Source organism: Oncorhynchus mykiss, chromosome 1 (genome assembly GCF_057628025.1).
Source record: "Oncorhynchus mykiss isolate SJ-2025 chromosome 1, ASM5762802v1, whole genome shotgun sequence".
NCBI lineage: Eukaryota > Metazoa > Chordata > Actinopteri > Salmoniformes > Salmonidae > Oncorhynchus > Oncorhynchus mykiss.
Window position 1 is genome coordinate 63429596 of NC_143022.1, and position 126037 is coordinate 63555632.

At 41.9% G+C, this 126037-nt stretch overlaps 3 protein-coding genes, 2 long non-coding RNA genes and 1 pseudogene across 10 annotated transcripts; 2 read left to right on the top strand and 4 right to left on the bottom strand.

The window, feature by feature from the left end:
* Nucleotides 1–15189: 15189 nt before the first annotated feature.
* LOC110526047 (suppressor of fused homolog) lies at nucleotides 15190–34725 on the bottom strand. 2 transcript variants are annotated; one of them, XM_021606656.3, is made up of 12 exons: nucleotides 34129–34725; nucleotides 33567–33701; nucleotides 30074–30210; nucleotides 26758–26900; nucleotides 26548–26633; nucleotides 26363–26435; nucleotides 26050–26203; nucleotides 22279–22381; nucleotides 21668–21802; nucleotides 21259–21397; nucleotides 21101–21169; nucleotides 15190–17101 (listed from the first exon to the last, which is right to left on the bottom strand). In XM_021606656.3, the coding sequence occupies exons 1-12, from the start codon at nucleotides 34278–34280 to the stop codon at nucleotides 17012–17014; spliced, it is 1416 nt and encodes a 471-aa protein (XP_021462331.2). In that variant the 5' UTR covers nucleotides 34281–34725; the 3' UTR covers nucleotides 15190–17011. The 2 variants fall into 2 exon arrangements, with proteins under 2 accessions (XP_021462331.2, XP_021462323.2); XM_021606648.3 differs by having other exon boundaries at nucleotides 26050–26206.
* LOC110526060 (palmitoyltransferase ZDHHC16A) lies at nucleotides 34690–104722 on the top strand. 4 transcript variants are annotated; one of them, XM_036981500.2, is made up of 11 exons: nucleotides 34690–35145; nucleotides 95691–95943; nucleotides 96027–96221; nucleotides 101092–101180; nucleotides 101361–101389; nucleotides 101606–101748; nucleotides 101916–101993; nucleotides 102268–102347; nucleotides 102559–102682; nucleotides 102769–102839; nucleotides 102998–104722. In XM_036981500.2, exons 2-11 carry the CDS (start codon nucleotides 95698–95700, stop codon nucleotides 103098–103100), a joined length of 1158 nt encoding a protein of 385 aa, XP_036837395.1. In that variant the 5' UTR covers nucleotides 34690–35145; nucleotides 95691–95697; the 3' UTR covers nucleotides 103101–104722. The 4 variants fall into 4 exon arrangements, with proteins under 4 accessions (XP_036837395.1, XP_090092305.1, XP_021462339.2 ...); XM_036981491.2 differs by lacking the exon at nucleotides 34690–35145 and adding an exon at nucleotides 82450–82761; XM_090236179.1 differs by lacking the exon at nucleotides 101916–101993.
* On the bottom strand, nucleotides 43168–46308 carry LOC149985605 (uncharacterized). The gene is made up of 2 exons (XR_016496355.1): nucleotides 46081–46308; nucleotides 43168–44451 (listed from the first exon to the last, which is right to left on the bottom strand). It is a non-coding gene; the product is annotated as an uncharacterized LOC149985605 (long non-coding RNA).
* Nucleotides 68032–69402, bottom strand: LOC110532500 (histidine protein methyltransferase 1 homolog; annotated as a pseudogene).
* Nucleotides 75707–82508, bottom strand: LOC110526081 (uncharacterized). Of its 2 annotated transcripts, none has more exons than XR_002473876.3 (6): nucleotides 82406–82508; nucleotides 82096–82146; nucleotides 76764–76843; nucleotides 76456–76626; nucleotides 76259–76353; nucleotides 75707–76167 (listed from the first exon to the last, which is right to left on the bottom strand). It is a non-coding gene; the product is annotated as an uncharacterized LOC110526081 (long non-coding RNA). The 2 variants fall into 2 exon arrangements; XR_002473877.3 differs by having other exon boundaries at nucleotides 82096–82156; nucleotides 82406–82495.
* Nucleotides 104723–107093: 2371 nt separating the features above from the next.
* LOC110521558 (ubiquitin domain-containing protein 1-like) lies at nucleotides 107094–124991 on the top strand. The gene is made up of 4 exons (XM_021599218.3): nucleotides 107094–107477; nucleotides 113931–114158; nucleotides 122546–122731; nucleotides 123710–124991. The coding sequence occupies exons 1-4, from the start codon at nucleotides 107405–107407 to the stop codon at nucleotides 123931–123933; spliced, it is 711 nt and encodes a 236-aa protein (XP_021454893.2). The 5' UTR covers nucleotides 107094–107404; the 3' UTR covers nucleotides 123934–124991.
* The last annotated feature ends 1046 nt before the right edge of the window (nucleotides 124992–126037 follow it).

Here is a 126037-nt window from a genome sequence, read left to right on the forward strand (position 1 = left end):
TCACAATTGTTTACATTTAATCCTAGTAAAAATTCCCTGTCTTAGGTCAGTTAGGATCACCACTTTATTTTAAGAATGGGAAATGTCTAAATAATAGTGAATGATTTCAGCTTTTACTTCTTTCATCACATTCCCAGTGGGCCAGAAGTTTACATGCACTCAATTAGTATTTGCTAGCGTTGTCTTTAAGAAGAATGCTTGGGGTCATTGTCCATTTGGAAGACCCATTTGCGAACCATGCTTTAACTTCCTGATGTCTTGAGATGTTGCTTCAATATATCCTCATAAAGCCATCTATTATGTGAAGTGCACCAGTCCCTCCTGCAGCAAAGCACAGTCACAACATGATGCTGCCACCCCCGTGCTTCACGGTTGGGATGGTGTTCTTCGGCTTGCAAGCCTCCCCCTTTTTCCTCCAAACATGACGATGGTCATCATGGCCAAACAGTTCTATTTTTGTTTCATCAGACCACAGGACATTTCTCCAAAAAGTATCATCTTTGTCCCCATGTGCAGTTGCAAACCGAAGTCTGGCGGTTTTGGAGCAGTGGCTTCTGCCTTGCTGAGCTGCCTTTCAGGTTATGTCGTTATAGGACTCGTTTTACTGTGGATATAGATACTTTTGTACCTGTTTCCTCCAGCATCTTCACAAGGTCCTTTGCTGTTCTGGGATTGATTTGCACTTGTCGCACCAAAGTACGTTCATCTCTAGGAGACAGATCGCATCTCCTTCCTGAGCGGTATGACAGCTGCGTGGTCCCATGGTGTTTATACTTGCGTACTATTGTTTGTACAGATGAACATGGTACCTTCAGGCGTCTGAGGCCTTGGCTGATTAATTTTGATTTTCCTGTGATGTCAAGCAAAGAGGCACTGCGTTTGAAGGTAGGCCTTGAAATACATCCACAGGTACACCTCCAATTGACTCAAATGATGTCAATTAGCCTATCAGAAGCTTTTAAAGCCATGACAGTTTCTGGAATTTTCCAAGCTGTTTAAAGGCACAGTCAATTTAGTGTATGTAAACTTCTGACCCACTGGAATTGTGATACAGTGAATTATAAGTATATCTGTCTGTAAACAATTGTTGGAAAAATAACTTACATCATGCACTAAATAGATGTCCTAAACGACTTGCCAAAACTATAGTTCGTTAACAAGACATTTGTGGAGAGTTTTAATGACTCCAACCTAAGTGTATGTAAACTTCCGACTTCAACTGTGTATCATTCCATCCAACCCATAACACAATAGTCACTACTCCTAATGCACTTCTACAGTTGTAAACATACTAAAACATTCTCAAATCAATTAGTAAATATACATCAATCCCTCCTCTGGAACACTCTTATGTTCCACCACACCTAAAAACATGTTGACTTGAATATGGAATGAGAAAAATGCATGTTTAATAATTTCACACCACCCTTGATGAGACTAAGACTGAGGAAAGAACCGTCCAGCCGTTCCATTCTATGCCCATGGGATGCTAGTCTCCATGCCCGTCTCCTTCAGTTTCATCCTTTTTGCTTACGCAAAGACACAGAACATGAGTCTTGTATGCAATTAATTGTACCGTATCATCCAGCAATCCATATGTATTGATGCGATTTAACATACAAATTCTGACGACATGGTAAAACAAAAACCCGTTCGTGGTTGACTCAAGCTATCATCTAGTGTTCTCGAATAACCTCCCTCTTCAGAGGACAGTTGGAGAAGGTTTCTAGAGACAAAACCCTCCCTAGACCCAGCAGTTCACCCACCCCTCACAGTTTGAGAGCAGTGCTTTCTCTCGCTGTATCCAATCATAAATGATCCAACCCAAATGCAGAATGACAGTCCTTAGTGCTTTACTTTGAGTAGATCACTCGAATTCAAGCCCCTCTACCTAGCACACATCGTCACGGTTTCAATGTACATTTACAAATGGGACCATATGTTACCGGTATTAAATGTTCTCATTTACAGCCCCCATTTGTCCATGTTGTCCTGTTGTGAGTGGCATGGTAACGAAAGATCGGTATCTCAATGCATTCTTAGTATAAATTACTATGAATTTCTCATTTTGCATTCCTCCTCAATAAACCTGACACCCCAACTAAACAATTACGGGCACGGTTGACCCTCTTCTCCCGGCACTTATCCTTCTAGCGTGTCTTCATTGGTTCTTCTTCAGATAGCGTTACAGTTGGTCTTCCCAAAGACACACATGTAACTTTTGCCTGTCACATTTGATATCCAAATAAATTCATCTGTTTTTTCCAAATACACGAGTCTCTCACCTGAGCCACCACCATCATTCTGTCTGGTCCATTTTTACACCAGTACGTATGCCAGCAGTATGAGACAAGTTTGAAGGTGATCTCTCTCTCTCTCCGTGCTCACTCCACATTCACGGTCTCAGGATTCATGGCGCACTCCTGCCGCACGTACCCAGGTTTATGACTCGGACTCAGGTCACAGGTCGTATTGAACGACTTTGTCGCTCTTCCTTCAACCGGTTAGGGAGGGTTTTGAGGTTCACACACTGTTCGTGGTCAAATGATCCCTTCCATGAATCAAGACACCATCTGACGCCACCCTTGCCATTACTTGAGAGAGGACAGAGCAAAACAACAGTTTAAGACACTTCTGAATCTGGAAATCCAGATCGTCCATTCACTGTATGATCAATTATTACATTCCTAATTTTCTTAATACCATTATCTCTAAGACATGTCAAAGAGCATAACAACATACTGCTGAAACCATTTTCAAAATGAGTTCATATGCCCTTATTTTACTGGCGACCTCTCTGAAGAGTTATCAGATCAGGGAGTTAAAACTCCAACCCATCGGGAAATCCAAAACAATCCAGCAGAACCCAATCTGGTGAAATTTGTATCGAAACAATAATGAAATCAGCAATAAACATATCACAGTCCATTTGGCTTAACTGTCAACCCTTATTAACATGTATTTTTCCTTCTATTTGCAGACTGAACAAAATACATTTGTGTTTTTACCAAAGGGCCAGGGCTCCAGGGAACTGGTAATTTCCCCTTTGAACACATGATTCACATCATTAACTAAAAAAGGAACAAATTAGAATAACCAATCAACTTAGAATTACAACTCTTGATAACTCCATAAGGAAATAATGGTATCCCGTAAGGTAATGGTGAAATAGACTAAAGACTGATGTCACTCCTTCATATTATAATGAAATCCCACCTGACTCGATCATTTCTAGCGAGGTTGATCACGCCTCACCAGAAATTCAGGACACAGGTCATTCAACACCATTCATATTTTCTTTCACTGTTCTTCAAAGACCATTTACAAACATTTCCATCATTCTACGTACACAGTTTAAAACCAAATTGAAAAGACCCCACACAATAAATCCCACGGTATTAACGGCAATAACAAATATTCATAACTGGTGAGTGGTGTGTGCATGCTGGTGTGTGTGTGTGGTAAACCATAGGTCAAAAACATACACACAAACAGGCCTTACTTATCTGGGAGCCCCTTCTACGGACTAATCCGGGGACTTTTATACTTATAAAACTGCCTAATATCACTAACAGATCTCCCCAAGACCATAGTCTCAGGAAACATTCCAAAGAGATAATGAATCCCCCTCTTCTTCTGGAAAAGAAAGTGTACATTTCGTTAGCATTCACTACATCTTAATCAGCAATCCAAAAGTATTAATTATAAACCAAACATGATAATGGTAAATTCACCTTCCTCACTCCAATCATGAAACGTTTGTTTTAATCCACCCCATCGTTTATGTATCTCTTATTTGGCATGTACCACCCTTTAGACTCGGTGGCGAGATAATGACGCCGTGTCTAACGATTCACTGGTCTCTTTTCCCCATGATTCTCCATATCCACCACCATATCCACATTGCTCTTCATGTTCATGAACTAAAAAAAATGTAGTTTATTTTAGGTTTGGGAACCCCAATGCAAATTTCTCTTGACCCCTTCTCTCTTTCGTCCATTCTATAAATCTATCTCAGAATAAGACATAAAACGTAAATCTATTTCATAATAAAACAACATAACATGTCTCACGAGATTAAAAAACCCCAAGGTTTTCTGAGTTGGCAAGGAGTGTTTGGCCAGATAACAAATTCTAACAGATTCTTCAAGACAAAATACTTTTTCCTGAGGCAATTTTTGCCAATTTCTTACCATAAGGAATCCGTGATATTTGATCACTGGCATCGATTAAAAAGTTGTAAGACGTGAGCTCCTACGTCTCCCCTCACTAAAAACCGTAATCTCTATGAACCGCTAACGATCGAACCGAGGCCATACACTGCTATGTAAACATTTTCCTGTCCCGCTGCTTTCAAGAAGATTTGTTGGGGCTCTTTTGAAAAAAAATATAAATGCTTGCAAGGTGGCATTTCCTCCGGATGCAGCAGGCTCAATTTTCCACCTTATACTCCCTTTTCCTTTTCCAATGACCAACAGCCCCACACCTAAAACAGGACCCATAGCTTCTATGGCTTTAAGCTTCCCGCCGGTCACCATTTTCAATAGTTAATATTCCGAAACCTCTCCCGACGGTGTCCAGGGGGTTTAGATCTTCACTCCGGGCTCTAATACACACCTTTCATTAACTATTTTCCAAGGTAGTGATATCCACGTCCCAGTATCGGTACCAATAATTGGTCACGGCACTTCATACTTTGCATTAGAATCAATACTATAGCGTCTGACAATGTTTTACTGGAGAATACGGATGACCTAATGTCTTATTCCAGTGTTGCGCCTCAAATATCACTGTTAACACACTGTACCAAAATGATTCAGTTGTCTTCCTAAAAATATAAATGCAACATGCAACCGTTTCAAAAGATTTACAGTCCACATAAAGTTAATTCATTCATTAGGCCCTAATCTATGGATTTCAGATGACTGGGAATACAGATATGAACCTGTTAGTCCCAGATACCTTAAAAGAAAAGTAGGGGCATGAATCAGAAAACCAGTCAGTATCTGGTGAGACCACCATTTGCCTCATGCAGCGTGACACATCTCCTTCGCATCGAGTTGATTGTGTCCTGTGGAATGTTGTCCCACTCCTATTCAATGGCTGTGCGAAGTTGCTGGATATTGGTGGGAACTGGAACACACTTTCGTATACATCGATCCAGAGCATCCCAAACATGCTCAATATGTTACATGTCTGGTATGCAGGTCATGGAAGAACTGGGACATTTTCAGCTTCCAGGAGTTGTGTACAGATCCTTGCGACATGGGGCCGTGCATTATCATGCTGAAACATGAGGGGATGGCTGCGTATTAATGGTAGGACAATGGGCCCCAGGATCTTGTCATGGTATCTCTGTGCATTCAAATTGCCATTGATAAAAGGCAATTGTGTTCATTGTCCATAGCTTATGCCTGCCCATACCATAACCCCACCACCACCATGGGGCACTCTGTTCACAACATTTACATCAGTAAACCGTTCGCCCACACAACGCTATACACGCTGTCTGCCATCTGTCCGGTACATTTGAAACTGGGATTAATCTGTGAAGAGCACACTTCTCCAGCTTGCCAGTGGTCCATCGAAGTCAAGCATTTACACGCTGAACTTGGTTACGACACCGAACTGCAGTCAGGTCAAGACCCTGGTGAAGACGACGACCAAGCAGATGAGCGTCCCAGAAAAGGTATCTGACAGTTTATGCAGAAATTATTCAGCACACCCACAGTTTCATCAGGATGGCTGATCTAAAACGATCCTGGAGGTGAAGAAGCCGGATGTGGAGGTCCTGGGCTGGCGTGTTTACACGTGGCATAATTACACGTGGTGTGTGGTTGCAAGGCCGGTTGGACGTACTGCCAAATTCTCTAAAACAATGTTGGAGGTGGCTTATGGTAGAGAAATTAACATTACATTTTCTGGCAACAGCTCTGGTGGACATTCTTGCAGTCAGCATGCTAATTGTATGCACTGTAAAAACGTGATACATCTGTGGCATTGTGTTGTGTGACAATTAGCCCAAACAGATATATTTGACTAAAACATAATCATTTCAAACCATGCCTATATTTGTATACAATCACATAGAGATCTCTATGTGTGGGAATACTTTGAAACAGATTTGCTGGTGTTTTTACAGTATTTTATGTCCAACAAGTCCAGCACCCAGTGACACAGGAAAGCCAAGACAATCATCCAAGACCTCAGCCACCAGAGCCACGGCCTATTCACCCCACTAACATCTAGAAGGCAGAGACAGTACAGGTACATCAAAGCTGGGACCGAGAGACTGATAAACAGCTTCTGTATCCAGGCCATCAGGCTGTTAAACACTCATCACTAGCCGGCCTCTGCCCCGCGTACCCTGCCCTGAACCTTAGTCACGGTTACTAGCCGGCTCCCACCCGATAATCTACCCTGCGCCTTAGAGTCTGTTGCCCTATGTACATAGTCATTGAACACTGGTCACTTTAATAATGTTTACATACTGTTTTACCCACTTTATATACAGTATATACTGTATTCTAGTCATGGCTCATCCTATATAACTCCTTTTGTACACACATTTCCTGTTCATATACTGTCTATACACAAATTCATAATATTGAGTTGCACCCCCCACACCTTTTGCCCTCAGAATAGCCTCAATACGTCGAGGCATGGACTCTATGGTGTCGAAAGCGTTGCACGGGGATGCAGGCCCATGTTGACCCTAATACTTCCCACAGTTGTGTCAAGTTGGCTGGATGTCCCTTGGGTAGTGGGACCATTCTTGATACACACGGGAAACTGTTGAGCGTGAAAAACCCAGCAGCTTTGCAGTTCTTGACACAAACCAGTGCACCTGGCACCTACTACCATACCCCGGTCAAAGGCACTTAAATCGTTTGTCTTGCCCGTTCACCCTCTGAATGCCACACACACACAATCCATGTCTCAATTGTCTCAAGGCTTAAAAATCATTCTTTAACCTGTCTCCTCCCCTTCATCTACACTGACTGAAGTGGATTTAACAAGTGACATCAATAAGGGATCATAGCTTTTACCTGGATTCACCTGGTCAGTCAATATCATGGAAAGATGTCCAACAATAAAACACTTTTTTTTAAACGGTCAGATATCTTGTGGAGCCAAATAAAATTGCCTGCTGACCAAATTAGCACACTGACGCTCTGGAACAAAGCTACTGACTCATGCTATGCACACGAAACCAACAAATGTCTACAGGTTGTGCACGCACATACCATTTCAGATGCAAAAATACCATTTGGTACGCATGCTCTTTGAGGTTCGCATATCAAACGCTGTCAGCGCACGTAATCTGCAGCTGGATGCTTCACCTTTGTTTTGATTCCAAACATTCTTTGTGTGGAGTAAAGAAAGACATACTGTCTTAGGCTACACAACTGTCATTTGACCAAAAAGATCTCTCAACTATATTGATTCGGTTAAGTGATCAACGTATCTGATGTGTCAATGACTGTTAAATTCAACAGTTGGTAGTTAGTTTAATGAATGTAATTAATGCGGTTAACAGTTGTATCTCTTGGTTTGTTTGAAACAACTGCCTTTTCGACAATTTCCCAACAAGTCAGGCAAAAACGCAGAGCGCCGTCTACTTATCAAAAACTTGTACACAAGCAACTTAATCCGGGTCGGTCTACACATTTTAACGTTTGAATGGGGTTTCTAGTGTTTGTGTGTGTGGAGATACTGCTGGCCCCTGTTCTACACAGCTGGCCAGAGAGAGAATGAGAAAAGGAGAAAGGAATGGGCAAAGGATGTAGGGCAAGGTTCAGGGCCAACATTCCTATGACTTCAACCAGAAGGAGAGGGATGTAGAGATGGATACAGGGGTGGGGGATATAGGGGTGACGACTGACACTCCCTTCCGTAGAAATCCAAGAAAAGAAAGAGAGAGGAGGGAGGAGTGTTGCTATGCAGTCTTGACGTGTCACCTTCTTAAAAATATGTGTCTGTACGTGTGGGCGTGCCATCTTTTTCTCCCCCATTTCCTTATTCATCAAGTCTGAGTCGTCCCGAGGGTTCAGGGGCAGACATGAATGAACCAGATAACATCCTGTTGCTACATAGGCCCACACCCACACACAGTCACCACTTCCTGTTTGACTGATCGACATCTCCAACCGTAACTCATGGCACTGGGGTGATGGGGCAATGCTCAGAAGAAAAAGATGAAGTTTTCACAAATTTCCATAGACTCTAATCTAAGGTCAGTATTGAATTCCCCCCCCCCCCCCCCCCCCCTGATGGTTGAGGTTAGTATCGGGGAAGGTAAAGCTGAACCTGGATGTTGGGTTAAATCAACTTCTACCGGGACTATGGTCAGAAGAATGGAGGGTGGTAAGGTTTAGAAGAGGAAAGACAGAGGAATAAATTACATGAGGTAGTCCAGTTGTATCCTCTGACTGTCTCAACCCCCCCCCCCCCCCCCCCCCCTAACCAGAGATAATGCCACAGATAAGATATGAGCAAGAACTGTCTTGTTAAGTGATTGAGAGAAAATGCCTATTTGTCAAATGAGCAGACAGCAGTCACCTGTTTCTGAATTGATGATGATAAACATTATCAGAATGAGGACAAGGATGTGCATTTGATCAGACATGCAGACATGCTTGATCAGACACAGATGTGATCGACTGGTATTGAACATGTTTCTCTAGACCTTGTTCATGTTTCTCTAGACCTCCCACTGAGCTAAAGCTTGAGAACCAACATGGGTCTTTAGATATCAGATGACTAATTTCAAGAACCACCTCTACTATAATGACACACTCAGTATGCTTTATTTCTCGATGCATCGGTGTAGATCTGACATTTACATAACAAATATGCAAACTTCAAGAGCAGCAAGAGCATTCTGTTGGGCTGTATCGCCGCCTGGTACGGCAACTGCATCGACCACAACCACAGTGCTCTCCAGAGGGTGGTGCGTTCAGCCCAACACATCACCAGGGACACACTGCCTGCCTTCTAGGACATCTACAGCACCCTGTGTCACAGGAAGGTCAAGAAAATCATCAAAGACCTCAGCCACTCGAGCCACGTCCTGTTCACCCCGCTAACATCTAGAAGGCGGAGACAGTACAGGTGAATCAAAGCTGCGACCGAGAGACTGATAGAAGCTATTTATCCCCAGGCCATCAGGCTGCTTAGCAGTCATACCCTGCCCTGAACCTACTACTACCCGGCCACTACCCGGTACTCTACCCTGCACCTTAGAGACTGCTGCCCCTTTGTACATAGTCATTGAACACTGGAAACTGTTGAGCATGAAAAACTCAGCAGCGTTGCAGTTCTTTACACAAACCAGTGCGCCTGGCACCTACTTCCATACCCCGTTCAAAGGCACCTAAATCTTTTGTCTTGCCTATTCACCTTCTGAATGGCACACATACACAATCCATGTCTCAATTGTCTCAAGGCTTAAACATCCTTCTTTAACCTGTCTCCTCCTCTTCATCTACATTGATTGAAGTGGATTTAACTTGTGACATCAAGTACACCACTATGTTGGGGTGGCAGGGTAGCCTTGTGGTTAGAGCTTTAGACTAGTAACCGGAAGGTTACAAGTTCAAACCCCCAAGGTACAAATCTGTCATTTTGCCCCTGAACAGGCAGTTAACCCACTGTTCCTAGGCTGTCATTGAAAATAAGAATTTGTTCTTAACTGACTTGCCTGGTTAAATAAAGGTACAATTTTTTATGTTCATGAAAACGGTTCGCTCCTACAGATAGTGAGTCATGTGGCTGTAGTGTGCTACATAAAGAAGGCAGTTAGGCATCAAGTTACTCTCGGAATGAATGTTAGAATGGGCTAAATTTGCCAGCAGCATACCACTGTTGGCTTGCTTCTGAAGCAAAGCAGGGTAGGTCCTGGTCAGTCCCTGGATGGGAGACCAGATACTGCTGGAAGTGGTGTTGGAGGGCCAGTAGGAGGCACTCTTTCCTCTGGTCTAAAAAAAAAAATATCCCAAAGCCCCAGGGCAGACACTGCCCTCTGTAGGGTGCCGTTTTTCGGATGGGATGTTAAACGGGTGTCCTGACTTTCTGAGGTCATTAAAGATCCCATGGCACTTATTGTAAGAGTAGGGGTGTCAACCCCGGTGTCCTGGCCCTCAAACCATCACGGTCACCTAATAATCCCCAGTTTACAATTGGCTCATTCATCCCCCCTCCTATCCTCTGTAACTATTCCCCAGGTCGTTGCTGCAAATGAGAATGTGTTCTCAGTCAACTTACCTGGTAAAATAACGGATAAATAAAAATAAATAAAATGAGTAACCTAAGAGACTTTGAGTGTGTTGTATGATCCTCGGTGCCGGTTCCAGTATCTAAAAAAATGGCAGGCTCCCGGGTTTGTCACGCACAAGCGTCTAGGGTTTACCAAGAATTGCGTGACAAACAAAAAACATCCAGTCAGCAGCAGGCCTGTGGGCGAAAATTTTTATTGATGAGAGGTCGAAGGAGAATGGCAAGAATCGCGGAAGCTAACAGGCAGGCCGGTTCCTGTTGTGTCATGCTGACGGCAGAGTCAGGATTTGACATAGGCAGCATGAGTCTATGCCAACATCCTGCCTGGTGTAAATGTTACAGGCTGGTGGCGATGGTGTAATGGTGTGTGTAATGTTTTCCTGGCACATGTTCGGTCCCTTGATACTAATTGAGCAATGTTTCCATGCCCCAAAGAATTCAGGCTGTTCTGGAGGCAAAGGGGGTCCAACTATATGGGTGTACCTAATAAACTATACCTAATATATGGCAGTATTGACTCAAGACGGGGGTTTTGCTTTCCGCTCTCCGTAGTCGTTTTCTGTGTCTGCCATATATAACCATGCTTGAAAAAGCCTCCGGTAGCTTAATCCAGGTGAATAAGGGGATGTTATTCTAAGTTACAATTAAATACTAAAACCGTACTTATGTGTCCGGTGTAATCAACCTAAGAAGACTCTTAAGATACTACAAACACTGATATACAGTGCTTTCGGAAAGTACTCAGACCCCTTAACTTTTTACACACAGCCTCATTCTAAAATGGATTAAATAAAAACATTTTATCAGCAATCTACACACAATTCCCCATAATGATTGAAACAAAATAGAATTAGCTTACTTACATAAGCATTCAGAACCTTTGCAATGAGACTTGAAATTGAGCTCAGGTGCATCCTGTTCCATTAACTTGAGATGTTTCTACAACTTGAATGGAGTCCACCTGTGGTAAAGTCAATTGATTGGACATAATTTGGAAAGGCGCACAACTGTCTATACAAGGCCCCACAGTTGACTGTGCATGTCAGAGCAAAATCCAAGCCATGAGGTCGAAGGAATTGTCCATAGAGCTCTGAGACAGGATTGTGTCGAGACACAGATCTGGGCTAAGGTAACAAAAAATGTCTGCAGTATTGAAGGTCCCCAAGAACACAGTGGCCTCCTTCGTTCTTAAATGGAAGAAGTTTGGAACCACCAAGACTCTTCCTAGAGCTGGCCGCCCGGCCAAACAGAGCAATCGGGGAGAAGGGCCTAGAACCCGATGGTCACTTTGACAGAGCTCTTGAGTTCCTCTGTGGAGATGGGAGAACCTTCCAGAAGGACAACCATCTCTGCAGCACTCCACTAATCAGGCCTTTATGGTAGAGTGGCCAGACGGAAGCCACTCCTCAGTAAAAGGCACGACAGCCCGCTTGGAGTTTGCCAAAAGACACCTAGACTCAGACCATGAGAAACAAGATTCTCTGGTCTGATGAAACCAAGATTGAAATCTTTGGCCTGAATTCCAAACGTCATGTCTGGAGGAAACCTGGCACCATCCCTACGGTAAAGCATGGTGGTGGCAGCATCATGCTGTGGGGATGTTTTTCAGCGGAAGTGACTTTGAGACGAGTAAGGATTAAGTGAAAGATGAACGGAGCAAAGTACAGAGGGATCCTTGATGAAAACCTGCTCCAGAGGGCTCAGTACCTCAGACTGGGGCGAAGGTTCACCTTCCAACAGGACAACGACCCTAATTACACAGTCATGACAACGCACGAGTGGCTTCGGGACAAGTCTCTGAATGTCATTATGGCCCAGCCAGAGCCCGGACTTGAAACCGATTTAACATCTCCCTTGTGACCTGAAAATAGCTGTGCAGCAACGCTCCCCATCCAACCTGACAGAGCATGAGAGGATCTGCAGAGAAGAATGGGAGAAACTCCTCAAATACAGGTGTGCCAAGCTTGTAGAGTCACACCAAAGAAGACTCAATGCTGTAATCGCTGCCAAAGGTGCTTCAAGAAAGTACTGAGTAAAGGTTCTGAATACTTATGTAAATGTGATTCTATTTTTTTTATTTTTAAATGAGCAAACATCTCTAAAAGCCTGTTTTTCCTTTGTCATTATGGGGTATTGTGTGTAGATTGATGGGGAAAAAACTATGTAATGGAGTTTAGAAAAAGGCAGTAACCTAACAAAATGTGGAAAAAGTCAAGGGATCTGAATACTTTCCGACTGTCCTGTATCTTGATTCAAGTTAGAATGACCTTTGGCAGTGATTTCAACTGTGAGTCTTTCTGGGTAGGTCTCTAAGAGCTTTCCACACCTGGATTGTCCAAGATTTGCCCATAATATTTTCAAAATTCTTCAAGCTTTGTGAAATTGGTTGTTGATCATTGCCATTTTCAGGTCTTGACATAGATTTTCAAGCAGATTTAAGTCAAAACTGTAACTTGGACACTCAGGAACATTCACTGTCTTCTTGGTGAGCAACTCCAGTGAAGATTTGGCCTTGTGTTTTAGGTTATTGTCCTGCTGAAAGTTTAATTAATCGGTGGTGGAAAATGTACCCAAATGTCATACAATAGTAAAAGAAAATGACTCAAGTGATTGTCACCCAGTAAAGTACTACTAGAGTAAAAGTCTAAAAGTATTTGGTTTTAAATACATAAGTATCAAAAGTTAAAGTATAAATAACTTCAAATTCCTTATATTAAGCAAACCAGATGGCACCATTTTCTGTTTTTATTTTTTACAGATAGCCAGGGGCACACTCCAAGACTGACATATCATCATTTACAAACGAAGCATTTGTGTTTAGTGAGTCCGCCAGATCAGATAGGGATAGTTTCTTGATAAGTGTGTGAATTGGACCGTTTTCGTAGTCCTGAATGAATTGTAACTAATGATGAGTGAGAAAGATTAGAGGCATAAACATCATACCCCCCCCCCCCAAAAAAAATCGCCAACCACCTCTGTTATTGTAATGGTGAGAAGTTAGCATGTCTTGGGGGTATGATATTTGTGCGTCTAACTTTCTCACTCATCATTATTCAAAAATTCATTTGAGACTATCCATAATCATGGTAGCATCCACATTAATGTAAGTGTTAAGAAACATATATTCTTATTTACAATTAAAGTGACTCCAAAATTACACAATACATTATTTACCATTAATTTCTATTGATGACAAATGATCTGAAACACAAACAAAAAATGCATCCAACAAGTTTGTAGAGTCACAAGCATGATGTAATAATCATTGCTTGCTAGGAATATGGGTCCAAATACTTCACTTTTGACTACTTTAATACACGTACGTGAATTTGTCCCAATACCTTTGGTCTCCTAAAATGGGGGGACTGTTCAAAAAGTGGTTTAATTTCTAAACGGTTCACCCCGATATGGATGAAAATACCCTCAAATTAAAATTGACAGTCTGCACATTAACCTCAGTCGTTGTATCATTTAAAATCAAAAGTGCTGGAGTGCAGAGCACTCAGTCTACCTCTACCAAGGTAGACTGCCTGCATGCCTCAAACCACACAGTTCTAGGATCAGACTATATCCCTAATCATAACCTTATCCATAAGGGGGAGGGATATACAGTATCTGACCCTTGACCAATGGTGTTTCAACTTCTACAGGCCTAGTCCTGCTTCCTTGCTGCTTTCCACAACTTATTCCACCTCTTGCTGACTTACCCATAGGTCGTTGTGCCTGACCTCCACGTCGCAGACAGCGTGTCCGTGACTGGAGGAGCAACAGGAGAAGCACCAGTACTGACATACAGCAACCTGCTCCACCTCGCAGTGAAACAGCTGGTATTTGTTGTGCCATTTACCCCCACCGACAACTTCTCACATGAATGCATTAAATTTTTTTTTTTAAAGGTGTTGGGCAAAGCCTGAAATTGGGGTTGGGAATTACCCTTTAAAACTACTCATCCGCAAAATATCATAGCAAATATATGGCTCTGGGACAACTCATCCGAGATTCTCATTATGATACCCAGGGGGTTGGAATCATATGAAAGCTATCGTTCTGCTTCAGTCTTTGTTCCTAAGTAGGCCTACCACTGTGAATGCATGTATCAGAGCGTCTCTTCAAGGTGAGAATACTACAGAGGAAATCATTGGTAGATTCTCAATTGGTTTTTCTCAACTCCTCCATCCTCCTTTGGAAAAAGTTCAAAGGTAATCGAGGAGAGGAAATGTAGAAACAAATGCGCTTGTATGAAATTACTCTCCTTCACTAGCGGGACATCATGCAAATGACATTTACAGGGGCGGAATCCCAAAATAAACGTGTGAAGTAGTAAACATAAATGTAGCTAGTTGTGCTAGACATTTTATAGATAAAAACGATATGCTACTTATTTTAAATATATGCATGCTTTTCTCCACGGACAAAACAGGAGCTGATTCAAAGGGCGTGGCGGATTACAAAACTCTTCCACAAAGGACTCTCTTGTGCTTCCTCGGCGGGAAGAGGCGAGGAGGACACTCCTCCATTCACCTACTAGCCAATTGACACCCTCCTAGACCACTTATTGGTTTCCCGGTCACGAAGTAAAGGAGGACGGAGTCGTCGACAAGAGGATGAACTTTTGCCCAATTGAGAATCTCCGATGTCAAAACATTACCAAAATATTCAACACACCTTTCTACATATCTAATTATATATTCAATATATGGCAACAATATATAAAGTGGTTACCGAAAATTGCATACTTCATCACGTGTAGATATGTGCACCACGTTATTGCTCTACAGTGGATGCATCTTGCTGGCTCTCACTCATATTTAAAAATATATATACTTTGTAGTCACCAAAGCTCCCGGAGCATGTCTTTCATTTATTTACACTTTAGTACGTCAATAGACCATTAGACCAAAAAACACTGACTTGAATGTACACTTGTTTAATGCACTTGTGATTACATAGAAACAGGCAGTTAAGTAATTCATTCACTCATAAAATAACAGTACTACAAAACTTACCTTTCAAAAATGCCCTAATAAAAGCTCTTTTACATTTTCACCCGGAAATAAAACCAGAAAGACACAGTAAAATACATATGGCCGAACAGGAGGCCACTGTAGAAAGAGAAGAGTTACTTAGCTCCTGTTCTGGACTACCTAGCTATGGAATGCAGTCATGGCATTAAGAGACATCTGGGATGCCGTATGTGTATGAAGACCGAGGTCCTTGATCGAAATTAATGTACATTAAAACACAGGAGCGATAGGCAGTGGAGAGTCTAGACGATACACGGAGTCTAAACATTAAAGCCTCGGTGGACTGAAACGGCGGCGAGAGTCAATCCACGAGAACACAATACATTAGCGTAACAGTTGAGGACACGCATTGTGACAGCGATAAAGGACAAAGTATCACAAGTTTTGGCTTTGGTATCAAAACTAAAGAATGAGTTTCCAATAAAGTATTGATCAGAAACGTGGAGTCGACCAAGGGTTTGACAAGTTCTATTGGCTTCCTAAAAAAGCAAAACACAGAGATGGGAGGAATTAGTGCGAGTTCGATCAACTCTGATTCAATTAAAGGACAAGAAACACACGACAGTAACTGTTGGTCTAACTTTCTCACTGATTAACTTTGTGTGGCCACATGGGACGTTCTCTGATACGCTCTCCCACATTTCACTCTCTCTCAGCCCTTATAAAAACTCTTACAAACACAATCTTTCCACTGATAGTAGTTAAGTCATTGTAGAGCTTTAGGAGATACATTTCATGAGCAAGTTACAGAATAGGGTCATCTTGATCTAAAAATCAAATGAAGGGGAAACGATACACACAGAAAATATTACTCAATAAAATAATTGGGCTCTCTTGGCAAAGAGGGACAACTAAGATTTGACAGACACAGAATAGAATGAGAGGATTATGTGGTTTGATTGATTTTAACAGAAGTCGGCAGGGGTCTTCAAACTTTTCTTGCCAAAATATGGCAAAATAAAAATAAGATCTCATCAGGTGAATGATAATGGCAGGGAGAGATGATCAACATTTTAAAATGAATAGATTTGGTATAGTTTTTCATTATTTTTACCTCACCAGTTATAATTAGTGACATTCATGAAAACATTGAAATAAACAAAATTCCACTAAAAAAACAAACATATGTTTGAACTAAATCAACTGACCCGGCATCTTTGCTTGTGTTACAAACTCATCGGGTCTAGTGGATGTCTCTTTATAACTAGACATTTGACCCATTCACAAGGCATGGCAACCACGTCTCATCTAACAAGGCAGCTATTTGGAAAAACAGGTTTCCAGAACATTTCCAGATGTTTCTAAAGGTTTGAAAAACCCAGTAGAAAAAGGTGGGTAGGTCAGAGAAGGCAGTAACAGTCTACAGTCAAAGGAAGATGTGATAAGACATCCTGCAGTAGCTGGGTCAGGCTCTCTCGCCCTGGGTATACAAGGCAGACCAGAGCCCCTGGAAAAGAGCATGGTTGTGCTCAGTAGGCACAAAATGAGAGATAAATATCCGAAACGTGTGTTACCAGAGCTACTATCTGAACTTGTCCAATAAAATAAAATAAAAAACAACTTGTATTCATATTCTGCTGCAAAACACTTTGCTACAATTTGTCCTAATGAACATGACCCATTTAAAGGCTGGGTGAATAGGTCCATCCATGGGAACTGACTGTGTAAGGAGGTCCAGAGTACTCTGAAAAGAGGAGTGGATCCCAGTCTCACTGCAGAGGGTTGTCAAACACAGAGTCAGGCAGGACCGAGATCTTCAGTTTCTTCTCTGGCCAGCTATATTCCTTTGGTAACTTGGTCTGGAAGGAGGAATCAAACAGGAGAAAAATATTTAATGACAGAAGCAAAAACAAAGTTACAATTCTGGAAACTTTGCAGGGTTTTTTCCTTGCCTGCTTATTACTGTAATCCTCAAACCAGGATTTCTGAAAAAACTAGGAATTTGTCTGTAATTTCCGAACCGTAATACTTAATAGGCCGAGGATGCAGATCCATAGGTAGTCCCCCCTGGAAGTCGTCCCCAGAGCCAGAGATCCTAATCACATTCGGCGCATGCATTTCTTTACCTATTCTTCATGCACACATTTTCATGGTCACCCTCCCTTCACATTTCTCACCCGTGAGTGATAATTCTTCAAGTTTTACCGGTGAAACGTCCATGCAGCATCTGCATACCAACCTTTTGACCTCAATCAGTTTCATGGAAATATGCATTTGAGTGTTGATTTGAATTATAGTGCATTCGGTAAGAATTCAGGACCTTGACTTTTTCAACATTTAGTTATGTTACAGCCTTATTCAAAAATATATTAAATAGGTTATTTTCCCTCATCAATCTAAACACAATATCCCATAATGACAAAGCAAAAACAGGTTCCTGGAAATGTTTGCAAATGTATACACAGAACAGTCAAAAGTTTGGACACACCTACTCATTCCAGGGTTTTTCTTTATTTTTACTATTTTGTACACTGTAGAATTATAGTGAAGACATCAAAACTATGAAATAACACAAAAAGTGTAAAACAAATCAAAATATATTTCATATTTGAGATTCTTCAATGTAGCCACCCTTTGCCTTGATGACAGCTTTGCACACTTGGCATTCTCTCAAACAGCTTCATGAGGTAGTCACCTGGAATGCATTTCAATTAACAGGTGTGCTTTGTTAAAAGTTACATTTGTGGAATTTATTTCCTTAAGTCAATCTGGGAAATTTCAAGAACTTTGAAAGTTTCTTCAAGTGCAGTCGCAAAAACCATCAAGCGCTATGATGAAACTGGCTCTCATGAGGACTACCACAGGAAAGACAGACCCAGGGTTACATCTGCTGCAGATAAGTTCATTAGAGTTACCAGCCTCAGAAATTGCAGCCCAATTAGATGCGTCAGAGTTCAAGTAACAGACACATCTCAACATCAACTGTTCAGAGGAGACTGAGTGAATCAGGCCTTCATGGTCAATTTGCTGCAAAGAAACCACTACTAAAGGCCACCAATAAAAAGAAGAGACTTGATTGGGCCAAGAAACACAAGCAATGGACATTAGACAGGTGGAAATCTGTCCTTTGGTCTGATGAGTGCAAATTTTAGATTTTTGGTCCCAACCGCCATGTCTTTGTAAGGGCTATTTGACCAAGGAGATTGATGGAGTGCTGCATCAGATGACCTGGCCTCCACAATCAACTGACCTCAACCCAATTGAGATGGTTTGGTGTGAGTTGGACCACAGAGTGATGGAAAAGCAGCCAAGAAGTGCTCAGCATATGTGGAAACTCCTTCAAGACTGTTGGATAAGCATTCCAGGTGAAGCTGGTTGAGAGATTGCCAAGAGTGTGCAAAGCTGTCATCAAGGCAAAGGGTGGCTACTTTGAAGAATCAAAATCAAATCAAAATATATGTTATATTTAACACTTTTTTGGTAACTACATAATGCCATATGTGCTATTTCATAGTTTTGATGTCTTCACTTTTATTCTACAATGTAGAAAATAGTAAAACGTCAAGGATTATCAATAGAAACAGGATGCACCTGAGCTCAATTGAGTCTAATAGCAAATGGTCTGAATACTTATGTAAATTAAGGTAGTTTTTTAATTGTAATACATTTGCTAAAATTTCTGCAAACCTGTTTTCGCTTTGTCATTATGGGGTATTGTGTGTAGATTGATGAGGAAAAATGTATAATTTAAGCCATTTTTGAAGGCGGTAACCTAACAAAATGTGAAAAGGTCCAGGGGTCTGAATACTTTCCGAATGCACTGTATGTACAGTGATGGTGTTAAACTGTAGAATACCTGTGTTGTTTCGATCAAAGCACATACAGTGCCTTCAGAAAGTATTCACAACCCTTGAGTTTTTCAATATTTTGTTGTGTTACAGCCTAAATTTAAAATTGATTAAATAGATTTTGTCGTCGTCACTGGCCTACACACAATATCCCATAATGTCAAAGTGGAATTATGTTTTCAGAAATGTTCACAAATTAATAAAAAATGAAAACGTAAATGTCTTGAGTCAATAATTATTCAACTCATTTGTTATGGCAAGCCTAAGTAAGTTCAGGAGTAAAAATGTGCTTAACATGTCACATAATACGTTGCATAGACTCACTCTGTGTGCAATAATAGTGTTTAATATGATCTTAGAATGACTACCTCATCTCTGACCCCACACATACAGATAACTGTTACCGTCCCTCAGTCCAGCAGTGAATTTCAAACAGATTCAACCACAAAGACCAGGGAGATTTTCCAATGCCTTGCAAAGGGCACCTATTGGTAGATGGGTAAAACAAAAATGAATATCCCTTGGTACTGGTGTTAATTACACCAATGTGTAATTAATGGGGTTAATTACACTTTGGATGGTATATCATTACACCCAGTGACTACAAAGGTAAAGGCGTACTTCCTAACTCAGTTGCCTGAGAGGAAGGAAACCGCCCAGGGATTTCACCATGAGGCCAATGGTGACTTTAAAACATTTTATTGGCTGCGATAGGAGAAAATTGAGGATGGATCAACAACATTGTAGTTACTCCACAATACTAACCTAATTGACAGAGTGAAAAGGAAGCCTGTACAGAATACAAATATTCCAAAACAGGCATCCTGTTTGCAACAAGGCACTAAAGTAATACTGCAAAAAAATGTGGCAAAGAAATCGACTTTTGTCCTGAACAATAAGTGTTATGTTTGGCGCAAATCCAATACAACACATTACTGAGTACCACATTCCATATTTTCAAGCATAGTGGTGGCTGTGTCCTGTTAAGGACCGGGGAGTTTTTCAGGATAAAAAAGAAACGGAATGGAGCTAAGCACAGACAAAATCCTAGAGGAAAACATTGTTCAATCTGCTTTCCACATGTCACCAGGAGATCAATTTACCTTTCAGCAGGACAATAACATAAAACACAAGGCCAAATCTACACTCGAGTTGCTTACCAATAAGACAGTGAATATTCCTGAGTGGCCACTTACAGTTTTGACTAAAACTGTTTGAAAATCTATGGCAAGACCTGAAAATGTCTTTCTAGCTATGATCAACAACCAATTTGACAGAGCTTCAAGAATTTTGAAAATAATAAAATGGGCAAATGTTGCAGAATCCAGGTGTGGACAACTCTTAGAGACTTACTAGAAAGACTCACAGCTGTAATCACTGCAAAAGGTGATTCTACAAAGTATTGACTGAATATTTATGTAAATGAGATATTTCATTTTCAATACATTTGCTATAGTTTCTAAAAACACATTTTCACTGGGTCATTGTAGGGTATTGTGTGCAGATAGGTGGAAAAATAAAATCAATTTAATACATTTTGAATCCAGGCTGTAACATCAAAATGTGGAATAAGTCAAGGGTTATGAATACTTTCTGAAGGCACTGTATTTTGCCTACAGTCGTGCACAGTTGAATTTTGGCCACATTAAAGAAAAATGCAACCACTCGCACAATCCATAAATCTCCTAAGAAAATGTGGTGTTTTTGTCTTACAGTAATGTTATATGGTATTATATTCTCTTGTGTGGAATACTATCATTGATCTCGGCGACATTGATTCAGCTTTGATCTAACTTTATTAAACGAACACCATTCTCAACTCAACACACAGCCTGTTCTCTGAGCAGCCGAACGAGTAGAGCAGTGTGCACGTAAAGTAGAGAATCCCACACATGCGCAGAAGCTTTGTATCGTCAGCTGTCATGAAGAGGGTTCCAGAGAACTCGGATCCGCAGCCACTCCATTCTTTATATTACCCCTGTAAAGAATGGTAAAAGGTGTTTCCCTCACCTCCTCTCGAGTGTTGAGCTCCGATAGGTCTCCAAGCATCTGTTCAACAAACTCTTCAGTCAGCAATATCTGAGGAGGAGATGTGATAACATAAGTACATGCAGCAAGTATGCACATGAAGCAGTGTGTGTGTACCAGGAGCCAGTGTGTGTGTTTACCTGTAGCCAGGGTCCATGTGCGGCGTATGGGTGTTCCTCAGTAGCAAAGGCCCCCTCTACTCCAGTGGATACGAAGGTGATGGCCGTGTCTCCATTAATACTCTTATAGGTGAAGTGTCTACCATGGAGCAAACGACCCCTAAGCAGAGAAGATGACCAGCACATTAAACATCACTGAATACATACTGGATGTAAGAAGTCTGCTGGATTGGAGAGCCTGCTTCTTCTCACCCTCCGTCTCCCTCCCTCACTCCATCGCTCTCACACGCCACTCCCGATCTCTCCCAATTTCACACACAAAGGGCTCAGATGACCCGGGTATCGTTTTAATGTAATCTGTATGTATGTGGGAAGAACCAGGCTCACCCCCAACACCAGTGTGTGTGTGTGTGTGTGTGTGTGTGTGTACCTGAGACAGAGAGGCAGCAGTGTTCCTGACTCCTGGTTGAATTTCAGATGAACACTTTCCAGTTGTCTGGTACGAACTAGCTCGTGAGGAATGATGGCCGCCGAACTCTCACTCTCCAGACTGTCCTTACGACTTCTAGAGAAAGAAGGGGAGTCAGAAAGAGATTTAAATGACCCCTTACGTTCAGGGGAAACAAGTCCGATGGTGGCGTGTAGCTCCTTATAAAGTGTGTGAATGAGTTTGCTATGGAACTGGACATGTGCATAAGCACTTATCTCGTCTTTCTCTTACCTGTGATACTGCTGGCGCTGCAAATGGCCATTGTTTGTCTACGGAGAAACCAGGGGGAGAATTCTACCACATACAATTTCACACACCTATCATGTGTTGTTCAATGTCCCAATACTGTGTACACACTTGGGTCTCATGGCGTGGTCTCTGGCTGGGTTAAGGGGAGGTGCATGCATGTGTATAGTCTACTCTGACATCACCACTTGAGAGGAAAGAGAAAAACAAGAGTGGAGTGTATGTGCCTCAATGCTGACTGAGAAGGAACATTTAGAGTGGGAAAGTGAGTGAACAGCAGCTGCACTGTGTGGGTATGTACTCACTGAGGCCTGTCGTGTCCTTGTTTCTGTGAGTTGATAGGGGGTAGTGCTGCTTTGGTGTTGAACTCCAGTCCTTTCCTCAGGGCTTCTCTGATCTGCTCTGTATCTGCAGTGGACAAACCATTGGGTTTGTTTTTGGACATACAGTAACATTAGGACACAAAATCACTCCATAAGGACTTAAATAACAATATTGCTTACACTTATCTGGGTAGCGCCCAATAGATTTGCTGTAAAAAAAACACTACTATAGGACACCAATAAAAAGAAGACGAGACTTGCTTGGGCCAGGAAACACAAGCAATGGACATTAGACTGGTGGAAATCTGTCCTTTGGTCTGATGAGTGCAAATTTTAGATATTTGGTTCCAACCGCCGTGTCTTTGTGAGACGCAGAGTAGGTGAAAGGTGGATCTTTGCATGTGTGGTTCCCACCATGAAGCATGGAGGAGTGATGGTGTGGGGGATCTTTGCTGGTGACACTGTCAGTGATTTATTTAGAATTTAAGGCACACTTAACCAGCATAGCTACCACAGCATTCTGCAGTGATATGACATCCTATCTGGTTTGCGCTTAATGGGACTATCACACCTCCAGGATGTGTAAGGGCTATTTGACCAAGGAGAGCAATGGAGTGCTGCATCAGATGACCTGGCCTCCACAATCACCTGACCTCAAACCAATTGAGATGGTTTGGGATGAGTTGGACTGCAGAGTGAAGGAAAAGCAGCCAACAAGTGCTCAGCATATGTTGGAAATCCTTCAAGACTGTCATCAAGGCAAAGGGTGGCTACTTTGAAGAATCAAAAATATAAAATATATTTTGATTTGTTTAACACTTTTTGATTACTACATGATTACATGTGTTATTTCATAGTTTTGATGTCTTCACTTTTATTCTACAATGTAGAAAATAGTAAAAAGTCAATGATTATCAATAGAAACAGGATGCACCCGAGCTCAATTGAGTCTAATAGCAAATGGTCTGAATAGGTGTGTGAAAAGCTGTCATCATGGAAAAGGGTGGCTACTTCAAATATATTTTGACATGTTTAATACTTTTTTGGTTACTACATATTTCCATATGTATCATTTCATAGTTTTGATTTCTCACTATTATTCTACAATGTAGAAAATAGTAAAACTGAAGAAAAACCATTGATTGAGTAAGTGTGTCCAAACATTTGACTGGCACTGTATGTATGTATGTTCAGTTGAAGTCAGAGGTTTACATACACTTAGGTTGGAGTCGATAAAACTTGTTTTTTAACCACTCCACAAATGTCTTGTTAACAGACAGATTTTTTCACTTATAATTCACTGTGCCACAATTCCAGTGGGTCAGAAGTTTACATACACTAAATTGACTGTGCCTTTAAACAGCTTGGAAAATTCCAGAAAATTGTGTCATAGCTTTAGAAACTTCTGATAGGCTAATTGACATCATTTGAGTCAATTGGAGGTGTACCTGTGGATGTATTTCAAGGCCTATCTTCAAACTCAGTGTCTCTTTGCTTGACATCATGGGAAAATCAAAAGAAACCAGCCAATACCCCAGAAAAAACAATTGTAGACCTCCACACATCTCCACACATGCTGGAGGAAACAGGTAGAAAAGTATATATATCCACCATAAAACAAGTCCTATATCGACATAACCTGAAAGGCCGTTCAGCAAGGAAGAAGCCACTGCTCCAAAACCGCCATAAAAAAGCCAGACTACGGTTTGCAATTGCACATGGTGACAAAGATCGTACTTTTGGAGAAATGTCCTCTGGTCTGATGAAACAAAAATAGAACTGTTTGGCCATAATGACCATCGTTATGTTTGGAGGAAAAGGGGGAGGCTTGCAAGCCGAAGAACACCATCCCAACCGTGATGCACGGGGGTGGCATCATCATGTTGTGGGGGTTCTTTGCTGCAAAAGGGACTGGTGCACTTCACAAAATAGATGGCTTCATGAGGAAGGACAATTATGTGGATATATTGAAGCAACATCTCAAGACATCAGTCAGGAAGTTAAAGCTTGGTCACAAATGTGTCTTCCAAATGGACAATGACCCCCCAAGCATACTTCCAAAGTTCTGGCAAAATGGCTTAACTACTCTAGGGTAGGGGGCAGCACTTGGAATTTTGGATGAAAAGCGTGCCCAAATTAAACTGCCTTCTACTCAGGCCCAGAAGATAGGATATGCATATAATTATATTTGGATAGAAAACACTCTAAAGTTTCCAAAACTGTTAAAATAGTGTCTGTGAGTATAACAGAACTGATTTGGCAGGCGAAAACCTGAGAAAAATCCATTCAGGAAGTAGGATTATTTGTTGTTGTAGTTTTCTATTCAATGCCATTACAGTATCCATTGACTTAGGACTCAAATTGCAGTTCCTATGCCTTCCACTAGATGTCAACAGTCTTTAGAAATTGTTCCAGGCTTGTATTCTGAAAAATGAAGGAAGAGCAGTCTGAATGAGTGGACCCTGCCGTGTCACAGAGCTTTTTCATGCGTGCGACCGAGAGAATGCCTTTCTAGTTTACCTTTTATATTGACAACGTTATTGTCCGGTTGAAATACTATTGATTATTTAGGCTAAAAACAACCTGAGGATTGAATATAAACATCGTTTGAAATGTTTCTACAAACTTTACAGATACAATTTGGATTGTTTGTCTGCCTGTTGTGACTGCGTTTGAGCCTGTGGATTACTGCAGAAAACGTGCAAACAAAACTGAGGTTTTCGGATATAAAGAGAGACTTTATAGAGCAAAAGGAACATTTATTGAATAAATTAATGTCTTCTGAGTGCAACCATATGAAGATCATCAAAGGTAAGTGATTCATTTTATCTCTATTTCTGACTTGTGTAATTCTTCTACTTGGCTGGTTACTGTTTGTAATGATTTGTCTGCTGGGCTATGTTCTCAAATAATTGTAAGGTATGCTTTCGCCATAAAGCATTTTTTAAATCCGACACAGTGGTTGGATTCACAAGAAGCTAATCTTTAAACCTATGTAAAATAGTTGTATCTTTTCTGAATTTTTTAAATTAGTATTTCTGTATTTGAATTTGCAATCTCACTGGATGTTGGCCAGATGGGACGCTAGCGTCCCACATACCCTAGAGAGCTTAAGGACAACAAATTCAAGGTATTAGAGTGGCCATCACAAAGCCCAGACCTCAATCCCATAGAAAATTTGTGGGCAGAACTGAAAAAGCGTGTGCGAGCAAGGAGGCCTACAAACCTGACTCAGTTACACCAGCTCTGTCAGGAGGAATGGGCCAAAATTCACCCAACTTATTGTGGGACGCTTGTGAAAGGCTACCCAAAACGTTTGACCCAAGTTAAACAATTTAAAGGCAATGCTACCAAATAATAATTGAGTGTATGCAAACTTCTGACCCACTGGGAATGTGATGAAAGAAATAAAAGCTGAAATAAATCATTCTGACATTTCACATTCTTTAAATAAAGTGGTGATCCTAACTGACCTAAGAAAGGGAATTTTTACTAGGACTAAATGTCAGGAATTGTGAAAAACTGAGTTTAAATGTATTTAGCTAAGGTGTATGTAAACTTCAGACTTCAAATGTATGTATGTATGCATGTAAGCATGTATATAGTTCTGCAACAGAAAACAAATATAAGCCGTTCTTGTTGGACAAGTCCAGATAGTCCCTCCCTGTTTCAAAAAATATTTTTTTTTTTGGTGCCTTTTGAACACAGCCCATTAGAATTGTCTAGGGATGTAAGTTAGAGGTGTTATGTTACCTTTCTCCGACAGTCTTCGTGGCTGAGATCCTATACAGATGGAGCGGCTGTCCTCTTCATCCTCGGACGGCCGGCTGAGGTCGTCCCACACACACTTTGCGCTCACGCCACTCAGGTTGGATCCCTCTGTCTCTATACCCTGGTCCACACGCTCCTGCTTAGGATGAGCAAACGCACACGCAAACATTAACACTAGCCCACACACACATTAACGTACACTCAAACACATTGTGTGGACTGAACCAGCAGGTGGGACTGTTAGAATGAAAATACAATTTGAATTTATACACAAAGTAACTAATCAAAGCCTTACTTGTAAATGCGGGTCGATGTCAAACATGGTCTCTCCTCTCCTCATGTCAGTTATCAACCAGGGTCCTCCAGCACTGAACACAGACAGCATAGAGGAGAAAAGAGAATCATCGACTCGGTCACACTGGGTTAATGTGAAATAAGACTGGTCGGCTGGCAGGGAGGTATCTCATATTTCAAACTCACACATGGACCCCTCGGAGAAGCTCCAGTATTCCCTGGCCATTCCACTGTTGGGCCGCCTGCAACTCTTCTGTACACACACCCACAATCTATAGAAAGGAGAGAGAGTTAACACACCGAAAAAAAAGAAAAAAGACACACAGAAGGCTATTATAGACTCAACGGAGGGAGTTGAAGGGGTAGGCCGGAGAGCCTGGGGCTAGATTAGCTCACCTGCAAGAAGTTGACCAGGCCGAAGGGTGTGTGGACCGGCGATATCTGGGGGTCCTCAGTGAGCAGCATGTGTTGGATACGAGACTCACTGTTGTCCAGGGGACTGTGCCAGGATATGTGGTCTCCACTGCAAAATGTGTTTTCTACAGGAAAGAGGAGAGACATGGATGTGAAAGACCACTCTGTAATATATTGGAAAATACGTTACAGTTCTCATCACCAGTCAAACAGCAAATGAGAAAAGACCATCAGACTGAAAGAAGAGTGATGGTAAGAATGATAGGAGAAAAAGCGAGGAAAAAGGGAGTGTATGTATACAGTGCAGAGCGTTCAGACCCCTTTACTTTTTCCAGATTTGTGACTGACCGGCTCGATCTTATGTACAACATTTTAAAATTGTGTTTTTAATTTTTTATTTTACATTGGATAAAAGTAGAGACTCAGAGCTAGGACATGGTATATCATACACTACATTTGAGGAACAATGGGAAAGTTATTCTGCTTTTTAAGTTGATGAACTTGTAACCCCACTTTCCAGAAAATGGCCCTTGAATGTTTTGGTACACTTACTGGAGAGCTCTTCTTTGTCTACACCCATTGAGTATCGTTCACACCCTCTTAAAATTTAGCCCCACCCATCTAAGTATTTACATGTGAGGCCATTTACTAAACAACCAAAGGTTTCAAGACTAAAGGCTGGTTTATACTACGGGTGTGTTCGTAAATTTAATTTGGAGCGCCAGAGTGTGCTCTGGGCGTTCGAAAACTAAGAGCGTTGTCAGATTGTCCGTTCGTAAATTCAGAGCACTTCACTCTCGGAGCGTTCAGACCTAACAGCAGTAGTCAAGCACCCAAGCTAACTGGCTAAAGTTGGCTAGCTTGCTAGCTGCTGCCAGAACAGCTCACTCTGACCATTTTACTCGCACTAGCAGAGCTGGTTAGGCTGTCTTCATGTTATCCAGAGTGTTGGTGACTGCAACTGTGCTGCTGGCAACAATTTAATTATACTTTGTTTGCCAACTTTTATGCTGCAGTAGTTTGTGTGTCGGGGGCTAGGGTCAGTCTGTTATATCTGGAGTATTTCTCCTGTCTTATCCAGTGTCCTGTGTGAATTTAAGTATGCTCTCTCTAATTCTCTCTCGGACGACCATGCCTCAGGACTACCTGGCATGATGACTCCTTGCTGTCCCCAGTCCACCTGGCCGTGCTGTTGCTCCAGTTTCAACTGTTCTGCCTGCGGCTATGGAACCCTGACCTGTTCACCAGATGTGCTACCTGTCCCAGACCTGCTGTTTTCAACTCTCTAGAAACAGCAGGAGCGGTAGAGATACTCTCAATGATAGGCTATGAAAAGCCAACTGACATTTCTCCTGAGGTGCTGACCTGTTGCACCCTCAACAACTACTGTGATTATTATTATTTGACCATGCTGGTCATTTATGAACATTTGAACATCTTGGCCATGTTCTGTTATAATCTCCACCCGGCACAGCCAGAAGAGGACTGGCCACCCCTCATAGCCTGGTTCCTCTCTAGATTTCTTCCTAGGTTTTGGCCTTTCTAGGGAGTTTTTCCTAGCCACCGTGCTTCTACACCTGCATTGCTTGCTGTTTGAGGTTTTAGGCTGGGTTTCTGTACAGCACTTTGAGATATCAGCTGATGTAAGAAATGCTAAATAAAAAAATGTGATAATCCCAACTCATAACGTTACTACCCTGCATGAATCTGCAGGTAGCTAACCAACAAGGTTCAATGTTAGCTAGCTAACATTAGGCTATAACTAGCAGTGCAAATGGCTCTGATACGAATAATATTACTACACAGATCATACACATAATTAGCTAGCAAGCTAATGTTAGCTAGCTAGCTAACAGTACACAAACTTGTAAACGACTTTGACTAAATTTGAAATGTGTAATATCTGAAAATGTAGTTAGCTAGACTATCTTACCCGTAAACATGGAAGGACACTCCTCCCTCTCTATCACGGATGCTATGGTTGACCTTGGAGCGAAAAGTGTTTCAAACAGCCTTCTATGCTTCCTTTTCGACAATCAAACACCAGAATTAGCTCTCATACTCTAATTCCACTGATTTCAAAACTCGGTCCTCCTGAAAGTGGAGAGCAACCCTTATGCATTTGTACTACATGATATCTTTCAAAAAAAGCTGTGTTAAAAAGGATTACCTACACATACCGACCAGCTTTGAGTACACGTTCTGGTATTCCGTCTGGCCCCGCAGCTTTGTGAATGTTGACCTGTTTTAAGGTCTTGCTCATATCGGCTACCGAGAGCGTTATCAGTCATCCGGAACAGCTGGCGCTCTCATGCATGCTTCAGTGTTGCTTGCCTCGAAGCGAGCATAAAAGGCGTTTAGCTCGTCTGGTAGGCTCACGTCACTGGGCAGCTCGCGGCTGGGTTTCCCTTTCTAGACCGTAATAGTTTTCAAGCTCTGCCACATCCGACGAGCGTCAGAGCCGTTGTAGTAGGATTCAATCTTAATCCTGTATTGACGTTTTGCCTGTTTGATGGTTCGTCTGAGTTGGGGTATGTACTGTGGGGACGACATCGTCAATGCACTTATTGATGAAGCCGATGACTGAGGTGGTATACTCCTCAATGCCGTTGGATGAATAACGGAACATATTCCAGTCTGTACTAGCAAAACAGTCCTGTAGCGTAGCATCCATGTCATCTGACCACTTCTGTAGAGCGAGTCACAGGTACTTCCTGCTTTAGTTTTGCTTGTAAGCAGGAATCAGGATAGAATTATGGTCAGATTTGCCAAATGGAGGACGGGAGAGAGCTTTGTATGCATCTCTGTGTGTGGAGTAAAGGTGGTCTAGAGTTTTTTCCCCCTCTGGTTGCACGTGACATGCTGATAGAAATGAGGTAAAACGGATTTAAGTTTGCCTGCATTAAAGGTCACCCGGTCACTTGTCCCCGGCATTTACTTCTATTTAGCTGTTATTCTACCAGGTAAGCTGACTGAGAACACATTCTCTTTTACAGGCTACATGAGGAAGTTGCGGTGGAGAAGCAAGGAGTTGAAAGAACCAATTTGAAGATGGAGTGCTCTCCTTAGCCGAAACGTCACTAACGTAGAGTGACATAAGGTTACAAATATTGACATGCACATGCAAAATCTCAATATGGAGGTAGCGGAGCCCTCTGTGCCGTGTGTGGTGGAGCGTAACAAAACGGTCCGAGCTCCTGGCTTATAATTGGTAGATAACTACCATCTCCTAACCTTACTCTAATAACTAAATTCCTTCTACACTAGACACACACACACACAGAGCCTGGGTTCTTACCTGATTGGAAGACGTAGCGGGCCAGGCCCTGCATGAGTTCAGCCGGCCAGGTAGGGGGTGCGGTCTCTCCCACCTCTCTCTTCAGCCTGAACGTCAGCTCAAAGCCAAAGCCACTGGGGCCTTCCTGACCTGTAAACCTGACAATACACATATGGAATACACACACTTAATTCAAGTGTTATTTGACCACGAGTCCACACAACCCATGACAACACAAACCCAATAAGGATTAGCCTTCCCTTTAGCTTAACTCCATTACTCCACTAGGGATATGACAAATGAAAAAAAGTTCTTAGCGTTTAAACTATAAGAATATTCATAACATTACACATGAATTTACAATGCAGCTGTGCTGCTGCCAGCAATGGTTTGGGTCTCTTCCAAATAGTTAAGCATTGCACCTGCATCAATTCCACCGCGCAAAGTTTGCATTTCCTTGTCATTTAACTCCTCAAAGTATTTGCCTTCCTCTGTCATTTTTTCCAACTGTTCACCACTACGTTAAGAGTCTACTCCAAAATAATTGATTCCTTGCACATCAACTCTAGTCATGTGCATTTTACAGGGTTTGTAGGACTTTTTCAAGCACTAATATTTATTTTCAAGGACCATCAATATGTATAGTTCCTATTATGCAATTGTTTCTAGTCGCCATCAGAAGGGATTCATCTACTCAATCATACGTGTTTTGTTTCACTACTTATTTACTACATACATGAGTGATATCAGTTATATGAACTGCAACTCAGTAAAATCTTTGAAATTGTTGCATGTTGCGTTTATATTTTTGTTCAATGTACATTATAATAATATTAAAGTCTTTATATATAAATTGTCTTTATATTGCACAAAATGTTAGGTCCCACAGGCTGTCCCAAAACAATGACATGGAAGTGTAACAGGCCCTTAGTTGACTTTAAAATATCGTATTCTATAACCATTTGAAGAGAAACAAGTTACTAATGTGTTTGATAAGATGAAAGATACTCTCCGGGGCCTCAAGTTTGGGTACCACCGCACCACTAACCTCGTCTCTCTGCTTGCTTCAATGCTTCTCTGTGCATGTCCTTTGCCTCCTTCATTGCAGCCTGACTCACAACTGTCTGTCTCACTACTCTCTATAAAAAGGTCATTTGTTATGAGAACTTAGAAATTTGGCAAAAAAAGAGCCGTCCTCTCACTGTCAACTGCGTTTATTTTCAGAAAACTTAACAATTGTGTAACTATTTGTATGAACATAACAAGATTCAACAATTGAGACATAAACTGAACAAGTTCCACAGACACGTGCCTAACAGAAATGGAATAATGTGTCCCTGAACAAAGGGGACCAAATCAAAAGTAACAGTCAGTATCTGGTGTGGCCACCAGCTGCAATAAGTAATGCAGTGCATCTCCTCCTCATGGACTGCATCAGATTTGCCAGTTCTTGCTGTGAGATGTTACCCCCCTCTTCCACAAAGGCACCTGCAAGTTCCCGGACATTTCTGGGGGGAATGGCCATAGCCCTCACCCTCTGAGATCCGGGCTCTTCGATGGCCATGGCAGAACACTGACATTCCTGTCTTGCAGGAAATCACACACAGAACGAGCAGTATGGCTGGTGGCATTGTCATGCTGGAGGGTCATGTTAGGATGAGCCTGCAGGAAGGGTACCACATGAGGGAGGAGGTCTTCCCCGTAACGCACAGCGTTGAGATTGCCTGCAATGACAACAAGTTCAGTCCGATGATGCTGTGACACACCGTCCCAGACCATGACGGACCCTCCACCTCCAAATCGATCCCGCTCCAGAGTACAGGCCTCGGTGTAAACGCTCATTCCGTCGATGGTAAACATAAATCCGACCATCACCCCTGGTGAGACAAAACCGCGACTCATCAGCGAAGAGCACTTTTTGCCAGTCCTGTCTGGTCGAGCGACGGTGGGTTTGTGCCCATAGGCAACATTGTTTCCGGTGATGTCTGGTGAAGACCTGCCTTACAACAGGCCTACAAGCCCACAGTCCAGCCTCTCTCAGCCTATTGCGGACAGTCTGAGCACTGATGGAGGGATTGTGCATTCCTGGTGTAACTCGGGAAGTTGTTGTTGCCATCCTGTACCTGTCCCACAGGTGTGAGGTTTAGATGTACCGATCCTGTGCAGGTGTTGCTACACGTGGTCTGCCACTGCAAGGACGATCAGACGATGTCCTGTCTCCCTGTAGCGCTGTCTTAGGCGTCTCACAGTACGGACATTGCAATTTATTGCCCTGGTCACATCTGCAGTCCTCATGCCTCATTGCAGCATGCCAAAGGCATGTTCAAGCAGATGAGCAGGGACCCTGGGAATCTTTCTTTTGGTGTTTTTCAGAGTCAGTAGAAAGACCTCTTTAATGTCCTAAGTTTTCATAACTGTGACTTTAATTGCCTACCGTCTGTAAGCTGTTAATGTCTTAACGACCGTTCCACAGGTGCATGTTCATTAATTGTTTATGGTTCATTGAACAAGCATGGGAAACAGTGTTTAAACCCTTTACAATGAAGATCTGTGAAGTTATTTGGATTTTTACTAATTATCTTTGAAAGACAGGATCCTGAAAAAGGGACATTTCTTTTTTATGCTGAGTTTCTTTGGATTGAGACACAGCCCATGCAACAAAAAAAAAAAGATCTCTATCTTACACAGATTTCTTCGTTATGTATTATGCAAATTAGATTTGATCGGAATTTCTTGGCTTTTAATGTCTTGCAACTTCAGTAAAGCAGGGCCTATCATCAATGAATAGGCTAGGAAATTCTAAACACAATAGACCGAAGACTGAACACAAACTCGGCATCATTAGCGAGAGAAAGCAGGTGGGCCAGCGTGAGGCTGTATTGCATTACTGGAAACCAAGACTATTCTGAGGACAGGTCTTCCAGTTTTGAGTTGCAGAATTGCCTTTTTGTAGCAGGTTAGGAGAACTTGCGCAGCAGGGTAGGAGAATTAACGTGGCAGGTTAGGAGAATTAGGTGAAGGTTAACTAAATTGTCCCCGAAAACCAGGCCCCAGAGACGGTCTTGGTTTCCACTAATATGATGCTGCCAGCACAAGAGAGAAAGAGGGGGCAGGCAGAAAGAACCGTGGTACGCATATGTCTTGGTAATATGTATCTCATCTTGTATGCCTCACAAATTCACCAAAGTAGTCTAAAGTTAGCCTCTTCCTCTCTGGTTTTATTTAAATTACACCACTTTCCTGAGGTCATTCTAGACCTGGGGAAAGTTGTGTAAATGAATATGTTCAGCGCTGGCAAGTCTAATCAAGAACACTACAAACGGGGGTGAAAGCTGTTGGCATGACATAACTGCTTCAGAGGAACAAGAAAAATACAAGTGGAGAGTGTCTCAATGTTGATTCTGCAGGATGATACAAAGGAGTGAAAATGAGTTAACAACAGCTGCACAAACCATGTGTGTGTGTTCTTAGTAACCTGGTCTGATGGAGCTTTAACCCAAAGTACCATACTTACTCATGTACTCGGTTGTCTCCATACAGGTCACTGAGTCCGAAGCTGATGTAGTGCCAGTGCTCCTGTACATCCTGCGCTGCACAGCCAACGTTACGGTACATACTGATGTAGTCCAATGGATCAGGACCCCCTAACCTGTAGAGACACACACTGATAAGTGCGATCTGCAATATTTACTCCCATCTTAAATAATTATATAACCATTGATTATTTAATTTAATGTCTGATAAGCTTAGGACAACTATCACACAACCCAAAATATGATGCGATTTACACACCATTGTTTGTTTACATACTCTGTAGGCATTTAGTGGTTAACGTTACATTTCTCCAGCCCCATTCCTCACTGGCCATTTCGTCGACAATAAAGGGCAATCACATCAAATCATACGTTCCCTCTGGCTAGCAAGCTAGGTAACTAACCGTAGCGTTTTCAACATATATTGTTAGCTAACGTAACTAACAACATTGCAATCCACGTTAGCCTAGCTAGCTTTCGAGGAATCCGACGTTGTTGCAAAGAAATGTCTCCACAATAAGACGTCGTTAGCCATCTCCTCACCAGTATTTGACAATGGCTGTAACTTGTAAGGGGTTGGCCTGGTCGGGGTAGAGGCGCCTGCATTCCCCGTAGATTGCCTGCAGACCCGGGGGGAAGATTGACGCCAGCCCAGGGGCTGCTGCTGGTCCGATGATAGGCCGCACCTCGTCCATCCCAGCTTTTTTAAAAATGTGGTAATACCTGAAAGGGCGACAGAAATTACTTTCTTCGCGAAGATAAGGAAGGATCCCTTGGTTTAATGTTGGTTGATGAAACAGTCCCTGTATTTTTTGTTTTTGTTGATATTGCTACCAATATATATTTTTTTACTATCGGTCCCCTATTCCTTGCCCTACTCAACTGCGTGACTTGTTGCTCGCTCCACCTATGAAAACTTTTCCTCATTGGTTGGAGCTGTGGAAAGGAAGGGAGGAACGGCTTGAGTGACATTTGCTCAATCCAATCAAAGGGCCAGTTTTTGATAGGCGGATCCAAATACAGAGTTGTGTTTGGCTAAAGAATTGTCAATCAATATGTTAGAACCTGTTTAAGAGCAAGATTGATGGATATAAAACTATCCCCAGAGTTGCGCCCCTGGAAATAGACACTAAAGTCGACAAACTGTACAAACAATCTAGGCCATTTTTTTGATCTACTGCTCTGCTAACGCTATTAACTATGCCTATGTAACGTGTCTGTAACCAGCTTCTGACAGACATTCACTATGGTGCATCAAGTTTGTTGGAACCTCTCCAGCGCGCTGACAATAAACAATGATTAATTTAAGATGGACTTGTACTGTCCCTGTGTAAGAATTTCCACAACAATTTGGCGTCAATGAACAGGGTCATTGATTCTGCCTGCGGAGCTTTCAAGTGAGCGTCTGCAAGGAAAACCGGTGGTGCATTTTATTAAGCGTGAGGGAAATTCCTGTCTGACTAAAATACGACGAGACTCGCCCAGACCAGAACCTTTCTGTTATCTGCCCAGGAGGAGACACATCATCTGCGAACAATTGAGGGATGGCAACTGATTTCAGTAAGTCAATTTAAATGAATCGGTATAAAAAATATAAAAAATAAGATAAAAACTCAAATCAAGGTGAGTAGCGTACACAAAGGTACTCATAGTATTATAGAGAGAAGGTTATTCACTAGTTTTATGAAGACTTGAGCGAGGACGTAACGGTACCGTGGGAAGCCCCGCTGACAGCTGTCTGTAGGCATTTATTAAAAAAAACATAATCGTGGCCTGCAGCCACTACAACTAACACAAAGTGTTTTTGAAACGTTGTGTTATTTATATTTACAGCAAGATACATATGGTGCATAGCAAATAATGACAATCTTTGAAGATGCACATGGGGTGATGAGGGAGATTACTGAGTGTGTTTGGGAATAGTACTTAGTGCATGTGGATGTGAAAGCTGTTTGATTGTGAGATATGACATATTAAGCTGATTGAAATTTGGATCAGAAATGGATTGAAATTATTACTATTGAGATTGGAATTTGGAAGATAAGATCAACATTTGAATAGTAGGCTGATTGGATAATAAGATTGAGTGAAATGTGGAAAACAAGATTGAAATATGGATAATAAGAGGATTGAAATTGAGGTGAACGAGAGCTGTCAGGGGACTAGCTCACGTGTGATAGAGGTGAATGAATGCCCCAACCAGTTCTGTGAGCTGAGTTTTTTTTGTCTGTAACGTTGTCTAGGGTTCTGTTCAACACCGCCGATGGATCTACAGGTAGAGGATAACATGTCTCCAGTCTTTGATAAATTCACTCCCATTAATAGAAGTATAACCTATGATAATAGTATTACCATACTAATTGGATTGTACAACCCAGAATGGCTTTGAAATGATGAAGTGTCTGGTTTTATGTGTTGATTTCCCTTACTTCAATTTGATATAGAAGTTAAACAATGCTTACCTTACAATTTCACCATTATTATCACTCAAGTGATAAAAGGATGGAATGTAAAGGACATTTTACTTTGTGCATCTTGTCTTTTGTGTCATAAACAATCCTTGGTTCCTGCCTGTGCCTGGTAAAGACAGGGGGGGCACCATGACCTCCTCCTTTAGACTATTTGGCAGAATGCCCAGAATATGTTCTTTACATTAAGATAGGAGACGGTGTCAGACACATGCCGGAAACAACGCTATGAACTATGCCTATGTAATGTGTCTGTAACCAGTATATAAGGGGACTAAATGGGACTTCCTGGTTAGCGCTCCTGACAGGCGTTCACTATGGTGCATCAAGTTTGTTGGAACCTCTCCAGCGAGCTGAAAATGAACAATTATTATTTTAAGATTTTCTTTGAGTGTCCCTGTGTAAGAATTTCCACATCAAGAGTAAATTGAGGTGAACAGACCAATTAAACTTGCCACACCCTGATCTGTTTCACATGTCTTTGTGATTGTATCCACCCACCTCCAGGTGTCTCCTGTTTTCCTCATTAGTCCCTGGTGTATTTATCCCTGTGTTTCCTGTCTCTCTGTCCCAGTTTGTCAAGTCGACCAATGTTTTGCCTAGCTCCTATTTTTCCCCAGTCGCTGGTTTTCCTAGCCCTACTGGTTTTGATCCTTGCCTGTCCTGACGCCGAATCCGCCTGCCTGACCACTCTGCCTGTTCTGACCTGTTCTGAATCCGCCTGCCTGACCACTCTGCCTGTTCTGACCTGTTCTGAATCCGCCTGCCTGACCACTCTGCCTGTTCTGACCTGTTCTGAATCCGCCTGCCTGTCCCCTTGTACTGTTTGTAGTCGGACCTGTTCACTGAACCCCTGCCTGTCCTGACCACGAACCTGACTATCCCCTGGTACTGTTTGGACTCTGACCTGGTTTATGAACTCACCTGTCCTGACCTGCTTTCTGCCTACCACTTTTGGTACAATAAATATCGGTGCTCAACCATCTGCCTCCTGTGTCCGCATTTGGGTCTTGCCTTGTGCCCTATTATAAAACTCACCTTGTCTGAGAGATAATCACACGGTTGACAAAATATCACGCCAAGGTAAGCCTACACGAGACATATACTTCATTTGAAGTTTTTGTAAAGTTCACTATGTGAAAAAATGAATGGTGGAAAGACGATTGGAACCGTTTCTGAGTTTGACCGCTAGATTTTATGGGTATTATGACACGTCCACGGTGGGGCTCTATGCAAACACACGTTTTACGAGGCCTATGGGACTCTACTGTTTGAGCTCCAAGTAGTGTAGGAGGAAGAGCAAGGGAACTCAAAGGTGCCACTATCAATGGTAGGCTGTCCTAAAATGCAATTTGGTGTTTAGATTTTTATGACCTGACAACGACACCGTATTACAGTGCCTTGCGAAAGTATTCGGCCCCCTTGAACTTTGCGACCTTTTGCCACATTTCAGGCTTCAAACATAAAGATATAAAACTGTATTTTTTTGTGAAGAATCAACAACAAGTGGGACACAATCATGAAGTGGAACGATATTTATTGGATATTTCAAACTTTTTTAACAAATCAAAAACTGAAAAATTAGGCGTGCAAAATGATTCAGCCCCTTTACTTTCAGTGCAGCAAACTCTCTCCAGAAGTTCAGTGAGGATCTCTGAATGATCCAATGTTGACCTAAATGACTAATGATGATAAATACAATCCACCTGTGTGTAATCAAGTCTCCGTATAAATACACCTGCACTGTGATAGTCTCAGAAGTCTGTTAAAAGCGCAGAGAGCATCATGAAGAACAAGGAACACACCAGGCAGGTCCGAGATACGGTTGTGAAGAAGTTTAAAGCCGGATTTGGATACAAAAAGATTTCCCAAGCTTTAATAATCCCAAGGAGCACTGTGCAAGCGATAATATTGAAATGGAAGGAGTATCAGACCACTGCAAATCTACCAAGACCTGGCCGTCCCTCTAAACATTCAGCTCATACAAGGAGAAGACTGATCAGAGATGCAGCCAAGAGGCCCATGATCACTCTGGATGAACTGCAGAGATCTACAGCTGAGGTGGGAGACTCTGTCCATAGGACAACAATCAGTCGAATATTGCACAAATCTGGCCTTTATGGAAGAGTGGCAAGAAGAAAGCCATTTCTTAAAGATATCCATAAAAAGTGTTGTTTAAAGTTTGCCACAAGCCACCTGGGAGACACACCAAACATGTGGAAGAAGGTGCTCTGGTCAGATGAAACCAAAATTGAACTTTTTGGCAACAATGCAAAACGTTATGTTTGGCGTAAAAGCAACACAGCTCATCACCCTGAACACCCCATCCCCACTGTCAAACATGGTGATGGCAGCATCATGGTTTGGGCCTGCTTTTCTTCAGCAGGGACAGGGAAGATGGTTAAAATTGATGGGAAGATGGATGGAGCCAAATACAGGACCATTCTGGAAGAAAACCTGATGGAGTCTGCAAAAGACCTGAGACTGGGACGGAGATTTGTCTTCCAACAAGACAATGATCCAAAATATAAAGCAAAATCTACAATGGAATGGTTCAAAAATAAACATATCCAGGTGTTAGAATGGCCAAGTCAAAGTCCAGACCTGAATCCAATCGAGAATCTGTGGAAAGAACTGAAAACTGCTGTTCACAAATGCTCTCCATCCAACCTCACTGAGCTCGAGCTGTTTTGCAAGGAGGAATGGGAAAAAATGTCAGTCTCTCAATGTGCAAAACTGATAGAGACATACCCCAAGCGACTTACAGCTGTAATCGCAGCAAAAGGTGGCGCTACAAAGTATTAACTTAAGGGGGCTGAATAATTTTGCACGCCCAATTTTTCAGTTTTTGATTTGTTAAAAAAGTTTGAAATATCCAATAAATGTCGTTCCACTTCATGATTGTGTCCCACTTGTTGTTGATTCTTCACAAAAAAATATGTGGCAAAAGGTCGCAAAGTTCAAGGGGGCCGAATACTTTCGCAAGGCACTGTACTTACCCATTGAGCATAACATAGTTCATTGAGAAGATATAGTCACCATCTTATCAGGATCTATGTACTTAACTGTTGTTACCTGCAGCCTAGATACTGTAACAAAGAGTCAGGTGCCACAAGTTGTTCCACAAGTTGTGTCTGAATGTAGGGGAGGTATGGCAGACCCTTTCTATACTTAATGGAAGTGCATTTCATTTTCTGACAAGAGAACACCAAACAACACTGGCTTTGCGAGTTTCACTTCATATTCCTTCAGGTGAGCAACACGTTGTTGATTTCCTTATGAGCTTGTGCAAGTTGCCGAGTCTTTTCACAACTTTTTAGATTTAATGACAGTCAGCCTATCTGTTTCTTTTTTCAGAGTTTATTGGAAATGGGAGCCAGTTACAGTGTTGACTTGTGAAAGTTATTTTCATATACCTTTTTAATGTGAGTACTTTTCACCTCTTTGTTTTGTATTTGCTGTTAATTTCAGCAGAGTGAGATCCCTGTATGGACAAAGACAACCCTGACCTGCCTCTGAGGTCAGGGGACCTTCTACCATTCTCTCCACACCCACCTGTCTCTTAGAACATGAACTCTCACTACTTTTACACATACACATCACCTCGACCTGCATCTACACACCACTTTTACAGATCGATGTGTCCCACCGTCATCACCCCACCTATGCAGTGGCCCAACAACTACAGTCTCTACCCTCCATGTATCCCCACCAAGTATCAATTCCCCTTAAACTTGGTCTCCAGGAGCACTAGGGGATTCCAGGGATCTGATCCCAGCGCGTTCCACCACTATCATCAAACTTCTCCCCTGCCCTGGTGCAACTATAGACTTGTGTCTAACCCTTACTGGCACTACCACCAGCGCCTGTATGCCAATCTTTCTGCTCCAGTGGCTCCTGTGGCCCCTACTCCAACCAGGCCCCAGAGGTTCCAGAACCAGGGAGGGACCTGGCCCGAGGGCTTCACCCTGAGAGGAGAGCTTCGCTGGGGCAGGCTGGAGAGGGTGTATGGCCCCCGCAGGGAGCTGCCTGAGTTTGTGAGGCAGGACCTGCGGAGAGTGTACGGTACCTATCCCCGGACGGATGTTAGTATCACCTACCAGGGAGGGGAGTACGTGGTGCGAGGGGACACCCATGTCGGGGAACAGGAGTACAGAGTGGAGAGGAGGATAGTGAGGCAGCAGGAGAGTCCTGAGGGGGAAAGCATGAGTGAGGTAGTAGAGAAGAGGAGGAGAAAGATGAGATGATTGTAATGGAGGTATGGCTAATAAATGCCAACTTTGTTGACATATGAAAATGTATTTACATAAATGTGATGATTTTTCCCATAAGCATTGAACAAAAGTATAACTGTTATATAGTAGTCGCTGCATATTAGTAAATGTTAATAGTAGAAATGCTATTGATAAATATTCTACATAAAATTGTATTTGTCACATGCTGAATACAACAGGTTTAGTAGACCTTACTATGAAATGCTTACTTACAAGCCCTTAACCAACAATGCAGTTTTAAGAAAATACAACAACAGCAAAAAGTAAGAGATGAGAAACAAATAATTAAAGCGCAAACTCCAGATAAGTAGCATTTGACTGCTTTTGTATTAAACGTATTTGTTAATATTCTCCATCTCATTATATGGCGCTACCTCAGGCAACTACAATGCTGGAGTCATTCTGGTCTAGTGTTTTCATTAGGTGGTGTGCTACTGTGTAATACTATGATTTTCAGTATCAAGGTTCCTGTAACATTAGCATTAACAAGTTTGCTTCAGGAAAGTGCTTTCCCACTCTTGTTATAAACTCCTGTCATTTGCCTCTCATCTCTTACTGAAAAACCCATGTTAAGCAGTTAAAACTTCTCTCATAACATGCTGATGTTCTATCCATTGTCTATCATATTAGTCATTTCTCACCTCTTATACTATAACCCCGTGTCGTATTGTATCAAACCCGGTCCAATCTCTTGTATCTCATCACTATTGTCACAGTAGACTTTGTCCATCAGCATAGAAATATAATTACTAGAATGGACATTCTCATTCAAGTCAACTGGTAACTCTGACAAGTATGACTAGTCATTCTGTTTCTGTCTGTCCGACCAGTCATTGACGTTTATGGACCCTGCTCTTCTCTCTGTCGTCTCCGTGACTCCAGGTTCTATGGAACAGGCGTTTGGGTCTGAGTCACCTCTCGCAGTATAGAGTGATAAGACATAGCTGTGGCCAGGGTGTGTGGGTTGGGTATGCTGCATTCGATTGCTTCACTTTTGAATGTTCCTTGTACTGCACAATTTCCAGTAATATAGATGTGCTTGAGCACACATCCCGTTTCTCTATAAATAAGTGTCACATATGATTTTACAAAACATGGATGTCTGACTGTTATTTATAATCCTCACCACTTTGTAAATAAACATGAATGATGATGCGATTGTAAATATTAACGAGATATGAAGTGTATTTTCTGAATAGGAAAAGTTTATTCATTTACATGATATGTATACATACAAAACACATACCCCAATTACAGACTTTAACAGTTTATTACAACACACAATGCTGAATTGTAACATGCTGAGTAAATGTAATCTGCAGAAGGACACAATGATTTTTATTTGAAACTGCAAGTTTGCCGTAGAAATCCAGATAACCCGTATTCCTCATATGAAAGTATAGGTGATGTCTTATTATGCTGATAAGCAGTGCCTTGCCAGAAGAACTGAGCCCATAGATGACATCTCCAGTAGCCACCATCTATGGAATTCAGTTCTCAGGGCACAACACCTCTCACACCTCTCATTCTCCTCCCATACTCCCGTCTCTTCTCTCTCCATTTAGGCTTTAGCACCGTTCCAATCCATTCAAATTGCTTCTGTAACACCTGGCTCAAAAAAGTATTTGTTTTCTTTCAAAGAAATTAGGTGCTCTTGTTCAATTGGTCCCATCAGGCAATTTCAATCAAGCATACCTTAAGTATTTTAAAGACTGCTAACACTATCAAAAAATATTTTGACCCAGGTATTGAACAATAGTGTAGTGAAAATTGTATCAATACCATAGTTTCCTAGTCTCAGTAGCATAGACACTTCTGTGTCTACCTCTCTACCATGTTGACACGTCTTTTAAAACCTAAGTAAACAGAACTGCCAAAGGCTCCTATTCAGATTGACACCGAGTCTGATAAATGCCAGGGGAACGACAAGCAGTAGACCAGTAGAGACATTGCTCAACCTCTTATCATCCCCAGCTTTGCCCTGTGGTGACCTTCCCTATTTCTAGAAAAAGTCACTAAGATGGCGACGAGAAGATGGTGATAGTAGATACCAGCACCTCTTCCTCCTAAGAGTACAACGCTATATGGTTGAGCATGTTCCATCATCATTCAAGACTGAACCATGGGCCTGTTGATTAGAGGGGTATGAAGTTCATGATTCGAGATCTGTGCCCAAGGGTTACGCCTACGCTTAACCTTGCTAAAGAATGTTTAAAGGATCCATCTGCAGCACACAAGATTCCTGGAAGTGTTTCACAACTTCTCTGATGGCAGTTGGCGGGGAGGAAAGGAAATATTTTGTGGTGGGGTGATGCAGGGCCTGATTCAGATCGCACCGAGAGATACAGCACTGGTCAGTTACACACACACACACACGGCACTGGTCAAGCCGGGAGATGACTCGTCACATACAACAATTTCACACAAACCAGGGGAGTATTCAGGAAGGTGAAACGTTCAGATAATGAAAGGCAATATCTGTTGCTTAGTATTTCTTTAAATCCTCAATAATATAAATACATGGTTTGTCACTGATTGTAATCTGAGCAATTAAAATGGCAGGAATTATAATTATATTCAAATAACTAGAGTCAATATTGACAGTGTGAGTACAGTTGGAGGTGCCTTCAGCGTTCTCTCCTGGTGGTTTATAGTGTATTCCTGAGTGGACACGCAAACGCACACACACACACACAGAACATAGTGAGGAAGAACACAACTCAACCAGCTAGCACATTTGGTTCCTTGGAAGTTGTGGGAACATATGTTTTCGGTATCACATTGGCTGTGGGAAAAAAAGTTCAAGTTGAGATTTTTGAATAACTTCCTTAAAACTTGTGTGTGTTTCAATAAGACGTTTAATTAACACTGCCAGCTCGTTTTGGATCTCCACGCACAGATAGGACACATAGAAATTAATTTCCTTAGGCATTAATCGAGAAAACACATTTATTTTTTCATTATGACACAGCAGCAGTGAGATTAAAATCTATGATCATCTGTCCTCTATCCATGGAATGAGTTCACTTGGCCACCAGGATGGCGCGATCATACCATGTTTTTTGTTACGCATACAAAGCTGTTCATTTTAGTCTATTTAAACAGACCCTATTTCAAAGGAAACAAGCACTCATTAAAAACAGGTGTGGCTACCACAACTGAACACAGTTCAGACACAAGATGGAGGGAGAGAGAGAGAGTTTTGTTAATGCTGAGAACGAAATGTATACGTTTTTAAATAACATTCTTAGAATGTTCTCTGAACGTTACTAAAGTTTTATAGTGGTTTTCTTAACTTTCTCGGGACAATTTGAGAACATTACTTTAGCGTAGCACCCCGTATTATCGGCATATTCAACAGGGTTTAAGAAATATATTACCTTCAACAGTGCTATCTTGTGATCAAGCCATCACTGTTTTGTGATTATTGGTGTTGTAAAAATGTTAGCTAATGGTTTAGCAATTAGCATGTTTGACATTTCAGTAGAAATGCTACTACTATCAGCTTTTTGATAAGCAGTTTAGCAAATAAAATACGTCCTGTATTATCGGCATATGGTCCCCAGTTGTTGACACCTTACTATTTTGTTCAATTACAACATAAATCTGTTTAATTTTGTTAAAAAAAAGAGACACCAACCTCGTATCCGAACTGTTTACTGGTTGACTAGTTGGCTAGCCTTCCGGTAAAAAAAAAAACTTGCCTGTCAACTTTTCCTAGCGTAGCTCATTGCACCCTCCTGTAGACTCTTAAGAATTCAGTGTTGTTACCAAATAATGTCTCATTATTTGTTTTACTGATTAAACTTATGTTTTGAGAAAGTAGATACGTTTAATACTAACATTTAAATGAGTATGAATAATTTAGGTCAAAAGTTGGATATTCAATTATGTGTGTGGGGTCTGTCGCGCATTCACATTTTAAAATATACAACACGTCCCACAAAATGTGTATATGTATAACTTTTTTGAAACTCTCAAAACCTAACTTACATAAACTGCAATGAAAATTGGTGGTCAGCTAGCTAGAAGTGTGTCTTTAGTCGCAAAACATACCGTTATTCTCCAGGCCATTTAAATGTTGAGCTCGAGGTGATTTAATCCTCCAATCGCTAGTGAGTGTCCTATGGTGGGGGAAAATGAGCTAAATACAACCATTACAAAAAACCTGTAGGAATTGTTATGCTAAAATACCATTACGCTAAAGTACCCACAGAAAAACTTTTTTTTTATGTTCTCTAAACTATTTTATAACATTCCCAATGTCAAACAAGTTGGGAGAACATTCTTAGAACATTACCAAAATTGAAATGAAATGTAACCATCTTTGAACTTTTAGGAAACGTTCTGTTAAATTAATAAAATACCAAGAAAAAAACATTTTTGTGCCTAGAATGTTCCAAAACCGAGCAACTATCCTGCACCATTCTCAGAAAGGTTGTATACAAAATAACCTCAGGACAACCATGCTCTCCCCAAGCTCTAAGAATTATATGGTTCTCAGAATGTTATGTGCTAGCTGGGTAATATATGCTCAGGAAACTCCAGTCTTCCTGCCAGTCAGTTGAACTGAGCAACAACCGGTTGAACTGCCTGGTATTTACTGGAATAAAGAAATAGTTGAAATACAGAGGAACTGGCTAGAGAGTCCCAGTGTAGTGGAGATGGTTCAGTGAACCATGCTCACATTATGATTAACCTTGTCTAAGGCCTTGACACTTGTGTTAGCTCCCAAAGCTAATGCCTAGGCTTTAGCTCATTGGGCTAACACAGTTAAACACATTCGGTCACGTACTAGGGACTTTTGTTATTAAAAAAGTAAAATGTAAAGACAGGAATCACACACATATGGGGTAGACTAAAGCAGAGACAGATTTGGCTACCAGGCAAAGTCCAACACAGTCTCTAATCTCTGATCAACCTCTAGCATCTGTAACCCAGACAGACTAGCTAGCACATAATGTTCTGAGAACCTTATGTTTGTTAAAGCTTGGTGAGAGCGTGGTTGTCCTAGGGTAATTTTGTGTACAACCTTCCCACAACTTTCTGGGAAGGGTGCAGAATATCCAGTTAGCACATAACGTTCTGAGAACCATATGTTTCTTGGGTGGGAATTTCAGTTTCCTCATGGTTCTATTTAAAGTAATGTTATCGAATTGTTCCAAGAACGTTATGAAACATCGTTCTTCCGTGGGAATGTCAGTACTTCAGCATAACATTTTCTGCAGGTTTCTTCCTGGTTCTATTTAAAGTCATGTTCTCAGAATGTTCAGAGAATGATAACAAAAAAAACAGAAGTTATATTGTCACATACACCGGATAGGTGCAGTTTTACAGGGTCAACCATAGTAGTACGGCACCCCTGGAGCAAATTAGGGTTAAGGGTCTTGCTCAAGGGCACATTGACCGATTTTTCACCTTAAAACCAGAAACCTTTTGTTTAGTGACCCAACACTCTAACTGCTAGGCTACCTCACAACCAACAACATTCTTCTGTGGAAATTTCAGTACTTCAGCAAAAATATTAAGGGCACCTTCCTAATATTGCGTTGAAACAGCGCCACGTAATCTCTTATTCCAATACAGAAATTATACTCACACAGATGAAGACATTTGTAACTCAAATACTTACATCAGACTAAACACTGTCCCATTGATTAGGTACATCATAGAAATTCTGCGTTGTGGCTTTCCTAGAAGTAATGTTCTTGCTAATAGTGAAATGAAACTCACAATAGTGATATGGCCCTCACCCAACAAATAGTGGTATAGCTCCCATTTTGGCATCTGAAATCATACTGGAGCTGAGCCCATCATCCGCATTTCTCTCTCCACCAGCCTCCACCGACATCTACCTGTACTGTCCAGACAGATCCTCACTGTCTTCCCTATCCCAGGCACACCACTCACTGCCTGACATTCAGAGTTGAGACTCGCTTAAATACACTCCCCTCCACACAAGCCGCCCGCTCTCTCTCCCCTCCTTCTGCTTTTCTCTCTTTCTCTGAATGATAAGCCAGGCAGTCACTTCCAGTAAGGAGGAAATAGTGGGAGTGAGGCTCTCACCCACACACAGTGATTAAACAGAGCTGCTTCTGAGGAACTCCATTAGACCAGCCCCCCTCCCCCAACACAATTCTCTTCAGAAAGACTGGGGAGAGGCGAAGGAGTGGCTTAATAGTCTACAGTGGTTTCCTCTGTTTGTCTCCTCTTTTCTTTCACCTTTATCTCTCACTTCTTTCCCTTTACTGATCTTTGACCAGGTTAAGAAATGCATGTTGCATGCCTATGAGGGACTGTGTAGTCAACTCTTCTGTCGTAATAAAGGAGGGGAGACAAGGATAGGAGAGGAGGAACCAGTGTTAGAGTATTGATGATCAGCCTTGGAATGGTGAAGAGAACAGGAATTCCCCCTCAGCCCCAGAACAGCTGCTGAGAGTAGGTGATGAGGCACAGGGAAACACTTCTTGCTCTGGTATCTGTGTGTGGGTGCATTTGAGTGAAAATTAGGTGATGTTTTGAAGTGCACTTTTTTAAAAACCTTTTTTAATGAACAACAGTCATGCTTCAAAAGTAGGTGGCATACAACAAGGTTCCCATTAGACCGAAAAGGTATTCTACGGGAGTGCACATTTTAATTATTGCACTAGCACTCCAAACCTGATTCAAATCATCAAAGCCTTATGATGAGTTGATCATTTGAATCAGCTGTGTAGTGCTAGGGCAAAAACAAAAATGTGCAGCCCTTTGGGTCCCCAGGACCAGGTTTGAGAACCAGTGATCTAGACCAATCTAGACAAGCCTGAAGCCTATAAAAGAACATTGTCTCCACTATGTGCATGTCGAAACCCATGATGTCATGGATGAAACAGGGCACTCGAGGGGTAGTGTGTACAAGTGTCAACGAGTGGAACAGATCAGTCATATAGAGATGAATGTGACAGACAGTATATAGATGAATGTGTACACAAACTATCGGTAATGACACGTATGATAACCGGAACAACCACATTAATCCTTCTTCCTCATCATGTTATATTGACAGTTACTCAGGTGTAAGCAGCTAGGTGGTTCTGCCTTGTTTGTTATTCTTCCTAGGAAATCCCCCTTTCTCTCCCACTGGTTTTACTGTATTTCCCTCCCTTCTCTACGTCTCTTATACAGTATTTCCGTGATGAAGCTGAAAAGGGGATTCCACTCTAGCTATACCGGTATGTCAGCATGCTTGACTTCTCTTACTCTACATAATCTACCCTGGTTGGTACCCACTCATAGGGTTACTGTAATAACCCAGTTAGCACATTTGGTTCCTTGGTTGTGGGAACGTAATTTTTTTGGTTTCCCATTAGTTCTGGGAACGAAGCCAGAAGTTTCCTGAATGGTAAAACGGAACGTTTTTTAAACATTCTGAGAATGGAAGTGAAAATTTCACCTGTTCTGGGAATGTAACTGTTTTGGTTGTCGGATGTTCTCTGAACATTTTACTATGGTTCACAGAAAGTTTTCCTGGAAGGATTTATTAATGGAAATTCTAAGTTATTTGGAGGTTTTTGAACAACTTCCTTAGGGACAACTGATTGCCCACCTCAACAACAGCCCCTTCACATTACACTCCATGCAGTTTGGCTTCAGAGTGAAACACTCCACAGAAACGGCCAACTGCGTTCTTCTGGAAAATGTGAAGTCCAAGATGGACAAAGGGGGCGTTGTTGGGGCTGTGTTTCTGGACCTAAGGAAGGCTTTTGATACTGTTAACCATGAGATTCTCATCACAAAATTGTCCAAGTTCAACTTTTCCCCTGATGCCTTGAGATGGATGAAATCATACCTTGAAGGCAGTACTCAGTGTGTCAGAGTGAGCAATGAGCTGTCGCCCACTCTTAGGTATGATGTGGGCGTGCCCCAAGGGTCAATACGGGGGCCCCTCCTGTTCAGCCTGTACATTAATGATCTGCCTTCTGTCTGTGCTGGGTCTGGAGTTCAAATGTATGCAGATGATACAGTGATATATGTGCATGGAAAGAGCAAACATCAAGCTGCACAAGAACTCACTACTGTAATGGTCCAGGTTACAATGTGGCTCAGTGACTCGTGTTCTTCACAAAGAGGGCAACAGATGCTACTGAGCCAGATGTCTATGTGTCAGGGGAGAAGCTCCAGGTGGTATCTGATTTTAAGTACCATGGCATCATACTTGATTCCAACCTCTCTTTTAAAAAGCATGTGAAAAAGATAATTCAAATAACCAAATTCAACCAAATGTATACGAAATTGTTTGACTACAGAGGAAGCAAAACTTTACTTCAAATCTATGATACTCCCCCACTTAACATACTGCTTGACTAGTTGGGCTCAAGCTTGCTGTACAACATTAAGACCTATTCAGTCTGTCTACAAACAGGCTCTTAAAGTGCTTGATAGGAAGCCCAATAGCCATCATCACTGTTATATCCTCAGAAAGCATGAGCTCCTGAGTTGGGAAAATCTTGTGCAATACACCGACGCATGTCTTGTATTCAAGATCCTAAATGGCCTGGCTCCCCCTCCACTCAGTATTTTTGTTAAACAGAAAACCCAGACATATGGCAGCAGATCCACAAGGTCTGCCATGAGAGGTGACTGTATAGTTCCCCTAAGGAAAAGCACCTTTAGTAAATCCGTTTTCTCTGTGAGAGCTTCCCATGTCTGGAATACACTGCCATCAGACACACATAACTGCACCACATATCACACTTTCACAAAATGCTTGAAGACATGGCTAAAGGTCAATCAGATTTGTGAACATGGTCACTAGCTGTGTGTTGCCGCTTTCCATGTCTGTTGTCTGTAACTTGTGAGGTGTGGAAACACTTTGTTGCTTTTATCAATTTTGTCTTGCTGCTTTTTGTTCTGTCTGTATGCTACATCTTGCTTGTCCTATGTTGCTCTGTCTGTATGCTATGTCTTGCTTATCCTATGTTGCTCTGTCTGTATGCTATGTCTTGCTTGTCCTATGTTGCTATTGTCTATATTGTAATTGTTTTTAATAACCTGCCCAGGGACTGCGGTTGAAAATTAGCCGGCTGGCTAAAACCGTCACTTTTACTGAAACGTTGATTAATGTGCACTGGCCCTGTAAAAATATAATAAACTCAAACTCAGACACATCTAAACTTACTGGTGACCCTGTGTTTATAAAATTGGATATCGACTTCAGCATGCGTTTGTGGCACAGTCGATGCCTGTAGCAAGAAGATTGAGGGTTCACCAACCGCCACAGACGAGCTCACTCTCACTGCCTGTTTCATTACTTCATGATCAGCTAGGGGAAATCATATTTTCAACATTTTGATTACATATTTATAATTCTATTAAAATACCGTATATGCAACACTAGTCTAGTGGTTAGGATTTGGCACTCCCACTGCCGCGGCCCGGGTTTGATTCCTTGTCAGGGAACTGCTCTTAGGGCTCCGAGTGGCGCAGCGGTCTAAGGCACTGTATTTCAGTGCAAGAGGTGTCCCTACAGTCCTTGGTTTAAATCTAAGCTGAATCACATTCGGTCGTGATTGGGTGGCGCACAATTGGTCCAGCGTCATCTGGGTTTGTCTGGGGTAGGTCGTCATTGTAAATACGATGTGGTGTTGAAGTCGTCATGTTTTGTTTATTGGTTGTGTGGTGTAAAATTAAAATAATAATAAATATAAAAAACATTTTTCACCAACAGGTTTTGGCACCACACAACCAATAAACAAAACATACCGACTTCAACACCACAATAAATAGAATACAGTGCCTTGCAAAAGTGGATTTCATCCCACTTGGCAGTTTTTTGATTTTGTTGCATTACAACCTGTAATTTAAATAGATTTTTATTTGGATTTCATGTAATGGACATACACAAAATAGTCCAACTTAGTGAAACTAAAATGGAAAAAATAACTTGTTTAAAAAATAAATAAACCTAAGCATATGTGGGAACTCCAACACTGTTGGAAAAGCATTCCAGGTAAAGCTGGTTGACAGAATGCCAAGAGTGTGCAAAGCTGTCATCAAGGCAAAGGGTGGTTACTTTGAAGAATCTCAAATATAAAGTATATTTTGATTTAACACTTTTTTTGTCACTACTTGATTCCATATGTGTTATTTCATAGTTTTATGAATATATGAATCATATGTCTTCACTATGATTCTACTTCCGGCGCCGACAGAGATGGCCGCCTCGCTTCGCGTTCCTAGGAAACTATGCAGTATTTAGTTTTTTTTAAGTGTTATTTATTACATTGGTACCCCAGGTAATCTTAGGTTTTATTACATACAGTCGGGAGGAACTACTGGATATAAGAGCAACGTCAACTCACCATCATTACGACCAGGAATACGACTTTCCCAAAGCGGATCCTGTGTTTTGCCCACCATCCGGGACAATGGATCGGATCCCAGCCGACGAATCAATACAACGATGCCGTGAAAAGGGCAGACGAAGCGGTCTTCTGGTCAGGCTCCGGAGACGGGCACATCGCGGATCACTCCGTAGCATACTACTCGCCAATGTCCAGTCTCTTGATAACAAGGTTGATGAAATCCGAGCAAGGGTAACATTCCAGAGAGACATAAGAGACTGTAACTTTCTTTGCTTCACGGAAACATGGCTCACTCGAGACAAGCTATCGGAGTCGGTACAGCCAGCTGGTTTCTTCACGCATCGCGCCGACAGAAACAAGCATCTTTCTGGTAAGAAGAGGGGCGGGGGGGTATGCCTTATGATTAACGAGACATGGTGTGATCATAACAACATACAGGAACTCAAGTCCTTCTGTTCACCTGACTTAGAATTCCTCACAATCAAATGTCGACCGCATTATCTACCAAGAGAATTCTCTTCGATTATAATCACATCCAGACACATCGATGGCCCTGAACGAACTTTATTTGACTCTTTGTAAACTGGAAACCACATCCCGAGGTTGCATTCATTGTAGCTGGGGATTTTAACAAGGCTAATCTGAAAACAAGACTCCCTAAATTCTATCAGCATATCAATTGTGCTACCAGGGCTGGTGAAACCCTGGATCATTGTTATTCTAACTTCCGCGACGCATATAAGGCCCTCACCCGCCCTCCTTTCGGAAAAGCTGACCACGACTCCATTTTGTTGCTTCCAGCCTATAGACGGAAACTAAAACCGGAAGCTCCCGCTCTCAGGTCTGTTCAACGCTGGTCCGACCAATCTGATTCCACGCTTCAAGATTGCTTCGATCACGTGGATTGGGATATGTTCCGCATTGCGTCAAACAACAACATTGGCGAATACGCTGATTCGGTGAGCGAGTTCATTAGCAAGTGCATTGGCGATGTCGTATCCACAGCAACTATTAAAACATTCCCCAACCAGAAACTGTGGATTGATGGAAGCATTTGCGCAAAATTGAAAACGCAAACCACTGCTTTTAACCAGAGCAAGATGACCGGAAATATGACCGAATACAAACAGTGTAGCTATTCCCTCCGCAAGGCAATCAAACAAGCTAAGCGTCAGTATAGACAAAGTAGAGTCGCCATTCAATGGCTCAGACAAAGAGGAATGTGGCAGGGTCTACAGTCAATCACGGATTACAAAAAGAAAAACAGCCCCGTCGCGGACCAGGATGTCTTGCTCCCAAACAGACTAATCGACTTCTTTGCTCGCTTTGAGAAATATAGTGCCACTGACACGGCCCGCTACCAAAACCTGTGGACTCTCCTTCACTGTAGTCGACGTGAGTAAAACATTTAAACGTGTTATCCCTCGCAAGGCTGCAGGCGGCATCCAGACGGCATCCCCAGCCGCGTCCTCAGAGCATGCACAGACCAGCTGGCTGGTGTGTTTACGGACATATTCAATCAATCCTTATCCCAGTCTGCTATTCCCACATGCTTCAAGAGGGCCACCATTGTTCCTGTTCCCAAGAAAGCTAAGGTAACTGAGCTAAACGACTACCGCCCCGTAGCACTCACTTCCGTCATCATGAAGTGCTTTGAGAGACTAGTCAAGGACCATATCACCTCCACCCTACCTGACACCCTAGACCCACTCCAATTCGCTTACCGCCCAATATGTCCACAGATGACGCAATCGCAACCACACTGCACACTGCCCTAACCCATCTGGACAAGAGGAATACCTATGTGAGAATGCTGTTCATCGACTACAGCTCAGCATTTAACACCATTCTACCCTCCAAACTCGTCATCAAGCTCGAGACCCTGGGTTTCGACCCCGCCCTGTGCAACTGGGTACTGGACTTCCTGACGGGCCACCCCCAGGTGGTGAGGGTAGGTAACAACATCTCCAACTCGCTGATCCTCAACCCTGGGGCCCCACAAGGGTGCGTTCTGATCCCTCTCCTGTACTCCCTGTTCCCCCACGACTGTGTGGCCATGCATGCCTCCAACTCAATCATCAAGTATGCAGACGACACTAACAACAACGACGAGGCGGCCTACAGGGAGGAGGTGAGAGACCTCGGAGTGTGGTGTCAGGAAAATAACCTCACACTCAACGTCAACAAAACAAAGGAGATGATCGTGGACTTCAGGAAACAGCAGAGGGAGCAGCCCCCTATCCACATCGACGGGACAGTAGTGGAGAGGGTAGAAAGTTTTTTAAGTTCCTCGGCGTACACATCACGGACAAACTGAATTGGTTCACCCACACAGACAGCGTGTGAGTAGATGGACAAACCTACTCATTCCAGGGTTTTTCTTTATTTCAACTATTTTCTACATTAAATCAAAATCAAATCAAGTGTTATTTGTCACATACACATGGTTAGCAAATGTTAATGCGAGTGTAGCAAAATGCTTGTGCTTCGAGTTCCGACAATGCAATAATCTCCAACTAGTAATCTAACCCAACAATTTCACAACAGCTACCTTATGCACACACGTGTAAAGGGATGAGGAATATGTACATAAAGATATATTAATGAGTGATGGTACAGAACGGCATAGGCAAGATGCAGTAGATGCTATCGAGTACAGTATATACATATGAGATTAGTAATATAGAGTATGTAAACATCATATTAAGTGGCATTGTTTAAAGTGGCTAGTGATACATGTATTACATAAAGATGGCAAGATGCAGTAGGTGGTATAGAGTACAGTATATACATATGAGATGAGTAATGTAGGGTATGTAAACATTATATTAAGTGGCATTGTTTAAAGTGGCTAGTGATACATTTTTTACATGTATGGCAGCAGCCACTCAATGATAGTGGTGGCTGTTTAACAGTCTGATGGCCTTGAGATAGAAGCTGTTTTTCAGTCTCCCGTTCCCCGCTTTGATGCACCTGTACTGACCTCGCCTTCTGGATGATAGCGGGGTGAACATGCAGTGGCTCGGGTGCTTGTTGTCCTTGATGATCTTTATGGCCTTCCTGTGACATCGGGTGGTGTAGGTGTTCTGGAGGGCTGGTAGTTTGCCCCCGGTGAGGCGTTGTGCAGACCTCACTACCCTCTGGAGAGCCTTACGGTTGTGGGCGGAGCAGTTGCCATACCAGGCGGTGATACAGCCCGACAGGATGCTCTCGATTGTGCATCTGTAAACGTTTGTGAGTGCTTTTGGTGACAAGCCGAAATTCTTTAGCCTCCTGAGGTTGAAGGTGTATGTAAACTTCCGACTTCAACTGTATATGTGTAAATTAGTTGTGCATTTAGTCCTTATATTACTGTATGATGCAGCAAATGTAGGAACCACAATGGAAATAAGTCCCTGACTTTATTGCGCAATCCTGGTCACTTTTTAAAATAATTTGTGTCTATACAGTACCAGTCAAAAGTTTGGACACACCTACTCATTCCAGGGTTTTTCTTTACTGTGCCACCAGAGATTCTGGGTTCGAGCCCAGGCTCTGTCGCAGCCGGCTGCGACGGGAGGTCCATGGGGCGACGCACAATCGGCCCAGCGTCGTCCGGGTTTAGGGAGGGTTTGGCCGGCAGGGATATCCTTGTCTCATCGTGCACTAGCGACTCCTGCGGCGGGCGCAGTGCACGCTGACCAGGTCACCAGGTGTACAGTGTTCCCTCCGACACATTGGTACGGATGGCTTCCCGGTTGGATGTGCGTTGTGTCAAGAAGCAGTGCGGCTAGGTTGGGGTGTGTTTCGGAGGACGCATGGCTCTCGACCTTTGCCTCTCCCGTGTCCGTACGGGAGTTTCAGCGATGAGACAAGATTGTAACTACTACCAATTGGGGAGAAAAAAGGGGTAAAAAAAAGTGAAATGTCAGAATAATAGTAGAGAGAATGATTCATTTCAGCTTTGATTACTTTCATCACATTCCCAGTGGGTCAGAAGTTCACATACACTAAATTAGTATTTGGTAGCTTTGCATTTAAATTGTTTAACTTGGGTCAAACGTTTTGGGTAGCCTTCCACAAGCTTCCCACAATAAGTTGGGTAAATTTTGGCCCATTCCGCCTGACAGAGCTGGTGTAACTGAGTCAGGTTTGTAGGCCTCCTTGCTTGCACACGCTTTTTCAGTACTGCCCACAAATTGTCTATGGTTTGAGGTCAGGGCTATGTGATGGCCAATCCAATACCTTGACCTTGTTGTCCTTAAGCCATTTTGCCACAACTTTAGAAGTATGCTTGGGGTCTTTGTGGGACATTTCTCCAAAAAGTACGATCTTTGTCCCCATGTGCAGTTGCAAACCACATTCTGGCTTTTTTATTGCGTTTTGGAGCAGTGGCTTCTTCCTTGCTGAGTGGCCTTTCAGGTTAAGTTGATAAAGGACTCATTTTACTGTGGATATAGATATTTTTGTAACTGTTTCCTCCAGCATCTTCACAAGGTCCTTTGCTGTTGTTCGGTGATTGATTTGGACAATTCCCACCAAAGTACGTTCATCTCTAGGAGACAGAACGTGTCTCCTTCCTGAGCGGTATGACGGCTACGTGATACCATGGTGTTTATGCTTGCATACTATTGATTGTACAGATGAACGTGGTACCTTCAGGCATTTGGAAATTGCTCCCAAGGATGAACCAGACTTGTGGAGGTCTACAATTGTTTTTCTTGGCTGATTTATTTTGATTTTCCCATGATGTCAAGCAAAGAGGCACTGATTTTGAAGGTAGGCCTTGAAATACGTCCACAGGTACACCTCCAATTGACTCAAATGATGTCAATTAGCCTATCAGAAGCTTCTAAAGCCATGACATCATTTTCTGGAATTTTCCAAGTTGCTTAAAGGCACAGTCAACTTACTGTATGTAAACTTCTGACCCACTGAAATTGTGATACAGTGAATTATAAGTGAAGTAATCTGTCTAAACAATTATTGGAAAAATGACTTTTGTCATGCACAAAGTAGATGTCCTAACCGACTTGCCAAAACTATAGTTTGTTCACATGAAATTTGTGGAGTGGTTGAAAAACGAGTGTTAATGGCTCCAACCTAAGTGTAACTTCCGACTTCAAATGTATAGTTTACCTCTTTCAGGTAATCATTTCAGATGATTCAATGCATTTATTAGTCTCATATTTAGCTAATGGATGATGTGCTACGCAAATGCTTCTAACTTAAAATATCTTGCGCAATATGCACCTGCGCTCCAATGGCCTCTCACCTTAAAAAACACTCCTTAGCTCTTGAAGTCCCAGGAAAAACTAGACTAGAGGGGGGGGGGGGGGGGGGCGGCATTTCTTATACTAATAGACTGAGCTCTTGTATGCTGTTAACCTTGTAGGCCGCATGTCCTGCACCAGCATCACATGTTCTCTCCCAGGTTTGTGGTTTGAAAGAGGTGCGGAATTCTAGTCCATATAATACAGTATAATACAATACAATAACAGAGTCCACACTCAAAAAGATTAGCTTACTGGTGCTTGTGTCGTTTACTTACCCAAGAGAGCATAGATACATCTATGGGCGTTTATGTTTTTCTGTCATGCTTAATGTACCTGTATAAAATATGTTTTTACTGTATTTGGCTATGGCTATGTATTGGATAATGGCACAATCTTTTGGGAATTTTAGGGCTTGGGCTCATAAAATGTATCTAATATCAGGCTTATCAAGCTCAGGTAGCATCAGACTTCAGTTTTCATGCCGATCAAAGCTCTAATTAAATCCAGACACATTTATATGCTTCATATACTTCAGAATGACACGTTTGGGCGGGAAATACCAGGTTACCCTGGGAGAAAAGTGATTATTCTCGGGATGGGACATTAGTAAAATATAGTGAAAATATTAAACCCTAGTCTGTAGTTTATTCTTCAGATGTTTAGGGCTGCTGGTGAACCATGATGTGCATTCAAATCCGACCTAGCAGATCTAAAGTTAATTGGTTTTACATCGCCTTTTCAACTCTAGGCCTACAGTATATAGTTTTGCCACTAAAAATAGTGCTTAGGTACTGCGAATGTGTCCATGGTATTGGCACGTTGGCTCTAGCCAACAGCTTGCAGATACAGTGCAGGTATAGCCTACTAAATCAAGAGATTATTATGGACAAAAGTGCAATATTATTTTTATTTGTCAAATGACAGCCAAGCATCGACCATCATATCACCAGAATTGATATTTATTTAAAGGAGCATCAACTTCATCACTGTGTACTTTCACCACCCTGTGAAGTTCATCGTAACTTATTTCATCTGTAGCAGAATTAACTGCATGCTTTTCAATGATGTTGTGACATTTTTTATCTGACATGTAGGCTACTTTAATCGTGTAAAAAGTTGGATGGAATCCTGTTTAAAGTCATGCCATTTTGAGGATGCTGGGATTATATTTAGGATGAAAGTGCGCGTACCTACAGAAGACTTTTGAAGTAGCCTAATCATATTAAAACATTGTGACTGGATGTGTTTTTGCCACATATAAACGGTAATACATTTTAAAAGTTAAATGATAAATATGTAGTCTACAGTCGTGGACAAAAGTTTTGAGAATGACACAAATCTTAATTTCCACGAGGTTTGCTGCTTCAGTGTCTTTAGATATTTTTGTCAGATGTTACTATGGAATACTGAAGTATAATTACAAGTATTTCATAAGTGTCAAAAGCTGTTATTGACAATTACATTAAGTTGATGCAAAGAGTCAATATTTGCAGTGCTGACCCTTCTTTTTCAAGACCTCTGCAGTCCGCCCTGGCATGCTGTCAATTGACTTCTGGGCCATTGATTATGCAAGAATGGGCTGTCATCAGTCTGATGACAGCCCATTCTTGCATAATCAATGCTTGGAATTTGTCAGAATGTGTTTTTTGTTTATTTCTCCACCTGCCTCTTGAGGATTGACCACAAGTTCTCAATGGGATTAAGGTCGGGGGAGTTTCCTGGCCATGGACCCAAAATATCGATGTTTTGTTCCCTGAGCCACTTAGTTATTACTTTTGCCTTATGGCAAGGTGCTCCATCATGCTGGAAAATGTATTGTTCATCACCAAACTGTTCCTGGATGGTTGGGAGAAGTTGCTCTTGGAGGATATGTTGGTACCATTCTTTATTCATGGCTGTCCATTCCCTTGGCTGAGAAGCAACCCCACACATGAATGGTCTCAGGATGCTTTACTGTTGGCATGACACAGGACTGATGGTAGCGCTCACCTTGTCTTCTCCAGACAAGCTTTTTTCCGGATGCCCCAAACAATCGGAAAGTGGATTCATCAAAGAAAATGACTTTACCCCAGTCCTCAGCAGTCCAATCCCTGTACCTTTTGCAGAATATCAGTCTGTCCCTGATGTTTTTCCTGGAGAGAAGTGGCTTCTTTGCTGCCCTTCTTGACACGAGGCCATCCTACAAAAGCCTCACTGTGCGTGCAGATGCACTCACACCTGCCTGCTGCCATTCCTGAGCAAGCTCTGTACTGGTGGTGCCCCCATCCCGCAGCTGAATCAAATTTAGGAGACGGTCCTGGAACTTGCTGGACTTTCTCGGGCGCCCTGAAGCCTTCTTCACAATAATTGAATCGCTCTCCTTGAAGTTCTTGATGATCCGATAAATGGTTGATTTAGGTGCAATCTTACTGGCAGTAATATCCTTGCCTGTGAAGCCCTTTTTGTGCGAAGCAATGATGACGGCACGTGTTTCCTCGAAGGTAACCATGGTTGACAGAGGATGAATAATGATTCCAAGCACCACCCTCCTTTTGAAGCTTCCAGTCTGTTATTCGAACTCAATCAGCATGACAGAGTGATTTCCAGCCTTGTCCTCGTCAACACTCACACATGTGTTAACGAGACAATCACTGACATGATGTCAGCTGGTCCTTTTGTGGCAGAGCTGAAATGCAGTGGAAATGTTTTTGGGGGATTCAGTTCATTTGCATGGCAAAGAGGGACTTTGCAATTAATTGCAATTCATCTGATCACTCTTCAAAACATTCTGGAGTATATGCAAATTGCCATCATACAAACTGAGGCAGCAGACTTTGTGAAAATCAATATTTGTGTCATTCTCAAAACTTTTGGCCACGACTGTATATTGAAGCGTTAAGTTCTGGGTGCACGAGGAATAGCAACTTGGATTGTAGAGGAGGAGGAGCTAGTGTTAAGCTTTTCTGAATAACTTTGGCCTGCCTGGAGCATATGTGGCCACATTATTATAGGACATCTTGAGAGAATGATGATCTCCAACAGACAGCGCATCATTGACGGCAGTGCCGTTTAAGATGAGGGAGGACAATTTCTTTTCATGAACATTACAGCATATTGGATGACTTGTCATTCATGTTTCATTCACCCAGTTCAATGTAACATTGATAGGCTTATAGGCTACTACATGATACTCAAAATGTCCCTGTACCCATCATGAGGTTGTCTAGTCTAGTCTGGTCTATGAATGAAAGTTTACAATGTAGGTGCACACAGGTTGAGAGACACATTTGACAGTGACACACAGGGTGGTAGGTAGCCTAGTGGTTAGAGAGTTGGGCCAGTAAACGAAAGGTTGCTAGATTGAATCCCCAAGCTGACAAGATAAAAATCTCTTGTTCTGCCCCTGATCACGGCAGTTACCCACCCACTGTTCCTAGATCGTCATTGTAAATAACAATTTGTTCTTAACTGACTTGCCTAGTTAAACAAAGATTAAATTAAAAAACATGGCCAAACAATACAACCTTGCACACTCTTGCCTGCATCTAACTGATATAGGGTGTAATCCAACAGTTGCAAACGAGAGTTACTATTGGACAATTTCAGGTATGTTTATCTCTTCAATAAATGTTTTTTTTTTACAGAATCAGTGGAATGAATACACCCCTGATCACGCGTAAACACAGTTCGCTTTCATAGCTGCCGTGTTGTATTCCTTCTCACATCTATACCTCTCCTCCTCTCAACTATTCCCTTTGCTTGTGGACTTCAATGCTGTATGTGACCAGGTGAAAAAACCTGTCCAAGCCAAACTGCTACACACAGCCTACATCATTGTCACCATATTAGCTTTTAATTATTTATTTATTTAACCTTTATTTAACTAGGCAAGTCAGTTAAGAACAAATTCTTATTTACAATGACGGCCTAACGGGGAACAACGCTCTAACCACTAGGCTACCTGCCACCCCTAAGGTAACGTCATTGTCAGCATGGCTAATAGAACTAACAGATAATTGGGTCTAATCCTGAATGCTGATTGGTTAAAACCACATGCCAGCCGGTGTCTATTTCACAAGTTACCACCGTCTAAATCTATGACGTTAAAGTGTCTATTTATTCTGTTCCATCTGACCCTCGCAATCCACTGTCTCATCAGCCCAGCCAAGCATTTTATAACTTGATCTCCACTATAAAAAGGATCTAGACATTATCTCACATTTCTTTTAGACTAAGATTTTGTTTTTGACAGGGGAGATTTGTATTAATATTGTTTCAATATTGAAATTTGATCTCCAGCTGTCCCATAGTAATGAACGTGTCGGGAGTCAGGATGAGACAGACAGACAGACCGGCAGGCAGGCACCATTTCTCAGTCAGTCTAAATCATGAATCAGCATGAAATGTCAATTGAAAAAAGGTAAAAGCAAAACGAAGTGCAGCTAGTGTGAAGTCTTTCCAGCTTCAGTTTGAAGTGAGTTTGTTAGCTGTGTTGTTGGCTAGCTCCTCTGAAAAACAGTGTCCTGACAAGTGAGCACATTTTCTATGCCAGGTGAAATCACGCCTCATTAGCTCATTGTTATGGATGTATCCAAACAAATGTCACTTGAAAACAGCATAAACAAATGGGGCTAATTTGCTGTTATTCTGGCTGCAGAATATTTGACTTGACTGTACATTAGCCGTAATTTGCTAGCTAGCATGCAAGGGATAAGAACGTTGCCAGGCAGTATGGCAATTGAACATTTAGAACAAATGACTGGGTTGTGTCCATACATACAGAACAAAAAGACGACTGGGTCGCATCTCTAGCAACCGAACCGATAGATTGAATGCTTGGGTAGCAACCCTAGATTTGTGTCGGGACTATATCTTGTGGAAGGATGAAATGGTATGAATAAATTAATAAAAATAACGTTTTAAATGAAAATATGTCAATCATTATTTGAGGATGTTGTTAACCCGTTGTATAAATGTGATAATATCCTCAAAGCTGGTGTTTGGAGGATATATTGATACAGTTTGCCGGCCCTTGACTTCGTCTCGGGCCTAACAACATCCGTGCCAATATATCCTCCAAACACTGGCCTCTAGGGCATTATCAATTAAGTAAACCTGCTACAATCATGCAGTGACTTTACAGTATACATTCAGTAAGCAGTTACATCGGCGGGCCCTGGTAGCAAAAAAATTGTTAAACCAAAAGCTTACCTTGACTTGGAAGATTTCCAGTGTTGTGTTGGATAGTCAGAGCCAGCTAGCTAACATAGCATCCCTCTGTTTGACCAGAGTGTTTCAGTAGGCTAAACCAGCTAACTGCATTTTCTAGCAAAGTAAGTGAAACTGAAAAAAATAACACTCTCTCTCTCTCTCTCTATTTCTCTCTTGCTTCTTAATTCGTTCAACCATTGTTTTTATCTCTTTGAGTAAACTACTCACCAGCTAGCTAGCTGCAGCTTATGCTTTGAGTTCTAGATACATTCTCTGATCCTTTGATTTGGTGGACAACACGTCAGTTCATGCTGCAAGAGCTCTGATAGGTTGGAGGACATCCTCTGGAAGTTGTCATAATTATTGTGTAAGTCTATGTAAGGGGGTGAGAACCATGAGCCTCCTAGGTTTTGTATTGAAGTCAATGTACACCATGGTGCTACCCTACAGAGTGCTGTTGAGGCTACTGTAGATCTTCTTTGCAAAACAGTGTTTTAATCAATTATTTTGTGACGTGGTTATATTTGAATATTGTTTTATCTTAAAAGGATAACTTTAATGTTTTACAATTTAAAAAAAAAATGAAATTCACTGAGGAGAATGGTTCACCCCTTCCTGCTCTGAGGAGCATCCACTGCAGTGCATTCAGTATCAGAATTTAAAATACAGCCAGACTGGCCTGCTACTGTGCCTTTCTAGACCTTATAAACTGTTGAGAATAGACCCACAACTGATCCAAATCGAATGAAACATTCAAATCACAGGGCTTTTGCTGTGTTATTCAAATGACATTTTCACTGCAGCCTAGAGAAGAATTTTGTTTTAATTTGAAAACAATAATGTAATTATTCATTGTACTGTGGCGTTGTAGGCTAGTATAGGTAGGGTAATTGTATTGTCCCTAAATAAAATCAATAGGGGAGCTGTTTGAGCTGTGTGTTTCATGTCTTCACTGATTGATGTGCAATGATGCACATGGCCTCTCTGCTGCCTATCAGCTATTCCTATTTGTTCTTGTCGATTCATATTGAAAATTGATTCAGGTTTGAATGTTTTTATGTGTGGTATATTGCTAGTTAGCCTATTGCAGATCTGACTATTGTCACTATAGAGAGCATAATAGACTGTAGACTGGTAGACTATATTGGCCTGTGGTATACTCAAAGTTAGCGTGTGGAAAAGTGTTCAGTGGCTTGCGAAGGTATTCACACCCCTTGGCATTTTTCCTGTTTTGTTGCCTTACAACCTGGAACTAAAATAGATTTTTTGGGGGGTTTGTATCATTTCATTTACACCCTCATGCCTACCACTTTGAAGATGAAAAACACTTTTATTATGAAACAAACAAGAAATAAGACTAAAAAACTGAACTTGAGCATGCATAACTATTCACCCCCCCAAAGTCAATACTTTGTAGAGCCACCTTCTGCAGCAATTACAGCTACAGGTCTCTTGGGGTATGTCTCTATAAGCTTGGCACATCGAGCCACTGGGATTTTTGCCCATTCTTCAAGGCAAAACTGCTCCAGCTCATTCAAGTTGGATGGGTTCCACTGGAATACAGCAATCTTTAAGTCATAACACATATTCTTAATTGGATTGAGGTCTGGACTTTGACTAGGCCATTCCAAGACATTTGAATGTTTCCCCTTAAACCACTCGAGTATTGCTTTAGCAGTATGCTTAGGGTCATTGTTCTGCTGGAAGGTACACCTCCGTCCCAGTCTCAAATCTCTGGAAGACTGAAACAGGTTTCCCTCAAGACTTTCCCTGTATTTAGCGCCATCTATCATTCCTTCAATTCTGACCAGTTTCTCTGTCCCTGCCGATGAAAAACATCCCCACAGCATGATGCTGCCACCACCATGCTTCACTGTGGGGATGGTGTTCTAGGGGTGATGAGAGGTGTTGGGTTTGCGTCAGACATAGCGTTTTCCTTGATGCCCAAAAAGCTCAGTTTTAGTCTCATCTGACCAGAGTACCTTCTTGCATATGTTTGGGGAGTCTCCCACATGCCTTTTGGCGAACACCAAACATGTTTGCTTATTTTTTCTGGCCCCTCTTCCATAAAGCCCAGCTCTTTGGAGTGTACGGCTTAAAGTGGTCCTATGGACAGATACTCCAATCGCTGCTGTGGAGCTTTGCAGCTTCTTCAGGGTTATCTTTGGTCTTTTTGATTAATGCCCTCCTTGCCTGGTCTGTGAGTTTTGGTGGGTGGCCCTCTCTTGGCAGGTTTGTTGTGGTGCCATATTCTTTAAATGTTTTAATAATAGATTTAATGGTGCTCCGTGGGATGTTCAAAGTTTAGAAAAACATTTTACAACCCAGCCCTGATCTGTATTTCTCCACAACTTTGTCCCTGACCTGTTTGGAGAGCTTCTTGGTCTTCATGATGCCGCTTGCTTGGTGGTGCCCCTTGCTTAGTGGTGTTGCAGACTCTGGGGTGTTTCAGAACAGGTGTATATATACTGAGATCATGTGACAGATCATGTGACACTTGGATTGCACACAGGTGGACTTTATTTAACTAATTATGTGACTTCTGAAGGTAATTGGTTGCACCAGATCTTATTTAGGGGCTTCATAGCAAAGGGGGTGAATACATATACACGCACCACTTTTACATTTTGTAATTTTTTAAATATTTTTGAAGCAAGTTATTTTTTTCATTTCACTTTACCAATTTGGACTATTTTGTTGATGTCCATTAGATGAAATCCAAATAAAAATCCATTTAAATTACAGGTTGTAATGCAACAAAAATAGGAAAAACGTCAAGGGGGTGAATACTTTTGCAAGGCATTGTAGTGCATAAGGGAAGTACCAAAACACCTCGAAATAGGGGAGGTGAATGCAAGCAGAGGAGGATATTTGGCTAGGATGGAAGAAATTATATATTAAAACCTACAAAAGAGAGACTGTAAACCAGGGGAAAAAAATTCACAATTTTTGGAGGGGATAACCCTCCCCTATTTTGGATGCGCCCCCCCCCCCCCCCCCCCCCCCGCCCCCATAGGTAAATTGCAATTTATCCTTTAAAACTTTCACTAAATGTTGCAATAACACTGCCAGCTTATATTAACTGCTTTGAACTCTAAGCACAGATGGGAACATACTTGCTTAGGCACTAATCATGCAAAGACATTTTTTTGTGTGTGATGGTATCAGGGAGATTTGAACCTATGAACTTCTGTTTTTAGTAATGGAATTAGTCCACTGTGCCACCAGAAATGAGCTAGCATGCCATGTGTTTTAAATCATACAAAGCTATTCCTTTTAGTCTATTCAAACAGATCAGGTGTGGCCAATTAGTGGGCGCGAGTTCACAACGTTGGTCTGCAGGGGGACTGGAGTCTGACGACAAAGAAGAATTCATAAGACTGGATGCTGCGTTCTATTCAAAATAGCCTCTCCTAATGACTGCCAGCCCTGGAGGTCTGTCTGGGGATGTTGTGACTTAAACAAGACAAAGAATACAAACAAACATATACCAAAGAAAAATAAACTAGTCCGCCCACCAAGGCAACCATAAATATTTTGCCTGTGTAGCAGCTTAGATGCTAGGGCGGACTCGACCAAGTAACCGTACCCTACCTGCCTAAGTAAGAGTCACAAACTAAAGCTACAGTATGAGCAGCGAAAGGCTTATTAGCTTTACAGTTTGTGAGCCATGCTCTTTCCAGACCTACACAACCATCAAAAGGCATCAATGCTGAGTCCCTGACAGCATTGAACGCCTCTCCCAAACCACATCACAAAAGTTTCACAGAATTCGACCAACAGAGCCAACGGCTCACCATTCCCTGTCCTCCAGGGCGGAACCAAAACTCTCCCCTGAAAGGTTCTGCTCAGGTATTTATGACATTGCTCCCCTCTTATTTCATACCAGACACTGTTTTCTTGTTTTTGCAACACACGGGTTGAAAAATCACGTGATCAAACAAAGATTCAGACTCCATTGATGATGTTCTTCTGATAAAGTGATACACGCATCGGCACACTGCTTCGAGATCTCGATACACTCATTGTAAAGAATGTGGATTTTGTATCATTTATAGCCACTTTTATTAATTGCACTGCACAAGTGTCCAAGAGGTCTAAGAAGCTGGACATCATTGTATCTTAAGCTGAAAAAGTTTTTGGGGCTTCAAGGACTGTCCCCAGAATACATCCCTCCCTCACAAGATCCTTCTGAGCCTGTGTAGGGACCTGATTAGAATTTGAACAGAAAATGCAGGTTGATTTAGTTTACTTTAACCTTCTTTTTGATAATCTGTATGAATATTCTTTACCCCACGTTTTTATTTTTGGAGATCTTTATTATCCACTCGCACAGTAGGTGGCGGAATGCACATCCAATTGTTGCAAACGCCATTGTATCAGAGAAGAAGAAGAAAAATTAGTAGCTGCGGCCAACTCACCTGAACACACTTAACAAGATAGAGGATAGAGAGCGTTTTAGATGTAGCTGAGAACAGAATGTATGTTTTTCAATAACATTCTTAGAACGTTCTTTGAACGTTACTAAGGTTCTCTTATGGTTGTTATGTAAAAGTTGTAAACGTTCTGGGAACATTACTTTAAAAAGAACCATGAGGAAATCTGCAGGAAATGTTGTATTGACGTTCAAACACTGAAGAGCGTTGTTTCTTAACCTTCTTGGGAACAATTTTAGAACATTCCTTTAAGTACAACAATGAGAACCTGGTGGAAATGTATGCTGTTATGCAGTATCTAAATTCCCACAGGAGAACATTGTTTCTTAATGTTCTATGAACTATCTGAGAACATGTCTTCCTAATGTCAAACCATTTGGAGAACGTTCTTAGAACATTACCAAAAATATAATTAATTGTAACAATGTTTTAACTTTTAGGAAACGTTCTGTTAAAGTAATGAAATACCAAGATTTTTATTTTTATTTTGTCAATTTTGTTAAAACTGCCGAGAATGTTCCAAAGCCAAAAAACTATCCTGCACCATTCCCAGAACGTTGTGGGAAGGTTGTATGCAAAATAACCAGAGGACAGAACATTATGTCGAACTGCTTTGCTTTATCTTGGCCAGGTCGCAATTGTAAATGAGAACTTGTTCTCAACTTGCCTACCTGGTTAAATAAAGGTAAACATTTTTAAAAAAAAAATAAAATAAAAAAAATGTGCTAGATGGGAAGTGAAATTAATATATTGGGGTAAAGCGTGTCAATCTTGACACTTATACAGTGCCTAGCGAAAGTCTACACACCCTTTGCAAGGCCTTCACATTTTGCTGCCTTAAAATTTTAAAAGGTGAATTTACTCAGCAGGACCCAGACATTAGAAGGAGACACAGAGACCACATAGAGCCTCACTGTAGAATAGATGGGCTACACTACAGTGACTCCAGACTCCACTTTCAGACCCCGTCCTTGGGCAGGTGGGATAAGTTGCAATTGACATTTTGCGGCGGACTTCAGAAACAAGCCTGGCTTTCATGGTGCCGTTTGAACACTGGGGGAATCTCCTGCAAAGGTCACTGAGCCCATTTCCCTTCCTTCCTCCCCACCACCCATCAATCCCCCCTGTAAAGAGCTTTATTGCTTTACCTCCTCTCCGCTTTTCTCCTGCACTTCAGTTACTGGCACCAGTCCTATTCTAATGGTCTATATAGGAAGTGAAAGAGGGGAGACATGAAATGGCATCTTATTTTAAGTCGTATATTGCACCTACTTCAACTACCCCTTTTATGTCCACATGATCCAACATGAATACAAACAGTTTTTCTTTTTAGTTTCACAAACATACACTTAACAAATGGAAACTGAGTTGAAAACACTTTCACATGTTCACATTGAGTGCTGCACAGACACTTGAAACAGTATGTACTGTACGTGTAAAGATGTCCTGTTAAAAACAGGCTAAATACATTTGAGACAAACCATTTGAAACACTTGAGGTATGCTTGTTATAGGCCTAGTTTGCAAGTTACAATGGTTCCATATTGATGGAATATCACATATCTTTTTGCTAATCTCCGCAATCTTCTTTATCATCAGACTTCTGCTTCTTTTCCCCCCCATCAGTGCAGCTATCCTGGTCCTCTCCTTCCTCTGGTAGCAACTGGCGAAGCTTCTCAAACTCCTCCTTAATTTGCTTTATTTTCTTAATCAAGCGCACCTCATGTATTTGACATACAGTACAAGGTTTTACCACAAAGGTAGTAAGCCAGACTGTCATACCTGCTTGCTCGACTATGTAGCCCACAGTATGTCTCAAATCTTTTATATGTCCTGAATATCTCTTCATTATCTCTCAAACAACCATTCATACTGTCATTTTAATTATGTGCAAGTGTAATGGGGGTCAGTGTAGAGCTGGGCCATACGGACAAAAATCGGTGTTGCTCCGAAATTGCCTGAATTGATGCGATAAGGATAAGTTTCTGACATGCACCACATTTCTTTATTTATTATCCTTTAAAAAGATGCACCATGCAGATATCGATCCACCATTGCCTGGTTCCAAAAATTCTAATAGTTTGCCTAATTTCAGTTTGTGACAAAGCAAGAAAGTATAATATAGAGAATCAGTGAACTATCTAAACCACTGTGAAGTATATTTTCCATAACCAAAAATATTGTATTTTCAGCTGTTTGAAGCTGGTGTACAAAACCAAAAGTAAAAGACGCAAAAACAAAATCTAACAACGGGTCGCATAGCAATAGCACACATAGAACATATCTACTGCTTTTTAGACTTGCTTTCAATGAGAATGGCAGATCTATAAAACACATTTCTATGTGAATTTTGTCAGGTCGCCCAAAAAGTGACATATTGCAGCTTTAAACTACTACAGTACCACTAGCTTGATCGTTGTAGCCATCAATTGTACAAATAACAATTGCCCATATTAACAAGCTTATTTCATGTTAAACTACACAGTTCTCTAGTATGGGCTACTTATGGTAATGAATGATATTAGCAAAATGCCTACGATAAGTGATGACTTTGGTCTGTGTCAATTATTTTCGGTTTATCGTCCTAGCTTTAAATCAGTGTACTGCTAACAGCTTAGTTTCCTTCACTGTCCGACTGCCCCATACTGGGCTCGAACCAGTGATCCTCTGCTTTGAAGCGCATCACTACGACATGTCTCTGTAGCCCCTGGTCCACATTCCACAGTTTCTCCATATCAAAACACTCCCTTGTCCTCCACAAACTATTCAAACAGGTGCAGCACCCACCCCAAAGTAGTTGCCCTTGGTGGCCAGGTAGACCATTCACCCCGAGGCCAACAGTCTGGAGGGTGTTGTGAAGAGCTGAGTTGTACGCTGTGTTGTAAATGGTCCCCGAGGTGCAGATTACGTCATATTTAGGGGACGGATCTTCCTTGAGGACCAGCGCTAGGAACATTGTCCAGTCTCCTGAGAAGAAACGGCAGCAGGACAGCTTTGGATGCTAGGAGGGGTCCAGAGCTTGCCTCTTGGGCAATATGCTGCCATCCTCTCCCTCCTATTTTTTCTGTTCATTATTCTTCATCTCCTTTGACTTTTCCTCTTCCTTCCTTACCTTCTTGTCCTCCTCCTCCTATTCTTCGTCTATGATTGTCTCATTGTCTTGTCCTTCCACCTGACAGTCTAGCAGTGCGTTAGACAGCGTGAACCATTTTATAACGGTACTATTATAGTCCTGGAAATGGGCCCGACTTGCACATTTCTTTAGTGCCAGTAGGCCCAGCAGTCCAGCACCGTAGCCCAGATCTAGACTACTCTTCCCCCCCGAACGTCTCCCACTCTTTCTCTAGCAGCTCCATGAGGTCATAGGTACACTCAGAGCTCAGGGATGATAACGAGTTTCCCACTAGTAATTACAAGTTGGAGCGCTGTTCCAGTCGATGTTTCCCAGTTGTATGTTGTAAATTCCCACTTCCCACTTGGTTATGAACACAACATAATTTTAGCAACCTCCATGCAGCCACGTGTTAATGACATATTAGGGCACATCAAATCCATAATGCATTGTGGGTAAATGGTGACTGACTGACTGATTGATCGACAAATAATAATGAGTAGGTGTTTATGATGCAAGGTGATTTTTAGATCAGTCAGTCAGGCTGTTGTCTGCGCTGTCAGCTGCAATGCCGAACAAGCCTGTTAACTACACGCGTCAGAGTCATGCGGACTGGAAGGAAAGGTTATATGAACATGCCTGCTGCCCGAATGGATGACGTATGTCACGCAGCTGAGAGTAGAGTGTGGGAGGAAGTGAGCTTGTTCGTGGAGGCCCAAGGCGGAGGAAGGAAAGACCATGGAAGCACTGTTTGAGTCAGATGGTGAATAGAAGAAAAATAAACTGTAGCATTAAAAAATGGAGCAAAACGGGCTAAAGTTGTTAAGAAAGATGTAGAGTGTGTTTTATGGATGTGTGTTTGGGAGATCTATTTGCGGTCAAGGAGATGGTGGAGGATGCCCTGGGAAAAGTGGAGTTAATCAAAGTGGCCATACACACACACACACACACACACACACACACACACACAGATTAATGGACTGCTGAATGTATATATATATTTTCTCTTGCTTTGTTTGCTCTTTTCAGAAATACGTCTATCCCTGATAAGCTACCTGGGAAAGGGCTGAAAATAGCCCATCTTAATGTATGTAGACTTAGAAATAATGTTAATGAAATCAATAACTTACTAACATCAGAAAACATTAATATATTAGCCCTTTCTGAGACTCACTTAGATAATTAATTTGATGATACAGCAGTAGCAATACAAGGACATAACATCTATAGAAGAGACAGAAAAGCTTATGGGGGAGGTGTTGCTGTATATATTCAGAGCCATATCCCTGTAATGCTTAGAGAAGATCTTATGTCAAGTGTTATTGAAATGTTGTGGTTGCAGGTTCACTTGGCACATCTAAGGCCTTTTAATTTGGGGTGCTGCTATTGGGCAACACCAAGTGCTAACAGTCAGTATCTAAATAATATGTGTGAAATGCTTCATAGTGTACAGTACCTTGCAAAAGTATTCAAGTATTTGTGTTTTTCCTAATTTGTTGCTTTACAACCTGTAATTGAAATTGATTTTTAGTTGGATTTCATGTAATGGACATACACAAAATAGTCCAATTTAGTGAAGTGAAATTGAATAAATTACATGTTTCCACAAAAAAAAAAAAAAAAAACATGGAAAAGTGTTGCGTGCAGATATATTCAAGCCTCATGATGAGTTGATCATTTGAATCAGCTGTGTAGTGCCAGGGCAAAAACAAAAATGTGCAGCCCTTTGGGTCCCCAGGACCAGGTTTGAGAACCGGTGATCCAGACCAATCTAGACAAGCCTGAAGCCTATAAAAGAACATTGTCTCCACTATGTGCATGTCGAAACCCATGATGTCATGGATGAAATAGGGCACTCGAGGGGTAGTGTGTACAAGTGTCAACGAGTGGAACAGATCAGTCATATAGAGATGAATGTGACAGACAGTATATAGATGAATGTGTACACAAACTATCGGTAAGTGAAACATGACACGTATGATAACCGGAACAACCACATTAATCCTTCTTCCTCATCATGTTATATTGACAGCTACTCAGGTGTAAGCAGCTAGGTGGTTCTGCCTTGTTTGTTATTCTTCCTAGGAAATCCCCCTTTCTCTCTCACTGGTTTTACTGTATTTCCCCCCCTTCTCTATGTCTCTGTTACAGTATTTACGTGATGAGGCTGAAAAGGGGATTCCACTCTAGCTATACCGGTATGTCAGCATGCTTGACTTCTCTTACTCTACATAATCTACCCTGGTTGGTCCCCACTCATAGGGTTACTGTAATAACCCAGTTAGCACATTTGGTTCCTTGGATGTTGTGGGAACGTACATTTTTTGGTTTTGTAAGGTATTGGGTGTCGTGAGGGTGAAGTCAGGCGCAGGAAAACAGAGAGTTCAATATAGTGCTCTTTTAATGCACACACGTTGAACCACGGCCACCCCACTAAACACTGGGTGCTCAAACAAAATGCCCCAGACACAGGGAACGAAAACAGTCCAGCACTATACACGAACATACACCAACACGTTCGTCTGTATCAAACACCAGGGTTACAATAATCAATCCCGCACAAACAAATGGGCCGGCTGACTAATAAAGCCCAACTAATTACAACAAACTTAAAACAGGTGTAATCAATAAACACATAAGGAGGGGGAGAAAATAATCAGTGGCAGCTAGTAGGCCGGCGACGATGACCGCCGAGCGCCGCCCGTACAGGAAGGGGAGCCACCTTTGGTCGGAGTCGTGACAGGTTTCCCATTAGTTCTGGGAATGAAGCCAGAATTTTCCTGAATGGTAAAACGGAATGTTTTTTAAACATTCTGAGAATGGAAGTGAAAATTTCGCATGTTCTGGGAATGTAACTGTTTTGGTTGTCGGATGTTCTCTGAACATTTTACTATGGTTCACAGAAGGTTTTCCTGGAAGGATTTATTAATGGAAATTCTAAGTTATTTGGAGGTTTTTGAACAACTTCCTTAGGGACAGATCTAAATTTACTGCCGACCCTTGTTTATAAAATTCGATATCGACTTTGCTACTTCAGCATGCGTTTGTGGCACAGCCGGAGCCTGTAGCAAGAAGATTGAGGGTTCACCAACCGCCACAGACGAGCTCACTCTCACTGCCTGTTTCATTACTTCATGATCAGCTAGGGGAAATCATATTTTCAACATTTTGATGCCATATTTATAATTATATTGAATATATGCAACACTAGTCTAGTGGTTAGGATTCGGCGTTCCCACCGCCGCGGCCCGGGTTCGAACTGCTCTTAGGGCTCCTGAGTGGCGCAACGGTCTAAGGCACTGTAATTCAGTGCAAGAGGTGCTATAGTCCTTGGTTTGAATCTAAGCTGAATCACATCCAGCCGTGATTGGGTGGCACACAATTGGTCCAGCGTCATCTGGGTTTGTCTGGGGTAGGCCGTCATTGTAAATACGATGTGGTGTTGAAGTCATCATGTTTTGTTTATTGGTTGTGTGGTGTAAAATGAAAATAATAATAAATATAAAAAAACATTTTTCGCCAACAGGTTTTGGCACCACACAACCAATAAACAAAACATACCGACTTCAACACCACAATAAATAGAATACAGTGCCTTGCAAAAGTATTCATCCCACTTGGCGTTTTTCCTATTTTGTTGTATTACAACCTGTAATTTAAATCAATTTTTATTTGGATTTCATGTAATGGATATACACAAAACAGTCCAACTTAGTGAAGTGAAATGGAAAAAAATACTTGAATATGTATTCACCCCCTTTGCTATGAAGCCCGTAAATAAAATCTGAATAGTTATACAAGTTCAAGTTCTGTTTTTTTGGTCTTATTTCTTGTTTGTTTCACAATATAAAATATTTTGTATCTTCAAAGTGGTAGGCATGTTGTGTCAATCAGATGACACAAACCACCCAAAAATCTTAAAATTAATTCCAGGTTGTAAGGCAACAAAATAGGAAAAATGCCAAGGGGGTGAATACTTTCACAAGCCACTGTATGTGATGTAAACAGAGAGGTCTACTTTCTTGGGGACCTGAGTATTGACTGGTTTTCATCAAGCTGTCCGCTCAAGAGGAAGCTTCTTACTGTAACCAGTGCCTGTAATCTGGTTCAGGTTATTAATCAATATCAGGATGTTTACAAACACTACAGGAACAAGATCATCCACATGTATCGATCACATTTTTACTAATACTGTAGAACTTTGTTCTAAAACTGAATCTGTACCCATTGAATGCAGTGATCACAATATAGTGGCTATATTCAAGAAAGCCAAGTTCCAACAGCTGGGCCTAAAAGTGTATAAGAGATCATACAAAAGATTTTGCTCCGACTCTTATGTGGATGATGTTAAAAAAATATTTGTTTGTCTGATGTGATTAATGAGGAGCATCCAGATGCTGCACTTGATTAATTTATCAAATTGCTTCTTCCAATTATTGATAAACATGCACCCTTTAAAGAAACTGACTGTTAGAATTGTTAAGGCTCCATGGATTGATGAGGAATTGAACAACTGTATGGTTGAAAGAGATGGGGCAGAAGGAGTGGCTAATATGTGGCTGCAAATCTGTCTTGCTTACTTACTGCAAATTTGAAATTATGTGACTAAATTTAACAAAAAGAAGAAGAAACTGTATTATGAAGCCAAGATCAATGATATAAAGATTGATGGAAAAAAAACTTGAGTACTTTAAATGAAAGACAAATTCAATTCCATCTGTCATCGACATGGCTTATTCATCACAAAACCATTTGATTTTGCCAATTATTTGAATGATTATTTAATCATTGGAAAAGTGGGAAAACTTAGGCAGGAAATGCCAACAACGAACAGTGAGTAATTGTATTCCTGCATAAAAAAAACTAATAATGAAAGAAAAGCATTGCAAATTTGAATTTTGTAAAGTTGTGGGAGAAATGGAAAAATTATTGTTATCGATCAATAATGACAAACCTCCTGGGATTGACCACATAGATGGAAAGCTTCTGAGGATGGTAGCTGACTCTATAGCCACTCCTTTCTATCAAATGTTTAATCTGAACCCAGAGTAAAGTCTTTGTCCTCAGGCCTGGAGGGAAGCCAAAGTAATTCCGCTACCCAAGAGTGGTAAAGCGGGCATTACTGGTTCTAATAGCAGACCTATAAGCTTGCTGCCAGCTCTTAGCAAACTGTTGGAAAAATTGTGTTTGACCAAATACAATGCTATATCTCTGAAAACAAATTTCCAACAGGCTTTCAGCATGCTTTAGAGAAGAGCACTCAACATGTACTGCACTGACACAAATGACTGACGATTGATTGAAAGAAATGGATAATAAGCAGATTGTGGGAGCCGTACTGTTAATGTCAATACAGCCTTTAATATTGTTGACCATAACCTGTTGTTGAAATAAAGTACACTACTGTTCAAAGGTTTTGGGTCACTTGGAAATGTCCTTGTTTATGAAAGAAAAAAAGAAAAAAAATGTCCATTAAAATAACATCAAATTGATCAGAAATACAGTGTAGACACTGTTAATGTTATGACTATTTTTATGGAATATTTACATAGGCTACAGAGGCCCATTATCAGCAACCATCACTCCTGTGTTCCATTGGCATGTTGTGCTAGCTATTCCAAGTTTATCATTTAAAAAGGCTAATTGATAATTAAAAACATTTTGTAATTATGTTAGCACAGCTGAAAACTGTTGTGCTGATGAAACTGGCCTTTAGACTAGTTGAGTATCTGGAGCATCAGCATTTGTGGGTTTGATTACAGGCAGAAGGGTTATCTAATGATCAATTAGCCTTTTAAAGTGATCAACTTGGATTAGCTAACACAACATGCCATTGGAACACAGGAGGGATGGTTGCTGATTATGGGCCTCTGTACGCCTATGTAGATATTCCATTACAAATCAGCCAGTTCTAGCTACAATAGTTATTTACAACATTAACAATTCCCCTCATTTTGTCTGTCATAGTTGAAGTGTACCTATGATGAAAATGACAGGCCTCTCATCTTTTTAAGTGGGAGAACTTGCACAATTGGTGGCTGACTAAATACTTTTTTGCCCCACTGTGTGTGTGTGTGTATGTACATATATATTTTACTGGACTGATGCCCTGCATCTGATGGTCAGTCTGAGGGGAGGGAGGGAGCTTTGGTGAGGCTGCCTCTCACCCGACTCACCGCCCCTCTGCTGAGAAAAGGGGATACAGTCTTCCAGCGGATGGCGGACTGCATTATTTCTACCTCATTCCCCAATTCATGTTGTCACTCCTATGACCAGGGAAAGTGAAACATTCCTCGATTTAAAAAAAGACAAGCTGCTAAAAATAACAAAGCAAGCTTATTGGAACGCTTTGCTTTAGTCATTCAGTGCAGCTACAGTGCTGGTTGTAGTGTGAGTGAAAGTATGGAGGATGTTCAACACTTTAATCCATAAAATGCACAAAGTGTTGACAGTGCTGAATAAAAACAGACATGCACTTACTCATAAAAACAGCAGCCCTTTGTTGTACCCTAGTCGTTGAGTTTCTAGTTATGGTTTTATACATTTTTAAATTTCAGTCTCAACTGGCAGCTTCATTAAATAGTACCCGCCAAACACCAGTCTCAACGTCAACAGTGAAGAGGTGACTCCGGGATGCTGGCTTTCAAGGCAGAGTTGCAAAGAAAGCGCCATATCTCAGACTGGCCATTAAAAGAAAAGATTAAGATGATTAATGTTACTTCCCTTACAGATCACAAAAATCAGCTAATTTCCTCTCAATTCATAAACAAATCCGTTTGATTCATACACTGGCTTGTCTGGCTGTCATGTTTATATCTTAACCTGCCCTTCCCTCATCTACACCAAAATAATATAATTTATGTAGTCCTCTAGTATGATACATTTTTTTCTATCTCGCATAGCTCACTAGCACACCCTTGTGGTTGAATATATATGTATCTATTGTAGATCCTAGGACACAACAATAAGTAATGTGGAACTACTAAATACCATCAAGGGATACCTTACAATTAACACCTTGTGAAACAGCTGTGAAAACCAACCTGGCAATATTAAAGATTTTAATACATAAAACATTGATATTCTTTTGGTACAGTTGTGGCACTAATATTTTTCACAGATTTTTTGTACACTCATGGCAATCAAAAACTAAAATACAGAATTCTGGTGTGTGGAATATAAAGGAGGTGGTTGCTGTGTGGGTGGGAGGTTCTGCCTGTCACTTGTTCACGACAGGCAGCCAGTCTCAGTGGTGTTTGCAGTGCTAGTGTTTTTAGTTAGTTAAATCTGTGTATCGCACATATGTGCCCAGCATGATAGAGCACGAAAACTTTCTTAGCAGATAATGACGACAACAGTAGCTGTAGCAGATGTCATGAAAAGTTGGAGTGGTTGGTAATGGAGGACATCAGGCTGGTACCCTTCTGACTCAGAACCAGACTGATCTGAACTCACTGGCTCTGGTGGATGGGATACCTCCTGGGGTGCTCGGACAGTCGATGGTCCTAAAGTCATTTGGAAAGGTAAATTGAAGAGGTACATTCAGCATAACTACAATTTCTTGTTTTCTCAAATGTCAACCAAAGCTTAACATACTTTGTCTAATGGGCTTCACTGAAGTGCAGGGCATCAGGGCTTTCGGTGGTCGACCGTCCAACTGGAGAAGGTTGTTAGCTTCCACCGAGGTAACCCTAGGAAGACAAAGAGAAAAATATAATTGATAGGGAAACTAAAATTGGCTTCAGGTTGTTTTGTGTGCAAATGAAAATAATTATCTGAGATGTGTTATTCACCTTAACGGATGGTGACTCCAGCTAGGAGCGAAAAAGCAGCGAGGTTCCCCCAAGTCTTGCCTTCCTTTCGTCCTTCTTCCAAACCCAAGTAATTTGCCCAGATGTCAAAGTACTTGCCCTTCTTTACTTCCCCTTCTTGATTCTCCCCCGGTAGCTCTCCTTCTGTTTCTCCTGCGCATTGTCGATGTTCAGTCTCACATTGATTGACAACAGGACTAAATGCAAATTATATTTCATATTACAAATACATTTCTTACATCTCTTGGAGAAGGCCAGAAAATAAATGAACAGCAGACAATTATTTTTACCTCGTCAAAAACCTTCACATCCTTCTCAGTCTGTGCAAGAAGGTGGTTCCCGAAGGCATTCTGACGAGGTACACAGTGATCTGAAAGTATGTTACACAAAAATCACAAATGTGAAAGACTACAGTTTATGCAATAATTGTACAGTTGAAGTCGGAAGTTTACATACACCTTAGCCAAATACATTTAAACTCAGTTTGTCCTGACAGTTCCTGAGATTTAATCCTTATAAAGATTTCCCTGTCTTAGGTCAGTTGGGAGTCAGTTGGCTCAGTTTTAAGAATGTGAAATGTCAGAATAATCGTAGAGTGATTTATTTCAGCTTTAATATCTTTCATCACATTCCTAGTGGGTCAGAAGTTTACATATACTAATTGAGTGTTCAGTAGCATTGTCGTTAAATTGCTTAACTTGGGTCAAACGTGTCGAGAAGCCTTCCACAATAAGTTGGTTGAATTTTGGCCAATTCCTCCTAACAGCTGGTGTAACGGAGTCAGGTTTGTTGGCCTCCTTGCGCACACACGCTTTTTCAGTTCTGCCCACAAATGTTCTATATTATTGAGGTCAGGGATTTGTGATGGTCACTCCAATATCTTGACTTTGTTGTCCTTAAGCCATTTTGCCACAACTTTGAAAGTGTGCTTGGGGACATTGTCCATTTGGAAGACCCATTTGCGACCAAGCTTCAACTTCGTGATTAATGTCTTGAGATGTTGCTTCAAAATAACCAACATTTTCCTCCCTCATGATGCCATCTATTTTGTGAAGTGCACCAGTCCCTTTTGCAGCAAAGAACCCCCACAACATGATGCTGCCACCCCCGTGATTCACGTTTGGGATGGTGTTCTTCGGCTTGCAAGCCTCCACCCTTTCAGAGAACATTTCTCCAAAAAGTACAATCTTTGTCACCATGTGCAATTGCAAACCGTAGTCTGGCTTTTCTATGGGGGTTTTGGAGCAGTTGCTTCTTCCTTGCCGAGCGGCCTTTCAGGTTATGTCGATATAGGACTCGTTTTACTGTGGCTATAGATACTTTTGTACCCGGTTCCTCCAGCATCTTCACAAGGTCATTCCTTTCCTATTGTTCTGTTATTGATTTTCACACCAAAGTAAGTTCATCTCTAGGAGACAGAACGTGTCTCCTTCCTGAGCGGTATGACGGCTGCGTGGTCCCATGGTGTTTATACACATCGACGTGGTATGGAAATTTTGTGAAGGGGATAGCGTTGTTCACTAAGTGGAGCGCATCGACGTGGTATGTCCTAATTTTGTGAAGGGGATAGCGTTGTTCACTAAGTGGAGCGCTCTCAGCAAGACAGGGAATTGGTCCTGGGAGAAAATGGTTGGGAAAAAAGGGGTCCTCATTAGTGAGACGTTTCCTTTTAAGACCAGACTACCTCTATACTCAATGGCTATCGGTGTCTTTCAAGAGTACATTTTTTCTGTCAGGACTGACTTCGATTGTAACTATGGTTACTCAGGGTTGGCAACTCAGAACCCCCTTTCCAGAGGTTTATGCATCTTATGAACTTTTCCTGTATTTGCACCCCATTTATTAATAAATCCCCCATCATAGTAATATTTCCGATGATATCCCCCCACAATACCTTCCCCCATTTCTACCCCACCTGGACTAGAAAACATTCCACAAATTAAAATACACCCCCCTCCCACAAACCACTAAAAAGGTTTCATCCAAATCTGGCAACCCTATTTAGCTTTCGCGCAAAGGTAGGCTTGTATTTGAGGTGATAATCTGTGAGGCGATAACATTTTATTTGCCTTGTCAAAAACTGCATGTGCTCAGGTTGTGTACTCTGTAACAAGCACATCAAAGATTTGTTACATGGTGAAAAGTGGCCAGACTAAATTGATCTTATTCGGGCAACAGGTGCAGCCATCTTTGACTTTGTTTATTTGCGTTTTTAGTGAATGGCGTTCTGGGATTAGGGAGTTCTCTTGTCAAACAAACATGGCTGCCATCACAAAGAATTTAGCTGTTAGTTTAGCTGACACATATCTCTTTTCTAAACAATTTTACATTTCTCCCTTTTGCTCACCAGAGATGTGGTACATTGCAAATAAGTGTAGCCGTTAGATCGATAACTCATGTTTTTTGTCAGTGCAACCTGGTATTTAGATTGGCTGTGGATGTGTTCCGTGTGATACTTGGATGATGAAGTTTGCGTTGATCTTTTAAAATTAAAGGTGAAATTGTGGAATAAAGTTTAGACATTTTATTTTTCATCAGTACAAAACATTATTTAGATGCTTTTCAGACAACACCGCAGGGACCACTCAACAATGATCACAAATAAGTGATTGTACAGGTCAAAAGGTTAATGACTGGGATACGCCCACACCATTCTGTTGTTGGGGTATGCCCAAAGCTTTCCAATACAAAAAAAGCTGCTTTTTAACATGCTTAATAAAAAATTGTGAAGGAAAACTATTTTACTCAATGTAATTCATTTTAAGTGATATTTCATAGAAATCTAGAAACACTGGACAGCTACTTTAAAGGTAGACTTTGGGAAAAACTCAAATATTGTCTTTAAACTGTAAAAATCATCAATGCACCATTATACTAGGTAATTTAATGCAATATATTAATAACATATTTGGCTACAGAAGTGCCATTTCTTACCGCTACAGCTTCCGTCCAAAAACAAATCCTGAAAAATGATGTCAACACATACTGGAGGAGTTACTGTTTAGCTACATTGGCTAGCTTAGCTAACAAATGTCAGTCGCATGACCAAATGACAACAATAAACTACCAAATACACAGCCCATTTCTGCTTGAAAATTGAGAAAGAGGAGGAGTTGGACCTTTTTTGTGCCCAAAGTCGACTGTGTATGCAAATGTCCTACAATTTCACACATTTTGCCATTGCTTATGACATGTTCATATGCTATATGGGGTACCCCTGACCAAAACCCCCCCAAAAACTATTCTACATGGACATGTCCCACCCACCCCCCCTGGTAATTTTGCCTATGACAAAGAAATGTGTGCTCTAATAATCTATTCCAAGGCTGAACATGAGTTTCAAGTTTGGGGAAGTTTACAAGTTATCCTTCAACTTCTACCGATCTGCGTGCCAGTTATGATTTTCACAAGTGCATTTTTCATGGAAGAGTTTAATTTTAATAATGTTTTAGTTTCTCAAAATCATTGTCACGTGGTTAATATTTCTAATTGGAATTAAAATGATAAAATCTAAAAGTTAAAATTCCACTAATGCCAGAGCACCAGGCTCTGTCATATGTACACATTGATTCACAGTTAGCCATTGGCGGCTAAAGAAATGAGCGCATGGAATGAAGCCAGGGGTCTCCAATCTGTTCTAGCATGAGAGCTACTTTCAAAAAATAACGTCCTGAGCAAAAAAAAATTCTAGCTTTCAAATAGGCACATTCTCCTCCTCTCCCCTGCAACTCTTCCCAAGGTCCTTAATGTACAAGAAAGTAGTCCAGTGTTCTGTCAATATACCTGATAAAATTATGGTTAATAAAAATCTGTTTTTTTCCCCAAAATCGGCTTTATTTTTCACTCTTAAAATTACAATTGTTCACAGAGAAACAAAATTTGATGTTCTGAGCCCATGTCAATACTTTAGACATTTCTTTAGGTCTAGAAGAAAACGAACACATTTAAAATTGAGTGCAAGTCCCCTTTTAATTGCGCATCTGGCCCTTTAATTGCGCCACCGAAGAATTTCTACACAAACTGTCTGAAACGGTTTCAGGGAAGCGCATCTGCGTGCTAGTCGCCCACACCAGGGTCTTGACCTGACAACAGAGTGCCCCATGGTGGCGGTGGGGTTTTGGTATGGGCAGGCATAAACTACGGACAACAAACAATTGCATTTTATCGACGGCAATTTGAATGCACAGAAATACTGTAACGAGATCATGAGCCCTTTTTTCTAAGATATATATACCCAGTCTTGTGAAATCCATAGCTTATGGCCTAATTAATTCATTTCAATTGACTGAATTTCTTATGAACTATAAACCAGTCAAATCTTTGAAATGGTTGCGTTTATATTTTTGTTCAGTGTAGATACAAATGATATACTTACTCATGATACACTTCTGCCAGGTAAGCCTACTTTGCAATTAACATTAAGTTGAGAAGGTTTTGGGGAAAGTATTTTTTTAAACTCACAAGATGGTTATCACATCAACTGGCTACACATGGAGTGATTTACAAAAGTGCCCCCCACACCGACAGACAGGGGCAATATTGCTGGAAATTGGCAGATAGAGTTAGACACTATTGGCTTAAAAAATCAAAACTTAACCAGGGGGTGGGATAATGTCAATGTTAGGGCCTACTTGTAAGATTTGTTTATGACAGTTTGCGGTGGAACACGTGAAAATTGCATGTACTTTCAGAATTGTTTGGCGAACTACTCATAGGTGAGCTACGCGGTCGACCTGTTGGAAACCCCTGGCCAATGTAGAAGCAGGCATATAACTTCCATTGCGAACTAAGTGAAAATACAGAAAGTTGACCAATATAAACGCATTCGTCGCTCTACTCCATCGGTCTGCCTCCTTTTCTATCTGTCTTGACTTGAGCTATGAAGTGCATTGTAGCCTATCAAATCAATCAACTGGCTCCGGCCCAATGACTGTTATATATATATATATATATATATATATATATATATATATATATATATATATATATATATATATATATATATATATATATATATATATATATATATATATATATATATATATATATATATATATATATATATATATATATCCCGAAGCTGTTGCCAGCGAACTTGCAACATTGTATCAACTAGCCTATTCCGGGCCCTCGGTTTCCTGCACCAGTGAGCTCCGGACACAGCTGATTTTGTACAAAGGGAAATGTGTTCATGTATTTTATGACATTACCACTGGATATTGGTATCCTCAGAGCATTACATGTTAACATCTTAACATTAAGATGACAGAAAAGACACTCATTGCTCACATGGAGCGCTCCAACCAAAATGCAATGGAACATTTGTAAATTAAGGTATGAAATAAACCAAAACTTGTTTATCACAAGTGTAACAGGTTGTGAACTGCAAAAGTTTCCACTCTGAGAACGGCAAATGACTGTAGGACTAATTAATCTATGCATTAACATAACTGAATGTAACGAAATGACGCGAATAACCGTACATTTACTACTGGTCACAGGTAATGAGGAATTGATCAAAATAAACAAAATGGCAAACCATTAACACAATAAAACAATGACTGCACAGCATTAATGTCTGTTTACATGTTTGTAAAAAAAAAAAAAAAAAAAATTACTCACGTCCCGATATTGGTGTCCAACCACTTCAGCGAGAATTTGAAATTTGTCTAGCTGTGAAGGGCTCATCAGGATGAATCATTAGTACACTGCAAATTGACCGCAATAATCCCAAACATATATACTAAACCTTGATTACGTTGATAAAAATCACATGCCTCTATTTATGCGTGTGATTACTTGGTTACAGATTTTCTAAATTAAAATAATTTTGAGCTGATTTCCTGGTGATTTTTGTCTTCTCAAACAACTGAAATTATATTTAAAAAGTGGGTTAACTGCCTTGTTCAGGGGCAGAACGACAGATTTTTACCTTGTCAGCTCCGGGTTTCCACGAAGCAACTTTTCAGGACGACTAATTAGGAGGACTGACAATCGAATGTATTCGTCTCGACTGCCGCTGTGCGACATAAGTCATCAATTAGGGCACCATGTCAATATCAATTATTTATATACACACCTTTGGTCCGTATAGCCTCTCCCGGAAGTAAAATTACTCATTTTCAGCACTGAGTCTGTAACGTAGAGGAGAAGCGTCTGGGCTAAACTCGCGACAGAGAACATTGTCTCCGTTCAATTGTTAGCTTCCGGATGAATTAAACCTTCTTCACCTTGGTATCATGGCCAGAGATAACACATTTCTCACGGGTGACATGCGATCCTAAGAAAGTGAGTATATAAATGGAATGTATTACTTTGTGCATGGTAGCTAGCAGCATACAGCGCTACTCTCTCTTCAAGCTTGCTGCTGGTAGCTCACGACACTGGTCAAGTGCCTGTGGTCCTTTCAACTGATGTTCTCTGAGGAAAATCTTAAACGTATATGACTCCTATTCAATCATATTGTTTGGCTATCTTAAAATAGCATTTTGTCCGTCGTGTCATAAAACATTGAAGCTTGATAGTTGCTACTGCGCTGGCAGATGGTTTATAACAAATGGGGGGAATGAACAGTGAGTGACAGAGGTATGTTAATGGAAAGTTGCGGTGAAAATGCGCAACAATGTGCTAGACAGAACGTCTGGATAGGATTCCAACAATATAGCTAACTCCATTCTTTCAAAGCTGTCATTATGGGCTGTGTCGCTCTCACTATTGTGTTCAGCCCTGCTCATATCCCTTGATTGGAATGCAGAAGAGCAAGAGTAGAGTTGCCATAAAATGACGTGTCATAACTATATATATATATATATATATATATATATATAAAGCAGTAGTCCTAGCAGTTTGTGGCCCAATCCCAAAACTACAGGGGTCCCCAATTACTTTCAGCTGTGGGCCGATTATTATAATTTCTTTCTTGAGCAGATGGTTGGTGTGCCAGAACATAGTTATTTATAATTTGTACACAGCAAATTCACCGTAGGAATTCCAAACAGATAGTATTTGACATAATCAGATGAAAATTGTATAGATTTGTTTTTATATTTTTTTTTACTAAACTTCGGTGCCAAATAAAACCAACAGTTTGGCCAGTGTGCTTCCTATTGGGCAATCCTGGTCTAGACCCTACGCGAGGGCTCTCCAACCCTGTTCCTGGAGAGCTACCTTCCTGTAGGTTTTTGCTCCATCCCCAGTTGTAACTAACCTTATTCAGCTCATCAACCAGTTAATTATTAGGGTTGGAGTGAACCTACAGGATGGTAACTCTCCAGGAACCAGGTTGGCGAGCCCTGCCCAACGTCCTATGCACTTGTGGAGATCTGCAATGATTTCACAGGTGTAATCAATTTGGTAATAGTTCCAATTTGCCCTCTAATAGGCTAGGTGGAAGTTTTACCATATTGCTTAGATCAAATTATCTCAGATCTCCACAAGTGTGTAGGGTCTAGGGGGGTTGATTTGGGATTGGGCCAGTGACTTGAGTAATGTTCCCTCATTGTTTTGGGAACTGAGCAAATTTCAGGTCTGCTGAGTGCAAACTTGAACATTGTGAAAATTCTGTGCAACTTCTGGTGCGGGTTTATTGTTTATACTGACGCTGTACCCGCTTTAAGGTACAGTTAAAACAGTGGCCGTTTGGTCATAATGTAGGCCTATCTGAGTGGCCTACCATTAAAAACAATGGAGAAAATGCATCACAGAACGGCTATTTCCATGTTAAAATGTTATATCATTCAGCCTATAGTAGCAGCCAATGTGTGGTGTAAAATGTAGGCCTACATTCCGTGAGAATTTTTGAAAAAAATGCAGGGCTTCACATTAACCATTTTATTCCCCTGACATTCAGATAAGGTGGTGACTGGAAATGTGTATAACGCAGGAAACCAAGAAAATAAAGTTAATTATTATTTCCATACCATCATTAGAGAATCAGACATTATCCTACCCTCTGCCTATTGGCTACTTAGCTCATTCAAGCATGTCTCAAAATACAACAATGCCTCTTTTTAAGACCGAAAAAAAATATTTACCTGACTCTCTTTTCAAAGGCTAGAAATGCACAGGTTTTGTGCTCTTGTAGGAAGCAGCCACTCCCCCATTGTTGACTAGAAATGAGCAATAACTGGACTAATAACTCACTTACTAGCAAAGAATATAACAAATGTTCTCTCGCTTTGATCCCAAAAGAAGCGCATCTACTCATGCTGCAAACACAGTCCAGGTCAAAGGAATAATCTAATCCTAAACTGGAATTACGGGTAGGATGAACGGCCGGCAGACTCGAAACTTCTCTGTCGCAAATCCACCCTATCCCGTTAATCCCAGGGACCCAGGGGGAAATTGGAATAGATTCCAATGCCATAATCGTCTGGAGCCCAGAAAAGTAGGTCTTAAAAAGCGGAACCATTGCTTACACCATGTGGTCTTTGTAGCTCTGTGTATTGTTCAGGCCTGTGTGTGTGCGCATTTTTTTTTTTTTCTGGATCAAAAAGGGGCTTCGGTGGTGGGTGTGGCAAGGGGTTCGGTCGGAGGTCAGCTGGGTTTCCACTAGATAACACAGCCACAAAGTTGAAATTGTCTATCTTAACACATTAAAACAAAAATGTGCTTTTTGGTCTTGATTTATGGCTTGGGTAAGGCATAATGTCACCAGTGTGGTTTAAGCTTAGGTTTTGAAATCTGATTTTAAGAAGAGAAATTCTAGAAATAGGTGGAGTTTATGACTTTGTTGGCAAATCTTGCAATTCTATGCATTTTGTCATGGCTAATGCTGTATTCTTTAAACATAACAAAATCAATACTGCTAAATTCATTGTTTTTGGAATTTTCAATTAGAGGTCGAACGATTATGATTTTCAAGGCGGATGCCGATTTATTGGAGTACCAAAAAAAAGCAAATACCGATTAATCGGCCGATTTAAATTAAAAAATTAAAAAAATACGTATTTTGTTTTTATTTTGGTATTTTTTTTAAATTGTACATTTTTTAAATATATTTTTATTTATTATTTATTTATACAGTGGGGCAAAACAAGTATTTAGTCAGCCACCAATTGTGCAAGTTCTCCCACTTAAAAATGAGAGAGGCCTGTAATTTTCATCATAGGTACACTTCAACTATGACAGACAAAATGAGAAAAAAAATCCATAAAATCACATTGTAGGATTTTTAATGAATTTATTTGCTAATTATGGTGGAAAATAAGTATTTGGTCACCTACAAACAAGCAAGATTTCTGGCTCTCACAGACCTGCAACATCTTTTTAAGAGGCTCCTCTGTCCTCCACTCGTTACCTGTATTAATGGCACCTGTTTGAACTTGTTTATGGGTATATTCATGCAACGATTGTGCTTTTTTTGCAAATGCGCTTTTGTTAAATCATCCCCCGTTTGGCGAAGTTGGCTGTCTTTGTTACACGGAATCCAAACCGGCTGCGCGCGTGCGTTATCGTGCATAAATGTATTTGGTCCCCCTACACCAAACGCGATCACGACACGCAGGTTAAAATATCAAAACAAACTCTGAACCAATGACATTAATTTGGGGACAGGTCGAAAAGCATTAAACATGTATGGCAATTTAGCTAGTTAGCTGGCACTTGCTAGCTAATTTGTCCTATTTAGCTAGCTTGCTGTTGCCAGCTCATTTGTTCTGGGATATAAACATTGAGTTGTTATTTTACCTGAAATGCACAAGGTCTTCTACTCCGACAATTAATCCACACATAAAACGGCCAACCACGACGGATTACCACGACGACCGGCAAAACAGTTTGTCTTTCAATCATCCACGTGTGTATAACCAATGAGGAGATGAGAGAGGCAGGACTTGCAGCGCAATCTGCGTCAGAAATAGAAAGGAGTTCTATTTTAGCCCTTGGCATCGCAGATGCTCGTTGGTGCGCGCGAGCAGTGTGCATGCAATAATTGAATAACATGGATTTCTAAATATACAACGAGCCAGGTGGCCCAAACTGCTGCATATACCCTGACTCTTTTGCACAGAACGCAAGAGAAGTGACACAATTTCCCTAGTTAAAATAAATTAATATTGGCTGCTAACATGCACTAAATATGCAGGTTTAAAAATATATACTTGTGTATTGATTTTAAGAAAGGCTTTGATGTTTATGGTTAGGTACACATTGGTGCAACGACAGTGCTTTTTTCGCGAATGCGTTTGTTAAATCACCCGTTTGGCGAAGTAGGCTATGATTCAATGATAAATTAACAGGCACCGCATTGATTATATGCAACGCAGGACAAGCTAGATAAACCAGTAATATCATCAACCATGTGTAGTTAACTAGTGATTATGTTAAGATTGATTGTTTTTTAATGATGTGTTTAATGCTAGCTAGCACCTTACCGTGGCTCCTTGCTGCACTCTCATAACAGGTAGTCAGCCTGCCATGCAGTCTCCTCATGGAGTGCAATGTAATCGGCCATGATCGGTGTCCAAAAATGCAGATTACCGATTTGTTATGAAAACTTGAAATCGGCCCTAATTAATTGGCCATTCCGATTAATCGGTTAACCTCTATTTTCAATTCTCCGACTATCTAGCTTTTATTTTGGTGATTGTTACTTTTCAAAGGTTATAAAAAAAAAATATGGGTCCATTATCTTTTCTACATACGGTGCCTTCGGAAAGTATTCCTACACCTTGTTTTATTCCACATTATTTTGCTGTTGCAGCCTGAATTCAAAATGTATACATTTCTCCCTCATTTACACACAATACCTTTTATAATGACAAAGTGAAAAAATTTGATTTCTAAAAACATGTTATTTGTCACGTGCCGAATACAACAGGTGAAATGCTTACCTAACAAGCCCTTAACCAAACATTCAGTTTAAAGATAATGGAGAATTAAGAGATAACAAATAATTAAAGAGCAGCAGTAAATAATAATAGAGGGGATATATACGGGGGGGTACCATGTAATGGTAATTTTTACTTTTATTTTTTTATTTCACCTTTATTTAACCAGGTAGGATAGTTGAGAACAAGTTCTCATTTGCAACTGCGACCTGGCCAAGATAAAGCATAGCAGTGTGAACAGACAACAACACAGAGTTAAACATGGAGTAAACAATAAACAAGTCAATAACATAGTAGAAAAAAAAGAATCTATATACTTTGTGTGCAAAAGGCATGAGGAGGTAGGCAATAAATAGGCCATAGGAGTGAATAATTACAATTTAGCAGATTAACACTGGAGTGATATATAATCAGATGAACATGTGCAGGTAGAGATACTGGTGTGCAAAAGAGCAGAAAGGTAAATAAAATAAAAACAGTATGGGGATGAGGTAGGTAAATTGGGTGGGCTATATACCGATGGACTATGTACAGCTGCAGCGATCGGTTAGCTGCTCAGATAGCAGATGTTTAAAGTTGGTGAGGGAGATAAAAGTCTCCAACTTCAGAGATTTTTGCAATTCGTTCCAGTCGTAGGCAGCAGAGAACTGGAACGAAAGGCGGCCAAATGAGGTTTTGGCTTTAGGGATGATCAGTGAGATACACCTGCTGGAGCGCGTGCTACGGGTGGTTGTTGCCATCTTGACCAGTGAACTGAGATAAGGCGGAGCTTTACCTAGCATAGACTTGTAGATGACCTGGAGCCAGTGGGTCTGGCGACGAACATGTAGAGAGGGCCAGCCGACTAGAGCATACAGGTCGCAGTGGTGGGTGGTATAAGGTGCTTTAGTAACAAAACGGATGGCACTGTGATAAACTGCATCCAGTTTGCTGAGTAGAGTATTGGAAGCTATTTTGTAGATGACATCGCCGAAGTCGAGAATCGGTAGGATAGTCAGTTTTACTAGGGTAAGTTTTGCGGCGTGAGTGAAGGAGGCTTTGTTGCGAAATAGAAAGCCGACTCTAGATCTGATTTTGGATTGGAGATGTTTGATATGAGTCTGGAAGGAGAGTTTACAGTCTAGCCAGACACCTAGGTACTTATAGATGTCCACATATTCTAGGTCGGAACCATCCAGGGTGGTGATGCTAGTCGGGCGTGCGGGTGCAGGCAGCGAACGGTTGAAAAGCATGCATTTGGTTTTACTAGCGTTTAAGAGCAGTTGGAGGCCACGGAAGGAGTGTTGTATGGCATTGAAGCTTGTTTGGAGGTTAGATAGCACAGTGTCCAAGGAAGGGCCAGAAGTATACAGAATGGTGTCGTCTGCGTAGAGGTGGATCAGGGAATCGCCCGCAGCAAGAGAAACATCATTGATATATACAGAGAAAAGAGTCGGCCCGAGAATTGAACCCTATGGTACCCCCATAGAGACTGCCAGAGGACCGGACAACATGCCCTCCGATTTGACACACTGAACTCTGTCTGCAAAGTAGTTGGTGAACCAGGCATGGCAGAGGTAATATGTACATGTAGGTAGAGTTATTAAAGTGACTATGCATAGATAAGAGTAGCAGCAGCGTAGAAGAGGGGGGCAATGCAAATAGTCTGGATAGCCATTTGATTAGATGTTCAGGAATATTATGGCTTGGGGTAGAAGCTGTTCAGAAGCTTCTTGGACCTAGACTTGCCTAGAATGTATTGGAATTAATGGAAATAATGCAAATTAATACAATTTAAATGTATTTTTTTTTTGCATTGGATATATTTATCATGTGGAGACAAACATAAACCTTTTACCTTATCATAAGTAGACATAATTGAAAATGATTAAATCCTTCCAATAGAAATAATAATTTTAAAAAACAATTTAGTTACGAATTGAACTTTAATTAAATGAGTTTACTCTTCACGTGGGGATTTCACTGAACAACAAAAGAAAGGTAATATTTGGATGATTCCCAATGATCCATCGCATCTCCCAAAAATGTTTTCATCATAGATCTGTAAAACGATAGTCTATAAACTTAAGCTTTGGTTGTCTTCCTCTCAGGCTTCCAAGTCTTCTCCCTGGACCTCCTCAATGTCCACCTCCTGAACATCAGACTCTGAGGTCTCATCTTCACTGTCACTTTCCAACCTTGTTGAGGATGGCTTGTTGTCAGGCTCAAAAAACCTCAAACTTGCCAGAATGGCCACCAATTTTTCAGCCTGTGTGTGTGTGTGTGTTCCTAAACAAGGACCAGTTGCACTCTGAGGCTGCTGATGTTGATGGGATTTGTAGGATGATGGAAGCAACACGGGTAAGAGCCTCAGATCTACAAAGACCCTTCCATCAGGTAGCTGATGAGATATGGCAGTCGTGCCAACATATTGCATCTCTATCCCAAAGTCCTTGCTTGGAAGTGTACTTCGCCAGACTGCCAAGAACCTTGCCCTCATCCAGGCCAAGGTGGCGAGACACGGTAGTGATGACACCATAGGCCTTGTTGATCTCTGCACCAGTCCGGATGCTCTTACAGCATACTTGGGATCCAACATGTACGCTGCGTATGGGCTTCAGGCAGAAGTCTTACGTTTTTTGATGTATTTCAGAACTGCAGTTTCCTCAACCGTGAAGTGGGCAGGGCAGTAAGGATTTCTTCTCTTATATCTGCAAGCAGAGTCTGAATATCAGACTTGATGGCATTGTCTCTCTCAATCCGTGCAATGGCTTACTGCTATAGGTTTCAGGCTGCTTACCGCTCTCTCCCAAAATACATCATCCAGGAGGATCCTCTTGATTGGGCTGTCCATATCGGCAGACTGTGATATGGCCATTTCTTGGAGAGACTCCTTTCCCTCCAGGAGACTGTCAAACATGATGACAACACTACCCCAACGGGTGATGCTGGGCAGCTTCAATGTGGTGCTCTTATTCTTCTCACTTTGCTTGGTGAGGTAGATTGCTGCTCTAACTTGATGACCCTTCACATACCTATCCATTTCTTTGGCTCTCTTGTAGTGTATCCATTGTTTTCAGTGACATGATGTCATTGAGGAGCAGATTCAATGCATGAGCAGCACAGCCAATGGGTGTGATGTGAGGGTAGGACTCCTCCACTTTAGACCAAGCAGCCTTCACGTGTGCAGTATTGTCTGTCACCAGTGCAAATACTTTCTGTGGTCCCAGGTCATTGACTGTCTTCAGCTCATTTGCAATGTAGAGACCGGTGTGTCTGTTGTCCCTTGTGTCTGTGCTCTTGTAGAATACTGGTTGAGGGGTGGAGACAGTGTTCTTTTGATGTTTTTCAGTCAGTAGAAATACCTCTTTAGTGTCCTAAGTTTTCATAACTGTGACTTTAATTGGCTACCGTCTGTAAGCTGTTAGTGTCTTAACGACCGTTCCACAGGTGCATGTTCATTAATTGTTTATGGTTCATTGAACAAGCATGGGAAACAATGTTTAAACCCTTTACAATGAAGATCTGTGAAGTTATTTGGATTTTTACAAATTATCTTTGAAAGACAGGATCCTGGAAAAAGAGGCCTTACTTTTTTTTGCTGAGTTTAGGTGTTCCTTTTGTCCAGGTTGAAAGGGCAGTGTGGGGTGCAATAGAGATTGCATCATCTGTTGGGGCGGTATGCAAATTTGAGTGAGTCTAGGGTTTCTGGGATAATGGTGTTTATGTAAGCCATGACCAGCCTTTCAAAGCATTTTATGGCTACAGACGTGAGTGCTACGGGACGGTAGACATTTAGGCAGGTTACCTTAGTGTTCTTGGGCACAGGGACTATGGTGGTCTGCTTGAAACATGTTGGTATTACAGACTCAGACAGGGAGAGGTTTAAAAATGTCAGTAAAGACACTTGCCAGTTGGTCAGCGTGTGCTCGGAGTACACGTCCAGGTAATCTGTCTGGCCCTGCGGCTTTGTGAATGTTGACCTGTTTAAAGGTCTTACTCACATCGGCTGCAGAGAGCATGATGACACAGTCGTCCGGAACAGATGATGCTCTCATGCATGTTTCAGTGTTACTTGTCTCGAAGCAAGCATAGAAGTTATTTAGCTCGTCTGGTAGGCTCGTGTCACTGCGACGCTCTCGGCTGTGCTTCCCTTTTGTATTCTGTAATAGTTTGCAAGCCCTGCCACATCCAATGAGCGTCAGAGCCGGTGTTGTACGATTCGATCTTAGCCCTGTATTGACGATTTGCCTGTTTGCTGGTTTGTCAGAGGGCATAGCGGGATTTCTTATAAGCTTCCGGGTTAGAATGCCGCTCCTTGAAAGCGGCAGCTCTACCCTTTAGCTCAGTGCAAATGCCGCCTGTAATCCATGGCTTCTGGTTGGGGTCTGGTACGTACAGTCACTGTGGGGATGACGTCATCAGTGCGCTTATTTATGAAGCCAGGGACTGTACTACTCAATGTCATCGGAAGAATCCAGGAGCATATTCCAGTCTGTGCTAGTAGAACAGTCCTGTAGTTTAGCTTCTGCTTCATCTGACCACTTTTTAAAAACATTTTCATAGACCGAGTCACTGGTGCTTCCTACTTTAATTTTTGCTTGTAAGCAGGAATCAGGAGGATAGAATTATGGTCTGATTTGCCAAATGGAGGGAGAGCTTTGTACGCGTCTCTGTGTGGAGTAAAGATGGTTTTGAGTTTTGTTTTTTTGCACATTTAACATGCTGATAGAAATTAGGGAAACTTTAATCAGTTGTAACTGCATTAAAGTCCACGGCCACTAGGAGCGCCGCATCTGGATGAGGGTTTTCCTGTTTGCTTATGGCGGTATACACCTTATTGAGTGTGGTTTTAGTGCCCTCACCGGTCTGTGGTATGTAGACAGATGACAACTTTCTAGGTAGATCGTGTGGTCTACAGCGTATCATGAGATGCAAAACCTTGAGACTTCCGTATATATCGTGCACCAGCTGTTTACAAATATACATAGGCCGCCACTCTGTGTCTTACCAGAGGCTGCTGTTCTATCCTGCCGAAAGAGTGTATAACCCGTCAGCTGTATGTTAATGTCGTCGTTTAGCCACGACTCGGTGAAACATAAGATATTACAGTTTTTAATGTCCCGTTGGTAGGATATACGTGCTAATTTATTGCTTTTATACACGTGTCAGCTTAACTCTATTCCATTTCTTTTGATAAAAAAAACTACTTGCAGATGACCAGCATACCCATAACATGATGCAGCCACCACCATGCTTGAAAATATGTAGTGGTAGGTACTCGGTTGTGTTGGATTTTCCTCAAACATAACACTTTGTATTCAGGACACAAAGTGAATTTATTAGCCAATTTTCTTTAGTGCCTTGCAAACAAGATGCATGTTTTAGATGCATGCTTCCTCTTCACTCTGTAATTTAGGTTATTATTGTGGAGTAACTACAATGTTGATCCATCTTCAGTTTTCCTTGTCACAGCCATTAAACTCTGTAACTGTTTTAAAGTCACCATTGGCCTCATGGTGAATCCCTGAGTGGTTTCCATCCTGTATCTTTGTAGTGACTGGGTGTACTGATACACCTTCCGAAGTGTAATTAATAACTTCACCTTGCTCAAAGGGATTTTCAGTGTCCGCTTTTTATTTTATTTTTACCCAATTACCAATAGGTGCGCTTTTCCAGGTATTGGGAAAATCTCATCCGACCTGAATTCCTCACTCCTCCCTAACTCGTCCACGTATGGAGTCATTCAATTTCCAATAATCCCTCATGTGGAACGCCACCTAGAAAATATATTGACTTGAACAGGGAAGAGAGAAAATGCATGTTTAATAATTTCACACCAACCTTGATGAGAATGAGATTTGGGCAAGAACCGTCCATCTGTTCTAAGCCAATGTGATGCTAGTCTCCATGCCAGTCTCCTTCTTCCTCGGGTGTCAAAATGAGATGCAGACTGAGCCTTGTACGTAATTAATTGTACTGTATCACCCAGAAAGCGATATGTATTCATGCACTTTAAAATTAGGATTCTGATGACATGGTAAAACAAAATCCCTACTATCAATGTCCTGGTTAGCCCAAGCTACCATCTAGTGGGTTCTCCACCTTCCTCTCAGAGGACACTAAAATATTAGGTTTCCTGGGAGGAAATCCTCCCTTGACTCAATAGATTTGAGCAGTGCACCCTCCCCTCACTTGGCGCTCTCTTCTCTCCTTTCCGACTCATACTTAAAACAATTGATAAATTATCCAATAGATTTTATAAAACTGCAGAATTTCGCTAACTGCTCCGTGAAGAAACAACCTCTGTGAAATATTTCAAAGAGAGATAAGGACAGCCCATCTTCTCCTGGAAGAGAAAATGTGCATTTTGTTAGTATTATGCTAAATCTTAATTATCAACTAGTTTTAATTACAAACAAAACACGTCCTCCCTCCAATCATTAATCATTTGTTTTAATCCATCCCAATGTTTATGTAGCCTGTACTACCCTTAGACTCAGTGGTAAGAAATGCCGCCGTGTCTAACGATTTACTCCCGTATATGACTGGTCTCTCTTTCCACCATGATTTTCCGTAACCACCACACTACAATGCCCTTCATCTTCATGAACAAATAGTTTAAAAGGTAATTTTAGGTTTGGCAACCCCAATGCTGGCGCATGACACAATTGCTTTTTTAAAACAAACAATTACTCACAATATTAACTCCACTCTTAATTTCTCGTGACCCCTCCTCCCTTTCGTCAATTCTATAAACATATGTCAGAATAAGTCGGAATAATTGGTTCCCCACCCATCACTATCCGAGTATTGTTACTGGTCCTGGTCGATTCTGCCCCTGTTACCGTGCTGAATGTAATACTTTTCCCTGTCGTAAATGTGACTTGTTTCATGCCCTGCTACACTCTTCCAATGACCAACGGCCCCACACCTAAAACAGTGCTCTGACACTCTGCACTTTGCGATAGATTCACTGCTCTTTCCTCCCTGTTTCTTTGTCTTACCTTGGCCGTGTAGTTGCCGTACCAAGCGGTGATACGGCCCGACAGGATGCTCTCAATTGTACATCTGTAAAAGTTTGATGGTTTTCGGTGACAGGACAAATTTCTTCAGCCTCCTGGGGTTGAAGAGGCACTGTTGCGCCTTCACCACGCTGTCTGTGTAGGTGGACCATTTCAGTTTGTCAGTGCTGGGTACGCCGAAGAACTTAAAACTTTCCACCTTCTCCACTGCTGTCTTGTAGATGTGGATAGGGGGGTGCTCCCTCTGCTGTTTCCTGAAGTCCACGATCATCTCCTTTGTTTTGTGGACATTGAGTGAGGTTGTTTTCCTGACACCACACTCCCAGAGCCCTCAACTCCTCCCTGTAGGCTGTCTTGTCGCTGTTGCTAATCAAGCCTACTACTGTTGTGTCATCTGCAAACTTGATGATTGAGTTGGAGGCGTGCTTGGCCACGCAGTCATGGGTGAACAGGGAGTACAGGAGGGGGCTGAGCACTCACCCTTATGGGGCCCAAGTGTTGAGGATCAGCGACGTTGTGTCGATTTTTACCATCACCACCTGGGGGCGGTCCGGACCCAGGGCCTCAAGCTTAATGATGAGCTTGGAGGGTACTATGGTGTTGAATGCTGAGCTGTAGTCAATGAACAGCGTTCTTACATAGGTATTCCTGTTGTCCAGATGGGATAGGGCAGTGTGCGTGTGATGAAGATTGCATCGTCTGTGGACCTATTGGGGCGGTAAGCAAATTGAAGTGGGTCTAGGGTGACTCTCCAGTTCGACTATAAATCGTGGTGAATCCTACCGACAACTGTTAGGTTCTGACAGAGTGAAAAACTAACGGACAACTAGTCAAAGCTCAAACCAAGTTTTTTTTTTTAACTACTGGATCAAACAGCTGCATAAGACAAAGACATGTTTACACAAGCACATATATCTCCTCGCACATTTGGACAGCCAATACATCTCTGTTGCTAGGCAGGACTTTAGTGGCAACTCTTTGTTCTCACTTCATCTGACCTGACCTTGATCCTAATTCCTCACTCCTCCCTAACTCACGGCTGTCTGTGACTGAAACCAGACCATTGCCCTTCTCTTCATAGTATAAATGAGATTTAACAATAACATCTTTTAACAGAATGTAAACTTTCTGCACTCCCCTGTCTCACTCAGTAGATTTCCATCCACTGTTCTAATAGTGTAAGACACTGTATTTCAAGTTAAAAGTTTGAATCCAACAAGTGTGTATTATTTACTGTATTTATACATGGGATATCACTTTGCAACAGTACATTTTCCAAAATCACTGGAGGATGTCTTCAGTTTACAGAGGTGTTTTATTTATTTAAGCATCGTGAAAAATGGTAGAATAATCCCTGGTAAACATTCATCTGTGTGTGTTTCAGGAGAAGAATGCGGCTGTGCCCCACCTTCCTGCTGCAGCGCTGGCTGTGGTTGTGTGTGTGCGCCAGACAGTGGCACTGCAGAAATGGCAACAACTGCAGACTACCGCTGTGTGTGAGGCAGATATGGGCCTACCTCAGACTGATGGTCGACTCCCTCTATTACAACACCCTCACCAACTCTGATGTCGTCATGGACTCACTGATGGAACCCATCTTATGGATGGTGGACCTACTCACCCGCAGGTTCGGGGCGGTAAGTGTGTGTGTGTCAGTTGCCCAGATGTTCATGCTCATGAAACAATTTCTCACTCATTTACCCCCTCTCTCTTTCTCCAGGTGTTTGTATGTCTGTTAGTGATACTGACCACTTCTATTCTGCTGGTAGTCTATGTGGTTATGCTGCCCGTGATCTTCGACACGTACTCTCCATCCTGGATAGCCTGGCACATGAGTTACGGACACTGGAACCTTGTCATGATCGTCTTCCACTATTATAAAGCTACCAATACTGCCCCAGGATACCCCCCTACGGTACACACACACACACACACACACACACACACACACACACACACACACACGCCTTGCGGTAATCCATCGTATCCGATGATGACTTCCACTTCTGATTTAACAATGAATTCTTTGGTGGCTGTAGAGTCCAATCCGAGATCCACAAACTTAATTACAGGTGGGGCATGTGCAGGCTGTGTTGGGAGGGAGGGGGCAGTCATGGTTGTCATGTCTCCTGAGCTGTTTTTTCCTGTCTCTTTGTGCTCCTCTCCTCCTGCCTCTGTACACCGCTCTGTCAGAGCTACCGCCAGGTGGAACGGTCGGCGGCGGCGTCCACCAGGTCTGTGGGTTTGATGTTGCACTTCTTCCGTGACGCTTTCAGCTGGTCCTCGTAGCGCTTCAGACCGGCAGCCAAGAAGTAGCTGGCCATTCAAGATCTTCCATGGCAAGCGCTCACGAGACATTCTAATGACATGACCGAGCCAGCGCAGTTGGTGTTGGGTGGCCGTGGCGTCCCTACTCTTGCATTTGGTCTTAGAAAGTATTTCTGTGTGGGGCACACGGTTGCCCCAGTTGATTCCCAGTATGCACTGTAGGCATCCTATGTGGAATTGCTCGAGCTGCTTGTTGCGGCGACTGTAGGTGACCCAGGCTTCACAGCTGTAAGGAACTGTGGTAATGCAGACGGCTTGAAAGACGGTGACTTTGGTGTGCAGGTGGAGATCCCAGTTTTGGAAGACACTGCGTCTGAGTTTCCCGACGGTAGTGAAGGCTTGCTTGATCCTTTTTTGAATTTCTGGGTCGATGCTGTAGTCCTCCGGGAGGATGCTGCCCAGGTATTTGAATGACGGGGATATTTCCAGTGATTTGTGTTCTATGGTGAAGAAGGGCATGGTGAATGGAGGGCTGGATCTCCATTGGCAGACCCCCTCTGTCTTGTTGACAGTCCCATCCTGCTGTTGACCTTCACAGCCGTTTTACAAGGATGGACTGAAGGTCTTCCGGAGTGTGAGCCACGAGCACAGTCATCAACATACTGCAGCTCAAGAACCTGCTCTGTCAACCTTGGTGGTTGCTTGGAGCCTCCTGATGTTGAATAGGTTTTCACCAGCCTGAAGTCCACCGCAACCCTGCTGCTGTCCTCAAGCGCCTTGTGGAGAAGCTGGGTGACACATGAGGAAGATGTACAGGTGCCAGCACGCACCCTTGCCTCACACCAATCCTGACTCCTGCACTCCTATGGAACTGGCAAAGGATGTTGACTAATTTTAGTATGCCCCATAGTTGTTCCCGGCTCCGTGTCGAAGGCCTTAGAGGGTGACAAAGGCCATGAAAAGGTCCTGATGTTCATGGCACTTCTGCTGGAGTTGCCGTGCCGTGAATATCATGTCAACCGCGCTCCTTTTCTTTTGGAAGATGCATTGGCCAGGACCTTGCCGGGCAACAGCCAGAAGGGATAACCCCCGGCTGTTGCTGCAGATATTGCCACTGTATTCTCACCTGGAGTTTAGCCAGTATCATACAGTGATCTGTCCAGTATTCTGCACCCCTCATGACACGTATCAGCAGGACGTCATTGGTATCAAAACGTCTTACTATGACGTAGATGATCAGGTGCCAGTGTTTTGAAGCGTCCAATAGATTTCTATTGTTTTTCTGCTGGAACAGGCTGTTAGTGATGATGAGATCAGGCTCGGCACATGGTCAGTAGTCTCATGCCGTTCTCATTGACCTGGCCAACACCATGCGTAGTAGAGGTCGACTGATTTATGATTTTTCAACGCCGATACCGATTATTGGAGGACCAAAAAAAGCCAATGCCGATTAATCGGCCGATTAAAAAAAAAAAAAATATATATATATTTGTAATTTATTTATAATAATGACAGTTACAACAATACTGAATGAACACTTATTTTAACTTAATATAATACATCAATAAAATCAATTTAGCCTCAAATAAATAATGAAAAATGTTCAATTTGGTTTAAATAAGGCAAAACAAGGTGTTGGAGAAGAAAGTAAAAGTGCAGTATGTGCCATGTAAAAAAGCTAAGGTTTAGGTTCTTGCTCAGAACATGACAACATATGAAATCTGGTGGTTCCTTTTAACATTTCAATATTCCCAGGTAAGAAGTTTTAGGTTGTAGTTATTATAGGAATTTTAGGACTATTTCTCTCTATACCATTTGTATTTCATATACCTTTGACTATTGGATGTTCTTATAGGCACTTTAGTATTGCCAGTGTAACAGTATAGCTTCCGTCCCTCTCCTCGCCCCTACCTGGGCTCAAACCAGGAACACATCGACAACAGCCACCCTCGAAGCAGCGTTACCCATGCAGAGCAAGGGGAACAACTACTCCAAGTCTCAGAGCGAGTGACGTTTGAAACGCTATTTGCGCACACCCTGCTAAATAGCTAGCCATTTCACATCGGTTACACCAGCCTAATCTCGGGAGTTGATAGGCTAGAAGTCATAAACAGCCCAATGCTTGAAGCATTGCGAAGAGCTGCTGGCAAAACGCACTAAAGTGCTGTTTGAATGAATGCTTACGAGCCTGCTGCTGCCTACCATCGCTCAGTCAGACTGCTCTATCAAATATCAAATCATAGACTTAATTATAACATCATAACACACAGAAATACGAGCCTTTGGTCATTAATATGGTTGAATCCGGAAACTATCATTTCGAAAACAAAACGTTTATTCTTTCGTTGACCGTTCCGTATTTTATCTAACGGGTGGCATCCATAAGTCTTAATATTCCTGTTACATTGCACAACCTTCCTGTTATATCATAATTACATAAAATTCTGGCAAATTAGTTTGCAATGTGCCAGGCGGCCCAAACTGTTGCATATACCCTGACTCTGCGTGCAATGAACGCAAGAGAAGTGACACAATTTCACCTGGTTAATATTGCCTGCTAACCTGGATTTCTTTTAGCTACATATGCAGGTTTAAAAATATGTACTTCTGTGTATTGATTTTAAGAAAGGCGTTGATGTTTATGGTTAGGTACAGTTGTGCAATGATTGTGCTTTTTTTGCCAGTGCGCTTTTGTTAAATCATCCCGTGTTTGGCGAAGTTGGCTGTCTTTGTTAGGAAGAAATAGTCTTCACACAGTTCGCAACGAGCCAGGTGGCCCAAACTGCTGCATATACCCTGACTCTGTTGCAAGAAAAGTGAAACAATTTACCTAGTTAAAAGACATTCTTGTTAGCAGGCAATATTAACTAAATATGCAGGTTTCAAAATATACACTTGTCTATTGATTGTAAGAAAGGCATTGATGTTTAAGTTTAGGTACACATTGGAGCAACGACACTCCTTTTTCGCAAATGTGCACCGCATCGATTATATGCAACGCAGGACACGCTAGATAAACTAGTAATATCATCAACCATGTGTAGTTAACTTGTGATTATGATTGATTGATTGTTTTTTTTTTTGTAAGATAAGTTTAATGCTTGCTAGCAACTTACCTTGGCTTCTTACTGCATTCGCGTAACAGGCAGGGTCCTCGTGGAGTGCACTGTAAGGCAGGTGGTTAGAGCGTTAGACTAGTTAACCGTAAGATTGCAAGATTGAATCCCTGAGCTGACAAGGTAAAATCTGTCATTCTGCCCCTGAACAAGGCAGTTAACCTACCGTTCATTGAAAATAAGAATGTGTTCTTAACTGACTTGCCTAGTTAAATACATTTATTTTTTTATTAATCGGCCAAATCTGTGTCCAAAAATACCGATTTCCGATTGTTATGAAAACTTGAAACAGGCCCTAGTTTATCGGCCTTTCCGATTAATCGTTTGACCTCTAACGGGTACCCAGCACTCTGCTCCATATTCCTGTTCTGTCCTACCCTAGCGTTGAAGTCACCCAGCAAAAAAAGCTTGTCATTCCTGGGGATGTGGTAAAGGGCCTCATCTAGTGACTGGTAGAAGCAGTCATTCGCCTCATTTTTAGATGGTAACGTTGTTGCGTATGCACTGAAGAGTGGCATAGCGCATCTTGGCTAGGAGGATATGGAGAGACATGAGTCTTTCACTTATGCCAACAAGTGTTTTTGGTGAGATGGAGTAAGAGGCTGGTCGTAATTGCCAGTCCCACATGTGCTGATGTTGTCCATCCAGAGGGTAACCTTTCCAGGAAGAAGCGAGTGGGCACTTTTTAGGCCACATTTTCTAGGCCTCTCCCCTGTTGGGGTGAGCAGTGTGGCTCCTAAATAGGGCTCAGTCACATGTCCTGTCGAGAGCAGCTGCCCCTGAAATCCCAACTGCTGGCGTCCATAATAGCCCTGTGCCACTGGCGTGCAGGGGTCTGATTAAGGTCTCCCAGTGCATTCACCCTTGTCCCCCGTCATCAAACACCCCAACGCAGCCAGGCTTTAGTCCAGTTTCCGGTTGATGCCTTCACTAAGGTCAGAAGTGGATACCTGTGCAAAGGAGGTTATGTTAGTCTCGCTGAGGGTACGCAATCTCCAACTGCACTACTTCCCTGTGGGAAGGTGTATTCCAGAGACAAAGGGGGAAACTCAGGACAACCAGCATCTTCCACTGCAGGAGGCTGCCTGGTCCCCAGTCTGTCGGCGTCTGCCTACCTTGAGTTTCAAGACAACCAGTTAACGTGTGCTGCCACTAGGAGGTCCGAAAGCAGTCTTGGTCATGGAGAGGCTTTGTACCGACAAGGGGGGACTTGTGCATGAAGCTCCCCAATTCACCACAAGGGCTAGCTGGCGGCAGCAAGCTGTAAGCGAGAGTATGGAGGCACTACTGCACTAGATGCGTCACATGCACCCTGCAGTTTACTGCCGACACACACACACACACACACACACACACACACACACAGGCGTAATAGAGATCTCTGTGTTGTGTTTATTCCAGATGAAAAATTCAATTCCATTTGTGTCCATGTGTAAGAAGTGTATCATCCCCAAACCAGCCAGAACTCACCACTGTGGCATCTGCAACACGTAAGGCAAACTTTGGTTACCCTTAACCATAGATCTAGGATCGGATGTCCCTATCATAACCATTAGGGGAATTAAATAGCTGACGGTAATGCTAATTCTATCTAGTCGATGACAACTCATAACCCTGGTATAGTAGCGTTGTAGATGTCTAACTTTAACATGACAGCTTCTACTTCACAGGTGCATTTTGAAAATGGACCATCATTGTCGTATCCTTTTAAATGGAGTTGGAGAGTAGAGATTGATTGGTAGTGTACTAGTTGTGTCACGTTATCAGGGATGGTTGACATCATTTACATTGTCTACCATAGCTGCATCTTTTATAAGCAAGTCTGTTAGGCACAAAAATGAAGATTTATTGCACAGTATTTTTGAGGATGGGTGTTAGTGTTTTTTGTTTCCTCCTTAACTCTGGTTCCCCCCAGCGTGGCTGAATAACTGTGTCGGCCATTTTAACCAGCGCTACTTCTTCTGCTTCTGTGTCTCCATGACCCTGGGCTGTGTCTACTGCAGCATCAGTGGCCGGAACCTTTTCCTGGATGCTTATAGTGCTTATAGTGCTATAGAGGTACACACAGACTCTTTGAGGGAGACCTGGGTCTGCTGGGCTTCTATTATTGAGAGGGTCATGGTCTACTTTAACCGCCTCTGTGTTCAATTTTAACTCTTGAAGTGTTTCTTCTGTTTGTCTAACTCTTGGTGGTCTGGGGGTGTGTTTTTGCGTTATCCTGAGAGCGCTTCAAACACATGGACAAATCAGGTGTACCGGTGACAGGGAAGGGGCAACTCATAGGCATCTTACCTCCTGTGCAGGTAGTACACACACACACACACACACACACACACACACACACACACAAACAAACTGCCCCTCTCACTTCATTGGCCTCTCCTGGTTACTTTCTTGTTCTTTAGTGGTGGTGGTTGAATAGATGACTTGTTATTAAAGGGTGATGTTTTTCATACGGTATTTGATCTTGTATTATGCATACTCCTAAAACAGGTGACTTAAGCACAACCCTGGGTTCCGACTAGGATATGTTTTCCTATTTAGGCGTTTGTATGACCTCTGTCTGTTGTCAATCAGAGCACCTACCAGACTCCTCCCTTAACGTTCAGAGACGAGATGTTCCACAAGAGTGTCATTTACATGTGGGTGTTAACCAGGTGAGATGTACTTCACAAGATTACTGTTATTATTACTGTATTTTAGTTAGTTTTTACACAGTGATATTTAAAAAAAAAGACATATTTTAATAGTTCCAAGTTAAAAGCACATTATTTCCCAATGGTGTTAGAAGCTCCGCCCCACAGTATTGTGTGTGTTGTCATTGGCTGTTTAGCAATAAATAAAAAAAACTGCGACTGGTCATTTTAGCGTGGTGGCTGTATCTCTTGGGGGGCTGACTATCTGGCACGCAGTGCTGATATCCCGAGGAGAGACCAGCATAGAGAGGCACCTCAACAACAAGGAGACCAAACGGATGCGGAAATGTGGCAAGGTGCACGCGCGCGCACATACACACACACACCTTGCCTTACAGTTGGCGGACACAAGCTATTCAAACTGTTCTCCTATTCCTCCCAGGTGTACAAGAACTCATTTAACTATGGCAGACTGAACAACTGGAAAGTCTTCTTAGGTGTGGAGAAGAAAAGGTTAGATAGATGCTTCTCCTCTCCAGGCTGTGTGACAATCTATTGATCTGCACAGATATTTAACACGCACATTATGTGACTGTTGTGGTCAGAAATAAAACACTATTACTGAGTATTGTATTTAGTTGTGGTAATGTCTGCCTCTCTTCTCTCTCCAGTCATTGGCTGACGCGAGTCATCCTGCCCTCTGGACATGTCCCCATTGGGAACGGCCTGACCTGGGACATCTATCCATTCAGAAAAGACATGATGCCCGTCTGAGCCAAATACAAAATAACTGAATTGAGACTTCTACAAAATGAGGAAACACCTGATGTCTGTCTGATCACTGACCCCACAGACTCTGTCCACACAGAACTACATCTCCCAGCGGCCCCTGTACCCTACATATACTGATGTCACATGACCAGGTTTTGGAGACGAGCAGGAGAGTGAATACTGGGAGGACAACAGGGAAGAGATGGGGAACGTTTGCTGCTCCTAAGTGAAACAACCCTACAAAATGTTTCAACCCTGGTCCTGGCACAGGGCTTGTGTAATAAAGGCCAACCACACTCCAGAACTTGTAATGATGTGGGGATGAACTGTTTCATAATGTTTTCAGACTGTACTACAGTGTACCACAGTATGAGTCGTCATATTACCCATAAGACCTAGAGGTCAAACAGGGAAATTATTCCAATAATTATTTTACACCATTCACTTTTCCCATAGGTTTAAAAAAACAAAACACTTAAATTAAGGGCTGGGTTTAGTTTTGATAACCGTGTAAATCTTCCTAGATGATATTAAAAAAAAGCAGTGACTCATCAATATATTTGCCTGTATTCATCCCCCCCCCCCAAAAATACGAAGTGCTACTGTGACTATCATAAAGAACTACAAATGCCATGATGATCAGGATGAGACTTCCGAAACAAGGAAAAAGTTAATCCCGAGATTCTTACCATCTAATGTCAGCTAAATGTAATAAATACATTGGCACCATTTCTTTAGATGGACAATTCTGTCAACTGTGCAAGTTTTCAAGTGACAGAATACCTGTTAGCAAAGGTGTTAGCTAGAGATGACTTGCAGGGATTTGTAGTCTTTCATGATGTCTACTTTGATGCTAATTACTATTTTGATTTAAGTCACCTTGTCAGAGATTAACATGGTTATCAAAACGTCACAGCAGGGTGACTACACAAAACACAGCTGTTATTTTAGGTGTTTCTAAAATCTCCTATGGGGAAAAATGAATGGTGGAAAAACGATTGGAACCATTTCCCGGTTTGACCGCTAGGTTTTATGGGTATTATGACACGTCCACAATAGGACTCTGGTGTACTTTAGGCATGTCAAACTCATTCCATGGAGGGCCAAGCGTCTGCAGGCTTTTGGGTTTTTCCTTTCAATTAAGCCCTAGACAACCACGTGTGGGGAGTTCCTTACTAATCAATGAACTTAACTCATCAAGTACAAGGGAGGTACTTGATGAGCGATATGTTTGCGATATTACATTTCCTTAAAACAATAACAAATGTGGATCTCGGCTTTAATCTATTTTTAACATTGTCATTTCCCATCTTGACATTAACATTGAGAAAAATCACTGAAAAGGGGTTGACGGTAATGGTTAACGATGTCATAAATCAGCCATAACTCCCCTTGGAATCAAGGGAGAGGCAATTGAAAGCAAGCTTAACAAAACATTCGAACTTGTTTACCAATGAGTAACAGGGTTAACGTGCTATGCTCGATGCACTCGGTCTTCTACCCCAAAACACTGTATGTCTGTACAGTAGGACAGTTACATGCAATGTTACATTTGTTGACCCCGTAGTTATGTTATGTTCTGTATTGTTCAGTTGTATGATATAAAAATAAAAAAAATCTCTGTCCCCGGCTCCATGGTCTCTTTGGATTCAAACTTCTGAAACATAATTTTTTTAACAAGCTGTGCTTACAGGACATAAGTGATGCTAGGCTAAAAGCACTGCTGCTACACTGCCTAGGCGCAGAGGGACAGTGTGTGCCCTCCTCTGTCGGTTTCTGTTCCGACGTTGCTTCCTGGTGAGTATGCACACCAGTATGAGGCAAATCTACTGGGCAAAGCTAGCTCGTGTAAATTTGGTGCACTGCAGGACGAAATGGTACGTGAGCAACTCATTGAGCATTAAAACAACAAAGTACGTGAAAGACTGCCAGTGGCAAATCATCAGGTTCGACTAACAAAAGCACTCCAGCTGGCTTTTCAAGTGGATTCTGTGGCAGAATGTGCTGCAAAGCTAGCTTCCTCTCTCTCCAACCACTCACTCACTCTCAGTGAGGGGGGGGGGGGCGTGCCTGTGTGGACCTTAGAGCAGCAAGCAAGGCCATCATCCAAGACATATACCCTCTGCCCACTGCAGAATAGCTCTGCCCTGTTCTATGGCGCCACTGTGTTCAACAAGCTGGACCTCCGCGAGGGATACATATATTAGCCGCAACCTCACAGCGTTCTTTACCCACTTAGGGGTCTTCCGCTACAAGGACATGGCGGTTGGATTAAGCTCCGCCCCACAGCTGCTTCCAAAAGATCATGTCGGTCTTTGCGGGGATCCCAGAGGAGGCCATGTACTTCTGACAACAATTTCAAAGATTTTACATTTCATATAAGGAAATCAGTCAATTAAAATAAATTCATTTAGGCCAGTCATTAATTCATGACTGGGAATACAGATATGCATCTGTTGGTTACAGATACCTTAAAAACAAAGATATATGGTTGTATAACATGTGAGGATTTATATCTATGCTCTGTAACCCACTACTATATCACGTATGATTGAATTGTTTGAACAGCAGTTGTCTGTGTGTGTCAAGAACTGAGTAACATGCTGAGACTGCTGCATGTTGCAAAACTGTAGATAACAGCCCGGCAGATGCTTTGTCCTTGTGTTTGTATGTGACAATATTGAGCATATGGTGTGACTTGCTGTATCTTACAAAGTTGTGGTTAATCAGGTAAAGGGAGGGGTGGTCATCACGAGGTTTAACTGAGATGGAAAAATACTGAACAACACAATAGCAGGAACTGAGCAACTGTTATAACTAGGAGGTGATACCAGAACAGTAAGAATCTATACATCGACGGAGGGAGGACTCCAAGAAGCGCCAAGAGGCGGGGACCAGCCTGAGCGCCTGCGATAGGCTGAGCAAGTCTAAACCACGCTCAGCCTTTCCTCTGATAGACCAACTATGTCTATCACAGTATAAGAACAGCTGTTTACGTACATCCTGTCAGTTCCCTGTTCTGCCCTGCGTAGTATTACAGTGAGCCCGTATATACGAAAGTTGCATTTGCCATTTATTGCTTAGCTAATAAAAGTACATAGAGTACAATCAGTGACTCAGTGTTATAACTTGTTCTGATACCAGATTCGAATTGACGCAACCCTAACAGGTTTAGCAAAATATTTTAAAGGATATGTGACGAAAAACATGTAAAATGATATGTACAAGGGACACGACAGGACAGAGACGTCTGACTGCTACGCCATCTTGGATTCATATAATGGTTCTTGGGGTGGGATAGACATGGGCTGTGGGGGGTCCGTGGATGGCTTTTGACAATTCTTTTGGATTCCTCATGTTTGGTCCAAGTTGGATGTTGGGTACTATTTTTATTGAATATTATCTGAAACCTAGCAATTAAATTGGCCAATTTGGGTGCAATCAATTAGCTTAACTTCTCTGAGATAAAATAACATTTCAACAGAATGCCAATCTTACCTGTTTCTAACGACAGAAACAATTTCATAACAATCTGAGATGGTGACTGTCATGACTTGATGAAATGACTCGGGTAACTTATACAATAGATACTACCAAGAATTGTCCACCCCCAAACAATATAATAATATATGCCATTGAGCAGACACTTTTTCCCCAAGGGCCTGAGTCACGTGTGCATGGGTGGAACCAGCAGGCCAAACAGACAACAGTACAATGGTTTATACCTTGCTTGAACATCTCCTTAACAGGTGCAATCACATTCCCAGCAGGTAAGTATGGTCTGACCAGCGTTTTAAGTCTATAATGGGGTTGCTGTGTTGACTCAAGTTATTCTTGATCTCTTCCACCTCTTCCTCTAAATAGCTGATTGGATTAGTGCTGTTGTGTAAAGGATTAGCTGCCTTACTAGCCAATGTGGATAGGACATGCCCTCATATACCGCTCCTGTTGCTGTTTATAACATATGCTGCCAGATGTTCCATCTGACCATTTATTGATCCTGTGTGGTTCCTTAGTAAAGAACTGGGGAAGTGTCGTGACAGCTAGTGAACCTTGCTCTGACTCCACACCTGTAGTCATCATCGATAGTCAAAGCATTGAAATCTAGTCCAGGTGGTGGGATTGTACCCTTGACCACTACGACCTTCTTAGACAAATCTAAGTACTTTGTTTTCATTGGCTCCATTCGCTGGTAGAAGTCTCTGAAAGGCTGTTTTCTCTGATGCTGAGTCGGTGTCGTGTTTGATTTAAACAACAAGTCTCCAGAACTAAGAGATCAAGTCTCTGGGAGAGAGAAAGAGAAGAACATGGGAGTCGCTAACTCCAGGGATCACCATCTCTACCACCCCTCACAGTCTCCCATCAAGGTGGTGCTGAAAAGTGAGTATGGATGGAGATGGTCTGTGGATTGTTGGAGTGTTGGATAACTATGTTAGTGAGCCTCAATGTTCTAGCGCTGCAATTGCCAGAAACAGAACAGTGTTAAGTCTGTGTATTTTGTCTCTCCACCATGTCAAGTTGAAGAGGTTAAGTGTAAGATGTGGTCTTTAGATATTAGTAACAACTTGTCATCAGGTTGCATCAGGTTGTAAAATCTCTCATAAGCTATAATATGACCTGTGTTAATATAACCTACCTCTTTTCAAGAATTTATTTAACAGCGAATAGGTAAGAGGACAGGGTAAATTTATGAAAGGATATGAGAAGGAAGTGTGTAATTTAAATAAGGGCACTTAGACAAATTATTATGGGAATATCCTGTAGTATCATGTATCAAATATTTATATAATAGTGAACTCTAACCTGCAGCATTACAAAGAATTATGCTTTCCAGTGATGTTTGACTGTTAATGTGTTGTGCACCATTTAAAGCTGGAGACCAGCATTAGTCGTTCATTATGGTCACTGCCTGTATGAGGCAAGCGTCAATTGTTTGGATTTACAGTACCAGTCAAAAGTTTGGACACACCTACTCATTCAAGTTTTTTTTTAAACTTTTTTCTACATTATAGAATAATAGTGAAGACAACAAAACTATGAAATAACACATAGAATCATGTAGTAAGCAAAAACGTGTTAAGCAAATCAAAATATTTGTAATATTTGAGATTCTTCAAATTAGCCACCCTTTGCCTTGATGACAGCTTTGCACACTATTGGCCTTCTCTCAACCAGCTTCATGAGGTAGTCAGCTGGAATGCATTTCAATTAACAGGTGTGCCTTGTTAAAAGTTAATTTGTGGAATTTATTTCCTTTGAGAGAATGTCAAGTGTGTAAAGCTGTAATCAAGGCAAAGGGTGGCTACTTTGAAGAATCTCAAATCGATGTTGATTTTTTTAACTCTTTTTTGATTATTACATGATTCCACGTGTGTTATTTCATAGTTTTGATGTCTTCACTATTAAAAATACTAACAATAAAGAAAAACCCTTGAATGAGTTGGTTTGTCCAAACTTATGACTGGTACTGTATATAGAGTGCATTCGAAAAGTATTCAGACCCCTTGATTTTTTCCACATTTTGTTACTTTACAGCCTTATTCTAAAATGGTTTCAATTGGCTCTAACCAGAACAGAAAGAGGAGTGGGAGGCCCTGGTGCACAACTGAGCAAATAGACCAGTACATTAGTGTCTAGTATGAGAAACGGACGCCTCACAAGTCCTCAACTGGCAGCTTCATTAAATAGTACCATCAAAACATAAGTCTCAACGTCAACAGTGCAGAGGCGACTCTGGGATGCTGGCCTTATAGGCAGAGTTCCTCTGTCCAGTGTCTGTGCTCTTTGCCCATCTTAATCTTTTATTTGTATTGGCCAGTCTGAGATATGGCTTTTTCTTTGCAACTCTGCCAAGAAGGCCAGCGTCCCGGAGTCGCCTCTTCACTGTTGACGTTGAGACTGGTGTTTTTTATTCAGACCATTTACTCTGTACTTTGTTGAAGCACCTTTGGCAGTGATTACAGCCTTGACTTTTCTTGTGTATGATGCTACAAGATTGGCACACCTGTATTTGAGGAGTTTCTCCCATTCTTCTCTGCAGATTCTCTCATGCTCTGTCAGGTTGGATGGGGAGCGTTGCTGCACAGCTATTTTCAGATCTCTCCAGAGATGTTCGATCGATCGGGTTCAAGTTTGGGCTCTGGCTGGGCCACTCAAGGACATTCAGCGACTTGTTCCGAAGCCACTTCTACCTTGTCTTGGCTGTGTGCTTAGGGTCCTTCTTCTGTTGGAAGGGGAACCTTCTCCCCAGTCTGAGGTCCTGAGTGCTCTGGAGCAGGTTTTCATCAAGGATCTCCTTGTACTTTGCTCCGTTCATCTTTCTCTCGATCCTGACTAGTCTCCCAGTCTCTGCCAATGAAAAACATGCCCACAACATGATGCTGCCAGCACCATACTTCACTGTAGGGATGGTGCCAGGTTTCCTCCAGACGTGAAGCTTAGCAGGACGCAATCTTTGTTTCATCAGACCTGAGCATCTTGATTCTCATGGTCTGAGAGTCTTTAGGTGTCTTTTTGGCAAACTCCAAGCGGGCTGTCATGTGCCTTTTACTGAGGAGGGGCTTCCGTCTGGCCACTTTACTGTAAAGGCCTGATTGGTAGAGTGCTGCAGAGATGGTTGTCCTTCTGCAAGGTTCTCCCATCTCCACAGAGGAACTCTGGAGCTCTGTCAGAGTGACCATCGGGTTCTTGGTCACCTCCTTGACCAAGGCCCTTCTACCCCAATTGCTCAATGTGGCCGGGCTATAGGAAGAGTCTTTGTGTTTCCAAACTTTTTCCATTTAAGAATGATGGAGGCCAGTGTGTTGTTGGGGACCTTCAATGCTGCAGAAAGTTTGGGGTACCCTTCCCCAGATCTGTGCCTCGGCACAATTCCTTCGACCTTATGGTTTGGTTTTTGCTCTGACATGCACTGTCAACTGTGGGAAGTTACATAGACAGGTGTGTGCCTTTCCAAAATCATGTCCAATCAATTGAATTTAAGAGAGGTGGACTCCAATCAAGTTCGGTCAGCCAGCCGAAAATACGGAGCCTAGGGGATGGTAATGTTCTCTAGTTGCGCCGTGATTGGCTCAGTGTTCTGTCACTCATGGGGACACTCTGTCACAGCAAAATCTACGGGGAGAACTCAAAGATTAAAGTGGGTGCTGCCATAGAGTTACATCAGAAGTGCCCAAAGCTAAAGATCATTGGCCACAGATAAAATGTTGTCAAATCACATCATATCTACTGTAGCTTTGATTGGACTTTCATTTCAAAATCTTAGGTAGCAAGCTAGACAAGCAGTCATCATCATGAAACATGGTCACAATCTACTGACAAATACCTTTCAATCCTTGTCACATGAAGAGAAATTATAGATAAAACATGGTGGTGCTCATCAGCCATTGAACATAAACATTACAAAACAAGTTGGAAATCGCAAATTAAACAATGAGTAGTTTGGAAGGAATCAGGGACTAACTGCAAGCGTTGCAAAGCTATTCACTGGATTTGGTGTGTGGTCCAAGTCTGGGTTTAAGGCTCTCTCGTTTGACATTCTGGGGTATTTTGTGTAGATAGATCATTGACAAAGAATCTACAGTGCCTTGCGAAAGTATTCGGCCCCCTTGAACTTTGCGACATTTCAGGCTTCAAACATAAAGATATAAAACTGTATTTTTTTTGTGAAGAATCAACAACAAGTGGAACACAATCATGAAGTGGAACGACATTTATTGGATATTTCAAACTTTTTTAACAAATCAAAAACTGAAAAATTGGGCGTGCAAAATTATTCAGCCCCCTTAAGTTAATACTTTGTAGCGCCACCTTTTGCTGCGATTACAGCTGTAAGTCGGTTGGGGTATGTCTATCAGTTTTGCACATCGAGAGACTGACATTTTTTCCCATTCCTCCTTGCAAAACAGCTCGAGCTCAGTGAGGTTGGATGGAGAGCATTTGTGAACAGCAGTTTTCAGTTCTTTCCACAGATTCTCGATTGGATTCAGTTCTGGACTTTGACTTGGCCATTCTAACACCTGGATATGTTTATTTTTGAACCATTCCATTGTAGATTTTGCTTTATGTTTTGGATCATTGTCTTGTTGGAAGACAAATCTCCATCCCAGTCTCAGGTCTTTTGCAGACTCCATCAGGTTTTCTTCCAGAATGGTCCTGTATTTGGCTCCATCCATCTTCCCATCAATTTTAACCATCTTCCCTGTCCCTGCTGAAGAAAAGCAGGCCCAAACCATGATGCTGCCACCACCATGTTTGACAGTGGGGATGGTGTGTTCAGCTGTGTTGCTTTTACGCCAAACATAACGTTTTGCATTGTTGCCAAAAAGTTATATTTTGGTTTCATCTGACCAGAGCACCTTCTTCCACATGTTTGGTGTGTCTCCCAGGTGGCTTGTGGCAAACTTTAAACAACACTTTTTATGGATATCTTTAAGAAATGGCTTTCTTCTTGCCACTCTTCCATAAAGGCCAGATTTGTGCAATATACGACTGATTGTTGTCCTATGGACAGAGTCTCCCACCTCAGCTGTAGATCTCTGCAGTTCATCCAGAGTGATCATGGGCCTCTTGGCTGCATCTCTGATCAGTCTTCTCCTTGTATGAGCTGAAAGTTTAGAGGGACGGCCAGGTCTTGGTAGATTTGCAGTGGTCTGATACTCCTTCCATTTCAATATTATCGCTTGCACAGTGCTCCTTGGGATGTTTAAAGCTTGGGAAATCTTTTTGTATCCAAATCCGGCTTTAAACTTCTTCACAACAGTATCTCGGACCTGCCTGGTGTGTTCCTTGTTCTTCATGATGCTCTCTGCGCTTTTAACGGACCTCTGAGACTATCACAGTGCAGGTGCATTTATACAGAGACTTGATTACACACAGGTGGATTGTATTTATCATCATTAGTCATTTAGGTCAACATTGGATCATTCAGAGATCCTCACTGAACTTCTGGAGAGAGTTTGCTGCACTGAAAGTAAAGGGGCTGAATAATTTTGCAAGCCCAATTTTTCAGTTTTTGATTTGTTAAAAAAGTTTGAAATATCCAATAAATGTCGTTCCACTTCATGATTGTGTCCCACTTGTTGTTGATTCTTCACAAAAAAATACAGTTTTATATCTTTATGTTTGAAGCCTGAAATGTGGCAAAAGGTCGCAAAGTTCAAGGGGGCCGAATACTTTCGCAAGGCACTGTACATTTCTCATACCTTTTAAGACTTTCTGGTATATGTTTTCTAAGACCCATTTTCTGTTTGTTTGACAAGAAATCAAAGCCTTTGCTTATTACAAATTTTTAGTATGGAAAATGGTTGAGAAATGTATATATGTCTCCAAAATAAAGACTTTTAGATTTCATTTGACACCCAATTTGATACACTCCATTGATGCTAATGGGTCCTTTTACATGGAAAGGACCTTAATAGGTTTCACCTATAGTGTCATTCTTATGCCAAGACCAAGAATGAGAGAATGAGTTGGTCAGAATCAACTAGGGCTAAGAATTTATTTTCAAAGGATGATAAATATCCGTCAGTCAATCAATCAACGAACCAAACAATAAATTCATTGGCCAAGACATGTCAATAGATGGATAGACAATCATTGCACCTCTCTCTCCCTCTGTTCAGTAGCCTAAATCCACCACAGGAGCAGTGAGGATTGGTACTCATAACAGGCTAACACTTGGCAGCTAACAGGCTAGCATTCATCCCTGACAATGACATTGCGCACACCCTGCAGCTGCTATCATGGGTGCTCACACATGTCAAGCCTCTGTGCGCGTGTGTGTGTGTGCTTTGTTTGTGTAAGCTTAGATAAATATACAGTGATTTATTTAATAGGAAGCCACTTGAGTCAGTAAGTTGTCGTCGACTGCTGTGTACAGTGGGGATAAACGAGTATCTATCCAATGGGGTGGTTCTATCTTTGTTGGTTCATGATCTAAGAAATAAGGATTTGTTTAATCAATGAAGGTGTTTTTTTTCAGAATGCAGTTGTTATCTGAAATGTGAGGTCCATTGAGGTCATTGCAGTCACCTGGCAGTCTCCACTCAACACCCATCTCTCAGAGCAATGCATTGTGGGATAGCAGACACTACATCCTGTTATGTGGCACCCGATTACTGCGGTAATCCACTGTTGTCCATTTGTGTGTGTGTATATGTGTGTGACCGTGGGTAATACACTGCACTATAAATAATCACTTTGATTTCTATTGCTCTGTCTCTCGTTCTCTCTCTTTCTCTCTCCCGCTCTCTCTCTCAAAGTGACCTTAATTTCTAGTACAGGAATACAGCACTATGACCAACATCAGGCAGCAGAGTATTATACCGAGTCTCTTTGCAGAAAGATTCTTACAGAGGGGTACACACAAACACACCGCTCCTTGAGATGTGTTTCAGCAGTATCAAGTCATGTGGAGGTCTATGACTATTCACTCATTTACCTTGTCAGATTATACGATTCTGCTTCGGTTGCTTCTGTTCTCCCTACAGGTTCTCACTCTGTTCATCAATTGATAGCATGAGTCTAAGACCGAAAGACCTGAGAAGAGAGACTGTGAATGTCCCCACTTCTGCATGTAGAAATGCCCCCTAATAAGCCATTATACAATGGCTAGTTCTGGCATTTGGAAATGGAGTCTTTGCACCTGTTTTGATATAATGCTATAGACAATGCCATAGACGGAATGATAGCTAGCAAGCTACACTTTGTAATGAGTGCTGTGACATGACATTCAGAGGAATGGCAGTGTACATGCACATCAAAACTCTGAGTAAAATATCCTCACCTTTGGGAAGCAAATTAATCTATTTCTTTCTCTTTATTTCCCTTCAGGACGCAACGAGCCACTGAAGAAGGAGCGTCTTAAATGGAAGAATGAGTACCCTATGACGGAGGGCCAGCTGAGGTGTAAGAGGGATGAGTTTTGGGACACGGCCCCAGCCTTTGACGGCAGGAAGGAGATTTGGGATGCGCTCCGAGCTGCAGCGGTGGCCGTAGAGCTTAACGACCTGGAAATGGCTCAGGCCATAGTGGACGGAGCCTGCATCACACTACCACATGGTGAGATTCACGCATGTGCCCACACACACACACACTCACATGTTCCATCCAATTATTAATACACTAGATGACTGACAAGGTGTGCTGTTTTCAAGCCACTGCTCCTCCATCTTGGCACTCCCCCTCCATTGTGAAGAATTGGTTGGAAGCTATAAAAAAGCATGTATTGGGGCCTCCCGGGTGGCGCAGTGGTCTAGCTAGCTGTGCCACCAGAGACTCTGGGTTCGACCTCAGGCTCTGTCGCAGCCGGCCGTGACTGTGAGGTCCATGGGGAGACGCATAATTGGCCTAGCATCATCCGGGTTAGGGAGGGTTTGGCCGGTAGGGATATCCTTGTCTCATCGCGCACTAGCGACTCCTGTGGCGGGCCGGGCGCAGTGCATGCTGACCAGGTCGCTAGGTGTACAGTGTTTCCTCCGACACATTGGTGCGGCCGGCTTCCGGGTTGGATGCACGCTGTGTTAAGAAGCAGTGTGGCTTGGTTGGGTTGTGTCTCGGAGGACGCATGGCTCTCGACCTTCGTCTCTCCTGAACCCGAACGGGAGTTGTAGCAATGAGACAAGATAGTAACTACTAACAATTGGATACCATGAAATTGGGGAGAAAAATATATCTATATTTTTTTATGTTTAAAAAAATATATTACTTAAGTAATACTACAAAATAATTGGCAAAGAAACTGACTTTTTGTCCTGAATATAAATCATGATGTTTGGGGGAAATCCAACACAACACATCATTTATTACCACTCATTTTAAGCATGGTGGTGGCTGCATCATGTTATGGGTATGCTTGTCATTGGCAAGCACTCTGGAGTTTTTTGGAATAAAAAGAAACAGAATTGAGCTAAGCACAGGCAAACTCCTAGAGCAAAACCTGGTTCAGTCTGCTTTCCAAAATACACTTTCAGCAGGATAATAACCTACAACACATGGCAAAATCTATACTGGAGTTGCTAACAAAGACGACAGTGAGTGTTCCTGAGTGGCCAAGTTAACGTTTTGACTTAAATCTGTTTGAAAATGAAGATATGAAAATGGCTGTCTAGCCATGATCCCCAACATCTTGACATAGCTTGAAGAATTTAGAAAAAATTCTGGGCAAATATTGCACGTTCCAGGTGTGCAAAGCTTTTATAGGCTTACCCAAGATGACTCACAGCTGTAATCGATGCCAAAGGTGTTTCTATTATGTATCCTGTTGTGATTCAAAATATTTGAATGTGAAACCTAATCCAGTGATTGTCATGCATTTTGGGTAGACAATTATGTTATTGTAATACCATTAATATGACTCCAGAATTGTCCCTTTTTTTGTCAATAGAGATTAATTTGTCTGCATCTTTATGTGCTCTAACAGCATATGCTAATTTATTTGGGGCTAATTCACCACCTGAGTAAGTGGAAACTCAAAACACATGAGATAGAGCACTAACTCTAAAGTTAATAACCACTAATAGTAGCCATGTGTTAATCTAACAGTAAATGTCATGTCCAGAAAAACTAGCCTACGTCCAATGAGGCCAATACGCATTTCGCTCACTCCTATCTCAAAGCCATATCGAATATCTTTGTAAAATAGTTGTTATTCAACTCATAATTGAGAGTTGCAAAATAAAAAGTAGACCTACAGAAAGCTGAGAACATCCTCTCTCTATCTTGGACAACCGGATAGATGTGTTTTCCTAGAAATTGGATTTTAATATGTTATACAATCAGAACACTTTTCTTTCTCCCGGAGCGTTTTTCCCCTGAAAAAGGAGAGATAGAGTGGTTCAATCTACACAGCAGCAGGCCCCAGCTACACACATAAAATGCCTAGTAGTCCACGCTACTGATTGAGACACTTTCGGTCATGTAGTATATGTGGACACCTGCTTGTTGAACATCTCATTCCAAAATCATGGGCATTAATGTGGAGTTCGTCCCCAATTTGCTGCTATAGCAGCCTCCGCTCTTCTGGGAAGACTTTCCACTGTTGGAGCTAGAAACAAGAGCATTTTGCTACATCCTCAATAACATCTGTGACCAATAAAATTTGATTTGAGTAGATGTTGAAACATTGCTGCGGGGACTTGTTTCCATTCAGCCACAAGAGCATTAGTGAGGTCGGGTATGAATGATAGGCGATTAGGCCTGGCTCGCAGTTGGCATTCCAATTCATCCCAAAGGTGTTCAATGGGGTTGAGGACAGGGCTCTGTGCAGACCAGTCAAGTTCTTCCACACGGATCTCAACACACCATTTCTGTATGAACCTCGCTTTGTCATGGTGAAAAAGGAAAGGGCCTTCCCCAAACTGTTGCCACAAAGTTAGAAGCACAGAATCTTCTAGCATGTCATTGTATGCTGTAGCGTTAAGATTTCCCTTCACTGGAACTAAGGGGCCTAGCCCGAACCATGAAAAACAGCTCCAGACCATTATTCCCCCTCCACCAAACTTTACAGTGGCACTATGCATTGGGATGCTCTTGGCATCTGCCAAACCAAGATTCGTCCGTCGGACTGCCAGATGGTGAAGCATGATTCATCCCTCCAGAGAACGCATTTCCACTGCTCTAGAGTCCAATGGTGGTAAGCTTTACACCACTCCAGCCGATGCTTGGCATTGCGCATTGGTGATCTTAGCCTTGTGTGCGCTGCTTGGCCATGGAAACCCATTTCATGAAGCTCACAATGAACAGTTCTTGTGCTGACATTGCTTCCAGAGGCAGTTTGGAACTCGGTAGTGTGTTGCAAACGAGGACAGACAATTTTTTACATGCTGCACGCTTCAACACTGGCCGGTCCCGTTCTGTGAACTTGTGTGGCCTACCACTTCGCGGCTGAGCCGTTGTTGCTCCTAGACGTGTCTACTTCACAATAACAGCACTTACATGTTGACCGGGGCAGCTCTAGCAGGGCAGAAATTTTAGGAACAGACTTGTTGGAAAGGTGGCATACTATAACGCTGCCACATTGAAAGGCACTGAGCTCTTCAGTAAGGCCATTCTACTGCCAATGTTTATCTATGGAGATTGCGTGGCTGTGTGCTCGATTGCATGGCTGTCTGCTCGACTTGCACTTACTCCATCCATCTATCCTTCTGGGTAAAGACATCAGTGAGTGAACTGTAAAACTCCTCCCTGTTGGCCTACTAGCCGCCACCGATCCCTTTATCTTTTCGGTTAGTTTTGTCTCATTAGTTTCACCTGTTCCTATTTGTGTGTGCTTGATTTGCTTCCCTATTTAACGTGTGTTGTGCGGGATTATTTTGATGTTCACGTTTGTGTCGTTGGTGTTGTTTGTGCTCTGGACCGTGTTACCTGTTGTTCTGGGTTGGTCAGTGTTTTGCGCCCTGCGTGTTTGGGAATTTACTTTTGGTGCCGCATTAAAGTGCATCTTTCCCCTGGACCTCTCTGCTCTCTGCGCCGGATTCCTCTCCACACACCTAGTCAGCCGTGACACTTATGGCTTGGGGGTAGAAGCTGTTGAGGAGCATTTTGGTCTTAGACCTGGCGCTCCAGTACCACTTGCCTTGCGGTAGCAGAGAAAACAGTCTGTGACTTGGGTGACTGGAGTCTCTGACAATTTTATGGAATTTCCTCTGACACTGCCTATTATATAGGTCCTGGATGGCAGGAAGCTTGGCCCCAGTGATGTACTGGGCCATTCCACTACCCTCTGTAGTGCCTTACGGTCAGATGCCGAGCAGTTGCCATACCAGGCGGTGATGCAACCGGTCAGGATGCTCTCGATGGTGCAGCTGTAGAACCTTTTGAGGATCTGGGGACCCATTCCAAATATTTTCAGTCTCCAGAGGGGGAAAAGGTTTTGTTGTGCCCTTTTCACCACTGTCTTGGTATGTTTGGACCATGATAGTTCGTTGGTGATGTGGACACCAAGGAACTTGAAACTCTCGACCTGCTCCACTACAGCCGCGTAAATGTTAAGGGGGGCCTTAACATTTACGCGGCTGTAGTGGAGCAGGTCGAGAGTTTCAAGTGGGGGGGCCTTAACATTTACGCGGCTGTAGTGGAGCAGGTCGAGAGTTTCAAGTTCCTTGGTGTCCACATCACCAACGAACTATCATGGTCCAAACATACCAAGACAGTGGTGAAAAGGGCACAACAAAACCTTTTCCCCCTCTGGAGACTGAAAATATTTGGAATGGGTCCCCAGATCCTCAAAAGGTTCTACAGCTGCACCATCGAGAGCATCCTGACCGGTTGCATCACCGCCTGGTATGGCAACTGCTCGGCATCTGACCGTAAGGCACTACAGAGGGTAGTGGAATGGCCCAGTACATCACTGGGGCCAAGCTTCCTGCCATCCAGGACCTATATAATAGGCAGAGACTCCTTTTACTGTAGTCCACTACCAGCTGCTTTGTCTTGCTCACATTGAGGGAGAGGTTGTTGTCCTGGCACCATAATGCTAGTTTTCTGACCTCCCTATTGGCCTTCCCATCGTTGTCGGTGATCAGGACTACCGCTGTTGTTTCGTCAGCAAACTTAAGGATATTCAAATCAAAACAAATGTATTTATATAGGCCTTCTTACATCAGCTGATATATCAAAGTGCTGTACAGAAACCCAGCCCAAACAGCAAGCAATGCAGGTGTAGAAGCACTGTGGCTAGGAAAAACTCCCTAGAAAGAACAAAACCTAGGAAGAAACCTAGAGAGGAACCAGGCTGTGAGGGGTGGCCAGTCCTCTTCTAGCTGTGCAGGGTGGAGATTATAACAGAACATGGCCAAGATGTTCAAATGTTCATAGATGACCAGCAGGATCAAATAATAATAATCACAGTAGTTGTCGAGGGTGCAACAAGTCAGCACCTCAGGAGTATATGTCAGTAAAATGCAAATCAATTTATTACATTTTTGACATGTGTTTTTCTGGATTTTATTGTTGTTATTCTGTCTCTCACTATTCAAATAAACCTACCATAAAAATTATAGACTGATAATTTCTTTGTCAGTGGGCAAACGTACAAAATCAGCAGGGGATCAAATACTTTTTTCCCTCCCTGTATATTATTTAGTAAACTCAGCAAAAAGAGAAACTTGAAATATAATGAAATATAAAATATAAACAATTAATGAACATGCACCTGTGGAACGGTCGTTAATTGCCTACCATCTGTAAGCTGTTAGTGTCTTAACGACTGTTCCACAGGAGCATGTTCATTAATTGTTTATGGTTCATTGAACAAGCATGAGAAACAGTGTTTTAACCCTTTACAATGAAGATCTATGAAGTTATTTGGATTTTTACAAATTATCTTTGAAAGACAGGATCCTGAATGTTTCTTTTTTTGCTGAGTTTATCATGCTTCTTTCGACCTCTCTAAAATAAATAATTGGTTATATTACATGGATTGTTATTAGACTTTTTAAAACGGCTTGTAGCCTATGTGTGAAAGCCAGGAGATGCTAAATGTGTTTATGTTAATTAACGGTAAATTCAATTACCAATTTACCAGCAAACAGTTATTTGCTTGACAATCACCGGCTGATGAAATTTCATGACTACCACAGCCCTAGTCACGCCCAGGCCTTCCACGGGAGGTAAAGCAGTTCCGTCTTGTCGAGGTTGAGCTTGAGGTGGTGGGCCGCCATCCAAGTAGAGATGTCTGCCAGGCACGCAGAGATGCGTGTCGCCACCTGCGTGTCAGAAGGGGGAGGGAGAAAAGTAGTTGAGTGCCATCCGCATAGCAATTATAGGAGAGACCATGTGAGGATATGATGTAGCCAAATTACTTGATGTATAGTGAGAAGAGGGCCTAGAACTGAGCCCTGGGGGACACCAGTAGTGAGAGTATGTGGTGCAGACACCGATCCTCTCCACGTCACCTGGTAGGAGCGGCCTGCCAGGTAGGATGCAATCAAACAGTGTGCATAGCCTGAGACACCCCACCCTGAGAGGGTGGACAGAATGATCTGATTGTTCACAAAGTCAATGGTAGTCGATAGATGTAGGAGGATGAGAACAGAGGAGAGAGAATTGGCTTTGGCATTGCGGAGAGCCTCCGTAACACAGAGAAGAGCAGTCTCAGTTGAGTGACCCGTCTTGACTGGTTAGGGTCAAGAAGATCGTTCCGAGAGAGACGAGAAAGTTGATCAGAGACAGCACGCTCAAGTGTTTTGGAAAGAAAAGAAAGAAGGGATGCAGATCCATAGTTTTTGACGTCAGTAAAGTGTTGGTTTCTTGATGAGGGGATGCAGCCAGTGGTCAGGGATGAGTTGATGAGGGAAGTGAGGAATGGGAGAAGGTCTCCAGAGATGGTCTGGAGAAGGCAGGAGGGGATGGGGTCGAGCGGTTAGGTTGTCAGGCGGCCAGACCACTAGTCGCAGGATGTCATCTAGAGAGAGAGGGTAGAAAGAGGTCAAGGCGTAGGGTTTTTCTGTGTGAGTGAGACCAGTGGACTCAATAGGCTGAGCGAATGAGTAGTGGACGTCGTCAACCTTTTTTTCCCCAAAGTAGTTAACAAAGTCGTCCAGAGATGGAGGGGGAGGATTAAGGAGGGAGGAGGAGGTGGTAAAGAGTTTCCTAGGGTGAGAGACAGAAGCTTGAAATTTAGAGTGGTAGAACGTGGCTTTAGCAGCAGATACAGAGGAAGAGAAGGTAGACAGGAGGGAGTGAAAGGATGACAGGTACTCCAGAAGTTTAGTTCACCGCCATTTTTGCTCAGCTGCGGCAGCCCTGTTCTGTAAGCTCTCAATGACTCACTCAGCCATGGAGCAGGAGGGGAGGGCCGAGCAGGCCGGGAGGAAAGGGGACAGTGCAATTCATAGGATGCGGAAAGGGAGGAGAGTAGGGTCGAAGAGGCGGAATCAGGAGACAGAAGGGAGAAGGATTAAGGAGAAGGATTTAGCAGAAGGGAGAGATTATAGGATAGAAGAGGGGAGTAGTGGGAGAGCGAGAGCGAAGATTGTGACGGAGCATGACCCTCAGAGAACATCGCCACATAGGAGAAATGAGTAGACCTGTGCCACCACCGTGATGACCAGATGCTCTCGGACTATGAGAGAAAACATAGTCAGATGAAGAAAGAGCAGCTGGAGTAGCAGTGTTCTTTGGGGTGATCCATTTCTCAGTCAGGGCCAAAAAGTCAAGGGACTGAAGGGTAGCATAGCCTGAGATGAACTCACCGTTCTTGACCGTAGATCGGCAGTTCCAACAGGGATGCAAACTAGTCACCTTTCAGTGAAATTCCCTGTTTTGAATCCAAAATAGGTGACCTACGTGATTCGTATAGGGGTATGTCAGGTGTACTCCCTGCCTGAAAGAGATCAATTATGCCAACAAAGGGTATCATGCTCTGCTTGCACATTGTAGAACACAGGCCACAGGCAGAAAGTGTATCATGTGCAGTGTAGCCCAAAGATATTGTGTGTGTGTGTGTGTGTGTGTGTGTGTGTGTGTGTGTGTGTGTGTGTGTGTGTGTGTGTGTGTGTGTGTGTGTGTGTGTGTGTGTGTGTGAGGGGGGATTATATATTTTCTTTAACTCCGTGAATGTTATTTTTTCACACATGTAGTCTTGTGCACTCGATGACCACTATAATATAGCAAAGAAATTATGCCTGTTTGTTTCTTTCTATTTCTACTTTAAGATGTTTTATTCCCAAGTGCAATATTTATATGTGTGTGGTCACAAGTGTTCTATTATTAAAGGCTGTCATGGCTAACTGTAATATTAGTGTATTTTCTTCTCTCAAGACTCGAGTGTCATTTGCAGTAAAGTCTAGGCAACAAATAACATTGGATTGCTTTCTTTAAATTTTTTAGCTGTGAGTCAGGTTCACATTAACCAGTTTTTATTTTACACACAGAGACTGATCATGTAGATCATGTTCTTTGTTTAATTAGTTTAAACCTGCATTTCCCCCTAGCAGGGATTTTTCTGCATGTTTCAGTGCAAAAAAAGAAAAAGTGTCACATTTTTGAGCCCTCGCCAGTTTGCATCTCTGTTCCAAACGCTGCCAGACTTGTAATTCCACATGGGTTGTGTGCGCAGGCTACACTAAATTAAAAGGGTTGCAGCCAGGGGGTGGGGAGTGTCTGTAAAGCCTACAGGGAGAGGTGCGAACATGTATAGAAAACACACATAGTTGACAAAGCTACAGAAGAGCAAAATGAGATCACCTGTAAATAACAAGGTAATATACTCAAGTGTGAGAGCGGTGTGGATCCTCCCAGATGTGATGTGTGGTTATATAATAGTCATGGGCAGCATGAGAGGATCTCAAGTATTTAGCTTCATAGACAGTAAGGAGACAGTGGGGGACGTTATCTCCGGGGGTAGGGTTGGCCACTCCTAGTCTAGAGGTCCCTAGGGGCTGTTGGTTGACTTCAGTCGGGACTGCTACTGAGTTTTTTTTTGTGTCTTTATCTGTCATCTTCAGGTACTCTGACAGAGAGTTATGATGAACTGGGGAACCGCTACCAGCTTCCTGCTTACACTCTAGCCCCTCCCGCCAATCTCATCACTGAACGCACCAATGACAGCGAAGCTCCCGATCAAAAGGAGCCGAAAAAGCCTCCCGCCTTTCCCAAAGAGGAGTTCCAGCTACAAGTTCGACTCTCGTGCGGTAAGAGACACAATACTAGAGCAGGCGATGTGACAAAAATTCACATTGCGATAAATTGCATGAATTGAGGCGAAAACGATAAATAAAACGTTAAGTTTATAACATTAATATCCACCACAGTTTTTTTCTTTTTTATTATCCTTTAAAATACTACTACTATCTTGGTGGTTGTAGCCTTCAAGTGGCCCATTAACAATCACCCCGATAAACACATTTATTTCATTTTAAATGAACAATATCAGCAAAATGCCTGTGATAAGTGGTTGATGTCGATCATTTTACGTTTATCGTCCCAGCTCTACACCCTACCCTTTTTCCGTTGAGTTGCTCCATCTGGGGATTTCTCACTGAGATCTGGAGGGTCATTTCAATACTAATAATTGTGAATGTCATCCCTCAGACCTAGTTATCATCCTATTGTTTGACAGCGTGTTAAAGGGAATCTGTTTAAGCAAGGCGAGGCACAGAATCACTCATCTTGATTACATTATAGTGATTTGTGCATGAGTGATTCTGCACAGTTTGACTCTCAAACTCTCTAGTCCAGAGTTTTCAAAAACTCTGTCCTGGGAACCCTGTGTGCACGTTTCTTTCCCCTTCTTCCTAGCACTACTCAGCTGATTCAAATAACCAACTTATAATCAAGCTTTGATCATTTGAATCAGCTGTGAAGTTCTAGGGCAAAAACTAGAACGTGCATCCAAGGGGAGCCCCAAGACCGAGTTTAGGAAACCCTGCTCTAGTCTAGAGTCGATTTACTTGCTCTGATGTCCCACTATTCCCAACTCCCCTCCTCTCCATTCACTACCCTACAAACAGTGAACTGATTGAGTGCAGTGAGCAACTGGTTTATACAGTGAGGGCAACGTTTCAAACGTTGCAGGTAGAAATATAATGAATAGAGTTGACACCATTCCCCATTCTTGAACAGACCCTTGATTGTAGAAGTCACTTGACCAATGTCTCTGTCCTCCACAGGTAAGGACCTCCGTATAAGCGCCTCCATGTCAGACACCATCTCCCAGCTGAAGACAGTCCTGGAGGGGCAGGAGGACATCGAAGTGGCCCACCAACGCTGGTTCTTTGCCGGTAAACTGCTCACAGACAAGATCCGACTCCAGGACACCAAGATACAGAAAGACTTTGTGGTCCAGGTCATCGTCAACAACTACTTACCAGTTACCAAACTCATGCCAAACTGAGGAGAAATGGAGAAAGATGGATGGGAGAGCAGGAGGAAAGGATTGAGATGAAAGGGGGACAGGGAGAGGGGTGGCGAAAAACTGGGATGGAGTGCAGGCAGAAAAGGATGGGAGAATGTTGGTCAACGCCTTATTTCTCTCCTTTGGAAGTTCAAGCACACCAGGGTCATGATCGTTAGTGCACACCGTAGGAAAACGTAACAAAACATTTTGCAACATTTCTCATTGGTCATGTTCAGATGGTCCGAAATGTGGAAAGACTTTTCTTTCATTTCGTGCCTAGTGAATAGGACACTGGACGGTTGCTGCAATGGAATGTTGGTTGCTGCAACAGAATGTTGTAATTAGTTTGTTTGCTTTTGTATTTCTTATCCTCTTTTTGTATTTTCCTAATAAGCCCACATTGTTACTGAGTAAAAATAAACAAATTCTGCATAGCCTGGCAAAGCACTGACAAACTGTATAATGAACGGGAAGAGAATCATGGCATATGGAGAAGAGATATTTCTCCCATGAGTCTGTCTGTCTACAAATCATTCCTTGTGAGTTTGTCCTTGTGGAACTTTGAACTGTGGAAAGTGTCCTGCCTGATGGTACAAATATTCTATTGGATCTCTATCTGTACTGAAAGCCAATCGATTTGTACCCTATCGATTGTCTAATCTTTACCTAATGGGAGAGAAGAATATTGACAGATTTATGAACGAAAGTGTATGTACTGTTTCAATACTTGTTGGATCATCATATACAAATATTTGTATATGTTTAACAAACCCCAAATAAATTTTACGTGACAAGGTTCATGAAAAGTCAACGATTTGAGGAAAAAGTGAATATACCGGTTTATAAAGGTGAAAATAGCAGATTTGATTTCCATCTACTGTATTTTTCGAACCAATTATGGAGAAAATGCTGGAAAGTGTATGAATATTTGTTAATGAAGTTATTAATAAATATTCTAAATGTAAACTGAAGTAGTTTGTCCTAGTTTGTATTGAAAATTAATCCTTAAGTACAGATGCTAAATATTATTAAAAAGTTACATTTTATCTTCACCCGAAGAATATAACTAGAAACAGTCATTTTTCTTGACAAATTGTGTGTCTTCCTTTAGCTGTTCAAAAGTTTTTATGGTAGTTAAAGAGGTTTATACGTTTAAATTGCTATCATTGAACATTTTAAGCTAGTAGTAGTGATTGTATTACAAATAGCAGTATAGTAATCTTTAGTGGGATAGTGACAATAGAAGTAGGGAATAGTAATAATTGTAATAGTATCAGCAGTGAACGACTATGGTAGTAGTGAGCGACTATTCGTTTTCATGTTCCCTCTCCTCACCACCTCTCCTTGATTAGTTTTGACATTTTTCAAAAGGAGGCAAGGAGAGAGGACGGAGGAGAGGAGGCAGGCGGCGAGTAAAACCAATTGAGATTCTGCCAGCGTAGGTAGCATAAGCGTGACCACATGTAACATACAGTATGGATTTGCATTAGAATACGCATCAAAAGTTCTAATGCAAAGTTACACCTCATTTTTCTATTTTTTGAGTTATTATATAAAACTGATCAGAATTCCAAAGTCATAACGGAAAAACATTTGAGGGGTGTAAAGTAATATGGAGGACCCGGCAAGCCAGCCTATTCCCTATAATGTAAACTTCAACAGAAGTAACTTCAAAAGTATAACCAAATTAAAATAAAATGTTTGCACTCATCATGAATACGGGTTTCAATTTAATTTTCAGCCAACTTACAAGCAAATACTTTACGAATATATTGTTACAAATCAGTTGCAAGGTTGCCAGCCAACTAGCATGCTAACGTTATCCCTACTAGCCAAATAGCGTTGGTCCTACCAGTCTGCTCATTTTAAATTAGCACTTCATGAGTCAGCCAGTTTCTATCTTACTTCTACATTAAAGTAAACTAACATTTTAAATATTATTAATCATTAGCTATAGTGGAGACATGAGGGGTGCCATAGTCTAGGGTCTACACAAGAAGTTAATGGTTACAGTGCCTTGCGAAAGTATTCGGCCCCCTTGAACTTTGCGACCTTTTGCCACATTTCAGGCTTCAAACATAAAGATATAAAACTGTATTTT

What these genes read in the sequence shown, in the direction of transcription:
- LOC110521558 (XM_021599218.3), top strand. Translation starts at nt 107,405, where the DNA reads ATGGGAGTCGCTAACTCCAGGGATCACCATCTCTACCACCCCTCACAG. An exon ending in CTGCATCACACTACCACATG is followed by an intron (nt 114,159 to 122,545) that starts GTGAGATTCACG and finishes TGTCATCTTCAG; the next exon opens with GTACTCTGACAGAGAGTTAT. An exon ending in ACAAGTTCGACTCTCGTGCG is followed by an intron (nt 122,732 to 123,709) that starts GTAAGAGACACA and finishes TGTCCTCCACAG; the next exon opens with GTAAGGACCTCCGTATAAGC.
- LOC110526060 (XM_036981500.2), top strand. Translation starts at nt 95,698, where the DNA reads ATGCGGCTGTGCCCCACCTTCCTGCTGCAGCGCTGGCTGTGGTTGTGT. An exon ending in GAAAATGGACCATCATTGTC is followed by an intron (nt 101,390 to 101,605) that starts GTATCCTTTTAA and finishes GGTTCCCCCCAG; the next exon opens with CGTGGCTGAATAACTGTGTC. An exon ending in TTAGGTGTGGAGAAGAAAAG is followed by an intron (nt 102,840 to 102,997) that starts GTTAGATAGATG and finishes TTCTCTCTCCAG; the next exon opens with TCATTGGCTGACGCGAGTCA.
- LOC110526047 (XM_021606648.3), bottom strand. Translation starts at nt 34,280, where the DNA reads ATGGACGAGGTGCGGCCTATCATCGGACCAGCAGCAGCCCCTGGGCTG. An exon ending in CTTCTCCGAGGGGTCCATGT is followed by an intron (nt 26,436 to 26,547) that starts GTGAGTTTGAAA and finishes GTCTGTGTTCAG; the next exon opens with TGCTGGAGGACCCTGGTTGA. An exon ending in CTGCTGCCTCTCTGTCTCAG is followed by an intron (nt 21,398 to 21,667) that starts GTACACACACAC and finishes TTCTCTGCTTAG; the next exon opens with GGGTCGTTTGCTCCATGGTA.